The 144,179-nt window shown below is 47.2% G+C and overlaps 2 protein-coding genes across 3 annotated transcripts; both read right to left on the bottom strand.

Moving 5' to 3' along the window:
* Positions 1 to 40,876: 40,876 nt before the first annotated feature.
* TYSND1 (trypsin like peroxisomal matrix peptidase 1) lies at positions 40,877 to 67,908 on the bottom strand. The gene is made up of 4 exons (XM_075347237.1): positions 66,444 to 67,908; positions 59,090 to 59,220; positions 55,464 to 55,649; positions 40,877 to 43,053 (listed from the first exon to the last, which is right to left on the bottom strand). The coding sequence occupies exons 1-4, from the start codon at positions 67,679 to 67,681 to the stop codon at positions 42,836 to 42,838; spliced, it is 1,773 nt and encodes a 590-aa protein (XP_075203352.1). The 5' UTR covers positions 67,682 to 67,908; the 3' UTR covers positions 40,877 to 42,835.
* Positions 67,909 to 90,065: 22,157 nt separating this feature from the next.
* SAR1A (secretion associated Ras related GTPase 1A) lies at positions 90,066 to 142,681 on the bottom strand. Of its 2 annotated transcripts, none has more exons than XM_075347235.1 (7): positions 142,532 to 142,681; positions 119,941 to 120,013; positions 119,546 to 119,665; positions 106,439 to 106,504; positions 103,904 to 104,007; positions 100,816 to 100,947; positions 90,066 to 91,144 (listed from the first exon to the last, which is right to left on the bottom strand). In XM_075347235.1, the coding sequence occupies exons 2-7, from the start codon at positions 119,996 to 119,998 to the stop codon at positions 91,028 to 91,030; spliced, it is 597 nt and encodes a 198-aa protein (XP_075203350.1). In that variant the 5' UTR covers positions 119,999 to 120,013; positions 142,532 to 142,681; the 3' UTR covers positions 90,066 to 91,027. The 2 variants fall into 2 exon arrangements, with proteins under 2 accessions (XP_075203350.1, XP_075203351.1); XM_075347236.1 differs by having other exon boundaries at positions 142,566 to 142,677.
* Positions 142,682 to 144,179: the final 1,498 nt, after the last annotated feature.

The following is a 144,179-nucleotide window of genomic DNA, read 5'->3' as shown; positions in this document are numbered from 1 at the left end:
CAGATCAGCAGCATTACAGTACAATCCTGTCTTGATGGTATGCTCCCGTGCTCCAGGCGTCATGGAGCTGCATGTTCCCCGCTGCTTTAAATAGCCCCCACTAAGGCTAATCAGCTGTGGGGAAACCTAAGTCCTCCCACAATCAGCGTCACCGCAGTTTCAACTGCGCATGCGCAGCCGGCGCCACCAGTGCGCATGCCCCAGATACACAATGCGAAGGGAAAGCCATTCACGTTAGTAAGTATCGCCTACCACATCGTGAGCTAATGTCGCGGGCGGAGGAGGGGATGCCGCGCTCTCCCACTGCTCGGGTCCGGCTGCCGCGGATGGGCCGGATCCCGGGGACTCGAGCGGCGCTCCTCGCCCGTGAGTGAAAGGGGATTGGGTTTTGGGATAGTTTATTGTCCGTGACGCCACCCACGGTTGTGGTGATTAAGTGGACACCACCGCTGCTCTTTCTGGGGAGCCCGGGAGTGATGGTACGGAGCAGCCAGTTGTTGATTTGCCCCTCCGTGCGTAGGGGTCTTGGTGCTCCCGGGGCCCAGTGATGGGGTTGGTATGGTGGACAGGCGGATATGGGGCCTGTGGAGGTGCAGGGGCGCAGGGGCAGCGCTGTGCCGCACGGCACGGAGGTACTCACTCAGCCAGTAAACACGACACAGTTCTCGGTAAACAAACGGCTGGTTGGACGGGTCCCTCGGACGGCTTGCGGTGCTGCGGTTCCCTGCAGTTAGCGGTGACGGTCTCTTCCCTGCACCTATGTAAAGTCTTTTGGTAGCGATGGGTCCCCACCGGTTACCCACTCCTCGGCTTCAATGTGGGCCGAAGGAGCCCTACTTTGCCCGCAGGCGCTGGCCCTGGTAAACTGGTGCCCTGGCGGTGGCGGTGTCTCCCCTTCACGGTCGGGCTGTTGCCTTCAATCGGGACTTGGTTGTTAGGAGACAGAGGTCCCCTTCACTGACAGATTTAGCAAATTATGGCGACTCCTAGCCTTGCCGGGATCCGAAAGGCCCCTGCCCTGGTGCTGACTGTTCTTCGTATACTGCTCCAGTACCGCCGGGTCACCACCCGTCCGCGGTCCTTCCAGCAACCTCCAAACAGTCCCCCTGCAGACTATCACCGCCGTCTGCTGACCTTGCTGTCACAGTCCGGGGCACACACCCGGACCAACTTCAGGCTTTCTTAACGGTTTCTTTACTGTCGCCACTCTTACTGTCCTCCTTTACCACTTCACTGTTTACTCCTCACACTTCAAACTCTCTCTCTGATCTGCCTGGTTCTCCCGCCTCCAGGGCTGTGAACTCCTCGGTGGACGGAGCCAACCGCCTGGCCCACCCCCTGGTGTGGACATCAGCCCCTGGAGGAAGGCAACAAGGATTTTGGGTTAGCTTGGTGTACCTGCAGGGAATGTGGGGTGCATGTGATGTTGTGACCTGTGACCCCTGGCTTGCCCAGGGCGTCACACTAATACAGTCACATGATCAAGAGTGGGCGTGCTGAAACAGACTGAGACGCAGCCTCACTGAGATAAACAGGGAACTTAGAAATTCCACAGCTAGGAGATGACGTAAAGATATTTTAGAGGGCAGCATACTGATAGCCATATATATAAAATAGTTAATGCTAGGGGTCCCGCACCCATAGGAATGCCCATACCCGACTATAGCAGCGATCATAAAAATATTCATACATATATTATCCATATACAGTAGGCGGTCATAGATTCATGCTCATTATATATGTGTTATTCATATGCATTTAGCAGGCCAGATAAGGGCAAAATTAATATAATCCAAATCCATTTCAGACATCATGATAATTTAATAGTTTCAAAGTCCCCCTACCAATTCATTATCTCAGAAAATATATATTCCATTATAATTTCTCCAACAAGTGAATATAAAGATAATGCTCAAAATATCTCCCAGCAATATGGGTGATCCCCAAAAAAGGGGATTACTTCTCCCTAAACATGACATACTTTCTTCTAAAGCGTATGGGCCTATCAGCAATTAGGTGGGGAGGTACGTGGTTAGATGGACAATTGAGAGAGAGGGGAGCTAGCACGATCTGAAAATGGCATGCATCATATAAAAAGTGCAAATTCACAGATTTATTCCAACTGTACTGTAGTATAAATGAGATTTTTAGCAAATAATTGATCAATTCTTTGAGCCACCCCTGCCAACATCACGGCAAATCTCAATAGGGGGGTCCTACTCTATATTCTGTATTTCATGTGCCATGCGGCCTCCTAGATAAAGTTAAAAGCAGAACCATAATGGAGCACACATACCTGTAACCTGTATATATAACCGCTTCTATGTTGCAAAAGAGGCAATTGTGGATAGAGGCCAGCCCAGGTCCCAGCATGTGGAGCAAGCTCTACACATACCAGGACTATATCAGAACTGACCCTCCCAGTGCCAGACAGCAACCATTGATAAAGGCGGACCAGATCCAAGTATGGTGCTTAATTAGCAATGCCTGTGGAAAGGGTGAGGCAACTGAATGTGTACAGCTACCAACAGGAGGAATATATTGCAAACCAAGATCAGGCGTGCATAGCATGGTGGTGACCAGCCACCAGACATTTGTAGCATAACTACAACCAAACAGAGAGAGAGGGGAGCTAGCACGATCTGAAAATGGCATGCATCATATAAAAAGTGCAAATTCACAGATTTATTCCAACTGTACTGTAGTATAAATGAGATTTTTGGCAAATAATTGATCAATTCTTTGACCCACCCCTGCCAACGTCACGGCAAATCTCAATAGGGGGGTCCTACTCTATATTCTGTATTTCTGCTTTTAACTTTATCTAGGAGGCCGCATGGCACATGAAATACAGAATATAGAGTAGGACCCCCCTATTGAGATTTGCCGTGACGTTGGCAGGGGTGGCTCAAAAAATTGATCAATTATTTGCTAAAAATCTCATTTTTTTTTATTATAGTATAGTTGGAATAAATCTGTGAATTTTCACTTTTATATTATGCATGCCAATTTCAGATCGTGCTGGCTCCTTTTTCTCTGTTATGACTGTAGTTATGCTACAATTTCTGGTGACTGACCATCACCATACCATGCACGCCTGATTTTTGTTTTGCAATGTATTCCTCCTGTTGGTAGCTGTTCAGACTCAGTTACCTCACCCCTTTCCACAGGCAATGCTAATTAAGCACCATTCTTGGATCTGGTCCGCCTTTATCAATGGTTGCAGTCTGGCACTGGGAGGGTCAGTTCTGATATAGTCCTGGTATGTGTAGAGCTTGCTCCACATGCTGGGACCTGGGCTGGTCTCTATCCACAATTGCCTTTTTTGCAACATGGAAGCGGCTATATACAGGTTACAGGTATGTGTGCTCCATTATGGTTCTGCTTTTAACTTTATCTAGGAGGCCGCATGGCACATGAAATACAGAATATAGAGTAGGACCCCCCTATTGAGATTTGCGGTGATGTTGGCAGGGGTGGCTCAAAAAATTGATCAATTATTTGCTAAAAATCTCATTTTTTTTTTTTATTATAGTACAGTTGGAATAAATCTGTGAATTTTCACTTTTATATGATGCATGCCAATTTCAGATCGTGCTGGCTCCTTTTTCTTAGATAGACAATTGGTAGGTATGTACCGATGTGGTAATTGTAGCTTCTGTGACTCGATGGAACAATGCAAGATGGTCAGAAGTTCAGCAAATGGGAAAGGGTTCTACTTGCGGGATTTTTGTAATTGTAAGACAATGGGGGTTGTATAGAGGGCCACCTGCACATGTCCTCTTGACTACGTTGGTAAAACCCTACGGGAGCTTCGGAGACGTGTGGGTGAGCACCTGTCAGATATTCGAAACGAACGTGATACCCCTATCGCTCGACACATGAATAGTGTACACCAAGGTGACACTAAATTCATTCGTTTTTCAGTATTGGAGCTTGTCAGACGTAGTCCGAGGGGAGGTGATTTTGACAGGGTGTTGTTACAAAAGGAATCGGCTTGGATATTTAGAATGGGATCACTGACTCCGAGGGGGCTCAATGAGCAGCTCTCCTTTAACTGTTTCCTCCCCACCTAATTGCTGATAGGCCCATATGCTTTAGAAGAAAGTATGTCATGTTTAGGGAGAAGTAATCCCCTTTTTTGGGGATCACCCATATTGCTGGGAGATATTTTGAGCATTATCTTTATATTCACTTGTTGGAGAAATTATAATGGCATATATATTTTCTGAGATAATGAATTGGTAGGGGGACTTTGAAACTATTAAATTATCATGATGTCTGAAATGGATTTGGATTATATTAATTTTGCCCTTATCTGGCCTGCTAAATGCATATGAATGACACATAAATGACACATATATAATGAGCATGAATCTATGACCGCCTACTGTATATGGATAATATATATATGAATATTTTTATGATCACTGCCATAGTCGGGTATGGGCATTCCTATGGCTGCGGGACCCCTAGCATTAACTATTTTATATATATGGCTATCAGTATGCTGCCCTCTAAAATATCTTTACGTCATCTCCTAGCTGTGGAATTTCTAAGTTCCCTGTTTATCTCAGTGAGGCTGCGTCTCAGTCCGTTTCAGCACGCCCACTCTTGATCATGTGACTGTATTAGCTCACGATGTGGGAGGCGATACTTACTAACGTGAATGGCTTTCCCTTCGCATTGTGTATCTGGGCCATGCGCACTGGTGGCGCCGGCTGCGCATGCGCAGTTGAAACTGCGGTGACGCTGATTGTGGGAGGACTTAGGTTTCCCCACAGCTGATTAGCCTTAATGGGGGCTATTTAAAGCAGCGGGGAACATGCAGTTCCATGACGCCTGGAGGACGGGAGCATACCATCAAGACAGGATTGTACTGTAATGCTGCTGATCTGTTTGTGTGGCGCCATGGACCTGCATGCCCCATATCTTTTGATCTGACAAGTGAGTTATCTAATCTTTTCTGTCTATCGATTTGGTGGAATTTTGTGCACATGTTGTATCTCTATGCTTGTTTGTCTATCTATGTCCGATTGAATGCTGATAGACTATACTTACTTTCCCAGCCTCCTGATGAACCGCATGCTTATGTGGGGAAACGCGTCGAGGTGGAGACGTCTTTAACTAATATGAAATGGTCGGCGGTTGGTTCACTACATTGATTAAAGGACTAACTATCCAACGCCTTGTGACCTTAATGTGGATGCTCCTGGATGACTATATCTGACTGTGAATCTATAATCAGCACTAACGTGCCAGCAGAGTCACATTGGGAGTTTATAAGTTAAGTCTGGCTGATGTATTTTGTGTCCTCTATGTGAACCAGCACTGGTTTTTATTGTAAATTGTATCAATTTGTCATCTATCTATTGTAAACCCTGTTCTTGATATTCAAGATCAGGGGTAGCCATTAATTTGGCCCAAGACAATTGATCATTGTATTGTTATTATGCACAAAATGGTGTGGTGTAAAGTTTTTATACTTGAATAAAAAATAAAATTAATTATATAAATTGGGGATTATATTATATGTTCAAAAGGAAAAGTGTAAGGACTCAATATGTTGGGGGTCTCAGTATGGAGAGGGGTAGATGTAGAAACTTGACACTCAAGATCAATGTGAACAGTGGTTTTTATTGTGAAGAACATGTAGGACCAGCACAAGCACAGATGTTTCAGTCAAACGACCTTCATCAGTGTGCGTGCAGAGAGTCCACAGATCCACAGAAAGTATAGTAGTTCACAGAGGGTGAACTGTTTTCTACAGCCTCCCAAAAGTGCACAAGGGACTTAACCCATTAAAGGGTCACCCTATTGTCTCAGGAATAAATTCACTGACACAAAATTGTAGTGTGTACCTAGATAAAGTTTTGAGAAGTTATGTCTTGGCTTTGCCTTTATACCTGAGGGACACTATGGACCACTTGTGTAAATTGGATGGGATTACCCTTGAGGATGGAGTGCATTTGTCTTTAATAGATGTCAAGGCCCTTTACAGCAGTATCCCACATACATCAGGTCTTGAGGCTGTTAGTTATTATCTGGGTGGTAGAGATATTCATTGTCATAGACACAATAAATTCATAATTGAATTATTAGAGTTCATATTGACACACAACTATTTCTCTTTTGATGGTAAATTCTATCACCAGCTCAGGGGCACAGCAATGGGGAGTGCGGTGTCCCCAACTTATGCTAATTTGCTCCTGGGTTGGTGGGCGGGTACAGTGATCTTCAGAAATGAAGAGGATGCGGCATGGTGAAGTGCCCATATATTGTTTTGTGGACGTTATATAGATGATGTTCTCCTCCTTTGGTTGGGGGATGAGCCGCTATTCAACAGCTTTATGAATGATATCCACATCAATAGCTTAGGACTAAGATTCACCTCTGAGTTCCAAGATGTGGAGATCAATTTTCTGGATGTTACCATCAAAAGAGGAAATGAAGGTCAATTAGTCCCCACCACCTTTTGAAAACCTACTGCGACAAACAGCCTTTTACAATGGAGAAGCCATCACCCCCGAAGCTCAAAAAACGGTATCCCAAAAGGGCAATACTTGAGGGTTTGACAGAACTGTTCATCAGAATCGTTTTTTTTTTCATCAGGCAGGGAACCTCAGAAATTGATTTATGGATAGAGGTTATCCCCTAAAGGTTTTAAGTGACGCCTTCAACAGTGCCGCTTTGACCCCTTTGAAGGAGTAGGTTTTAGACTCCCAAAAATAAGGAAGGGAAGATACTCCTGAACTTTGCATCATTGGACAGTTTGATAGTCATGCAGATGTAGTCCGTAACAGTCTCAAAAAACATTGGAGAATACTCAGGGCAGACCCTGATCTCAAGGATCTTTTACCCACAGTACCGAAAATCACATATCGAATAGGTTGTAGTATTAGGGACCAACTGGTACACAGTGAATACTAGACTCTCAAATCAATGAGCACTTGGTTGGAAAGCAGAGAATATGCAACTTTTCACTGTGGTAAATGTAATTTTTGCAAATTTATTTGCACATCGAAAACCTTTTACAGTGAGGTCACAAAAAAAACTTTCACCATGTGCCACTTTGCAACTGCAGAACCAGCGGTGTAGTTTATTTGTTTAAGTGCACTTGTAGGTTAGAATATATCGGAAAAACTAAGAGGGAGCTCCGAAGACGTATTGGAGACCATGTAAGCAGGGGCGTCAGTACCGCGGTCACAGCGGTCGCCTTTGCGACGGGCCCAGGAGGTTAGGGGCCCGCGGCCGCCCGGCAGATCAGCAGCCAGCTCCTTTCTGTGAGAGAGGAGATGCGCTGTTCTGCCGTAGACCCCGCTATATGACCCGATCGCCGCCCCTGACACCGGGCCCCCCTGCCTGGTGTCAGCGGTGGCGTCACCGCGCTCCCGTCACCACACCGTCCTTTGATATTGCATAGAGCGGCCGGCGCCGCTCTATGCATCATCAGTCTTCCCCCGTGCCTGCGCGGTGACATCACTCCTGTGCGACTGCTGTGTGTGGTAAGAGCACAGAGCACAGGAGGACGCCGACTGGAGCCACGGGTTAACGAGGACAGAAGTGAGGACGAGCAGCGGTGAAACAAGTAGAGGTGAGGACAGAGCTGCGGTGGAAGGAGAAGAGCGGTGAGTACTTGTTTTTTTTATTAATCAGTGAGTACAAGGGAGGCTGGCTGCAGGACACATTGAGTCTTTGGGGGGCCTTGGCTGCATGACACATGGAGGCTCTGGGGGGCTGGCTGCATGACACATGGAGGCCCTGGGGGGCTGGCTGCATGACTCATGGAGGCCCGGGGGGGCTTGCTGCATGATACATGGAGGCCTTGAGAGGGAGCTGGTTGCATGACACATGGAGGCCCTGTGATAGCTGGCTGCATGATACATGGAGGCCCTGGGGGGGTTGGCTGCATGACACATGGAGGCCCTAGGGGGGGGGGCTGGCTGCATGACACATGGAGGCCCTGGAGGAGGGGGCTGACTGCAGGACACATGGAGTCCTTGGGGAAGCTGGCTGCAGCACACATGGAGTCCTGGCTGCATGACACATGGAGGCCTGGAGGGGCTGATTGCATGATACATGGAGGCCTTGGGGGGCTGGCTGCATGATACATGGAGGCCTTGGGGGGCTGGCTGCATGATACATGGAGGCCTTGGGGGGCTGGCTGTATGACACATGGAAGCCCTCGGGGGGGTGGGGGGGCTGGCTGCATGACACATGGAGGTCCTGGGGGGGATGGCTGCATGACACATGGAGGTAGACATAAATAAATCCAGATTTTCATTTTTATATGGTCTTATGCTAACTCCATCACATAACAAATTCTTAGCCCCTTAAGAAAAAAAATCCCAGCATCCTGGATGGATAACCCCAATTAACCAACATCGCATTATTATTTGTGCTATTACTGGGGAGATAATACCTGTCACTTTAAGGCTATGTTCACATTGTGTTTTCGCCAAACATCAATTGCTTCGTCAGGGCCTTCTGTGTGAAACCCTAAAAAAATAGGATGTGAAGTGGCTATTGACTGTAATAAGGCAGACCCAGGACCCAGGAGAGCTGAACTGGTTGGGGAGCCAGGACGAAGCAGAGCTGAACTGGTTGGACAGCCAGTGTGGAGCAGAGTGGAAGTGGTTGGGCAGCTAGTATGGAGCAGAACGGAACTGGCTAGTCAGCCAGGATCTAGCAGAGCGGAACTGGTTGGCCAGCCAGGATCCAGCAGAGCATAACTGGTTGGCCAGCCAGGATCCAGCAGAGCTAAACGGTTGGGCAGCCAGGACGCAGCAGAGCCAAAGCGGTTGGGCAGCCATGATCCAGCAGAGAAGAACCGATTGGGCAGCCATGATCCAGCAGAGAAGAACCGATTGGGCAGCCATGATCCAGCAGAGTCGAACCAGTTGGGCAGCCCGTCCAACAGAGAGTAAAGGGAACCTGTCACCCATCCGACCAGTCTGCACCGCACTGCCCCTTAGGTATTATAAAGTCATTTTTACTTACTACACAGCGGCCTGGGCTCATATATACAGTATGTGTATATAAGAGTTCACTGGTGGTGGCCGCAGCTTATAGGCCCCAAATCTGGTGACAGGTTCCTTTTAACGTGAACCTGTCAGGTGCAATATGCACTCAGAGCCAGGAGCAGTTCTGGGTGCATATTTCTAATCCCTGCCTAACCGTCCCTGTGTACACTAGCATAGATAAAGAGATCTTTAGAAAAAATATTTTTAAAGGTCTTATATCTTATGCTAATGAGCTCGGGGACTAGTCCCAAGGGCGTTACTTCACTTGGCTAGTCGGCTCACATAGCATGTTAGCATGTTACTACGCCCCTGTGTGAGTACTAACATGCTATGTGAGCCGACTAGCCAAGTGAAGTAACGCCCTTGGGACTAGTCCCCGCGCTAATTAGCATAAGATATAAGATCTTTAAAAATACTTTTTCTATAGACCCCTTTATCTATGCTAGTGTATACAGGCACGGTTAGGGAGGAATTAGCAGTATGTACCCAGGACTGCTCCTGGCTCTGAGTGCATATTGCACCTGACAGGTTCCCGAAGTCTCGCGCATGCCCAGTGCCACTCTTGCGGGACTGAGCACTGTGCAAAGTGTGAACACTTTTGAGGTGATTGCGCAGGCGCGAGATTATGGGCGGCGCTGTGATTGTCAAAAGCAGCGTCATCCAAGTACCCGCCCATAATCTCGTGCCCGCGCTTCTCACTCTGCCTCCACTGTTATGCGCAAGCGCTGGCCATATCATCCATGTTACCTATTACTGCAGGCGCAAGATTATGGGCGACGCTGTGATTGTCATCAGCAGCGTCATCCAAGTACCCGCCCATAATCTCGTGCCTGCGGTAATAGGTAACGTGGATGATATGGCCAGCGCTTGCGCATAACAGTGGAGGCAGAGTGAGAAGCGCGGGCACAAGATTATGGGCGGGTACTTGGATGACGTGCTGATGACAATAACAGCGCCGCCCATAATCTCGCGCCCGCGCAATCACCTCAAAAGCGTTCACACTTTGCACAGTGCTCAGTCCCGCAAGAGTGGCACTGGGCATGCGCAAAACTTCGGGAGGACAGTTACATGAGGAAGGCATCCTCATGTATGTAAATGAGCAATGGGGGACTGCATAAAGCGGTAGGAGGGGGAATAACGGACACAAGACAGCCCACGCCAGTGACCCTAAAAAAACATTTGCATACAAAAAGGTAAGAATTTATAAAGTATTTTTTTAGGTTTCAAAGGGGGCACAATAGCAACAGGAACCTTTCCAGAATGCAGCCCAGGAGCTGCAGAGGGGGAAACTTTTAGTTTTATTGCGAAATTTCTGCTGACAGGTCCCCTTTAACTGGTAGGGGAGCCAGGATAAAGCAGAGCTGAACCTGTTGGACAGCTAGGACCCAGCAGCTCCACAGGCAGGAGACCATGTGATCGGTAAGCTAATAGAAGACTGGCAGATGTAACTCTGCATAGGTTATTACTGGCCAGTACTATCTGCAGGAGAGATAAGTACTGATTGCACTTTCTCCTCAGCTTCCTGATTCCTCCAGTGTCTGCAGCATTGAGAAGCAAACACAGGGGAGTCAGAGAGACAGAGAAAACAGCTGCAGAGAAGCACATGCTCCGGAGCTGGGGATGTGCTGGGGATGTCGGCTCTGCTGCGGGGGCGGGAGGGGGGTGGGTCGGGTCTGCTGCAGGGGGGAGGTCGGGTCTGTTGCAGGGGGGGTCGGGTCTGCTGCAGGGGGTGATTCATACCTCAGCAGCAGTCACAGGAGTTTCAAGGTGCGCGCTCTACTCTGTAATGAATAGAAGGGAGAAACAGCGAGGCGGGGCTACAGTGGGTGGGCGGAGCCACGAGATACATAGGCTCACGGGTGGGACTCGGGATCAAAGGCTCAAAAGCGTGAGAGTCCCGCTGTATCCGGGATGGTTGGGAGGTATGCCCTGGGGGCTGGCTGCATGACACATGGAGGCCCTGTTGGGGCCTGGCTGCATGACATATGGAGGCTCTGGGGGGGCTGCATGACACATGGAGACCCTGGGGGGCTGCATGACACATGGAGGCCTTGGGGGGGCTGTCTGCATGACTCATGGAGGCCTTGGTGGGGGGAGGCTGGCTGCATGACTCGTGGAGGCCCTGGGGGGGCTGTCTGCAGGACATATGGAGGCCTGGAGGAGCTGACTGCATGACACATAGAGGCCTTGGGGGGGCTGGCTGCATGACGCATGGGGGCCCTGGGGGGGCTGGCTGCAGGACACATGGAGGCCTGGAGGAGCTGACTGCATGACACATAGAGGCCTTGGGGGGCTGGCTGCATGACACATGGAGGCCTTGGGGGGGCTGGCTGCATGACATATGGAGGCCCTGGGGGGGGCTTGCTGCATGACACATGGAGGCCCTGGGGGGGCTGGCTGCATGACACATGGAGCTGACTGCATGACACATGGAGGCCCTGGGGGGCTGGCTGCAGGACACATGGAGGCCCTGGGGGGACCTGGCTGCATGACACATTGAGGCCCTGGGGGGGGCTAGCTGCATGACACATGGAGGCCCTGGGGGGGGGGCTGGCTGCATGACACATGGAGGCCCTGGGAGAGCTGGCTGCATGACACATGGAGGCCCTGGGGGTGCTGGCTGAATGACACATGGAGACCCTGGGGGGGCTGCATAACACATGGAGGCCTTGGGGGGGCTGGCTGCATGACTCATGGAGGCCTGGGAAGGGGCTGGCTGCATGACACATGGGGGCCCTGGGGGGGATGGCTGCATGATACATGGAGGTCTATAATACGTCTTAATATGCAGAATGGGGGGTGTACAAATATCTAGAGGAATCCCCTTGTCGGTTTACGATAGTAACACCCTCTAATAGATTAAAGGGAGGAGCTAGAGTGGATCTGTTGGAACACGCCCATCATATTCTTTAATTCAGAGTAAGGGTTGGGTGACACTATACTGGAATTTGTGGTGATATAATATGCACATTTTTAGATATATCTTGCTTCTAATAATAAATATACCCATTATATCCCATGATTTGAGGGCGGGTTGAAATTACACGGAAATGTATGGTTATACAACACCTGTAGACTAATAGGCTTATCTAGGTTGTGAAAGTTTGAACGATATCCCACAATAGTAGTAAACGTGGATTATTATGATCACATGTTTTAACAAGAATAGTGTCGTGGGCGGGGAGGGCGCTGCGCTCACCCACTGCTCGGGTCCGGCTGCTGCTGCTCGGTGGCTCGAGCGCTGGGAGACTGGATTTAGGAGACTGTCAGTGTGTGTTCTGCAGCAGTGATGGGCAGTCCAGCTCTTTTTGGTGATCCGGTTCCCATGGCTCCGCTCACCAAAAAGAGCCGGATCTTTCAGCTCATTCTCGGCTCCTTAATAAATATGTGTTCACCCCAGGTGAACACATATTTAAGATTATAGTAACGCCGCCAAAGCCCGGCTCACCTGCGGCTAAACCCCGCCCACTTACAAGTGGCCGATTAGATTGCTGAGTAGGCGGAGTTTAGGCGCGGGTGGGTGGGGTTTTGACGGCGAAAAGAGCCGTTTAGAAATTTTAGTGGCTCATACTGGTGATCCGGCTCCTCTCGTTCACAACAGGGAGCCGGATCTTTGTGTCGGATCGTTCACGACCGACACATCACTATTCTGCAGAGTGGGAGAGCAGAGCAGGGAGCTCTGGGTGTATCAGCCTGTGTGGAGGGCTCTGGAATGGAGTCTGAGGTGAGTGCAGCCAGGCTAGGGCTGTAGGGCCGAACTTCTCCTGGAGGAGAGACAGACAGGGGTCTGCAGAGGGCTCTGGGTGCTGGGAAGGAACCTGGGCTACAGGTGTATGCTGGCAGGTGCCAGAGAGTGGGGAAAGTTGTTAAACTTCCAATATGGACTTGTAATGGACTGGAAGCCCACGCTGCGTGGATTGTTTATGCTTAAGAGCAGTTTATGCTGAGAGTGTTTTAAATAAACTGACGGAATTTTTATAAAGAGACTGTGTACATGTGTTGCTGAAGTTACCTCACACCGCTGCAAGCGAGTGGAACCCCCAGGTTGTGGGGTTCAACCTCACAGTATGCATCTTTAACACATGACAGGTCGATACCTGGAGGCCACTCCCTGACCCGCAGAGTCATGATCTGTAATGCGTTCCACAGTGGGACGCTCAGCGTGCTTAGGCATTCTGATGTTAACCCCTTAACGACCCATGACGTACTAGATACGTCATGGATCGTGTTCCGGTAAGCCCCGCCCCCTGCCACCGGCGGGCGGCGGCGATCGGCGCACATATCAGCTGTTATCAACAGCTGATATGTGTGCCTGCTAGCCGCGGGTGGAATCGCTTCCACCCGCGGCCATTAACCCCTTACATTTCGCTGCCAAAGTCTTGGCAGCGATATGTACATGGGCGCCGCCATGACAGTGACTTACCCCGCCCCCGCCGGAAGTCACGTGACATGATCACGTGACTTTCGGCGGTTGCCATGGTAGCACAGGGTCATGTGATGACGCCTGTGGCTAACATGAGTCACTTCCTCTCAATGCCGGAATACAGCCGGCATTGAAAGTGAAGCAGCAAATCTGCAGTTCTCAGCTCTGTAGCTGAGATCTGCAGATTGTGCAAAGCGATCGGATTGCTGATCGCAATAGCCCCCTAGGGGGACTAGTAAAATAAAAAAAAAAGTAAAAAAAAAAGTTTTAAAAAATTAAAAAAAAATAAAAAAACCTAAAAGTTCAAATCACCCCCCTTTCACCCCATTGAAAATTAAAGGGTTAAAAAAATAAAAAATACACACATATTTGGTATCGCCGCGTTCAGAAATGCCCGATCTATCAAAATATAAAATCAATGAATCTGATCAGTAAACGGCGTAGCGGCAAAAAAATTCCAAACGCCAAAATTACGTTTTTTGGTCGCCGCAAATTTTGCGCAAAATGCAATAACAGGCGATCAAAACGTAGCATCTGCGCAAAAATGGTACCGTTAAGAACGTCAGGTCAAGACGCAAAAAATAAGCCATCACTGAGCCTCAGATCCTGAAAAATGAGAACGCTACGGGTTTTGGAAAATGGCGCAAAACGTGCGCCACGTTTTTCGGACAAGCTTGTGAATTTTTTTTAACCCCTTAGATACAAGTAAACCTATACATGTTTGGTGTCTATAAACTCGCACCAACCTGAGGCATCATACCCACACATCAGTTTTACCATATAGTGAACACGGTGAATAAAATATCCCAAAAACTATTGTACAATCCCACTTTTTTTGCAATTTTTCCGCACTTGGAATTTTTTTGCCGTTTTCCAGTACACTATATGGTAAAACTTATGGTTTCATTTAAAATTACAACTCATCCCGCAAAAAACAAGCCCTCATATGGCAAGATTGATGGAAAAATAAAAAAGTTACGCCTCTCGGAAGAAGAGGAGCAAAAAACAAAAACGCAAAAACGGAAAGTGCCCGGGGGCTGAAGGGGTTAAACAGTCACCTCCCAGTCTGTACCTCATTTCCTTTTCCATGGGTTCCACAGTGGAACGCACGTGAACTTCAGTATGTATCACATGCTGACGTCTGATAACCGCCTCCTATCCTAGATATCACTTCCTCTTCTATGCATTTCACAGTGGAACATATGCGAACTTCAGTATGTATCACATGCTGACGTTTGATAACCGCCTCCTATCCTAGACATCCCTTCCTCTTCCGTGCGTTCCACAGTGGAACACACGCAGAGTTTTAATACTTCATGTACCCTACATCTATCGGGATTGTTATCTCTGCTGGCGTTTTAGCCCAGGCAAATATGAGGATTGATAATATACTTATGAGACACCGAGGAATATTTCCTTTTTACATGTCTCTGTTAATACGGATGGGAGGAGTTTGCTACTAGGATAGCGTATATAAGGGAAAATGCTTCATAATGGGGACGCACCGGTCATGTGAGGGGACATTGGCAAGATCTTCTGGTATGTAAATTATTTACCTTTCTTTGAGCCTTGTTGCCATCTGGAGTAAGTGAGGGACTTTATATATTCACAAATTTTTTCAGCTAGAAATATTATAGGGACTGGATTGATTAATGGACCTGTGTAAGCCAGCCCTTGACTTTCCTGGATCTCAGATATAGTAAGCCTTCTATATAAGTACTATTTTCGCTTTTTATGGGGAATGTTGGATGACAGGCAGAAGTTTCTTTTACCGACCCCACTGGAGGACTAGGTAATTGGGTTTCTTTCCCATCCTTTACATCTTATGAAACCTATATATATGTGTGTGTGTGTGTGTGTGTGTGTGTGTGTGTGTGTGTACAGTATAGACCAAAAGTTTGGACACACCTTTTCATCTCTAGAACAACTGTTAAGAGGAGACTTTGTGCAGCAGGCCTTCATGGTAAAATAGCTGCTAGGAGACGACTGCTAAGAACAGGCAACAAGCAGAAGAGACTTGTTATGGCTAAAGAACACAAGGAATGGACATTAGACCAGTGGAAATCTGTGCTTTGGTCTGATGAGTCCAAATTTGATATCTTTGGATCCAACCACTGAGTCTTTGTAGAAAAGGTGAACGGATGGACTCTACACGGCTGGTTCCTACCGTGAAGCATGGAGGAGGAGGTGTGATGGTGTGGGGGTGCTTTGTTGGTGACACTGTTGGGGATTTATTCAACAATGAAGGCATACAGAATCAGCATGCCTACCACAGCATCTTGCAGCGGTGTGTTATTCTATCCGGTTTGCGTTTAGTTGGACCCCATCATTTATTTTTCCACAGGACAATGACCCCAAACACACCTAGAGGCTGTGTAAGGGCTATTTGACCAAGAAGGAGAGTGATGGGGTGCTACGCCAGATGACCTGGTCACCACAGTCACTTGTCCTGAACCCAATTGAGATGGTTTGGGGTGAGCTGGACCGCAGAGTGAAGGCAAAAGGGCCAGCAAGTGCTAAGCATCTCTGGGAACTCCTTCAAGACTGTTGGAAAACCATTTCCATTTACTACCTCTTGAAGCTCATCAATAGAATGCCAAGAGTGTGCAAAGCAGTAATGAAAGCAAAAGGTGGCTACTTTGAAGAACCTAGAATAAAAGACATATTTTCAGTTGTTTCACACTTTAAGTATTTCATTCCACATGTTTTAATTCATAGTTTTGATGCCTTCAATGTGAATCTACAGTTTTCAGAATCCTGAAAATAAAGAAAACTCTTTGAATGAGAAGGTGTGTCCAAATATTTGGTCTGTACTGTGTATCTGGTTGTTTTGAACAACATTGGTCCATTATTATAGGTTTCAAAATATATCTTGATGTGGAATTCATGCATTGATATTGCCATTCCTGCATATATCAGTGAGTAGATGTATATGTAACTCTCTGAGGCATTTGATACTGACATATGGATTGTGAATTGACCAATAGGTGGTATACGTATCTATATTATATATATATTTTAGGTCATAATCTTTATTGTGAATTGAAGCATCTCCAATGAATATCAAGTTTTATAAGGAGTTGGATTGGAGTTTGGAATAGGCTCAATGAAGGTTCCTCAGAGTTGAAGTCTCTTCTGTAAATCATTAGGACAGCTAATCTGGGACCACTGTATATATGTGGTCAACTGTCCCTCTCTCCTCACAGAACGACTATGGATCTGAAATCAGCTCTATTAGTAACCAGTGTTATCATAACATACAATATTACTAACACCCCTGATGAAGCTCCAATGTAGGAGGAGAAACGCTTGGGTGATATTGGGTGATATTAAACAGGTGTTTATATGCCGCTACATTCATTTGTATGTCTTATCATTATAAAAATACAATGACTTCAGAATTGAATTTTTTGGCCTGGATTTAGAAGTACATATTCTATGTGCTCTCACATTAATCTCTAGGCTGGACTGTCATGACAGAATCTGATAGAGAGCTATAGAATATGAGTTTTACCTTGGCTAAATCTACTCCAATCAGACATTTATTCATATTTAGCTATTACTAAGTTGATTGGCGGAGTGATATACAAACCCTTTTTTTAGGGCATATCACTGGCGTTTCCACTATATAACCAGCTGGAGTCTATAACTAAATTGTTCTGGTTGTGTAGATACCCTTAAGGTGTTGATGTATATGTATTTTAACTATTTGTACTAATAAAAATTTGATATTTTAGGAGTAATATTTTTCTGTGACACTAAAATTCCCTCAGAAAGTACAATAGTGTGGCGAGCGGCGTAGCTGGGTATGACGTGGTGTGCACCGCTGTCTATGTGGTAATGATGTGCTTGTGTTGGTCCTACAAGTTCTTTTCAATAAAAAAAACACTATTCACATTGATCTTGAGTGCAAAGTTTCTACATCTACTTGAGACAGTTTTGGACCCTATTTGTGCACAACCCCAGAAGTGTAGTGTGTATCAACTCACTAAGTATGTAGAGGGGGAAGTATTGAGAGCTCATTATGGAAAAGGGATAACATGGGGATTCAGTATGAACAGGGGCAGTGTGAGGGTTCAGTATGGAAAGGGGGCAGCATGCTTGTGCTCAGTATGGAGTGGAGCAATGTAGGGGACTCAGTATGAAACGTGAGCTAGTGTGGGGGGGCTCAGCATTAGAGGTGAGGTAGCATGGTGGCCTCTGTACGATGAGTTGGGCAACATGGTGGTCTTATTATGGAAAAGGGGCAGGCAGTATTTGGAGCGCATTAAGAAGAGGCAGCATGGGAGGCTCAGTATGGGGAAGGGCAGTGTGAGAGCCCCATATGGAGAGGGGCAGCATGCATGGGACATTGTGAAGAGAGGGCAGCATGATGTGAGGACAATGTGGAGATCATATTTCATAATCGAATAAGGTGTGGTGGATATAGTTTATAAGGGGGGACAGTGTGGCATTTTAGTTTATTAGGGGCAGTGCCACGGTCATAGTATTTAAGTGGGGACGGTGTTGTGGGAATATTTAATAGGAGAAGATAGTGTGGAGGATGTACGTTAAGAGGGATTGTGTGGAGTAATATTCTTTTGCGTGGAGCACAGTGAGGAGCAGTTATTTTTTTCAGTCCACAGCATAGGGCTTATTTATGGCACAGCATTTGTGGTTATTGTTATTCAGGAAAATTTTAATGACATTGTTATTTTTCAGGGCACCATGGTGAGATGTGCTGCAGAAGGGTGAGATGTGCTGCAGAAGACCAGAGAAGAGGGAAGTCTGCAGAGAGGATCTGTGGATGTGAAGTCATCATGGAGTCGTGTACATGACAATCGGAGTGAATTATCACAGACCTTACACTACACTAACATGTATACAGGTTTAGGGGAAAAAATGACCGGAGTGCTTCTGTAAAGGGAACCTGTCACCAGATTTGGTGACTATAAGCTGCAGCCACCACCAGTGGGCTCTTATATACAACATTCTAACATACTGTATATAAGAGCCCAGGCTGCTGTGTAGAACATAAAAATCACTTTATAATACTCACCTAAAGGGAGGTGCGGTGCAGACTGGTCGAATGGGAGTTTCCGTTCTCCGGTATCGGTGCCTCCTCTTTCGGCAATCTTTGTCCTCCTTCTTCTGTAGCCTGGGTGCATAACGCGTCCTACGTCATCCACACTAGCCGGCATTGAGGCCCTGCGCAGGCGCACTACAATACTTTGATCTGTGTGCTAAGTGTGTGCTACGAGGATTCTCTGGTGTCTGCACCAGAAACGGTGGTCAAGTATGCGATATGCAGAGTCAAAGCTAGAACCTGTATAGGAGGTGCCACCTCGCTCAATACAAGTGCATTAAGCGAGACCGTACCCGCTAGACGAGTTCTAACTGGGAGTCTGCATATCTCATTCTTGACCACCATGAGTGCTTGGAAGGATTCACAGGTCTGCAGTCATAGAGTGACACATAGAGTGACTGCAGACTTGTCATTATAGACTGGACAACTCCTTTTAAGCTAAACTGTTTGTGATTTTTGTAGAGGAATCATTCCTTATATAAATGTTTATTTATGTAAATGGAAAAATCATTGCACCCGACAAACGAACATTTTGCTCGTGCGTCAGGTGATCTGACAGCCGATTTAGATAGATCATTAATCTGTTTCTGATTACTGGCAGTATTCTACATGCACCTCAAAGAGTAACTAAACTTTTGGGAGAATTTTTTGTTTTACGCCCAATAATTCTGAGCAGTTTGGTGGGGAATCTGTTCCTGAAACCCCCAACTAGAACTGAAAAGCTCTTTTAGAAGAGGGTGAACAGCACAGAGCGGATGCTGTCGAAAGTCATAGTCCTGTCTCCTGAGCTGTGCACTTCTAATGGGTCTTTTGAGCAATTTACGGGGGTCTCAGAACCCAGAACCACATCAATGTGCTTGGAATTAATGGGCCTAAAACATAGAAGATATCTCCCAAAAATTAATGTATTTTTTAAATGTTTAATAGTGCTACAGCGTGCACCATCAGTACTGTGGTTCCTGTATGTTTTGCAGTCTGATGATGGCTGGTAACAACTTCTGGTATTTCCTTATCATTGTTAAAGGCATACTAGGAGCTGCAGTTTCATGCCAGGAAATGTTATGTTGGGCTGGCTTTAGTACTGGTGATGTACTAGTGATTTGAGCTTGGTTCTGGTGATGCAGTCATGTACCAATGGTGGTTCTGGTGATGTAGCAGTGTGCAGATGGTGGTTATGGTGGTGTAGCAGTGTGCAGATGGTGGTTCTGGTGATATAGCAGTGATTTGAGGTTGGTTCTGGAGATGTCGTGTAAAGATGATGGTTCTGGTAATGTTATCATGATTTGAGGTTGGTTCTGGTGATGTATTCATGTAGATGTAGCAATATTTAATTTATTAGATTTGATAGTAGATCATTATAGGGTCAGTGTATCAGACTAAATAAAGATCTGTTTTAGTGAGACCATACAACTGCCAAACAAGTATTTGACTAAAGCCCCCATACGCTATAGACAGCTTTCCCATCATTCGGCTGCCAGATATCTCCCTGACTCTCCCATACACTATAGACAGGCATCCCATCATTCGGCTGGCAGCTGTCTCCCTGACTCCCCCATACACTATAGACAGGTGTCCCATCATTCAGCTAGCAGCCCTCTCCCTGACTCTCCCATACACTATAGACAGGTGTCCCATCATTCGACTGGCAGCTATCTCCCTGACTCCCCCATACACTATAGACAGGTGTCCCATCATTCAGCTGGCAGCTATCTCCCTAACTTCCCCATACACTATAAAAAGGTGTCCGGCACAAAACGTCCATGCAGACAAAAATTGTTGAAGATTAAAAAAACATCTTTAATTCCTATTAGTTAAAATACATGGTGATTAATCATAGGAAATTTTATCCTCACCATGTATTTTATCAAATAGGAATTAAAGGTGTTTTTTTAATCTTCAACAATTTTTGTCTGCATGGACATTTTGTGCCGGAGTACCTCCTCACTTTGATTGTCTACAGTCTCCCTTGTTCTACTGAGCACCATCCAGGAGCTTTCATCCAGCTGAATTTACAACAAACTGGTGAGCTGAAAACCCCTTTTTTTCCTACTATAGACAGGTGTCCCATCATTCAGCTGGCAGCTATCTCCCTGACTCTCCCATACACTATAGACCAGTGTTCCATGACTCGGCTGGCAGCTATCTCCGGGACTCTCCCATACACTATAGACAGGTGTCCCATCACTCGGCTGGCAGCTATTTCCCTGACTCTCCTATACACAATAGACAGGTGTCCCATCATTCAGCTGGCAGCTATCTTCCCTGACTCTCCTATACACTATAGACAGGTGTCCCATCACTCGGCTGTCAGCTATCTCCCTGACATTACTATAGGATGGGGACAAGGATGAGGCACATTACTACAAGATGGGGACAAAGATGGGGAACATTACTATAGGATGGGAATAAGGATGGGCACATTACTACAAGATGGGGACAAGGATGGGCACATTACTGTAGGATGGGGCGTAGGATAGGGCACAATACTACAATGGGACAAGAATGGGCACATTACAACAAGATGGGGAACATTACTAAAAGATGTTGACCAAAATTACTATATGGTGCTAATTGTAACACTATTAGTTACAAGAAAGGGATAAAATGTTAAAAAAAATTCTAAATAACTCATGACATTTTTTTTACCATCAAAAATGTTTGTTTTTATTTTTATATTTAAACAAAGAATGTGCACGTTTGTTATAATAAACAAGTGAAAAATGTTCAAAACCAGTGATCCAAAGGTGTGTAAAAAAAAATGGTACCAATTAAAATGTCACTTGGTCCTGCAAAGAATGTGGCGCCCCCAAATTATTTCTTTCTGTGCAGCCCATACACCCAGCTGAGTTTGAGACCCCTGCCCTAGGGGGACTAGTAAAATAAATGGGAAAAAAAGTAAAAAAAAAGTTTTAAAAAAATTAAAGAAAAAAAACCTAAAAGTTCAAATCACCCCCCTTCGCCCCATTGAAAATTAAAGGGTTAAAAAAAATAAAAAAATATACACACATTTGGTATCGCCACGTTCAGAAATGCCCTGTCAATATATAAACTCAACTAATCTGATCGGTAAACGAGTAGATAGAATGAATCCCTTTTGACGCTTCCGGAGGATCTCAGAGCAAGTTTGTTTTTACTCCAAAGGAAAAATTTATTGTTACATTCAATTAGAGAAAACAGGCAAAAACGGACAACGCGTTTCGGCTAACAAAAGCCTTCATCAGGTATAGTCTGCATTGCTGATGTTTAGAAAATTTTATTTAGAAACTGAGCCATCTGTGTGTATCATGTAGGCGTGTATCAGATGCGTGGGCGTGTGCTTCTAATAAGATTATTACTCCACCTCAAGAAGTGAATGGTGGGTCTTGTAATGAAATCCTTAGATGGATCATATATGCAAGCAACAAGACAACAAGATAGTATTACTGCTATACATGAATGATAAGAATAAAAATGTAAATATTAACATAACATTTTTTATGGTGTTTAAAAAATGTGGTGCTAAAAGACATATATATATATTGAAATAGTCAAAACAATGATGCAAAAAGGATTTTTAGATAATGGTTAGAAATTCATGCACTTATATGAAAGAGTCACTTCCAGTCATATTGCACTTTAATTTTTGGAAAAACAAAAACATTTTTTAATTAAAATCAAACAAACATAATTCACCCATATGCATTTAAACATTCTCTATCACCTCATTCAAACCATCTGGGTATAATGTTTTTAGTTTAAAAATCCAATAGGAGTCTATCCTATTTAATTTTTTAAACCTGTCACTATCATAATACATCAAGTTCAAGTCTTTCTACAGGGGTCACTTTTATGTCGAATTTTTTTGATGTTTAAATAACAGGTGTTTGGAGAGACTATGTTTAAGGAAACCTTTTCTCGCATTGTGCCTGTGGCCATTCATGCGTGACCGCACTGTCTGTGTGGTGCGGCCAACGTATTGAAGACCACAGTCACAAGTGACCACGTAAACTACATGGTCACTGCCACATGTTAGATCATGATTAATATTAATCGTCTCTCCTGTGCTATTTGATGTGATACTATTCTGTTTGTGACTAATAATACCACAACAATAGCACTTCTTTGAGCCACATTTAAAAACACCAGGGGGTTTCTGTATGGAAAATTTTGGTGAGCTAAAATCTGATGTAGGTTTTTTTAAAACAGTGGGTGCAATGATATTCTTCACCATTATCCCCCTTAAACTTAATACCTGGAACTCGGGTAGCCATTGTTGATCGGTAAACAGCGTAGTGGCAAAAAAATTAAGTTTTTTGGTCGCCACAAATTTTGCACAAAATGTAATAACAGGCGATCAAAACGTAGCATCTGTGCAAAATGGTACTGTTAAAAGCTTCAGCTTGAGACAAAAAATAAGCCATCACTGAGCCATAGATCCCAAAAAATGAGAACGCTATGGGTCACGGAATATGGCGCAAAACGTACACCACTTTTTTTGGGCAAACTTCTGATTTTTTTTATCCCCTTAGATAAAAGTAAACCTATTCATGTTCAGTGTCTACGAACTTGCACCGACCTCAGGCATCAAACTGACACATCAGTTTTACCATATAGTAAACACAGTGAATAAAATATCTCAAACAATTGTGCAATCGCATTTTTTTCGCTATTTTTCTGCATTTGGAATTTTGTTGTCATTTTCCAGTACACTATATGGGAAAACTCATGATTTCATTTAAAAGTACAACTTGTTTCGCAAAAAAATGAGCTCTCACGTGCCTAAATTGACGGAAAAATAAAAACATTACATCTCTGGAAGAAGGGTGGCGAAAAAAACCCGGAAAGCGCAAAATCAGTCTGTCATGAAGGGGTTAATGAATATCTACCTACAAAGGAAAACTGATAGAGATACAATGGCAAACAGAGTTTTATAAAGAAAAAATATATACTCACTCTGCCATAGCTGCCCCTACCCAAGAGGTTGTGGATGTTGTAGCGGCTGATGTTAACCCTGGGGTAGGGGCTGGATGTTCCGGGGTCTCCGCTGCATCCAGGTGTTGGCTCTTTATCATCCGCCAATCCATTGTCTTTGTCTTCCCTCCTTTTCTTCATGATCTTGTTGAATCCAGTCACGCTGTCCTCTCCTCTCTTCCTCTTCTCTTGTCTCTTCTTCTCCTCGCTGTCTTCTCCATGTCCAGTGGACGCCATGCTCAGTAAAATCTTCCAAACTGCAGACTTCAGTCCGATCACCTCAGTCGTCTTTTGAAAGTAAACAGCAGTTGGTCGTGTGCAGGTGATGTCAGCAGTGACGGAACCTCAGGTGGCTCCTGCCAGGCAGCGGAGCATGGACCTGCTCTGCCCTATACACTGTGATGGGCATCATGGATGTCAGTTTACCATCCAGTGAAGGAAGGGAACTTCATGGCGGCTTCTAGTGCTGTTTTTTTTATTTCATTTCATAATACATTCTTTTTATACAGACATATAAAAATATGCAAAATAATCTCATAAAAACCCTAACATACTATAACATCACAGCTCTTCCCATCACTAATGTAATTCTTCATGGGTTTCCATTTTTTTTTTTTTTTAAATCATCTCTCATTTTATAAATTATAATGGTGGGGATGTGTGCCTGTCCAATGGGGCTATGTGAAGGTTCATACTGTGTATAGGTGAGCTATGTGGAGGCTCATACTCTATATTGGAGGCTATGTGGGGGCTCATACTTTAAATTTTAGACTATGTCAGGGCTCATATTGTATATCGGTGGCTGTATGTGGACTCATACTGTCTATAGGGAAGCTATTTTTGGGCTTATACTGTATATGGGGAGGCTATGTGAGGGCTTAAAATGTATTTAGGGGGCCATATGAGGGCTCATCTTGTATTTAGGAGGCTATGTGGGGACTCATACTGTATATAGAGAGTATATGTGAGGGCTCATACTGTATATAGGGGCTATCTGGGGCTCATACTGTATATAGGGGGTTGTGTGAGGGCTCATACAATATAGCGGGAATGTCAGCTTACTTAATTCTGCTCAATATTAAGTGATAAAATTAATATTAATATAAAATAATATAAATAATATCATAATATCAATAATGATAATTAATTTCAGCCTATTGGTTCGGCCTCCACAACAGTCACAGTCTGTGATGTGGCCCCTCGGGAAAATTAATTTCCCACCCCTGATTTATTATATATTGCTCTATGTTATGTATAGTGCTGGATAACGGTCTTTCATCATGATTTTGTTCAGACCCTGATAATCTCTGCACGTTTTCATAGACCCATCTTTTTGATGCATAACAAGCCTGCCCTGGCGGGAGGGGGGAAGATTTTCAGATCAATCACTTTACAGGTTCTCTTTAATGTGGGTGAAGCCTCCTTTTCCCATGTATTCCTCCTTCTCTAGGCCACTGTGTATTGGGCTATAGATGCCATATGACTCATATATTACATTTTTTAATGCTTGAATAATTCTCTTTTGATGCCATATTTTCTCTGTTGCATTGATGTAAGAATCTTTTGTATTTATTGAGTATTTTTATTACTATTCTTGTATTTTTCATGGAAATCCAGTGTCTTATTTTGTGTATGAGGTGGGTTGTCATTTCTGTCCATGACTTGGGACATGGATGGGTCATTTTGCACAAGTTGATGTTAAAATGCTTTTAATCTATAGATTTGTTCTGCTTTTCTTTTGATAGCGTTTATAATAACGATATCCTCTTATTTATTTGGATGTGTGGTCCTTTATTTCCTTCTTTTTCAATATTGTAACTTTGCGTTTTTAACTGACATTCCAAGCTTTATTTAGGTTGCATCCACCCAACTTTACTTTCTAAATAATAACCTTTCAAGCCTTTCATGTGGCACTAAAGGGTGTTTTAGCCTTGTTAACTTAAAAGTATCCTGAGATACCCCTTATTTTTTATAATCAGCGAAGGTAAAGCAGACTGCTGCAGTATAGTATTATCAGGCTGGGAAGGTCAATGGTTATTTGGCCCTTCCCAGCCTAAAAATAGCAGCTCACAAGCGGCCCAAAATTAGCTTTTGCATTTGTTGCACCAATTCTGGTGTGTCACCATGGCTATCCTCCATTGCCCTGGTGTGTTAGCAATCGGGGTATTATTTTTTGGAGTTGATATCAGATGTGAATTGTCAGCTGGCATCACTCCAAGGGGTTAGTAATGGAGAGGCGTCAATTAGACACCTCCATTACTAACACAGTAAGTGTAAAAACTATGAAACTATAAAACTATGTAAGGTAGTTAACACAAAGGAGGACAGTTTGCAACTACAGATGGATTTGAGTAAATTGGAGAATTGGGCTGAAAAATGGCAAATGAGGTTTAATACAGATAAGTGTAAGGTTATGCACATGGGAAGGAGAAACAGATGCTACGATTACTTACTAAATGGAAAACTGCTGGGGAAATCAGACATGGAAAAAGACTTAGGCATATTAGTCAATAAGAAGCTAAATTGGAGTGCCCAGTGTCAGGCAGCAGCCACCAAAGCAAATAGGGTGATGGGATGCATTAGAAGAGGTCTGGGGGCACGAGATGAAAACATCATTCTCGCTCTGTACAAATCACTCGTCAGACCACACTTGGAGTATTGTGTGCAATTTTGGGCGCCGGTGCTCAAGAAAGACATTACTGAACTTGAAAGGGTTCAGAGGCGGGCTACTAAAATAATAAATGGAGTGGATGCATTACAATACAGGGAAAGGTTATCAAAATTAGGTCTATTTACTCTAGAAAAGAGAAGACTTAGGGGAGACCTAATAAATATGTACAAATAAATCAGAGGGCAATATAGAGATCTCTCCCATGATCTGTTTGTACTAAGGACCATGACAAGAACAAGGGGGCATTCTCTTCGATTGGAGGAAAGAAAATTCCTACATCAGCATAGAAGAGGGTTCTTCACGGTAAGAGCAGTGAGGCTCTGGAACTCTCTTCCTGAGGAAGTGGTGATGGCCAACTCACTGAATGAATTTAAGAGAGGAATGAATGCTTTTCTTGATAGCAAAAGTATAGGTTATAAATAGCATAATCTTACAGGTAGATAGAAGAGTGACCAAGATTATTAGAGGAATGGGTGGGCTGCAATACCAAGACAGGTTATTAAACTTGGGGATTATTTAGTTTGAAAAAACAAAGGCTTAGGGGGGGATCTAATCACAATGTATAAACATATGAGGGGACAGTACAGAGACCTTTCCAAAGATCTCTTTACACCTAGGCCTGCGACTGGAACACGGGAGCATCCGCTACGTCTTGAGGAAAGAAGGTTTAATCATAATCACAGATGAGGATTCTTTACTGTACGAGCAGCGAGACTATGGAACTCTCTGCCGCATGATGTTGTAATGAGTGATTCCCTACTAACATTTAAGCAGAGCCTGGACGCCTTTCTTGAAAAATTTAATATTACCAGTTATGTATATTAGATTTTATGACAGGGTGTTGATCCAGGGAACAAGTCTGATTGCTGTATGTGGAGTCAGGAAGGAATTTTTTTCCCCATTGGAGCTTGTTTGACTCATTGGCGTTTTTTTGCCTTCCTCTGGATCAACATGTTAGGCTACAGGTTGAACTAGATGGACTTAGGCGGGCTTTGCACACTACGACATCGCAGGTGCGATGTCGGTGGGGTCAAATTGAAAATGACGTACTTCCGGCATCACATGCGACATCGTAGTGTGTAAAGGCTCGATGATACGATTAACGAGCGCAAAAGCGTCGTAATCGTATCATCGGTGCAGCGTCAGCGTAATCCATAATTACGCTGACGCGACAGTCCGATGTTGTTCCTCGCTCCTGCGGCAGCACACATCGCTGTGTGTGAAGCCGCAGGAGCGAGGAACATCTCCTACCGGCATCACTGCGGCTTCCGTAGGATATGCGGAAGGAAGGAGGTGGGCGGGATGTTTACATCCTGCTCATCTACGCCCCTCCTCTCCTATTGGCCGCCTGCCGTGTGACGTTGCAGTGACGCCGCACGACCCGCCCCCTTAAGAAGGAGGCGGGTCGCCGGCCAGAGCGACGGTCGCAGGACAGGTGAGTCCATGTGAAGCTGCCGTAGCGATAATGTTCGCTACGGCAGCTAACACAAGGATATCGCTGCTGCGACAAGGGCGGGGACTATCGCGCTCGGCATCGCAGCATCGGCCTGCGATGTCGCAGCGTGCAAAGTACCCCTTAGAGTCTCCCTTCAACCTTAAAAACCATGAAATAAAGTGAAAAAAACACAGTAAAAATAGTTTATTTGAATAAAGACTCCCCACACTATCCCTCGTTCATCAATTTTTTATTTTAAAAAATTCAGAAAGCTCCAAGATAATCCACGGTGTACTGGTACCACAACGTCCCCTGACTTGGTACTTGAACTTATTGCGCCTCGTTTACTGCTCGTGAGACATTCCGGGTCTGGTGCTCACCAGGAATGATCAATCGATCTTTGTTCTCTGAACGAGGCTCGATAGGTTGGAGTATCGATTCGTGGGACGTTATGGGAAGTGAGATTACGTTGAATCTTTGTGGGGGTTTTTAAATAATAAATTGGTAAATGAAGGATAGTGTGGGGGACTCTTTATTCAAATAAACTATTTTTTCTCTGTGTGCTTTTTGTTTCACTTTACACTTACTGGGTTAGTAGTGGGGGTGTCTGATAGATGCCGCTTTATTACTAACCCCTGGGCTTGATGCTAGCTGACAATTCACAGCTGACATCAACTCCCAAAAAATATTATCCCGATTGCTATTGCACCATGGAAATAGAGAAGAGCAAAGGCGAAGCGCATCAAATGGATGTGCCTATTCTGGGGCAGCTGTGTGCTCCTATTTAAGGCTGGGAAGAGCCAAATAACCATGGACCTTCCCAGCCTGATAAAACCAGCTGCCAGCTGTCTGATTTACCTTCACTGGTTATCAAAAATAGGCTGGACCCCACGCCGTTTTTATAATTATTTATTAAGTTAACAAAGTTAAAAGCATCTTTTAGTGCCACATGAAAGTGACAGAGAGCACAAACAGCCAGGCACAATACATATACAGTAACTCACCAAACATTCTTACATATAGAATAAATATTCTATTGGGCCTGTGCAACCATGAGTTTACCATGCTAAACACTCTGGGGGAGCCCTTCAGATTAGTGTCTTACCAGTTATTGCTCATGATATCTGAATGATATGTTCATTCCATTTAATGACTAGTATGAGGGTGAAGGACCACCTATTACCAGGTCCTGTGCCCAATGTCTACTATCTCATCTGAAAAAACCCACAATTGGAGGAATGGGCACAGAAGCTTTGGAAACCTACTGAGTAATCTCACGCAATCAAAGTCATAGAGTTCTGAGACCAAAGCCGAAAGACACATCTATTGCTACAAATAAAAAAGAACAATGTTGCTCCTCTAAGTTAGTATGTCTCACAATAATATGGTGTCACCAAAACATAGATAAGTGCTGACCTATAGGATGTGTGCTTGGACCTTATCTATGTCTAACCAACTGAGTATATTAGATGACATGTTACGGGCCCTGGGATCAGGTACATGCACCGCGCTTTCTTCTTTGGTATATACAGTGCTATACAACCCATTCAGTAATTCTGTCTTGTCTTTATCCTTAGTGTCCAACTGCCCGTTACCATTAATTCTGCGACCCAACTGTGCAAATGTATTTTTTTGCTACAATATATGAGAATAAGTAATAAATATGTTTGGCAAAGCATCACAGTCCATCATCAGAAATGTTTTTTTGCACCATGTGTACTTTTATATACTTTTATGCTTTCAGTTCACATTATGGTTACTTCATTTTGGATTTGATGATTTTATGACCATTTTAAAATACATTTTAGGAAATGTTCACATGGAAAGTTTTTTGCTGCATTTTTTTTTCAAATTAAAAGCTGATTTATATAGTACCAGCAAAAAATGTCACCCCTTCACACCCCAAGCCTGTTTTTACCTTTCTCACAGGCCAATTTTTTCAATTCTGACCTTTCTCACTTTAGATGTAATAACTCTGGAATGTTTCAACGAATCCCAGTGATTCTAAGATTGTTTTTTCGTGACATATTGTATTTCATGATAGAGGTCAATTCAGGATGATATTTTTTGTTTATTTATGAAAATATCGGAAATTTGGCAAAACTTTTGAACATTTTGCAATTTTTCAACTTTTAATTTTTACGCACTTAAACCAGAGACTTATTTCTTAACTATTTTGTGTGACATAACATTTCCCACATGTCTACTTTACATTAGCGCAATTTTTTAAACATATTTTTTTCTTTTAGGAAGTTAGAGGGGTTAAAAGTTCATCAGCAATTTCTCATTTTTCCAACAAAATTTACAAAACCCTTTTTTTGGGACCACATTACATTTGAAGTGACTTTGAGAGGCCTAGGTGACTGAAAATACCCAACAGTGACACCATTCAAGAACTGCACCCCTCAAAGTACTCAAAAATCCATTCAAGAAGAGGGTTGGTTTTTTTTTTTAACCCTTTAGGTGCTGCTAGGGAACTAAAGCAATGTGGATAGGAAAAAAATGAAAATTTTGCATGTTCAAAAGGCTAAGGGCGGCTTTGCACGTTGCAACATCGCACGTGCGATGTCGGTGGGGTCAAATCGAAAGTGACGCACATCCGGCGTCACTTTCGACATCGTTGTGTGTAAATTCTAGATGATACGATAAACGAGCGCAAAAGCGTCGTTATCGTATCATCGTTGCAAGCTCCGACTTTTCCATAATTTTGCTGCAGTGATGGTACGATGCTGTTCCTCGTTCCTGCGGCAGCACACATCGCTGTGTATGAAGCTGCAGGAGCGAGGAACTTCACCTTACCTGCCGCCGGCGGCTATACGGAAGGAAGGAGGTGGGCGGGATGTTTACATCCTGCTCATCTCCGCCGCTATTGGCCGCCTGCCGTCGCTATGATGCCACACGACCCGCCCCCTTAGGAAGGAGGCGGGTCGCCGGCCAGAGCGACGGTCGCAGGGCAGGTGAGTGCATGTGAAGCTGGCGTAGCGATAATTTTCGCTACGCCAGCTATCACAAGATATCGTACCTGTGACGGAGGCGGGGACTATCGCGTGCGACATCGCAGCATCGGCTTGCGATGTCGCAACGTGCAAAGCCCGCCTAAGGCTATATGCGCACACTGCATCTTTTACTGCATTCTTGGTGCATTTTTTGTGAAGTTTGTGGTCACAAAAGATGCACCCAAATGCATGCATTTCCTTCCCCCAGCAAAGTCTGTGAGATTTCTATTTTTCTGTCTGCACGGTGCATCTTTTTTTTTGCTACGTTTATGAAGATGCAGCATGTCAATTCTTTTTGCATTTTTTCCTGCGTTTTGGATGACTGACAGATCAATCCCTCACTGACTCTGGGCTAGTGGGGGATTGGTCCCTGGAATCTGGCCGAAAGCCCCCATAAAATGTTTATGGGGACCAGAATCCGGCGCAAAGGGGTAGGAGCAAGCGCTTCATACTTACCGATTCACTGGGGCGGCTGTCACACTGCTCCTGAAGCTGCTTATTCACTTCCCTGGCCGCTTATTACATTCACTGACAATGCACTGCTTCCCCCGCCCACCAGTGTCTGTGATTAGTTGCAGTCTGATGCTTCCAAACACAGACGCCAGTTGGAAGGTCTATATGGTACATTAAAAGAAATAAAATTGATGTAGGAACCCCCATATTATGATACCCAGCACAGATAAAGCCTGACAGCTCTGGGCTGGTATTCTCAGGCTGGGGAGACCAATGGTTATTGGGTGCCCCCCAGCCTAAAAATATCACCCTGCAGCCACCTGGAATTACCGCATCCATTAGATGTAACAGTCCCGGCACTTTACCCAGCTCTTCCCTATTGCCCTGGTGTGATGGTAATCGGGGTAATAAGAAGTTAATTGCAGCCCACAGCTACCACTAAGGCCTAGATTAATAATGGGAGGCATCTATGAGACCCTCCCATCACTAATCTGTAAGTGAAAGTAAATAAACACAAACACACCCAAAATATTCAGCTATGTAATGTCAGCTGGGGTTAGTAATGAGGAGGCGTCTATCATACACCCACATTGCTAACTCGGAAAATCAAATGAATGAAAGACACACATAAAAATAGTTTATTTGAAAAAACACTCCCCAACTCTTTCCTTGATTCATCAATTTATTATAAAAAGTGTTCCCATGAAGTTCCATCATAGTCCATGAATCAAAATATGTAGCACCGGTGACTGTGAATAGCAGTAAAGTACAGCTTTATCGCAAGATCATGTTATCTCGATAACGATCCCGATCTTTACAAAATGATCGGGGGCAAGTCTCCCCAATCCCCCGATCCCGACCATCGGGGTGGATCGCTAATCCAGCTTGTGATTTAATGTCTGACTTCCAAGCCAGTCAGAAGTTACAGTCACAAGGTAGCTCCGAGGGACCAGAGCAGCGCGAAAAGGATGAAAACGCTGGAGGGTAAGTATAACGCTAGGGGTAGGGGACTTACATTTAAAGTGCTACTCCAGCGCTGATTAAAAAAAACAAAAAAAAAAACAAAACAAAAAAACAACTGCTAGAGGGGTACTTTACAATAAAGAAATGTATTCTTGCCTCTGCTACCGGCGTAGTTCCAGCAGTGTCACAATGTCGATAATTGCTCTCCCAAGGCTTGTTACATCAAACAAATCCAGTCACCGCCGGCTTCACTGTCCCTCTCTTCAGAGAATAAGTAATAAACAGGGAGTGAGTGGCCAGGAACAACTTTCACTTCCTCTTGATTACTTGTATGTCCGAAGAAATGTAGTCAGCAGAGGAGGTAAGTATAAGCATTTTTATTTTAACAGGGGCAAAAATGGGTAATGAGATGTGGTTGTCCTAGTAATGGACAACCCCATTAATATGTATACAAAGTTTTAATAGTAAACTCCTCATTCTACTGCCTCCTTTAATTGTGCCATCCTGCTTTTATCGTTAATACTGTGCCTACATTTCCCCAACTAAAGTACTTACAAAATAATTAAGCTTAAAATATTGCCACTAAAAACAATATAGATGAAGTACTGTAGGTCTTCTGGTATATTATAGGTTAACAGTGGTTTGTAGCCTACCAGGCTGCACAACACAGTATAGACCCAGCTAGTGGTGTAACTAGAGTCTGATGGGTCCCGATGCAAAATTTGGCCTTTGTGCCTGGGTTGGACATACGAGTTGCCCCCCCCTTCCCCCTTAGCTGTGTAGTAATGACCCACCCCCCATCCTGTACTAATGTTCCCCATCCTGGGCCACTTCCTGATAAATATGTCCCCCATTCTGGTGTATGACCTCATCATGGCTATATTCTGGTATATATGGCCCCATCCTGGTATAAATGTCCCCATCATGGCCACATCCTGGTGTATGACGCAATCATGGCTATATTCTAGTGTATATTGCCACATCCTGGTACATATGGCCCCATCACGTTCCCATCCTGGGTAAGTGGCCCCATCTGGGTGTATGACTCCATCATGGCTATATCCTGGTATTTATGGCCCCATTCTGGCTCATATATGTCCACAAATAATATACAAAATCAGATGCGGTTCTGCACCACCACGTTATACCTTGAAATGGTGTAGGGAAGGAGTAGATAATGCTTGGGTCTTTATCCAATAGCACACTGGTCATGGGTGCACATTGAAGAGGGAAAATAATTCCAATATGAGTCCCAGGAGATCAGAAGACAACGGCACAATCCATTCGATATCCAAACCGTGCTTTATTTAATCCAAGAAGTGCATTAAAAACCGGGGAGAGAGCAGAGTGGAGGCCCCCAGGGGACAACCGCCGTTTCGCACCTCGTAGTGCATCAACAGGTCCCCTGGGTGCCTGCACCCGGCTCTTTCCCTGCTTTTTAATGCACTTCTTGGATTAAATAAAGCACGGTGTGATATTTAATGGATTGTGCCGTTGTCTTCTGATCTCCTGGGACTCATACTTGTATATATGTCCCCATCGTGGCCCCATCCTGGTATATATGGCCATCATAGACCCACCCTGGTATATGTTTCCCCATCATGATCCCCATCCTGGTATATATGATCCCCCATCATGCCACACACAGTGTAAAAAGAATAACAAACAAAAAAAAAAGATTATACTCACCTTTCCTCCTCTCCCCCGGTGTCCTCCTCCAATGCTCTCAAGTCGGCAACTGACCTCAGCGTGAAAGCAGCGCAGCACATGTCATCACTATCAATGCACGCCCACTTACACTGCCATCAGCTGCCAGCATATTTGTTGCTCCACACGTCTGGAATTATGGGTGTGTGGAGCAGTGAAAATGCATGTTCTTTAATAGCGGCCCCCATGACTGCTCAGCCGCTGTAGGACGTCAGGTGCTGGGTGGTCACCTGTGCTGCTATTAAAGAAAATGAATATTCACTGCTCTGCACGCCCATAATACTACCCACCTCTAAGCACCAGCTTCAGTACAAAGAGGTGGACAGGATTATGGGCTTTGGAAGCAGTGAATATTCATATCCCTAATCAATGGCCAGTACATTGCAGTGCAGGGCCCCGATGGGTTTCTGTACTGTAATGCATTTCAGTTGTATACGCGCCCTTAGATGCACATCTAACTGAACAGGTACTGAGGTCAGCGGGCCCCCCCTACCCCTCATCGCTGAGATCGTTACGCACCTGGACCCCACATTCCCATGCTCTACCATAGTACTCAGCTGTATCTGTATCATGTGGAAGGGGAGAAAATGCATTGCTAGCTGTGAGGTAACTGCTTCCAGATTCTGAAAAAACTGTATATGTATATACATATATGAGAAACGGGTTTCAGCCGCGCTAAAAACCACTGTTACCAGGGTGTTGATTAAAGATCTCTTTTATTACAGTATTCCAACGCGTTTCAGAGACATGAGCCGTCTCCTTCTTCAGGGAAAAAGAGAAAATGTACACACAGTATGCAGACCGGTTGGTTATATAGGAGTCCATTTCGCCACGTTGACATCTGTGACGTCAATGCTCTCATGGTAACGGAATGACTCATGAGCACGTGAAGACTGCAGAGGAGATGTATTAACAACTAGCAAAAAACTACAGAGCATCTAAACTTTTTAAATAAACATGAAATGACTGTGAAAATAAAATTGAAATAAAAGTAAAAATATATATATAAACTGTTTGGTTTTTTCAAAGCGCGTCAATATGATGATGGACATAAATAAGTGTTTAACGCGATACTGGAACCCAAAAAGGAGGGGTACCTCACTGGGTTCAGACACAAGGTGGTTTGTAATCATCCATTACTCCATAGCTGACTACTTGTTGGAGAAGGGAGAATTAAGCGGCTACTAATAGTGCCACAGTAAGGGGTTCGAAAGTATAAAAATAGTGATGTGCAGGTGACAAATGCACTGGTATAATAAAGAGATGTGCATGTAGATGCCGTCAAACTAAAGGGAAGAAAATTAAAAGGGAAGAAAATTAAAAGTATTTGTTAGAAATAATACGCCTTTTGTTTCCCCTTCTCCAGCAGTCTCCAGATTCTGAAGGCAGAACCCAAGCATTTTAAATATGGATGAGTGGACTCGTGGAAGTTCGGGTTCGCCAGGTTCGGCTAGACTTAAGTTAAAAATTTGATTTGAGACCTGGATTTGAACCCGGACCCCGAACTCCATATAAGGCAATGGAGACCCAAACTTCTGCGCTGTAAAACGGTCATAGTAAGGGCTACGGGGCTGAAAAAGTAAGCCAAACAGGGGCAATTGCCCTGCAAACAAGTGTAGATATAAAGAAAAAAAATGACATAGGCTCCTGCCTATTTTTGATAACCAGGTATCAGCCCGAAGTTGCCTGCTTTACCTGCGCTGGTTATCAAAAATAGACTATATTACTTACCGGTAATGGGATTTTCCAGAGTCCTCGACAGCACCCACGAGCGAGGGATCCGCCCCCTTCAGGACAGGAAACCTACAGATAAAAAGGGGCGGTCCCCCTCCCTCATCAGTTTGTTTCAGAGAAATGGAGAGGAACCGCCACGAATTAGTAATAAGGTAAGAAAAAGAGAACAAACAAACCCAAAGGGTGAAAAAGCAAAAGGGTAGGGGTGTAAAGGGTGCTGTCGTGGACTCTGGAAAATCCCATTACCGGTAAGTAATATAGTCTTTTCCTTTCGCCACGACAGCACCCACGAGAGATTTGGAGAGAGAACACACTTAGGGAGGGACAACCATCTGAAGGACCGATCTCCCAAAAGCAAGGTCTGAGGAGGAAGAAAGGTCCAGCCGGTAGTGTTTGTAAAAAGTAGAAGGAGAGGACCAGGTGGCAGCCTTACAAATACTGTCAATGGAGACATCCGCCATGGCAGCCCAAGAGGAAGCCATTGCCCTAGTAGAGTGAGCCTGTACAGGGGATGGAAGAGACTCATGCTTCAACTCATATGCAACAGAAATGGCATCCCGCATCCATCGGGCCAAGGACTGCTTCGTCACCTGACGACCACGTCTGGAACCCTGAAAGGCAATAAACAAAGCCCTATCCTGTCGCCAAGGGGCTGTCCGAGATATATATGCTAGAATAGTTTCCCTGACGTCTAGTGTGTGAAACCGGCATTCTTCTGGTGTGGTAGGGACAGGAAAGAAGGAAGGAAGGACGATTTCTGCACTCTGGTGGAACTGTGAAGCTACTTTAGGCAAATAAGCCGGGTCCGTTTTGAGAACAATATGATCTGGAAAAATCCTAAGGAAGGGAGGATCCACGGAAAGAGCCTGAAGATCGCTAACACGACGGGCAGAAGTGAGTGCGACTAAGAGGCAGGTTTTAAAGGACAGCAATTTGTCAGATGCCGAGGCGAGCGGTTCAAAGGGTGGACGGGTTAGGGCATCCAGAATGAGAGTGAGATCCCAGGGGGGCGGGCAGGTGAGACGGATCGGCTGACCTCGGTCACACGCCTTGATGAAACGTATAACCCACCTATTACCAGCTATATTTGAATTGTAGAGGGCGCCCAGAGCAGACACATGCACTTTAAGGGTACTGACTGACAGACCCAGATCCCGCCCAGACTGGAGAAACTCCAGAATAGAAGGGATCGGGACCACAGAAGGTGAGGCATCAGGGAAGGAGGCAAGGAACCGTTTCCATACTCGACCATACTGACGGGTGGTCACCGGCTTCCTACTCTGCAGCAGTGTATCTACAAGGCGACTGGAAAACCCCCGTGAGTCTAGTAACGCCCTTTCAAATTCCATGCTGTCAAGTGGAGTCCCTTGACGCGTGGATGCAGGAAAGGACCTTGTGACAGGAGATCCGGCCGGGATGGGAGAACCCAGGGGTCCGTCACTGACATATGTCTCAGGAGGGAGAACCAGGGACGCCTGGGCCAGAAGGGAGCTATAAGGAGAATGCGAGATTGATCTTCCCTGATCTTCCGAAGGACTGTTGGCAGAAGAATCATGGGAGGAAAGGCATAAGCAAGGCTGTACTGCCAGGGAACCTGAAGGGCATCCAGGACTGTCGGCTGATCTGCCCTGTTCAGGGATCCAAACTGTTTCAACTGCCTGTTGTCTTTGGTAGCAAACAAATCTATAACCGGGAGGCCCCAGTACTGCACGATTTGAGCAAAAACTTCCCGATGTAAGACCCATTCTCCCTGACAGAGAGGGCGACGGCTGAGGAAATCCGCTTTGACATTGTCCACCCCTCGGATGTGTACCGCCGAGAGGGACAATAGATGAGTCTCGGCGAGTTCCAATAGGTGAACCGCCGTGGACATGAGGGAAGACGACCTCGTCCCCCCTTGGCGGTTGATGTATGCGACTACCGTTTGATTGTCCGTACAAAGCCGTACATGGGTGCCCCTGAGGAGGTGAAGAAAGGACATCAGGGCTTGACTGACCACCATGAGTTCTTTCCGGTTGGATGACGCAGTCGACTCTTGCATGGACCAAAGACCTTGGGTCATAGAGTCCCCCAGGTGAGCCCCCCACCCCCAGGGACTGGCGTCCGTTGTGAGGACACTGGTGGGGTGAACATGCCATTCCTTCCCCTTGGTTAAGTTCTCTTCCAGTAGCCACCAAGTCAGGGACGCACGTGCAGTGTCTGTCAAGATCAGAGGACGATCGAGGGACCCTGGATGGGATCTCGCAGCTGTCAGAACCTCCCACTGTAGCTGCCTGGAGTGAAGTTGGGCCCACTGGACAGCGGGGATACAGGAAGTCAGGGACCCCAACAGAGACATGGCAGACCGGAGAGAGAGTGATCTGTGATTCTGTGCGCGTCGTACAATCCTCTGGATTTTGGCCACTTTGTCCGATGGGAGAAAACAACGCTGTTGATGGGAATCCAGGAGCATGCCTAGGAAAGACTGAAAAGTGGAGGGCGTGAATCTAGATTTTTGTATATTCAAAAGCCACCCGAGACGGCCCAGAGTCGACATAGCATGATGGAGACGGAGAGAACATTGTGCCGCCGTGTTACCCACAACCAGTAGGTCATCCAGATAAGGGATTATGAAAGTCTGTTGCTCGCGAACGTGAGCAGTGACCTCCGCCATGACCTTGTGGAAATCCGTGGGGCGAGCGAAACGCCGAAGGGCATGGCCGTGAATTGGAAATGGTGAACAGAGCCATGAATGGAGAGTGCTACCCGGAAGTACTGCTGATAATGTGGGTGAACCGAGACGTGGTAATACGCATCTTTGAGGTCAAGGACCGCCATGTAACAATTGGGGTAGAGCAATTTTATAGTGGTCAGGAGGGATTCCATTTTAAAAGGCCGGTATTTTAGAAAGAGATTAAGCTTTTTTAGATTAATTATGGTCCTAAATGAGCCATCGGGCTTTGGTACTAAGAAAAGGGGGGAGTAAAACCCTCGGCCCCTCTCATGTAATGGGACTGGCGTAAGAACCTGCTTTTCTACGAGAGTGAGGACTGCCGACACCAGTGCGCTATGTTGACCCTCTGACCTCCTAGTGGGTGTAAGACAAAACAATTGAGGAGGGAGGGAGGTGAATTCCAGCCGGAGACCATGAGAAAGCAAATCCAGTATAAAGGAGCTGGAAGTGATGGTTTTCCAAATGGCCGTAAAAAAACGGAGTCTGCCTCCCACCGGAAAACCCCCATCATTGTTTAGGGAACTTCCTACGGAAGGAAGGGTTTCCGAACAGGGCCCCCTTGGACCCAGAGGCGGGGTTGTCCGATCTATCCCTGCGTTCAGGCCGGGTGGGCTGGAAACGACGTTTGCGATACGGGAGCCTAGAAGGAGGAGCAAATGCATTAGGGAACCCTTTTTTACTATCACCAGCCTTGGTGAGTATGTCATCCAACTGAGGACCAAAGAGGAACTCACCCTCACAGGGAAGTGCACACAGTCTCGATTTTGAGGATGTGTCCCCTTTCCACGATTTTAGCCAGAGGGCTCTCTGGGCTGCATTAGAAGACCCTGCCGCTCGAGCTGCCAGGCGGACAGAGTCAGCAGAAGCATCTGCCAGATAATTAGCTGCGTCTTTGAGTAAGGGTAGCGAGGAAACAATCTTATCCCTGGAGGTGCCTGACTTAAGCTGCTTGTCTAAGTGATCTAGCCAGACTAAAAGTGACCTGGCTGTACATGTGGCAGAAATGGCGGGTTTCAGCGCCCCTGCAGAGGCTTCCCAGGTTTTTCGCAGGAAGGCATCTGCTTTACGGTCTAGAGGGTCTCGCAGAAATCCCATATCCTCGAAAGGCAGTGCTGATTTTTTGGAGGATTTTGCCACGGCCACATCCACCTTTGGCACCTTGCACCATTGAGACAAATCCACATCATCAAAGGGGTATCTTCGTTTTGAAGAAGACGGGAGAAAACCGCGATGATCCTGTTTCTGCCATTCCTTGCGAACAAGGGTTTTAAGGGCCTCATTCACAGGAAAAGACTTCCGTTTCTTCTGAGTGAGACCAGCAAATAAGGTATGATCAGCTGATTTGGGTTTTTTTTCTTCTGCAACACCCATGGTTGATCGAACGGCCTTCACCAACACGTCCATCCCATCTAAGGAAAAACATGCTTTTCCAGCCTCATCAGAAGAGGATGAGGAAGAGGCTGAAGAAGAATCACTCTGGCTTTCAGCTGAGTCAGAAGACGGGGGGGAATCATGCTGGCGGTGAGTTTTCTTGGATTTCTTAGACCCTTGAAGTGACTGAAGAGAAGTCTGAATCTCTGTACGGATTAGTTCCCTGAGGTCCGGAGGGGGGGTAGTAGAGGCCGAAGCCTCCCCCCGTATAGCTTGGATACAGGGCCTACAAAGTCTTTGTATATAGTCTTTAGGGAGGGGGCAGGCACACAGGGGGCATTCCTTATTATTAGCTTTAGCGGTGCTTTTCTTAGGGGCCTGGAACAGAACCGGAAGGGAACATCAGTATAGGGCAACATTCACGAAGTTCACTCACCCATATCAGGAAAAGAACGGATACCGGCTTTGGAGGTGGAGACGAATGCTTTGTCAGGCGGTCCTTAGAGGATGCAGAGTCTACACGGTCCTCCTTCCTCTTACGACCCGTGAAACTCCTGGTGTCACTGGAGTCTTTATGTCCAGCATCCCTGGACGGAGAAGGGTCCCGGGATGGGGAGGCGCGGGGACTTCCCATCACTCGATTGTGTAGAAGCTGAGCAATTTCTATTAGAAAAGAAGCCCCCCCCTTTTAAACTGCGCCCTCCTCCAACCGCTCCTGCAGTTCCGGTCACCGCCGTACCAACAAGCGCTGATGCAGCAAGTCCCGGACACGCCCCCCCCCCGCGCGCGTACACGTTACTGCAAGCACGTAATGCAGGGGGAGCAACGGACTCATCGCACACAGCAACTCACCGGTCAGCAGCTCATGCACGTTAGGAGGAATCCACGAGTCTCCAAGCCATCCGTTCCTCCGGAAGTGTCCGTCCACTTCCGGGTCCCTGCAGTAGTTCGCGCGCGTGCTGACGCGGCAGTTCCCGGACACGCCCCCCCTCGTGCACACGCGGTCCGCAACCCGGAAGAAGCAGGAACCGTGTCAGCACAGGGAGAGCCACCGGCCCCACCGCGAACAGCATACTCACCAGCGCGGTCCTGCAGGCGTCATTTCCCAGGAGGACAAGGCCAGACCAAGGGAAAGAGGACGAGATGCACCGGAGGATGGAGTCCACGAGGGGAGCTCCACCGACCGTGCTTCTGGAATCCTGAGCTCCTCCGTTCCCCTAGAGACCGCACGGACTCTACTAGACCCAGGTATGGTAGGTTCCGATCCATTCAGGACAGGAAACCAACTGATGAGGGAGGGGGACCGCCCCTTTTTATCTGTAGGTTTCCTGTCCTGAAGGGGGCGGATCCCTCTCTCGTGGGTGCTGTCGTGGCGAAAGGAAAAAGCAGGACTACACATCATTTTTTTCATTATTGTTCAAAGCAGCGTACAGACATCTTACTCATGCTAAAAAGCTTGTTGATTGGCTGCACTGTCTATAGGGCCAACATCTAGAAGATTTTGGCCCTAATGGTTAGCATAATATAAAAATAATGCACTGTCACTTTCTTCTGGCCTTATTAATTTGGTGCATAGATATGAGTAACCCCTTTTGGCACAATTATTATTTTTATATTATGCTAACCATTAGGGCCAACATCTTATCGATTCTTTTTGTGTGCTTGTATAGATTAGACTACTTTGTTGCCATACCTGATATATTCATCTGTTGTGCTGCTCCTTTCGTTTTTTCTTTTCACTGTTTATTACACCTTGCAGTATATATTTTTTCATTGTATTATTCAATAAAATATATTTGATAATTTTTCTAGGCTATTTTTTGTGTATTGGCTTTAGAATTATTTTATAAAAGCCTATCCATGCATGTTCTATGGATTTAGTGATATATATCTTCCACTTGGCGCCTATACCCTACTGCTTTGGCATAATTTTGGTTATTGTTATCGGATGTACTACATTTTCCCTAATTGGCCTTCACAGATGAATTTTACTGTTCACATAACACATGGATGGCTTAAGTCGGCCATTAATAATATCAAACTAAAGGTGGCTTTACACGCTACGAGATCGCTAAAGCGATCTCGTTGGGATCACGGTGTTTGTGACGCACATCCAGCCACTTTAGCGATGTCGTTGCATGTGACACCTATGAGTGATTTTGAATCGTCGCAAAAAAGTTCAAAATAGCTCATCGGTGACATGCCCCCCTATTCCCAATTATCGTTGCTGCTGCAGTAACAATGTTGTTTGTCGTTCCTGCGGCAGCACACATCGCTATGTGTGACACCACTGGAACGACAAACATCTCCTTACCTGCGTCCACCGGAAAAGGAGGAAAGAAGGAGGTGGGCGGCATGTTCCGGCCGCTCAGCTCCTCCCCTCCTTTTCTATTGGGCGGCGGTTCAGTGATGCTGATGTGACGTCGCTGTGACGCTGAAAGAACCGCCCCCTCAGAAAGGAGGCGGTTCGCCGGTTACAGCAACGTCGCTGCACAGGTATGTGCGTGTGACGCTGCCGTAGTGATAATGTTCGCTACGACAGCGATCACCACATATCGTGCCACCAACGGGGGCGGGTGCTATCGCACGCGACATCGCTAGCCGATGCTAGCGATGTCGCAGCGTGTAAAGCGGCCTTTATTCTTAAAAAGCGTTTTAAATCTTTCGGACAGAAATATTAATTGAATATTTCTTTTATTTATCCAGGATACATGACGTTAATTCATATTTACATAAGACTTTAATAGGGTAAAATCTGTTTTCCTAACCCCATTAGGTCGTAGAGATGAAAACATATTTCTTGAGGTGAAGGGTTTGTCCCTTTCTTGTTAGAGGAACATGTCACCTGATTCATGCTGCCCATATTACATGGAGCATAAAATAGAGCATGACTGGAGATAGGTTTATTTTTCTCTGAAATGCTGGAGTATATACTGTAAAGATCTGACCGTTTTTTCCCAGCGCTGCTAAAGGTGACAGAGATATGGGAGAGACCTGTCAATCACATGGAGCGGTGGTTGAGCTGGACTAGTATGGTCTCTTCCTATAGTCCCTGGCCAGATCTTTAAAGGATATCTTCTCTGATACACTGGAGGGGTTCAGAGAACACTATACCTGGCTGCAATCGCACAGAAAGGCTTTGAATGATGCTGCCCCACATTGGGCATCATGAATCAGGTGACAGGATCCCTTTAAACCTGAAAAAGTAAATGGAAAAGCTGATGGCACCATCTTGAATAGTTGTACAATCTTAGAAAAGTGAAAAACAAGGTTTCGAGTATGGTATATGCAGTTTCTACATATTCAATGTAGTATGAACAATGTGGGATGCTTAGAGCTTGCTCTGAACGACTTTCCCCGGTGATCTTTGCAGACGCCAGACATCTTGAATTGCATGTCCTGCCTTGTTAAGTTCTCCAAAACTTCGTAAATCGCCATATTGCCTATACCTCTGAATGGCAGACTGGACAACAGTAATAGGGACGCTGAAATTTAAATGGGGATATGTGGCGCCTGTACAGTTATCCCTTGTATTACTTGCAACAATACCTGCAATAAAAAGGGATATAATAAAAACATTTATTCATACGGAATACAGCACCAATATGTTATAAATATTTCTAACAGCAGGAACAGAACGATGACGGGACACAAGATTGCTGACCTAAGTATATTAGCCACTACACGTATACAGTATAAGTATAGAGAGAGCCTGTGGTGACCAATTTGGGAAGTGGGTATGGAAAGTATTTGGACCCCTTTAAGTTTTTCACTCTTTGTTTCATTGCAGCAATTTGATAAATTCAAAAAAGTTCATTTTTTTTCTCATTAATGTACACTCTGCACCCCATATTGACAGAAAAAAAACCAAAAATGTAGAAATGTTTGCATTTTTTTAATCAAGAAAAACTGAAATATCACATGGTCATAAGTATTCAGATCCTTTGCTCATGCACTCACATTTAAGTCACATGCTGTCCATTTCCTTGTGATCCTCCTTGAGATGGTTTTACTCCATCACTGGAGTCCAGATGTGTTTCATTAAACGGATAGGACTTGATTTGGAAAGGCACACACCTGTCTATATAACACCTCATAGCTGACAGTGCATGTCAGACCAAATGAAAATCATGAAGTCAAAGGAACTGCCCAAGGAGCTCAGAGACAGAATTGTAGCAAGGCACAGATCTGGCCAAGGTTACAAAATAATTTCTGCAGTACTAAGAAGTTTGGGACCACCAGAACTCTTTCTAAACCTGACCGTCCAACCAAACTCAGCAAATGAGGGAGAAGAGCCTTGGTGAGAGAGGTAAAGAAGAACCCCAAGATCACTGTGGCTGAACTCCAGAGATGCAGTCAGGAGATGGGAGAAAGTTCCACAAAGTCAACTATCCCTGCATCCCTCCACCAGTGAGGCCTCTACTGCAGAGTGGCCCGACAGAAGCCTCTCCTCAGTGCAAGACATATGAAAGCCTACATAGAGTTTGCAAAAAAACACATGAAGGACTCCCAGACTATGAGAAATAAGATTCTCTGGTCTGATGATACGAAGATAGAACTTTTTGGTGATAATTCTAAGCAGTATTTGTGGAGAAAACCAGGCACTGCTCATCATCTGCCCAATACAATCCCAACAGTAAAGCAAGGTGGTGGCAGCATCATGCTATGGGGGTGTTTTTCAGCTGCAGGAACAGGATGACTGGTTACAATTGCAGGAAAGAGGAATGCGGCCAAGTACAGAGATATCCTAGAAGAAAATCTCTTCCAGGGTGCTTTGGACCTCAGACGGAGGGAGCTTTTCCATCTGCGATTTTCTTGTGCAAGTGCGATCCGATAAAAAATCGGATTGCACTCGTACCAGTGTTAATCTATGAGACAGTTTCATTTGTCCCGTTTTTTTCTCCACACGAATCGGGCTCTCGGTACAATCGCAGCATGCTGCATTTTGCACCGAGTCTCGGCTCACATGTGTGTAAATTCACACTGCACTCGCATGTTATGCGACTGCAATGCGGTGCACGCAGAGACAGACAGAAGAGGAGATGGGAGAAAGTGCTCCCTCAATCTTCTCCGCTCCTGTGATGCGATCTCAAGATCATATCACAGCTGCATGACCCTCGGCTGACACCCGCAGCACAGGGTCATTAGCATATCGCTTCCGATGCTCCTGCATCGGAAGTGGTACGCAAGTGGAAAAGTGCCCTTAGCTGAATGTTCACTTTCCAACAAGACAATGACCCTAAGCACACAGCTAAAATAACAAAGGAGTGGCTTTAGAACAACTCTGTGACCATTCTTGACTGGCCAGCCAGAGCCCTGACCTAAACCAAATTGGGCATCTCTGTAGAGACCTGAAAATGGCTGTCCACCAACATTCACCATCCAACCTGACAGAATTGGAGAGGATCTGCAAGGAAGAATGACAGAGGATCCCCAAATCCAGGTGTAAAAAAAACTTGTTGCATCATTCTCAAGAAGACTCATTGCGGTACTAGTTCAAAGGGTGCTTCTACTCAATACTGAGAAAAGGGTCTGAATTCTTATGACCATTTGATATTTCATTTTTTCTTGTTTAAAAATTTGCAAAAAATCTACATTTCTGTTTTTTTTTCTGTCAAGATGGGGTGCAGAGTGTACATTAATGAGAAAAAAATGAACTTTTTTAAATTTATCAACTGGCTGCAATGAAACAAAGAATGAAAAATTTAAAGGGGTCTGAATACTTTCCATACCCATTGTAGGTAGTACAAGGAAAAGTACAGGCTTTTGCCACTACTGGAAGGGGGAACTACTGCGACTACCAGGAATAGTGAAGACTGATGAAACTAATGAGAGAGTTAGGGTTGCACTCATGGTTTATGTATAATAGGACTCTGCTGTGATTACTGGTGGAAGGGGGTGTACTACATAGAAGTTTGGAAAAAGTAGGTCTACTTGTTGGAAGGGAGGGTTCTCTAGTAAGACTATTTGAAGAAAGGAGACTCTGTAAAACTGTGGACTTTGATGCGACAAATGAAAGGAACAGGCACTGCTGTGATACTGGGGCCACTAGAAAGGAGCATGTTTATTTAATGTTGGGAGGACACAACACTGACTACTATTGGGGGACACAGCTGTGACTACTAGATGTGCAAAAGCCAAAATGCAGTGAACAATCACTGTTGCCATCTAACAGACCTGTTTGGAATGGAATTAGATAATATCTTGCCTTCAAGAAGTTGTCTTCTTTTTCCTGTTTTTCCTGTTTACCTTTCCAGCAGTCATAAGCAGCATATAATGAGGGAAATCTGGGCTAATGCCTGGAGCCCTCGTTATCGGTGGCGCAGATCCCTAATCGGGGAGCTTTCCTGGGGCTGTGCTGCCGGCAATTCAAAATGGCTCGACTGGAGCTCCAACTGGCTCTTTTATTAAGTGTTGTTACAATACCGTCATCATGCCAGTATGTACACACTGGCCACAAGAAGAAGTGGAGCTATTGGGACCAGAGCAGAAAGCCAGAAACGGGAGCATGGCGAGTAAATGTATTTTTTTATATATGTGTATAGGATATATGCCTGTGTCGCGGGCGGGGAGGAGGGTGTCAGCACACCGCGCTCACCCCTTCTGCTCGGGTCCGGCAGTTGCTCCTGGTGGCTCGAGCCGTGGGCCGGATCCCGGGGTGTCTCGAGCGACACTCCTCGCCCGTGAGTGAAAGGGGGGTGTTTGTTGGGTGTGGGGATTGTTATAGTTCGTGACTCCACCCACGGTTGTGGTGATTGCACCACCGCTGCTCAGTGTGGGGGTCCCGGGGATGGTGATGCGGAGCAGCCAGGTGTTGTGTTGCCCCTCCGTGGGTAGGGGTTGGTGATCCCGGGGCCCGGTGATGAGATGTGAAGTGTAGGGCCTGGAGGGCGCAGGGGCGCGGGGGCAGCGCTGTGCCTTGCGGCACTATGGTACTCACTCAGCCTGACACACGGACACAGTTTGTACGGTAAACCAACGGCTGGTAGGACGGTCCCACAGACGGCTGCACCTGCACTCCCGGTAGGTAACAGTGACGTTTCTCTTCCTTGCACCTATGTTGTCTGATGGTAGCGGTGGATTCCCTCCGGTTACCCGCTCCCCGACTGCAATCTGGGCCGGAGGAGCTCTACACTTTGCCCGCAGGCGCTGGCCCTGGGGAAACTTGTGCCTTGGCGGTGGCGGTGTCTCCCCGGTAATGGTCGGGCTGTTGCCGTCAATCGGGACTTGGTTGCTGGGGGATCTGCGTCCCCGTCACTGACGGATTTGGCAAATCTGGCGACTCCTAGCCTTGCCGGGGTCCGAGAGGCCCCTGCCCTGGTGCTGACTGTCCTTCGGAACACTGCTCCAGACCACCGGGCACACAGCCAACGGGGTCCTTCCAGGAACTTCCAAACTGTCCCCCTCCAAACAGTCACCGCCGTCGCTGACCTTGCTGTTCTGGCCCTACACAAAGCGGGGCTCTCAGGCTTTCTTTCCTTCTGTCACTTTGCTTACTCTTCTCCTTTACTACTTTCCTTACTTTCACCACTGTCACTTCTCTGTTTACTCTAGCCCCTGCCTGGGCTACTCCTCACTCCTTCCACTTCCTCCTCCCTCACTCGACTCTCCCTGGACTCTAACTGCCTGGTTACTTCCTGCCTCCAGAGTTGTGAGCTCCTTGGTGGGCGGAGCCAACCGCCTGGCCCACCCCCTGGTGTGCATCAACCGACTCCTGGAGCAAGGCAACAAGGATTTCTGGTTAGCAGATGTGCCTACCTGGAGTGTGGGGTGTGGTGGTGTTGTGACCTGTGTCCCCTGGCTTGCCCAGGGCGACACATTCCCCCTTAGCAAAATGCAGACCGTCCGCGGGCTGCCGTCCTACACCGGTTTTATTTTTCTGTAAAAGGGGATAACAAGGGTTAATCAAACATAAATAACATTTTTTATCATAAACTCTTCCCAAACGGGAGGCACATTTACTTAAACGTTGCAACGGTATACGGTCACGGTTTCCGCTCTCTCCCACCCAAGCAACCTGGCCCTGATGCTGCCCCTAAAGCCCAGGCAGCACCCCTTGACCCACAGTCCAGCACAAGTTACCCGAGCGGGATCTGTCCTTCCCCTCCAGAGGGTGGCCACCGGTTCCTTTGGTGGCTGGGCCCTAGCCTGCTCTGCTCAGGGCCCTCCCTCCAACCTGCCTCTCCGGAGGCGGTATTGCGGAAACGGTAACGGTACCCAACATATTTACAAGCCACTTAACGTTTGTGGTGCCCTGCAAGTTCACGGGCTTGTCCATGGATAGTTCCCATGCCAAACAAACTTAAACGGTCCCCACGGGGACAACGGTGCCGGCTCCAGCCGGTTACAAATCACACGGTGAATCAGGTGAAAACTCGGTTCAATCAGTGTTTTTCCATTTTTCAAAACTTTCAACTTTTTCAAACAAACAGCAACACTCTTACGTTTGCGGACCCCTTTCATTCATAGAACGGTCTCCCTGTACCTAAGTGGGGGTCTACCTAGGTTGGAACGGGTGGACCTTCGGGGCCCGGTGTCAGTGGTACTAGACAGTGGGGTAGAGGGAACAATCGGTTCCTCCTCCCTGCTACAGTGTGGGGCAGGCGGAGGTGCAGGGGAGCTGGGTACAGGTTCACCCCTGGGCACTGGCACTAGTTCTGGCTCACGGTTGACCGCTTCCACTACTTCTTCATCCACGGGTTGTGGGAACAGTATCACTGGAAGAATCACCGCGCCGTCCTGTGTAGGCCAGTCTGCTGGGAAGTCACCCATTACAGTGTGGATTACCTCTGCTGCCTTCTCCACTGGTGGAGGAACCGGTACTTCGGCCTCTGCCTTCAGCGCTGGGGGGCATTTCTTTAGATGGTCCCGGGAAACTGTGGCTAGGGTGTCCCCTTGGTCGCGACTGATCTGGTAAGTCTTCCCGTCTCCCCATTCTGTGGGTTGTATGACATAAGGGACTTGCTCCCACTGATCATCCAGCTTGTGGGCTTTCCTCTTCCGTTTCAGCACCACATCCCCTGGCTGGAAAGGACCTGCGGGCGCCTTCTGGTTGAACCGGTGCTCCTGCTGCTCTCGGCTTCGACTGAGGTTCTTCTCCACATACTCCTGGATTTGCCGGTACTGTGCCCTCCTCCGACTTTCCCACTCTGCCGTTGAAGGGAGTGCTTCTGGGGCTTCCAACCCCATCTCCAGATCCACCGGCAGGCGGCCAGGCCGAGCCCTCATCAGATACGCTGGGGTGCACTTCGTCGAGCTGGACGGGATATTATTATACATGTCGACCAAGTCAGGTAGCTTTTCCGGCCACATGTTCCGTTCTTCCAGCGGTAGCGTCTGGAGGAGCCCCAGGACCAAGTGATTCATTTTCTCGCACATGCCGTTGGTTTGGGCGTGGTACGGAGTGGTCCGGATCTTCTTGCAGCCGTACAACTGGCAGAATTCGTGAAACACCTCTGCTTCAAAAGCCGGGCCTTGGTCAGTCAGCACCTTCTCGGGGTACCCATGGGGTCGGCAGAAATAAGCCTGGAACGCTCGAGCAGCGGTTCGACCAGTTAGGTCCTTAACGGGGACTACCACCATAAATCTTGAGTAGTGGTCTACCATGGTCAATGCGTAGGTGTACCCACTTCGGCTAGGGGTGAGCTTGACATGGTCCAGGGCGACCAGCTCCAGCGGCTGATGGGTGACTATGGGATGTAACGGTGCCCTCTGGCTAGTCTCGTCCTTTCTCCTCAGTGTACAAGGACCACATTCTCGACACCAGGCTTCCACCGATTCACGCATCCCACTCCAATAGAACCGCTCCCTCAACAGCATCTCCAGCTTCTTCCACCCGAAGTGGCCAGCACCATCATGGTATGCCCGCAGGACAGTAGCGACCTCAGCTTGAGGAACGATCAACTGGCATATCTTCTCATGGGTCTTCGGGTTGATAAGCTCACGGTACAGCCTCCCTTGGTTTAGGTAAAGCCGTTTTCGTTCTTTCCACAAGCGTTGAGCTTCGGCTGGAGCGGCAGGGTCTATTCCCATAGCACCTTGTTCCACCAGAGTCTTGACAAGGCGGACAGCCGGCGCTTGGTCCTGGGCGTCCTGCCACTCTTGACTGGGCCGCGGGTCCAGATCCACCCTTTGCTGACAGACTTGTACCCTCTCAGTAGGCAGCTGGTGAAACGCAGGCAACTCGATCTCCTCGAGGTCGTCATCCTCGCACCCCTCTTCTGACAGATGGGGCATCCGGGAGAGTGCATCAGCATTTATGTTGACACGACCAGCTCGGTACTTTATGGTGAAATCATAGTTGGCTAGCCGGGCTACCCACCGCTGCTCCAGCGCGCCCAACTTGGCCGTGTTCAGGTGAGTCAGCGGGTTGTTGTCCGTAAACGCTGTGAATTTGGCTGCCGCCAAGTAGTGGCGGAACCGCTTCGTGATAGCCCACACCAACGCCAATAGCTCAAGCTTAAAGGAGCTATAGTTCTCAGGGTTCCTTTCGGTCGGCCGGAGTTTTCGGCTAGCGTAGGCAATCACCTTCTCCTTTCCATCCTGGACCTGGGATAAGACCGCTCCTAGCCCCACATTACTGGCGTCCGTGTGGAGGATGAACGGGCTCCCATAGTCAGGGTACGCCAGGACCTCTTCTCCGGTCAAGGCCGCCTTCAACTGGCAAAAGGACTCCTCATGCTTGTCCTCCCACGACAGTGGGGCTCCAATGGGTCTACCACCTTTGGTCTGTCCCACGAGGAGATCTTGCATGGGGGCAGCCATCTTCGTGTATCCCTTTATAAAGCGCCGATAGTACCCCACCAGACCCAGGAACTGCCTTACTTCCCTCACTGTAGTTGGTCTCGGCCAGCTCTGGATGGCAGTAATCTTCTCAGGGTCGGGGGCGACACCATCCGCACTCACCACATGCCCTAGATACTGCACTCTGGGTTTCAGCAGGTGGCATTTTGAGGGCTTCAACTTCATCCCGTACTGGGCAAGGGACGCGAACACCTCGGCCAGGTGCTCCAGATGGGCTTCATACGTCTGGGAATAAACAATCACATCATCCAAATACAGCAGGACGGTCTCGAAGTTTAAATGTCCCAGACAGCACTCCATCAACCGTTGGAAGGTCCCAGGGGCATTGCACAGCCCAAACGGCATGCTATTGAATTCGCAGAGTCCCATCGGGGTGGTGAAGGCGGTCTTCTCCCGGTCCTCTGGGGCCACGGCCACTTGCCAGTATCCGCTGGTGAGGTCAAGGGTCGAGAAGTAGTTTGCGGTTCTCAGTGCAGCCAAAGACTCTTCAATTCGAGGTAAGGGATAGGCATCTTTATGGGTTATCTGGTTGATCTTCCGGTAGTCCACACACATCCGCATGGTACCATCCTTCTTCTTGACCAGTACCAACGGAGCGGCCCAGGGACTACAGCTGTCCCGAATAACCCCTGCCTCCTTCATATTCCTCAACATATCTTTGGCACACTGGTAATGAGCAGGGGGAATAGGTCTATACCTCTCTTTGATAGGGGGATGTTCACCTGTGGGAATGTGGTGTTGAACCCCCTTGATCCGCCCAAAGTCTAGGGGGTGCTTACTGAAAACCTGTTCGTACTCCTGCACCACCCTGTGTACCCCGGCCCTGTGATGTGTAGGGGTATCATCAGTGCCTACATGTAGCTGTTGGTGCCACTCCTTTGTGTCCCCCTGGGGTGGGGAAGTGCTGGGGGTAGGTGGGAGTGTGGATGGACTGGCTTCCTGGATAGTGTGAGGGTCCAGGGTGAGCAGCTTGGCAATGGTGGCATACCGGGGGAGCCTGACTTCTTCCTCCCCACAGTTCAACACTCTCACGGGCACTCTCCCTTTCTTCACATCTACCACCCCTCGGGCGGCCACTACAGTGGGCCAGTGCTCGGAGGGCATGGGCTCCATCATCGCAGGGTAGTCACGCCCCTGAGGCCCTACTGCTGCCCTACACCAGATCATCATCTCACTCCTAGGGGGCACAGTCAATGGAGCAACGTCCATCACTCTCACTCCACCAATCTCCCCTCCTGTTGAGCTTACATGCTGGCGGTACATCAGGGCGCGGATCTCACGCTGCACAGCCCTCTGCCGGCTCCCCGCCGCTGTGGCGGCTAGCTGTTGCAATAGGTTCAACACATCAGCCATGCAGTGTTCCATCACATTGGTTCCCAGCACTATTTTCGGGTTATGATCACTGGGTTCATTCATGATCACAATCATACCCTGGTGTTGCAGTTCAGCTTGCCCCACTGTCATAGCCACTTGTTTATACCCCACCTGGGTCAATGGAAGTCCATTAGCGGCAATCAAATTTATACTATCGTCTGGAGGCGCCAGCTCGTCTGTGGCCCAATACTGCCGATACAACGTGTACGGTATGGTAGTTACCTGTGATCCAGTGTCCAAGAGAGCCATCACTGGTATGCCGTCCACAGCCACGGGGATGATAGGGCGGGCCCCGACATATCGGTCTCGCCAGTCCGGGGGGCCACGGTGTTCTACTCCTGAGGATTGGCCCGGGGCCCCAGGGGTTGCTCGTTTAACGGGCACTGTCGGTAGTAATGGCCCGGCTTACGGCACTTGTAGCAGATTGGGGGTCTGCTCCGCGGGTTGTTAGCGCTTCTCCGCTGCATCCATGGAACATCTTCGGGACTGTCAGCAAGCTGTATCTGCGCTGGAGGCTGAGATCTGGTCAGAGGTTGTAGCGCAGCAAGGATCTTGGCAAGGTCTCCGTCCAGGCGACGTACCTGGGCTGCCAGTTCTTCCACTGTACTGCTCGGGGCTGTAGGTATTGGTGAGGTTGGTATGGCAGAGGCCGCCACAACGGGAGCCGTTTCGACGGGCCACGGGGCGGTTTCCAGAACTTCTGCAGCTGGGGGCTGTAGTGCTTTAATGGCCCGCTCCTTTAACACAGCAAAGTCCACATCAGGGTGTTCCAGGGCCCACAGCCGGAGTTGTTTACGATCCTCAGGGGACCTCATCCCCTGCGCAAATTGCTCCACTAACATCTTGTTGCTATCCGCCTCATTAATAGAGCTCACCCGCTTCAGCGTGCGGAGGGCGGTCTGCAGACGTAGAGCATAGTCCCGAATGCTATCCCCAGCTCGTTGCCGGCACTGGTAAAACTGCATCCTCAGCTCCGCTTCAGTCCGGGTCTCGAAGGCAGTCTGTAGCTTCTCGAAGATGGTGGCTACAGAGAGCCGGTCCCCCTCGGCCCAGGTCTCCGCTTCCTGCTCCGCCGCACCGGTTAACTGGCCTAGCACTATCGCTGCACGTTGCTTATCAGTCAGGGGGTACAGCTCTAGCAACGGGTTAAGCTTTTTCCGGAAGGCCTGTAGGGCATCCGGTTTCCCGTCATACCGCGGTAGCCAGGCAGCTCCGGGCGCATAGGGCAAGGAAAACGGCATGACCTGAGCAAGCGCGGGGGCCGCGGCACCTCCCGCCGGTACGACCGGGACCTGGGCAGGCCCATTCCCATCCGCGGGTGCCGCTGCAGCTGCGACCACCGCTCCTCCAGCGGCTCCGTCGGGCGCAGACATCTTGTTTCCATCCCCCTTAGCTCTTTCCGGCCCCTCCTCTCTCGGGGCGGGGTTTTGGCCTTCGCGCTTCTACTGCTCGAGAAGACGCTCGAGCGGGAACTTTTCGCGCCAAAGATGGCGGCTTCTGAAATTTTTCTGCCGGATGCCTCCGGCGGTAACAAGGCGCACCTCTACCTGACGGCAGAGCGGTAAGATCCTGTTCGTGACGCCAAGTTGTCGCGGGCGGGGAGGAGGGTGTCAGCACACCGCGCTCACCCCTTCTGCTCGGGTCCGGCAGTTGCTCCTGGTGGCTCGAGCCGTGGGCCGGATCCCGGGGTGTCTCGAGCGACACTCCTCGCCCGTGAGTGAAAGGGGGGTGTTTGTTGGGTGTGGGGATTGTTATAGTTCGTGACACCACCCACGGTTGTGGTGATTGCACCACCGCTGCTCAGTGTGGGGGTCCCGGGGATGGTGATGCGGAGCAGCCAGGTGTTGTGTTGCCCCTCCGTGGGTAGGGGTTGGTGATCCCGGGGCCCGGTGATGAGATGTGAAGTGTAGGGCCTGGAGGGCGCAGGGGCGCGGGGGCAGCGCTGTGCCTTGCGGCACTATGGTACTCACTCAGCCTGACACACGGACACAGTTTGTATGGTAAACCAACGGCTGGTAGGACGGTCCCACAGACGGCTGCACCTGCACTCCCGGTAGGTAACGGTGACGTTTCTCTTCCTTGCACCTATGTTGTCTGATGGTAGCGGTGGATTCCCTCCGGTTACCCGCTCCCCGACTGCAATCTGGGCCAGAGGAGCTCTACACTTTGCCCGCAGGCGCTGGCCCTGGGGAAACTTGTGCCTTGGCGGTGGCGGTGTCTCCCCGGTAATGGTCGGGCTGTTGCCGTCAATCGGGACTTGGTTGCTGGGGGATCTGCGTCCCCGTCACTGACGGATTTGGCAAATCTGGCGACTCCTAGCCTTGCCGGGGTCCGAGAGGCCCCTGCCCTGGTGCTGACTGTCCTTCGGAACACTGCTCCAGACCACCGGGCACACAGCCAACGGGGTCCTTCCAGGAACTTCCAAACTGTCCCCCTCCAAACAGTCACCGCCGTCGCTGACCTTGCTGTTCTGGCCCTACACAAAGCGGGGCTCTCAGGCTTTCTTTCCTTCTGTCACTTTGCTTACTCTTCTCCTTTACTACTTTCCTTACTTTCACCACTGTCACTTCTCTGTTTACTCTAGCCCCTGCCTGGGCTACTCCTCACTCCTTCCACTTCCTCCTCCCTCACTCGACTCTCCCTGGACTCTAACTGCCTGGTTACTTCCTGCCTCCAGAGTTGTGAGCTCCTTGGTGGGCGGAGCACACCGCCTGGCCCACCCCCTGGTGTGCATCAACCGACTCCTGGAGCAAGGCAACAAGGATTTCTGGTTAGCAGATGTGCCTACCTGGAGTGTGGGGTGTGGTGGTGTTGTGACCTGTGTCCCCTGGCTTGCCCAGGGCGACACACCTGTACATAGGGAGCTATGTGAGGGGTCATAATGAACTGTATGTAGGTAGATATGTAGGGGATCTTACTGTGCATAGGGGCTGTATGGACATATACTGTATGTAGGGCGCTATGTGAGGGCTCATACTGTATATAGAGGGCTATGTGAGGGAATATCCTGTATATAAAGAAGCCATGTGAGAGCTCATACTGCATCTAGGGAATTATACAAGGGCTTATGCTGTAAATAGGAGGGGGTTATGTGAGGGCTCATACTTTATATATGGGGGCTATGTGAGGGCTCATGCTATATATAGGGGGCTATGTGTGGGCTCAACTGTATATAGGGGTCTATATGGGGCTCATACTGTATATAGGGGACTATGTGAGGGTTCCTACTGAATATATGGGGTTATATGAGGGCATATCCTGTATATGAAGAGGCCATGAAAGAGCTCATACTGCATTTAGGCACATATGTGGGGCTCATGCTGTAAATAGAAGGAGGTTATGTGAGGGCTATATATATATATATATATATATATATATATATATATATATATATATATATATATATATATATACACTATATATAGGGAGGCTGTGTGGGGTCTCATACAGTATATAGGAGACTGTGTGAAAGCTCATACTGTATATAGGAAGGCTGTGTGGGGGCTTATACTGGATATAGATGGGCTGTGTGGGAGCACATACTGGATATGAAAGGGCTGTGGGGGCTCATACTGGATATAGGAGGGTTGTGTGTGGGCTCAGGGTGAAGCACAGATTCAGGTCATCGGGTATAGGAACCAGGAGGTGGGGGGTGATTGGTCTGCTAGGTGAAGTAATAATTTTGAGCAGCAAAATTGGGGAACAGACACAACAACTTTAATAATGACTTGACAATCTATGGAATGTCTTATTAACAATAAGAAAGGTGCAGTATTCAGTACCTAGAAGCTTTCCAGACTCTGCAGCAAACAAAGGTCCTCCGCTAGAACCTCCATGTACAGCACAGGACGTCTGTAACATAACTGGAACATTACCCACAGAAATTACAGCTGATAACACGCCAGATGTCACAGATGGACCGCAACTTTCACCAAGAGCTCCAAATCCGACAACATAGACATCTTCACCTAGTAAATTTGTACATAAAAGGGATTTAGATTTTCAAGTGATTTCAATCTCCAGACAAGTTTCCTTAAAGAAAACTTGTCTGGAGATTCATGCCATCCAAACCACAAGCAACATGAAAAATAAGAACAGGGTACTGGTAGAAGTGTCTAATGGTGGCTTCTCTCTGCCAAGTTCTACTTCATTGACTGTTTTCCATCAATAGGCAAATTGAGATATTGCTCCATCATCTGTCAATCATGTCAAGCAGAACTTAGAGAACCAGAGGGAGATAAACTCAAACCTATTTTCTCTGAAATATTTCAATCTTCTTATAGTAGCTCTTTAGAAATGGGGAGCCTATCCGTCTTTAATTTTACCAATTATTATGGCTGCATGAACCTCCTAACAAGTTCTCTTTAACTGTATATACACAAGGAACATATGTATTGGAATTACATCGGATAAAAATGGTATCACAGTACCCTTAGCTAAATTTGAAAAAATGATCTTGCTTTGTGCCCCACAAGTAAAATAATAGATACTTTCACCATGCCAGTGGTGGCTTTGTCTCTACCGGGGAATCACGTGACACAAGTCCTGCAGACAATCAGAGGTCGCTTTACTCTCCCTTCGAACAAATCATACATTCGGAGAAAGTAAGAGCTGTGGCTGCTCTCACTGCCTCCAGATGTCAGTTACGTCTGAATGAGGGGAGAGTGGTGAAAGAAGATTAAATATACCGTATCAATATAAAAGACTGTCACTGCAGAATTCAATTTGGTTAAAAAATACTGGAACTAAATTTAACTTCATTAACATTGTAACCTACCCCGATAATAAGCCTAGCAGGAATTTTCTCCCTTGTTGGCGTATGCTTAATATAAAAGCCCTACTCCAAATATAAACTCTCCAGTTCTGGTTCAATAATAAAGTGTCCATGCAATTACAAAAGTTAAAGAATATAGCAGGATACTTCATTAAAGTAGGCAGAGACCCCCTAAAAGACAGAAGAGAGATACCAAAGAAAGCAGAAAGCTCTCCACAAAAATTGCCCTCACCAGATCTCAAACAACTACAGCTGGCCAGTGCCGACGGTGGATAGGCTCTACCACAGTCCCACAGTGATGTGCATCGCTGTCAGGTCCCTTGCCATTCTGCCCAAAAACACAAATTGAGTCCAGGATCCTTCTGCTCTCTCACATACATACATACACATATATATATATATATATATATATATATATATATATATATATATATATATATATATATATATATATATATATATATATATATATACAGTTAGGTCCAGAAATATTTGGACAGTGACACAATTTTTGCGAGTTGGGCTCTGCATGCCACCACATTGGATTTGAAATGAAACCTCTACAACAGAATTCAAGTGCAGATTGTAACGTTTAATTTGAAGGTTTGAACAAAAACATCTGATAGAAATTGTAGGAATTGTACACATTTCTTTACAATCACTCCACATTTTAGGAGGTCAAAAGTAATTGGACAAATAAACCAAACCCAAACAAAATATTTTTATTTTCAATATTTTGTTGCAAATCCTTTGGAGGCAATCACTGCCTTAAGTCTGGAACCCATGGACATCACCAAACACTGGGTTTCCTCCTTCTTAATGCTTTGCCAGGCCTTTACAGCCGCAGCCTTCAGGTCTTGCTTGTTTGTGGGTCTTTCCGTCTTAAGTCTGGATTTGAGCAAGTGAAATGCATGCTCAATTGGGTTAAGATCTGGTGATTGACTTGGCCATTGCAGAATGTTCCACTTTTTTGCACTCATGAACTCCTGGGTAGCTTTGGCTGTATGCTTGGGGTCATTGTCCATCTGTACTATGAAGCGCCGTCCGATCAACTTTGCGGCATTTGGCTGAATCTGGGCTGAAAGTATATCCCTGTACACTTCAGAATTCATCCGGCTACTCTTGTCTGCTGTTATGTCATCAATAAACACAAGTGACCCAGTGCCATTGAAAGCCATGCATGCCCATGCCATCACGTTGCCTCCACCACGTTTTACAGAGGATGTGGTGTGCCTTGGATCATGTGCCGTTCCCTTTCTTCTCCAAACTTTTTTCTTCCCATCATTCTGGTACAGGTTGATCTTTGTCTCATCTGTCCATAGAATACTTTTCCAGAACTGAGCTGGCTTCATGAGGTGTTTTTCAGCAAATTTAACTCTGGCCTGTCTATTTTTGGAATTGATGAATGGTTTGCATCTAGATGTGAACCCTTTGTATTTACTTTCATGGAGTCTTCTCTTTACTGTTGACTTAGAGACAGATACACCTACTTCACTGAGAGTGTTCTGGACTTCAGTTGATGTTGTGAACGGGTTCTTCTTCACCAAAGAAAGTATGCGGCGATCATCCACCACTGTTGTCATCCGTGGACGCCCAGGCCTTTTTGAGTTCCCAAGCTCACCAGTCAATTCCTTTTTTCTCAGAATGTACCCGACTGTTGATTTTGCTACTCCAAGCATGTCTGCTATCTCTCTGATGGATTTTTTCTTTTTTTTCAGCCTCAGGATGTTCTGCTTCACCTCAATTGAGAGTTCCTTAGACCGCATGTTGTCTGGTCACAGCAACAGCTTCCAAATGCAAAACCACACACCTGTAATTAACCCCAGACCTTTTAACTACTTCATTGATTACAGGTTAACGAGGGAGACGCCTTCAGAGTTAATTGCAGCCCTTAGAGTCCCTTGTCCAATTACTTTTGGTCCCTTGAAAAAGAGGAGGCTATGCATTACAGAGCTATGATTCCTAAACCCTTTCTCCGATTTGGATGTGAAAACTCTCATATTGCAGCTGGGAGTGTGCACTTTCAGCCCATATTATATATATAATTGTATTTCTGAACATGTTTTTGTAAACAGCTAAAATAACAAAACTTGTGTCACTGTCCAAATATTTCTGGCCCTAACTGTATATATGTATATATACACACACACACACACACACACACACACCCCAGATCCAGTATCCCTAACACACACAGTTGCAGTAACATTCTACGCTCTCTCTCAGACAGAGACACACACATACGTACATACATAAATACATACTCTACATCCGATGACATTCCTTCTGGCCACCAGGGAGACCTGGGAGTGACCACTGTGGAACGAAGGGGGACCGACAGTGACTCATATATGTGTAGTCTGGTAAGTGTGATTCCCCTGTGGGGTGTTTGCCTTTTTTGGGGGGTAAATTTACCCCCAAATAGTTTCCCCAAAAATAAGACCTACCCCGAAAATAAGCCTTAGTGCATTTTTCGGGGGAAAAAATAATATTAGCCAGTGTCTTATTTTTGGGGAAACACTGTACTAGTGTGCTCCAAGAGTTGATGATTGAGGACCTCACCTGGGCATATGTCATCAATATATGAGGCCAGAACAAACCCTTTAATGCACTTTAAAGCGATCACAATCACACCTGTAGAGTATCCAGATGCCAAGACTGGTTCAGTAATACCAGGAATGGTTTCTTCTAATTCCACCACAGCAATGTCATAAGGAGAAAATACTTGAGTAGCGAACAACACTCGCCCTTTGATAGCCTGGTACCTGGTAGGATGAAATAACAAGGGGTCACAGTAAAAAAATAGTTGATTAACAAATATATATAACGACAAACAGTGGGGAAAAAATATCAAGGTGCAATGTGTGCAAAAGTAATATGTCCTTATCATTAAAAATTTGGTTAAAAATCTTCTGGCACCATACAGTATATAAAATAAGCCACAGCCAACCACAAAATTGGACTAATTAAATTATGAAAGTAGTTTATTTAAAGGGATTCTGTCACCCCCAAACTGCATAATCAACTAATTAAACATTTATATAGGGAACCTAGCTGCTATAAAAATCATATCACTGACATAAATTTTAGTGATGTAGCTGCACAAAATGATCTTTTAATCCATATGTAAATGATAACCCTGTGATGCACCCTTGGCCTAGCCAATGTCTTGGTGTACCGTTGTGCTCTCTGATTTCCATGTCTGGCAGAGATCCAGAGCTTGATGGACAGCACTCACGTTCTCACGAGGGCTCCATAAACTCAAACGCCTCTTCCTGCACTTGTGCGGCACCCCTGTGGTCCGGTTACTACAGTAGCGTTGCCCTCCTCATACGGGGTGATGTTATGCCTGGAAGTAAGAAGGGGGTCCCCCTGGCTAGGTAGCACCAGCTGTCAACGTTTACTGACTCCAGACCAGAAGTGGGGACTCTAACACCCGGTTTAAGGGGAGCTTTCCTATACATTGTGGCCTGGAGGAGGGGTTAGAGAGTGAAAGGAAAGATGAGAGAGAGGAAGTCGAGAAGAGCCTGGGGAGTGGAGCAGTGACAGAGCTCACACCAGAGCAGAGCGCTAGAGACAGGACACCGGAATTCTTGGTTGTTCGGGTTCTGAAGTCTCGGCAGCTGAATCTAGAGGGCAGGAGACTGCATGTCTTCTGGCCACACCAAATTCCCGGCCACACCACAGCATACAAGAGGAGCGGCACCTGTAAAAGGCTTGCGTTGCTTGCCATACGGGTGAGAAACTGTACCAACACTAGGAAGAGGGCCGCAGCATAGCTTTAAGCAGCAGGGTCCTATGTAGGACAGCGCAGTAGGAATGCCTCCGAACCTACCTGACTAGCTGGATTCCCCAATTTCTTCCAGGCTGCCTAGTCCATTACCATCTGAACTAGTTCCCCTGGCCTGCACCATCTACTACCAAGTAAAAAGGTAAAGGAAACTACACTCCCTGTGTCATCCAGTTATTGGTTGCGTCTTTGGCCCTATACCCCAACGTTAATTCCTCCATCATAGACTATACCAGTTGCCCTGGGGCCGTGCTCCACCTATGGGAAGCTGTATCATCATTGCTGCATCACCATCTACCCCAGCGGTGCTATCCAGCAGCACCGGCTATACATTGCCGAATACCACAGGTGGCGTCACGACTCATCTCCTGTAAATATCCCTCAATTAAATAACACTGCCAGGGTCATTGAGTCGGGCCCTGCCGCCGTGACTTCCCAACAGATCCGGCCCAGTCCTGAGTGTCCCACGGCCCTGGTGGGCATGTCACTTGCACACTGACACTGTAGGAGCAGGCGGTGCATTTACAGTGTCAGTGCATGTGCAGGCACACTCTGATCTTCGGCTCCTCTCTGGAGGTGCTCACTCGCTACACTTTCCGGAGTAGTGAGCGGCGTTCACAGACTGGCAGGAGCAGGAGATAAGAGGTGCACCTGACACTATGGTGCATCCTCGGCGTGGCAATGTCTCAGTGCAAGGAGATCAAAGTGCCCTCATTTGTGCAACTACACTATTAAAATGTATGTTACTGGTATAATTTTATACAGTCTAAAGGCTATGTGCGCACGTTGTGTACTAGCCCTGCAGAAATTTCTGCAGCGATCTGAAGAGCACACGTGCGCTTCAAAACGCTGCAGAAAATGTCCGTAGAGAAAAAAAAAAAAAAGCTGATTCCTTGCGCTCTGCCTGCAGCTCCTCCCATAGACAGAGCAGGAGCTGCCGGCAAAGCGCACGGAAGAAGTGACATGTCACTTCTTAGAACGCGGGCTTCGGGCAGCAGCCGAAGCGCTGCGCTCTAAGACGCCACGTGCGCACGGCTCCTGCATAATCTCCATAGATTATGCAGGGGACGCAGGACGCATGCAGTTACGCTGCGCTACAAAGCGCAGCATAACTGCATGTAATTACGCTATGTGCGCACATAGCCTAAAGGCTGCTTTACACACTGCGATATCGTTACCAATATCGCCATCGTACGTACCCGCCCCCATCTGTTGTGCGACATGGGCAAATCGCTGCCCAGGTCGTACAACATCGCCTGGACCCGTCACATTACTTACCTTCTCTGCGACGTCGCTGTGACCGGCGAACCGCCTCCTTTCTAAGGGGGCGGTTCATTAAGCGTCATAGCAACGTCACTGCAGCGTCACTGAACCGCCGCCCAATAGAAGCGGAGGGGCGGAGATGAGCGGGACGAACATCCCGCCCACCTCTTTCCTTCCGCATTGTGGCTGGGAGGCAGGTAAGGAGAGCTTCCTCGTTCCTGCGGTGTCACACGGAGCGATGTGTGCTGCCGCAGGAACGAGGAACAACTTCGTTACTGCTGCAGTAACGATATTTGAGAATGGACCTCCATGTCGCCGATGAGCGGTTTTGCACGTTTTTGCGACGATGCAAAATCGCTCATAGGTGTCACACGCAACGGCATCGCTAAGGCGGCCGGATGTGCGTCACAAAATCCGTGACCCCAATGAGATCGCAGTAGCGACCTTGTAGCGTTTAAAGCCCGCTTAAGTCCCCTATATATATATGCCTTGAAAAAGTATTCACTCTCCGTGAACTTTTTCACATTATTTCTTACAAACTTAAGTGTATTTTTTGGGATTTTGTTTAATATACCAACAAACCTCTGGGGCCTTCATAGAACCGCTGTTATTATAATGAGAATACATTACACACCGGTGGACTCAATTTACTAATTATATGAGTTCTGGAAGCAATTGGTCAGTTAGGATTTTATTTAAGGGTATCTGACTATAGGGGGCTGAATACAAATTCTCATCACAATTTTCAGATTTACATTTTCAAAATATTTAGAAAATCGTGCATCATTTACATTACATTCCACAAATACTTGCTGCTTAAGGTTGGTATATCACATAAAATCCCGCCAAAATACATTTACATCTAACTTGAAAAAATGTGGAAAAGTTCAGTGGGTATGAATACTTTTCAAGGAACTGTGGATGTTTAATTAACTGAATTTTCAACTGAGGAGTGTGATGTCTATGATTATTTGAGTAATTAAAGGACAGTGGCTAAAATGTGGTGCATCACATAATGGTAGACCTACAAGGAGGTAGGTGAAAGGAGTCTGCCTGCTGGTACAGAATCTTAATGGATTTTCCCAATCTTTGAAAAGTATGGTGTGTCCAAAGGAATACCAGGTATGCCTGTCAGATGCAGGTTCAACTTTTGAGACCCACATATATGTTAAAGGGAATATGTCATCAGGTTTTTGCTATGTAATCTGAAGACAGCATGCTGCAAGGGTTAAAACAGGGGTCGGGAACCGCAGGCCATATACAGCCCGCCATGCCCTTTTCTGCTGCCCCCAGGCAGATTCCCGGGAGTGGCAGTGCTTGAGCAGCCACCGCCGTCTTGCGGGCAGCCGGCCCTTTAAATCCGCACATATGCTGCTGTGCATACCAATGCGTTCTCCCGCTGGCCAGTGCCAGCAAGCTCAGGACTTACTTTGTGGGCGGGTTTAGCGCTCTGCGCTACCGTCCCACAGCAGCTTCACAGCCTAGCAATGTATGCACGCCCTCTGCCCTCAAAGCTGCGTACACGCCCTCTGCCCTCCAGAGCTGCGTGTCCAGCACCTGCTCTCCGGTGCTGTGAGTCTGGCGCTGCTATGTGTCCAGCGCCCGCCCTCTGCTGCGGTGTGTCCCATCCAGTGCTTTGTGGCCCCCAGAGTTGTGTGCAACCCTCAGTGCTGTGTGCCCCCCAATGCTGTGTATCACCCCAGGTTTGTGTGTCCCATCTCCCCCCCAGGGTGATATCAGGGCTCCGTAAGTGATATCTGTGCCCCCCCAGTGGTGCCTGTGCCCCAGCTCCTCTTGTGGTGCCTGTGCCCCAGCTCCTCTTGTGGTGCCTGCGCCCCAGCCCCTCTTGTGGCGCCTGCCCCCCAGCATCTCCTGTGATGTGCATGCCCCCCAGTGTCTCCTGTGATGTGCATGCCCCCCAGCGTCTCCTGTGATGTGTATGCCCCCCAGCATCTCCTGTGACTTATACATCACAGGAGGGTCTGGAGGCATATACATCACAGGAAGGCTGGGGGCATATTCATCACAGGAGGGGCTGGGGGCATATTCATCACAGGAGGGGCTGGGGGCATATTCATCACAGGAGGGGCTGGGGGCATATACATCACAGGAGGGGCTGGGGGCATATACATCACAGGAGGGGCTAGGGACATATACATCACAGGAGGGGGTGGGGGCATATACATCACAGGAGGGGGTGGGGGCATATACATCACAGGAGGGGGTGGGGGCATATACATCACAGGAGGGGCTGGGGAATATACATCACAGAAGGGGCTGGGGGCATATACATCACAGGAGGGGCTGGGGGCATATACATCACAGGAGGGGCTAGGGACATATACATCACAGGAGGGGGTGGGGGCATATACATCACAGGAGGGGGTGGGGGCATATACATCACAGGAGGGGGTGGGGGCATATACATCACAGGAGGGGGTGGGGGCATATACATCACAGGAGGGGGTGGGGGCATATACATCACAGGAGGGGCTGGGGAATATACATCACAGAAGGGGCTGGGGGCATATACATCACAAGAGGGGCTGGGGGCATATACATGTCCCCAGCCCCTTGTGTGATGTATGTGCCCCCAGTGTCTCCTGTGATGTATATACAGCAGTCCCAGCATCTCCTATGTGATGTATATGCAGCAGTACCAGTGTCTCCTAAGTGATTTATATGCCCCCAGCCCCTCCAGTGATATATGTGCCCCCTGTGAAGTACATACAGTAGTCCCAGTGTCTCCTATGTGATATATGTACCTCCAGTGTTTCTTGTGATGTCTATACAGCATCTGTTATGTGATGTATATGATTTACCAATCTTATCACAAAGAGTTGACTGCGCTCCAGACCCAGACAAAAATGAAAAAGCAGCTATGAGAAGAAACATGATTAATATCACCAGACATCACAGCCGCACCAAAGTAAGGGTGAGTTAATTATTTTTTGACCAAATATAGCAGGGTCATTTTCACATTGATAAATTTGAGCGGCCCCCGAAGGTTGGTAGAAATGTCCAAATGGCCCTTGGCAGAGAAATGGTTCCCCACCCCTGGGTTAAAACATAGAATTCAGGGATGCCTGTCTTGTCAAGGTCCGATCTGTTGTTTTTTGTTATGTTTGTTCTCATTGCTCAGTCTACAATGTCATGCTCATGGCAGTCCGGCACGCCCCCTCCTCTAGTTGACACCTCACTGTCAATGCTCTCTATAGAGAGGCTGGTGTGGACAGGGTCAGCTCTATGAGCTCTGCTACATGGCTAAATCTAAAAATTCTGATTGTGTCAGAACCGATGCACCCGGTAATCTAAGTGATACATCGTTGGATTCAGGATCTCTTTGCCTACATTATGCTGCTCTCAAATGTGGTAGCAAAAACCTTCTGGCAGATTCCCTTTATGATTGGAGATCAGAGTAGTGAGAAAGTACATCCTCCATCCCCCAGAGACCAGTAGGAACAAAGGAGAAGTACACGAGCCTTTTCCGGATGTATAATGCTTAGCAAGCCATATACATCAGATAAAAGCTTTCCAAAACTACTCAATTGAAATATTTGAATATATTTTGTTGATAAAGATAGTCACCTAAAACATAAAAACACATCAAAATTAAAAATAAAATGCATAGTATAAAAATGTTAAGAAAATGATATATTAAAGTAGCATACTGGTGATTTTTTGCTAGTAATCCTGTGTATGTGTAATGAGTACAAGCATATACTCACTACTGATTGGCGTCTTCTGTCTTTTTCAGCGGTGTTCCAGTCTGCTCCGTCACCATGTGACTGCTTTTTGACCGGATGGATCACATCATGTATTCTGTATGGAGCAGAGGTCACTTTTTAACATTTTTCAATGTTATTCTATGAGTGAATGAGAAGAGAGTTAAAGGGAATCTGTCAGGTCCTCTATGCGCTCTAACCTACAAGTAGGGTGATGTGTGGCCTAGTAACCCCTTCCTACCCATCCCTGTGTTGTAATATTGTGTAATATGAATGTATAAAGAAACGTTTTATTACTTACATTTTCCCTATGTAAATGATCAGAGGCTCTAGTCCCCTGGGCGTTTGCATGCTCTCCGTGGTATAACGCCCCTGTGGGCGTGATAGCATGGATTTACATGAGTGATGTACCATCGCTCCTTGAGCTTCCGGACATGCGCACTTGCCATTCTGGCAGCATTCTTATCTGGTTGCTTACTTGCCGGCTTCAGATGCGCTCTGCGCATGGTCAGAACCGCAGGAGTCTTCTGAGCATGCGCAGTGCGCGTCTGAAACCGACAAGCAAGCAGCCGGATAACAAGGCTGCGAGAATGGCAAGCGTGCACGCGTGGGCTCTCAAAAGCTGACTGTGACATCACTCATGTAAATCCATGGTATCACGCACACAGGGGCGTGATACCACGGAAAACATGCAAACGCCCATAAGGCGATGCGACTCCCAGGGGCTAGACCCTCTGATCATTTACATAGGGAACATGTAAGTAATAAAACTTTTTTTATACATTCATTTTACACAATATTACAACACAGGGATGGCAGGGATGGGTAGGAAGGGGTTTCTAGGCCACACATCATCTGCTAGTAGGTCAGAATGCATATGGGACCTGACTGGTTCCCATTAACATCGAGAAAGTAACCACCGCTCCATAAAGCAGACATTGTGCTACCTGGCAGGTAACTAATACGGTCACAGTGATGTCGCAGCGGACCAGAGTGCGCCTGAAAACGACAGAAGACAGTGACCGGTGAGTATATTGATACCAATTACACAGGGTTTTTAATAAAGGGGTACAATGAAAAAACAAAACATTGGAGTGCTTCTTTAAAATTATAGCCTGAAAAAATAAAAATCCATAACCACTCTTGTGCAGAAACCAATAGTGGCTCCTCTTCTTTAGTCTATCCTACAAGACTGTATGTAATTACTTACCCTTCATAGGTTTGATGCCCAGCTGAAATTCTCGGATGGTGGATCTTTACAGATACTTTAAGTGAATTTCTAATCACGTGTCTGCATGTCAATACTAGGTTTGGGCTCAATAAGACACCAGAACCCCAAGCTTGGCCACAATCGACTAAAACTACCGATGCCATTAGATGCTCTAACAACCCTGGACCCATATTCTTACACATTTGGTGGTCTACTAGCTGCAACGTTCTCAGTTCATTCCTTAAAGCAAGTCCTGTCTTTCCAAGAACTTTACTGATGTTGTCAAGGATATGGCTAAGAGAGCACGCTACTGTCAATCCCACCCACTCGTTCGTCTTCCAACAGAGAGGTGCCACTATGATGCCAATCAAATGCAAAACACCTTCTTTGCTCAAAAACATGCCGCCACCTTCTGAGCCTGGTAAACAGCGGGCATCAGTCAGCAGGACCACGTTTCTGTCACCGGCTGTATTGCTTAGAACACCTTTACTTATGGTATTCAGAAATATGTCAGTGTAAAACGATCCAAATGGAGAGCCACAAGTATACACGGTACTGCCTTTTACTAGCTTGGAGGAATCCATGATGCCTATTTTATGAGCATTTGGCAGCGGATTTTGAAGCTTCAAAATAGCAAACCAGTGAAGGTAAGCCAGATCCTTCTGAAACTCGCCATATTCACTTTTCTCTTCCTCGCTGGAAAACACCCAGCCCTCGTCTTTCTTAAATAGTTTCGAAAATGCTTTTTGGAAATCTGGACACGGCAGAAGAATGAGAAGTTGCGCTTGCTGTTGTAGCCGTCCACTTTTTGACTTTGACATGGGGACAAGTCCAAGCGCGGATCTGCGTTGCAGAACATCATCATGGCTGAGACCACCATACTTTGTTTCTATATCCGCATGAATGGAGCTCTCCACCAGAATCAATAAATCTGATGGCAACTCATTAGCGAAGAGCACAGTACAATCTGCATTGGCAAAATCATTTTCAGCATTTTTTAAGAAGGGAAAAAATACAGCTCCTTGGCAAATAACAATTCCCAATTTTCTATCTAATATTACCCCGCTGCAGCTCCACTGCCCGTCAGACTCAGCCTTTGACGCAGGGCGATACAAGGGTTTCTTGTCGCTTTCTGGACTAGTATGGTTCTTATTTTGACCTCCAAGAACTGGTTGTGTCTGGGAGACGGTTATAACACAACCAGAAGCCTGTGCCTGGACCAAATGGGGCTTCATCATGAAAAGCTTGATTAGGAGAACTCACTACCTAGAACTCCAGGAATAGGACAGCAGTGACGTGAAGCCTCCGCATATCCACATCTGGGTTAGGATCTGTCTAAATGTCTGCTAGACGCTTAAAGATCGGGAAACGTCGGAAAATAGAAAGTATACAGACAGCACAGACGTATAGTGTGTGCAGATCCAAAGTTCACAGCCACAGCCTAACCAGGAAGCACTGTGCAGGGCCAGGCTGTGAATGGCCGCTCATCCAGCTGCCTGCAGCCTGCTTCTGTGCCAGCCATTGGCTCCAATGTGTGACACCACTGCTAGTCATCCATCAGGTCCGCCCTCCTTTGTAGATTTAACCCTCTCTGTGCATCCACTCTAACGTGGAGCTTTCAAGCTTTATTAGCAGATTACTAAAAGGGGTATTCCCATCTCCAAGATCCTATCCCAATATGTAGTAGGTGTAATAATAATAATAGCAAATACCTCCAATTAGAAATGTAGTATAGCTCTTATGAAAATCTCTCACTTACCTTATGTGCAGGGCATTACAGTAGCTTATGTATCCAAGGTTATGGCCACACATTTAATTGCCTGTGGTCATAACCATGGATACCTAAGCTGTAAGGCTACATGCGCACGCTGTGTTTTTTTTTGCTGCGTTTTTGGCTGCAGTTTTGTCAGCAGAACTTTCTGACATTTGACTTCCCAGCAAAGTCTATGAGAAGTCAGATTTGCTATGCGCACATTGGAGTGTCAGCGTTTTATTTATCAAAAGTTTGTGACAAAAAAATGCAGCATGTTCATTCTTCCTGCGTTTTTGTCAACATTTGTCACAAAAACGCAGCAAAAACGCACCCAAAATGCAGCAAAAACGCACCAAAAATTGGGGGGGACCGCACGCCAGTTTTTTTTAATTATTTATTTATTTCTAATTATTTTTTTTTTCAATTCAACAAGCTTTATGGGCTTGTTTGAACTGAAAAATACATGAAACAATTGTTGACAAAACTGCAGCCAAAAACGCACCAAAAAAGCAGCAAAAACGCACCAAAAAAGTACCTACATTTTTTGTGACATTTCCAGGCTCTCTCTGACAAGGTGCAGTTTTGGCTGCATTCTGGCTGCAGTTTGTGAACACAAAAAGATGCAGCGTGTGCATGTAGCCTAATTCTTTGCCATCAGGCACAATCCGGCAAAAACATGAAAAACCGGATCAGGCGTCTTGCCGCCGGATCCGTTTTTCCCCCCATAGACTTTAATTAGCGCCGGATTGCCTTGCGTTTCATCCGTTTTACTTGTCCGGCGGCCGGATGAAACGTTGAAGTGAATGTTTTTTGTGTCTGGCAAAAAAAACGGATCGTGCCGGATCCGACAGCATATGGCGTGTTTTATAATGGAAGCCTAAGGACGCCGGATCCGGCGTAATGTGGCAAAAAAACAAAAACCGGATCCGGCCACCGGATCAGTTTTTTTTTTTTTTTTTAACTGAGCATGCTCAGTATCACACCGGATCTGTCAAAAAACTGAAGGAACTGATGGAAAAAACGGATTCGTTTTTTCGCCTGATTCGTCGTATCAGTTTTTTCGCCGGATCGTGCCTGATGCCAAAAAACTGATGTGTAAAAGCAGCCTAATGCCCTGTACATGAGGTAAGAGACATGGCTATATCAGGAAAACTAGACTACATTTCTAATTGGAGGTATTTACTAATATTCTTATTATTACACCTACTACATATTGCGATAGGTTCTTGGAGATGGGAATAACCCTTTAACTTCTGCATCTAAGCGATGCCCCAATCTTAATGTTATCTTGATCAAGCCATGCGCAGTTTTTAACCCTATGATTCCTAAATAATAATAATTAAAAAAAGCTGCAGCTAGAATCCTTAGTTATGAAAGCAGTGAAAGTCTATGCCAGCACTCCATCATGAATATTTATATATGCATATACAGGTATACTGGAGAATATATCTTCATGAGAGCGAGCGACGTGTAACTGAGCAGAACGTTGCCTTAAATACACAGGCAGGTGGTGTCCCCTGGGTGTACGAGCTACGCCTGCATATTCCAGACATGTCATTACTGGCAAGGATTGCATAAAAGGAAACAAATATATACTGTATATTTACTGGATTTAAATACTTATAATGGTTATAAAAAATAATACAATGTCACTTTCCACAGCTTTTTTATTTTATGAGGTTTGACATCGATTTTGCAAGTCAGGTAGGCCTAATTTAGATGTTTTTATTTACATACGAGGAAAATTCAGAGTGCTAGATCCAATTTTCATTCATTTTTGTTCAGTGTTGCCTTAGATTATATGTAAACTTAGTTATAGTCACACAAAATTGCAAAAACCGCAGTGTCTTTGCATCTCCTCATTGCTTTCTATGCTGAAAAAAAATAGATGTGCTCCATTTTTCAAAAACGCAGCAGTTTTCCAGTCCAGTTAGAAAAAACAAAGCAATGGTGTGCATGATGAGAGTTCTGAAATCTCATAGCTTTTGCTGAAACTGTAAAAGGCAGCTTGTAATTTGCATAGAAAAGCTCCAACAAATGCAATGTGTGAACATTGTCTAAAACAGACAGAATTTTTTTTTTTTTCCCTAAAGCTACTTTCACACATCCGGTTTTTGCTCTGCGGCACAATACAGCGCTCTGCAGAAAAGCCGCAACCGTTTTTTTTTGCCACCGGTTGCGTTTTTTATTGCATAGACTTACATTAGTGCCGTATTGTGATGCATGGGCTTGCGTTCGGTCCGGTTTTTGCCGCATGCGGCAGATTTAGCCGATGCCGCGGCCGGATGGAATGTTGCCTGCAACGTTTTTTGCTCCGGCAAAAAAACCGCATCGCGCCACATCCGGCCGATGCGGCGCATCTAAGGACGCCGGATGCGGCGCGATGCGGAAAAAACGCATCCAGCCGCCGCATGCGGTTTCTTCCACTGCGCATGCTCCGTAGCATGCCGCAACCGGAAAAAACGGACTGGCCGCATGTAAAAACTTATGCAAAGGATGGGGTGTTTTCACCGCATCCGTTGCATAGGTTTCACAGCCGGATTGAGCCGCAGTGCTCAAACCGGATGTGTGAAAGTAGCCTAAGACACAAACCTGTGAAAAGCCCCAGACACTAATGGGTATGTGTTCTGTCACATCATTTACTAATATAGGATCTGTGAACAAGTAGGGCTTAAATGAAGACTTAAGGGTGCTTTACAGCGCTGCGACATCGTGAGCGATAGCACCCGCCCCCGTCGTTCGTGCGACATTTGGTAATCGCTGCCATAGGGAACATTATCGCTACAGCAGCGTCACACGCACATACCTTTGCAGCAACGTCGCTGTGACCGCCGAACAGTCCCTCCTTCAAGGGGGAGGTGAGTTCGGCGTCATACAGACATCACTGAGGTGTCACTAAGCGGCCGCCCAATAGCAGAGGAGGGGCAGAGATGAGCGGCCGGAACATGCCGCTCACCTCCTTCCTTCCACATTGCCGGTGGACGCAGGTAAGGAGATGTTCGTCGGTCCTGCGGTGACACACATAGCGATGTGTGCTGCCGTAGGAACGACAAACAACCTCACTACTGACCAGATAACGATTTTTAGTAAATGAACGACGTATCACAGACCAACGATTTTTAACTCTTTTGCGATCATTTAAGGTCGCTCCTTGGTGTCACACTGCGATGTCGCTAACGACGCCGCATGTGCGTCACAAACACCGTGACCCTGACGATATATCGTTAGCGATGTCGCAGCGTGTAAAGCAGCCTTATGGCTATGTGCGTATGTTGCATAGTGTACATGCTGAAAATTCTGCAGTGATTTGGCAGTGCATGTGCGCTTCAAATCACTGTAGAAACACTGTGTAATGGATGCAGTGTGTCTGCAGAATAGATGCTGATTTCATGCGCTCGGGATGCTGCCTCTCCCATAGACAGAGTGGCAGGAGCATCCAAAGCGCACGGAATAAGTGACATGTTGCTTTTTTTGAGCGCAGCGATTTTGTCAAAATTTCAGCATGTAAATCACTGCGCTTTCAAACGCAACGTGCGGATGGATTATGCACAATCTTAAGGGATTGCTGGGGACGCAGGACACATGCGTTTACACTGCAGTGCAATAAGCACTGTAGCCTTAAGCTACATGCGCACGCTGCAGTTTTTGTTGCTTTTTTTGGTGCAGTTTTGTTGTCAGAAAGTTCTCACTTTTGACTCCCCAGCAAAGTCTATGAGAATTCAGATTTTCTGTGCACACGTTGCAGTTTTTTGTCTGCAGTTTATCGGTCACAAACGTATGACAAAAAATGCAGCATGTTCATTCTGGCTTTTTTCACTGACAAACACATGAAGTCAGAATTGACAAAAATGCGTTAAAAACGCACCAAAAAAAGCAACTAAAATGCACCATTATTACAAGCGTTTTTTTATGACATTTCCAAGCTCTCTGTCACAAGGTGCAGTTTTGGTTGCAGTTTGGGTGCAGAAAAAACTGCAGTGTGCACACATAGCCTTATGCTATGTTCACACAGGGCTTTTTTGTTAAGTTTTTTTTCCTGACCAAAACCTGATCTTGTGGCAGGAAATCTGCTTTGCGTCATGTGTGTTTTTAGTGTAGTTTTTGGTACGGTTTTTCTACAAAATGGGTTGTATCAATGTAAAAATGTTCCAAAAACGCTGGAAAGAATTGACGTGCTCATTCTTTGAAATCTGCAGCAAAAACACAGGTATTTGATAAAACAGTGAGGAAAAATCTGCAGGTGTTTGTGTGTGTGTGTGCATGAGATTTCAGAAATCTCAGACTTTGCTGGTACTGTAAAAAGCAGCTTTTTATTAGCATGGATTTGCATAAAACGCAGCAAAAACTTACCAAAAAAAGCTTTGTGTGAACATTAGTTTTTTTGTCTCATACTTGGAAAAAAAAATACAGTGCTGGATCAGAATTTCATTAGTATCGTTTTCTCATTTACCATGTTTGCCCCTGTTAAAGTAAAAAAAAGCTTATACTCGCCTCCTGTACCAGCAGTGTTGGCACTCACGCTTCCATGGCCTTAACCCCTTAACGACCGCGGGCCGTAAAATTACGTCCTAAATGACATAATGTTACTGCTCGCGGTCCTCCGGCGGCAGCATGCCGCGATCGGCACACATCTCAGCTGATTTTCACAGCTGAGATGTGTGCCTGCTAGGCACGAGCAGAATCGTTATCTGCTCGTGCCGATTAACCCCTTATATGGCGCTGTCAATACATGACAGCGCCATTATAAGCGCGATTGCTGTAATATTTTCCTTACCGCCCGATACCGGAAGTCACGTGACGCAATCACGTGACTCTCGATAGTTGTCATGGTAGCACAGGGTCATGTGATGACTCCTGTACTACACCTGACTTGGTTTCACTTTCGCTGTGCCCGGGGCACAGCAAAAGAGAAAGAGAGCGTATCTGCTGTTTACAGCCTTCCAGCTGTGATCAGCAGATACTGCAGAGCGATCGGAATGCTGATCGCAATAGCCCCCTAGGGGGACTAGTAAAATAAAAAAAAGTTAAAAAATAAGTTAAAAATTAAAAAAACACAAAAAACCTAAAAGTTCAAATCACCCCCCATTCGCCCCATTGAAAATTAAAGGGTTAAAAAAATAAAAAATATACACATTTGGTATCGCCGCGTTCAGAAACGCCCGATCTATCAAAATATAAAATCAATTAATCTGATCAGTAAACGGCGTAGCGGCAAAAAATTCCAAACGCCAAAACGACGTTTTTTTGTCTCCACAACTTTTGCGCAAAATGCAATAAGAGGCGATCAAAACGTAGCATCTGCGCAAAAATGGTACCGTTAAAAACGTCAGCTCGAGACGCAAAAAAATAAGCCGTCATTGAGCCTAAGATCCCGAAAAATGAGAACGCTACGGGTCACGGAATATGGCGTAAAACGTGCGCCACTTTTTTCGGACAAACTTCCGATTTTTTTTTAACCCCTTATATAAAAGTAAACCTATACATGTTTGGTGTCTACGAACTCGCACTGACCTGAGGCATCACACCCACACATCAGTTTTACCATATAGTGAGCACAGTGAATAAAATATCTCAAAAACCATAGTGCTATCGCACTTTTTTTGCAATTTTTCAGCATTTGGAATTTTTTTGCCATTTTCTAGTACACAATATGGTAAAACTGATGGTTTCATTTAAAAGTACAGCTCGTTCCGCAAAAAATGAGCCCTCACATGACCATATTGACTGAAAAATAAAAAAGTTACGTCTCTCAGAAAAAGAATGGCGAAAAAAAAAAACGGAAAGCGAAAAATCGGCCGGTCGTGAAGGGGTTAAAAGTGAGAATGTCACACGATCTCCATGCCCAATCAGCGCCAGCTTCACTCTGTTTTCGGCCACATTAAACATCAAGAGGAAGTCAGAGCTGTGGCTAGGCAATCTCTTCCTCTTGATTACGTCTATGTCCAAAGGCAGAGTGAACCCAGTACTGATTGGGCACGGAGCTCTTGTGATGTAACTGTAGCATTCACGGGGCAGGGGTTAAATTACTCATCGCCGGGCCGGTGTTGTTGGGTCTGGGATGTCACGGGTGGCCCTGCCTGGCTTCGTGACCCCAAGGTGTACACCAAAAGGAGATTGAAGGATGGGATGAGGATGTTGGGAGTAGTGGTTGTCTCGTGACGCCACCTGCGGTATGCGGCCAGGGATTTGCTACCGCTGCGGTTGCTGTCCTCTGGGGCAGATGGTGTTGCAGCTACAATAGTTCAGCTTCCCGCAGGTGAAGTTAGGCCCCAGGGAAGATGATGGAGGTAGTAGTGGCCGTTGGTGCCGAAGCGTGGGGTGACGGCAATGAAGGGCTAAGACAGTAGTTGCTGTTCCAGGTCGTAACTCACTGCCCGTGGGCTGACCGGAGGTGCCGGTCTTCACCGTAATGGGCCTCAGGCAATCCCGGGTAAGTTAGAGGCAGGCACCGGTGTTTGAAAGTGTCCTTTCCCAAGGGATGCCCCTTCAGAAGTGAGGAACCCAGACTAAGCTTCCTGCTCCAAGCCTCAGGCTCCGTGAAGATAGAAGAAGGAAAGTAGTGTTGTGTAGCCAGAACTGTAGTCCCAGTTTGACTGAAGTTTGTGTCAGAGTTGCTCCTACTTCTACCCCAAGTGGTGCCCGCCCCCCGGGTGATTGTCCTAGAGACCGGAAAAGGCCCATGGCTCGTGATGGCCACCCCCCCCCAGCCTACTCTAGTCCAGCCCCTGGTGAGAAGGTACCTAAGCTGTATGTAAGGTGAAGTGTGGAAACACCAGTGATTGACCCTTTCCCTACCCGAGATGAATACTGCACCTTAAGTGAGGTGCAGTACCTTGTGGTGACTGAAGCCTCAGGGGTGCCACATAACCTCAACTGAGCCCTGGGGAGGGAGTACCATCACCACTAAAACGGTGTCGGCACGGGAGGTGAGTATTAGGCCCGTGTGACACAGTCGTATATCATGCTAATGACACGACTCAAACGCTGATCAGAATTTGAGCTTCATGTCAGTGTATTGTCTTTTTGTGATTTGATTTTCTCACATTTGAGAATCAGAGCACAAGTGAGGAGAAGATGGAAAACTTAATTTCTCCATCTTCTCCGCTGCATGTTTCTGCATTTATCAGACTGCACTCGGCTGAAATCCAAGTCTAGTCTGATGTTTGGCACACAGCCATAGCCTTGGATGGGCGTGTGTCATCAGATTATTGGATGGATTCGCAGCATGCTGCAATTTGTCTCTCATGCTGGGTCGTCATGAGAAGGGAAAAAACCCCCCCAAAAAAACAAAACAATTTGCCACTAGTATAACATTGGGCCAGGTGCTATCCAACAAAACATCGGTTAGCACTTGGCCTTGTTATATGCTCATGAGAGCGAACCTTAAGCTTTAAGAAGAATGAGAAGAGGATGAACAAGTAGTGGAAAACTCCTTTAAAACAGAGAGAGACTGGGGAGCCCACTCACCACTGCAGGAGCAAGTCATCATCTTTCCTATGAGCCGCAGCTCCCAGTCAGATTTCCAGACACTGCAGACTGGCAACCGCACTTTGCTGGCTGCCGGCCCTTCAAACCCACAATGCATGAGCCCAGAGCGCTCACTGCTGAATGCTGCGTGCACATGCGCTGCAGGCCAGGGTTCATTTGTGGGACAAGTTAGCATGCAATGCTCTCCTGTCCCACATAGGAAGAGGAGTGGCTGCTGGCCCCCAGTGACCTCCAGTGCTGCCTGTTCTTCCAGTGTCCTGGACCCTTAGTATGTGTCATACATCCCCCCCCTCCTGCATATACCCCCAATATGTGTATGCCCTCCACTGGCCCCAGTAACATGTGTGCCCCCCCAGGGCTGGATGTCCTCCCAGCATCCCCACTATGTGTAAGCCCCCAGTATCTGTATGCACTCCACTGGCCTCAGTTATGAGTATACCCCCCCTCCCAGTGTCCCCAGTACTCTGTATGCCCCCAAGCTGCCCTGTGATGTATATACTGTAGCCCGTGTGTCCTGTGATGCATATACAGCAGTCGCAGTGTGCAGTGTCTGCTAGCAGTGACTAGGTCGGAACACAAACCCAGCCCGGCAGTCATTGCTAGCATAGTGCACAGCCATGTCTGCTAAGGTGACAATCATCTCGCAGAATGCCCTGCACAGCCACATGCCCAGGAGGCTGCTGTGCCGCCTTCCCCATAGTCAGTCAGTCTGCATGCATATAATAAAATATATACATATATATATACATATATATATATATATATATATATATATATATATATATATACACACATACATATATATATACACACACAAATATTTTATTATATATATATATATATATATATATATATTATATATACACATACACATACACCTACATATGTATGTGTATGTGTAATATATATATTAATTACACATATACACATATATACAATATACACATATATACAATATACACAATATATACATATACGATATATACATATATTAATTACACATATATAATATCTACATATATTAATTACACATATATAATATATACATATATAATATCTACATATATAATATCTACATATATATATCTACATATAGAATTGCCTTAGTCTGTCTGTCTGTCTGTCATGCTCCGAAATTGTGTCCTTACGGTGACACAAAGCTGATTGGCCGCTGGGCTCGCCATGGCCCCGCCCCCCCACACGGATTGGCCTCTCGCCCCGGCTCTCTGCAGGCCCCGCCCCCCTCACGCAATGCACGCTCGCTCTGGCCCAACTGACACGGAGCTCCGATTCCCAGGTGAGTACACACACACACACACATCAGATCACACTCACTCTCACACACACCTTACACATCACAACATCCTGGGATATCGCTTGCTTCTACACCGGCTCCGTCAGGATCCCAGCAGCGCCAGACATAACCTTGCGATGCTGGGATCTTGACGGAGGCCGTGAAAGCTGGTAACCATTATACACATCGGGTAACTAAGGTCCCTTAGTTACCCGATGTGTATCATAGTTACGAGCGTACACCGGCTCACACTCACTCTCTCACACACATCACACACACATCACATCGCATCCACACATCAAGGTCCTGCAGCGGCGGAACATACACACACGCACACACACACATAACAGCACACACACACATATACACACATCAGATCACACTCACCCTCACACACACATCACATCGCATCCACATACTCACAACATCCTGGGATATCGCTTGCTTCTCGGCGGCGATACTGTGCAGTGAGCTTCCAGGACCTGACGGAGGATCACATGGCCAGAAGCATGTGATATCTCCGGATGTTGTGAGTATCAGCGCGTATGTGCGATTTCGTCAGTGTCTGTGTGTGTGAGTGTATGCGATCGGGTGTGTGTGAGTGTATGCGATCGGGTGTGTGTGAGTGTATGCGATCGGGTGTGGGTGAGTGTATGCGATCGGGTGTGGGTGAGTGTATGCGATCGGTTGTGTGGGTGAGTGTATGCGATCGGTTGTGTGGGTGAGTGTATGCGATCGGTTGTGTGGGTGAGTGTATGCGATCGGTTGTGTGGGTGAGTGTATGCGATCGGTTGTGTGGGTGAGTGTATGCGATCGGTTGTGTGGGTGAGTGTATGCGATCGGTTGTGTGGGTGAGTGTATGCGATCGGTTGTGTGGGTGAGTGTATGCGATCGGTTGTGTGGGTGAGTGTATGCGATCGGTTGTGTGGGTGAGTGTATGCGATTGGTTGTGTGGGTGAGTGTATGCGATTGGTTGTGTGTGTGAGTGTATGCGATCGGGTGTGTGAGTGTTGGCAGAGGAGCACGGCGTGCTGGAGGAGGCTGGGAGCAGAGAGGCTGATCTTGGGGAAGGCTGGGAGGGGGAGGCTGATGCTAGGGGAGACTGGGAGGGGAAGGCTGATGCTGAAGGAGGCTGGGAGGAGAGAGGCTGATCCTGGGGAAGGCTGGGAAGGGGAGGCTGATGCTGAGGGAGGCTGGAAGGAGAGAGGCTGAGGCTGGGAGGAGAGAGGCTGATGCTGGGGAAGGCTGGAAGGAGAGAGGCTGAGGCTGGGAGGAGAGAGGCTGATGCTAGGGAAGGCTGATGCTGAGGGAGGCTGGGAGGGGAAAGCTGATGCTGGGGAAGGCTGGGAGGACGGAGGCTGGGAGGAGAGAGGCTGATCCTGGGGAAGGCTGGGAGAGGGAGGCTGATGCTGGGGGAGGCTGGAAGGAGAGAGGGTGATGCTGAGGGAGGCTGGAAGGAGAGAGGCTGATGCTGGGGGAGGCTGATGCTGGGGGAGGCTGGGAAGACGGAGGCTGGGAGGAGAGAGGCTGAGCCTGGGGAAGGCTGGGAGAGGGAGGCTGATGCTGGAGGAAGCTGGAAGGAGAGAGGCTGATGCTGGGGGAGGCTAGAAGGAGAGAGGCTGATGCTGCGGAAGGCTGGGAGGCGAGAGGCTGATGCTGCGGAAGGCTGGGAGGAGAGAGGCTGATGCTGGGGGAGGCTGGGAGGAGAGAGGCTGATGCTGCGGAAGGCTGGGAGGAGAGAGGCTGATGCTGGGGAAGGCTGGGAGGAGAGAGGCTGATGCTGGGGACAGAGAGGAGAGGCTGATGCTGGGATGAGAGAGGCTGATCCTGGGGAAGGCTGGGAGGGGAAGGCTGAGAGAAGAGAGGCTGATCCTGGGGAAGGCTGGGAGGAGAGAGGCTGATGCTGGGGGAGGCTGGGAGGAGAGAGGCTGATGCTGCGGAAGGCTGGGAGGAGAGAGGCTGATGCTGGGGGAGGCTGGGAGGAGAGAGGCTGATGCTGCGGAAGGCTGGGAGGAGAGAGGCTGATGCTGGGGGAGGCTGGGAGGAGAGAGGCTGATGCTGCGGAAGGCTGGGAGGAGAGAGGCTGATGCTGGGGAAGGCTGGGAGGAGAGAGGCTGATGCTGGGGACAGAGAGGAGAGGCTGATGCTGGGATGAGAGAGGCTGATCCTGGGGAAGGCTGGGAGGGGAAGGCTGAGAGAAGAGAGGCTGATCCTGGGGAAGGCTGGGAGGGGAAGGCTGAGAGAAGAGAGGCTGATCCTGGGGAAGGCTGGGAGGGGAAGGCTGAGAGAAGAGAGGCTGATGCTGAAGGAGGCTGAGGCTGGGGTAGGCTGGGAGGAGAGAGGCTGATGCTAGGGACAGAAAAGGCTGATGCTGTGAGGAGAGAGGCTGATGCTGTGAGGAGAGAGGCTGATGCTGGGAGGAGAGAGGCTGATGCTGTGTGCAGAGAGGCTGATGCTGTGTGCAGAGAGGCTGATGCTGTGTGCAGAGAGGCTGATGCTGCGGGCAGAGAGGCTGATGCTGCGGGCAGAGAGGCTGATGCTGCGGGCAGAGAGGCTGATGCTGCGGGCAGAGAGGCTGATGCTGCGGGCAGAGAGGCTGATGCTGCGGGCAGAGAGGCTGATGCTGCGGGCAGAGAGGCTGATGCTGCGGGCAGAGAGGCTGATGCTGCGGGCAGAGAGGCTGATGCTGCGGGCAGAGAGGCTGATGCTGCGGGCAGAGAGGCTGATGCTGCGGGCAGAGAGGCTGATGCTGCGGGCAGAGAGGCTGATGCTGGTGCAGCATGGGGAATGGAGCACGATGGGGGGTGCTCAGCATGGGGGATGGAGCACGATTGGGAGTGCGCAGCATGGGGGATGGAGCACGATTGGGAGTGCGCAGCATGGCAGATGGACCACGTTTGGGAGTGCGCAGCATGGAGGATGGAGCACGTTTGGCAGTGCGCAGCATGGCGGATGGACAACATTTGGGAGTGAGCAGCATGGCGGATGGAGCACGTTTGGGAGTGCGCAGCATGGCGGATGGAGCACGTTTGGGAGTGCGCAGCATGGCGGATGGACCACGTTTGGGAGTGCGCAGCATGGCGGATGGACCACGTTTGGGAGTGCGCAGCATAGCGGATGGACCACGTTTGGGAGTGCGCAGCATGATGGATGGAGCACGTTTGGGAGTGCGCAGCATGACGGATGGAGCACGTTTGGGAGTGCGCAGCATGCCGGATGGTGCACGATGGGGAGTGCGCAGCATGGCGGATGGACCACGTTTGGGAGTGCGCAGCATGGCGGATGGACCACGTTTGGGAGTGCGCAGCATGACGGATGGAGCACGTTTGGGAGTGCGCAGCATGACGGATGGAGCACGTTTGGGAGTGCGCAGCATGACGGATGGAGCACGTTTGGGAGTGCGCAGCATGCCGGATGGTGCACGATGGGGAGTGCGCAGTATGGCGGATGGAGCACGTTTAGGAGTGCGCAGTATGGCGGATGGAGCACGTTTAGGAGTGCGCAGTATGGCGGATGGAGCACGTTTGGGAGTGCGCAGCATGGCGGATGGAGCACGTTTGGGAGTGCGCAGCATGGCGGATGGAGCACGTTTGGGAGTGCGCAGCATGGCGGGTGGAGCACGTTTGGGAGTGCGCAGCATGGCGGATGGAGCACGATGGGGGGTGCGCAGCATGGCGGATGGAGCACGTTTGGGAGTGCGCAGCATGGCGGATGGAGCACGTTTGGGAGTGTGCAGCATGGCGGATAGAGCACGATGGGGAGTGCGCAGCATGGCGGATGGAGCACGTTTGGGAGTGCGCAGAATGGGGGATGCAGCACGATGGGGAGTGCGCAGTATGGCTGATGGAGCACGTTTGGGAGTGCGCAGCATGGCGGATGGAGCACGTTTGGGAATGCGCAGCATAGGAACCACAAACAACGCCCTACACAGACACCCACACACACACACACAACGCTGCACACACACAACACCCAACACACAAACACCGCAGCACACACAAATATACGCACATACCGCTCACACACATTGCTCAAAACATACCTCCCCCCAAAACACACCACACACACACAACGCTACAGACACACAGCGCTCCACAAACAACGCAACACACATACAACACCGCTCTCACCCCCCGCCACACCCAGAACATGTACAGCGCCCTACACAAACACTTGGTAACTACACACAACAACATCTATATATATATATATATATATATATATATATATAACAAAAATCATACATGAACTACACAATACGTAAATTCTAGAATACCCGATGCGTAGAATCGGGCCACCTTCTAGTATATATATAATTGCCTTATTCTGTCTGTCTGTCTTGCTCCAAAATTGTGTCCTGGGACATGTCCTTACGGTGACAAACAGCGGATTGGCTGCTGGCCTCGCCATGGCCCCGCCCCCCTGCACGGATTGGCCGCACGCCTTGCCTCGGGTCCGCCCCCCTCGCACGGATTGGCCATGTCCTTACGGTGACAAACAGCGGATTGGCCCCTGGGCTCGCCATGGCCCCGCCCCCCCCCGCACGGATTGGCCGCTCGGCTTCACGGATTCGCCATTCCCCCCCCCCCCCCGCACGGATTGGCCGCTCGCCCAGGCTCCGCCCCCCTCGCTTGGATTTGCCGATCGCCCAGGCTCCACCCCCCACACGAGGTGAGCGCATCAAGGTCCTGCAGCGGCGGAACGAACGAACACACACACACACAATCGCATCCACATACTCACAACATCCCGTGATATCGCTTGCTTCTCGGCGGCGATACTGTGCAGTGATCTTCCAGGACCTGCCGGAGGATCACATGGCCGGAAGCATGTGGTAGCTCCGGATGTTGTGATTGTGTCAGCGCGTGTAAGCGATCAGATGTGTGTGTGTGTGTGTGTGTGTGTGCGCGATCGGGTGTGTGTGAGTGTGTGTGTGTGAGTGTATGCGATCGGATCGGTCAGTGTCGGCAGAGGAGCACGGCGTGCAGCATAGCTGCTGGGACCGGCCACCGGTGGGCACAGGGAGAAGTGGGGTGTGTGTGTGTGAGTGTATGCGATCAGATGTGTGCGTGTTTAATGTCTGATGTGTGACTGTGGAGCACGATGGGGAGTGCGCAGCATGGGGGATGGAGCACCATGGGGAGTGCGCAGCATGGGGGATGGAGCACGATGGGGAGTGGGGATGGAGCACGATGGGGAGTGGGGATGGAGCATGATGGGGGTGCGCAGCATGGGAGATGGAGCACGTTTGGGAGTGCGCAGCTATGAGGGATGAAGCACGATGGGGAGTGCGCAGCATGGGGGATGGAGCACGATGGGGGGTGCGCAGCATGGGGGATGGAGCACGATGGGGGGTGCGCAGCATGGGGGATGGAGCACGATGGGGAGTGCGCAGCATAGGGGATGGAGCACGATGGGGAGTGCGCAGCATGGGGGATGGAGCACGATGGGGAGTGCGCAGCATGGGGGATGGAGCACGATGGGGAGTGCGCAGCATGGGGGATGGAGCACGATGGGGGGTGCGCAGCATGGGGGATGGAGCACGATGGGGGGTGCGCAGCATGGGGGATGGAGCACGATGGGGAGTGCGCAGCATGGGGGATGGAGCACGATGGGGAGTGCGCAGCATGGGGGATGGAGCACGATGGGGAGTGCGCAGCATGGGGGATGGAGCACGATGGGGAGTGGGGATGGAGCACGATGGGTGGTGCGCAGCATGGGGGATGGAGCACGATGGGGGGGTGCACATCTCTCCCCAAAACACACACACACACACACACACACACACGCACTGCACAACACACCACACACACACACTGGGAACCACAAACACTGCCCTACACAGACACACACAACACACAAATATACGCACATACCGCGCAACACACACATTGCACAAAACATACCTCCCCCAAAACACACACAAACCGCGCAACACACATACACAATGATACAGACACACAGCGCTCTACAAACAACGCAACACACAAACAACACCGCTCTCACCCCCCCGCCACACCCAGACAGCACCCAGACCATGTACAGCTGCTACACAAACACTTGCTAACTACAGACATATATATATATATATATATATATATATATATATATATATATATATATATATATATATATATATATATATATATATATATATATATATATATATATATATATATATATATATATATATATATATATATATATATATATATATATATATATATATATATATATATATATATATATATACACACACACTGTTTATATATTTTGTGCGTGGCCTGCTGAGACTTTCACCCGGGGCCCACAAAAACCTGGAGCCGGCTCTGCCTTTAACCATATATTTTTGAGTGACCTTTTTGACTGCATGCAAAAGCTGCACATTTGTAGTCCAATCCCTCTACTTCCTGCTAATTATTTTTTAGGATGAATCCTCTTTCAGACTGCAGAATTTGGAAAAATGATTGACTAGAGGATACAAGGTGACTACTACCATGAGTTCTGGGTCATGCCACCAGTAAGGTAGGTTCCCAAAATAAACTGTTGGTGAGTTGCTGACAGTGTATTTTAGCTGCGTCAAAAACACTGCATCTTATGTTATGTGCCCACGATCTTGACATATTGCGTCCTGAATGTAGTGCCCTCTTCTACAAGGAACACGAGTGCTGTCCGCAGGAGTCAGCAGCTGCCTGTGCCAACGCTCAGGTTTTGGGGCGCTACGGACTCTCTGTTTTGCCTGCGGAGAACACTTGCGGCTGCGCAGCAATAAATTGACATGCTGCGGTTCGGGAAGCCACGTCGCAGTGTACACTGCGGGAAAAACAAGCAGTGGGCATGGGATTTCTTACTGTAGAACGCAGCGTTTTGGACGCCGTGAAAACGCTGCATGCAAAATGTTGTGAACCCTGATCGTAGGCGCACAGCCTTATAGTTCCAGCAAAATGGATGTAATTTATAGAAATGAATGACCCTTGTGCTTTTTTTTTAGCATGCATAAACTAACGTGCATTACAGCTTACAAATCCACATGTCAATTTCTCTTGTGGGGACACAGTTTTCCGTGCAGATTTTCCTCAGACTTGCACTAGATGCAGAAAATCTGCACATTAAAAAAAAAAAAAAAAAAAAAAGCACGTGTTTAGGCCTTGTGCGCACTTGCCGGTTTTTGCCGTGGATTTGCTGCATGTTTCGCTGCAGAAAATGTTCATAACATCTCTGCAGTGAATCACCAGCAAAACCTATTGGAAAAAAAGTGCTGTGCGCACTATGCGGATTTTGACAGCTGCATGAATCCCGCAGCAAAAACAATTGCATGTCACTTCTTTTCCGCGGATAGATGCGGGATTTCACTACATTGACTGCCATGTAATCGTGAAATCCCGCAGGGAATAACGCAGGCAGCAAATTCTGTGCAGTTCATTGCGTTTTCCTGCGTTATTCCCTCCGGTATTTCGCGGTTTACCTCCGGTAATGTACATCGCTGCCTGCGGTTTGCAGGGAAGTGATGTCATTATGACAGGAAGAGGAAGCGGAGCAGAGCGTAAAAACACACATCACAGACAAAGAACACACACATATCGCACTCACACACAGACCTATAGAATACACATAGAAAGCAAACTGACATAGAAAAAAAAAAACACACGTGGGCTCCGCTGTATTTTTACCTTCCAGCCGAGGTAAACACACAGCGGCAGCCCGGTATTCACAGGCTGGGGAGGGCGAGGGGCAGGGTTAATTCCCCCCCCCCCCTCCTCCCGCAGCCGAGAATATCAGCCTGCAGCTGCCCCGGGACTGTCACATCCATTATGCGGCAGTACCGGAGTGTCCCCAGGTCTTCCTGTGGCAGAGATGCGGTGGCAGACAGGGTAATAAGGAGTAAATGGCGGCGGATCGCCGCCACTAAGTCCAGGCTTGATCATGGCAGCGTCTGAGACAGCTGACATGATCAACCCGTATGTAAAGTGAAAAAAACACACCCCGAAAAATCCTTTATTTTAAATAAAACACAAATAAGCCTCCTCGTTCACCCTTTTATTAAGCCCCCCAAAACACACAGCTCTGGCGTAATCCACGTCCCGCAATGCTTGCATCCAGCCGCAAATGACACAGCGCTGAATGCAGCCTCCCAGCGAGACAGCAGAGGTAACCACAGGGCATTTCCCACGGCCGGTAATGTGAACTCACTACCGCTCGGGAGAAATGCAGCGATCTGTCCTCTGTCTATCCCTCTATCTATTCTTCTATCTATTTGTCTATTTACTATCTATCTACTATCTATCTCAGAAGGAAATGATTTTTTTTTTTATTTTTTTTTTCAATGTGCTTTATTGCATTGAATGCAATAAAACACATGTACCAACCCGCACGTGGCAAAACCGTGGCAATACCGCGAACAATACCGCGGTAAACCGCATGCGGTTTTCGGGTGCAGTTTGCTGCGTTTTTTTTACCGCGAGTGCGGTAATCTTTCAGACCCTGCGGAATTTTCTTAAGAAAGCGCGCACAGGGCCTTAGTGCGTTTCTGCAGCGGAAAAACATCAACAACGTATGTAGTTAGCATCTAAGTATATCAAAGTTTTGCTAAAGCCAAATACCAGGAAGTATAAAAAAATAATGCAGGTTTCAAAGCATAACCGGCCAAAGAGACAAAAAAAACAACCCAGCATCAAAACTGCACGTTAAAATAACGCACACACAAATGCAATGAAAAAAATGCAAGTAACCTAAATGGAATAATCAGCGCAGAAATACTGCAAAATCAAAAGCTCATCGTGGGAACATAGTATAAAGCATCCTGGGACCATTTATGGTTGGGGTTGTTCATCCCCGGCAGGCTCACTTACAATGTTACCTAAAAACACTGCCATGAATAAAGAATAGAATCTAAACAGCCTCAAAGATCAACTGTTTCCAAAGATCCAGGAGGTGTTAGGACAGCCCTGCAGGGTATAGTGCAGCTGAAAACGTCAGTGGCAATTATCCGCTATTTGGCGATTTGCTTGTAAAAACAAAATCACTTTATTTTCCGGGGGTGGGGGGGGAGAAGCGGTTTCCTCTGCAAAACTGGTTGGTCGATTGTAGCTTCTGCAGGTAAAAAAAGCTGTTAAAATGCTACCTGGCTACTCCATGTGTCCTTACTCTTAGGCCGGTTTCAGGCATCCGTGTTTTAGGTACATGTGACATCCATTTTTAACATGGATACCATACGTACCTATGTTATTCTCTGGAGTTAAACACATGTCCGTGTTTTCACACGGACCAAATGGCCCCACACGTACACATGCAGACATGTCCGTCTTTTCCTCCGGCATCACGGGTGTCACAAGGATCGCACACTGAGGTGAGTCGTGTGACATCAATGTGACATCAGTGTGACACGTACTGGAGAAAAATATCTATATTCACCTGTATCCAGCACTGTGGTTTTCGATTATGCTGTCTCCTGCTTCTGACCCCCGCTTATTATGCTCACTGAATATTCACTGCACCTTGGACCTGGAAGAGGGAGCATCGGCGGTTACAGGTGAGTATCCAGCAAGCAGTGTGTATGCAGTGACGTCCAATGAACTCTGATGAACCTGTGAAGTCACTGTGGTGACACCCACTGTACCGCAGGTGTCACGGGGGTGTCATCAGGAGGTCATCAGAGTTCATTGGAAACTTTGATGACCTCCTGGACATCACTGCATGCACATTGCTTGCTGGATACTCACCGGTCTCCGGCGATGCTGTCCCTGGCGATGCTCCTGCTTCCAGGTCCTCAGTGCAGTGAATAATCAATGAGTATAATTAGTGGGGGTCAGAAGCAGGAGACAGCAGAGCCGAAGAAAGCAGCGCTGTATACAGGTGAATATAGAAAATCTTTTTATTTCAAAGACTCGTGTTTTCTCCGGTACATGTCACACAGATGTCACACGTATCCAAACACAGATGTTATGTGTGACACATATGACCATACCCATGCGTGTTGCTTGTACCAGATTAAACACGGACATCTGAAACAGGCCTTAGGGTATGTGCACAAGTATTGCTGCAGACATTTCTGCATGAAAAAAAGACAAACAAAAAAACACGTGTCTTGTCAGGAAAACCACGACACAAAAAGGTGTGTTTTTTTGCTGTCTTGTCACTGCATTTTTGTGGGTGGGTGAGGGGGGTCCCAATTAGAATAAGTGAAAAAAAACCACTGCAAAAACACCAAAAGAATTGACAATTATTTATCACTGCTTCAAATATGCAAGGAAAAAATAATCAATGTGTAGATGAGATTTCAAACATCTCATTTGATTTGTTGGGGCAGTGAAATTCTTCATTTTCATAGCAAAAACACAATATGTGAACATACCAATAAAATAAGATCCACACTGTGCAACTTTTGATGCATGCTGCCAAAGTCAACCCCAACTGCAGTGGTCAATGTCTGCACAATCACACAGCATGGGTAACCATATCCGCTTATATTCAGCACTACACTGCACAGTGGCTAGTGAAGCTTAGAGCGGCCACATGGGCCAGAGGAGAAACTGCAGAGCGGTCACATGGGCCAGAGGAGAAACTGAAGAGCGGCCACATGGGCCAGAGGAGAAACTGAAGAGCGGCCACATGGGCCAGAGGAGAAACTGAAGAGCGGTCACATGGGCCAGAGGAGAAACTGAAGAGCGGTCACATGGGCCAGAGGAGAAACTGCAGAGCGGTCACATGGGCCAGAGGAGAAACTGCAGAGCGGTCACATGGGCCAGAGGAGAAACTGCAGAGCAGTCACATGGGCCAGAGGAGAAACTGCAGAGCAGTCACATGGGCCAGAGGAGAAACTGCAGAGCAGTCACATGGGCCAGAGGAGAAACTGCAGAGCAGTCACATGGGCCAGAGGAGAAACTGCAGAGCAGTCACATGGGCCAGAGGAGAAACTGCAGAGCAGTCACATGGGCCAGAGGAGAAACTGCAGAGCAGTCACATGGGCCAGAGGAGAAACTGCAGAGCAGTCACATGGGCCAGAGGAGAAACTGCAGAGCAGTCACATGGGCCAGAGGAGAAACTGCAGAGCAGTCACATGGACCAGAGGAGAAACTGCAGAGCAGTCACATGGACCAGAGGAGAAACTGCAGAGCAGTCACATGGACCAGAGGAGAAACTGCAGAGCAGTCACATGGGCCAGAGGAGAAACTGCAGAGCGGCCACATGGGCCAGAGGAGAAACTGAAGAGCGGCCACATGGGCCAGAGGAGAAACTGAAGAGCGGTCACATGGGCCAGAGGAGAAACTGAAGAGCGGTCACATGGGCCAGAGGAGAAACTGAGCAGTACTGGAAACCAGAGAAAAGCAGTAAGTATTTTAATGCACTTGCGCTACACACTTCTTTACAAAAGGATTAGGGTAAAATTGTTATGGAAGGTGTCAGATCTGGGGAATTTTGAAACTAAATAAGCCCCTTCATTTCTGTACCAGATTGAGCATGTGTAGAAAGTGCTGAGAAAACAAGTCTGACCATGGAGGCCTTCCCTCTGACCACAGATTGACCTGTCTAGTCATCCTACCTCACCTGTTTGCTGCAGTCCCCTTCTCTGCGTTTCACTGCACAGCATGGCAAGTGCCGCGGTACGTCCGAACCACGATTCCCCCGCCTTTCTTTCGGTGGTAGGGTTACTTCTGCTCCGTATAGCACTGTGGCAGCCATATTAAATGCAGTAGGTCCAGAAAGCCCATATGAGGAAGGAGGTATCGGGAGGCAAATTGATGGCACCAAATAGAGTGATTGTACATGACAAATGTATAGTCAATTTCAATGCCAGGGTGGGTCAATTTATTTCCTACTAATGTCGAAGGCCAAGTGCACACACTGAGTATTTGATGGATTTTTTTGCTTCAGTATTTTAAGCTAAAACCAGGAGTGGAACAATCAGAGGAAATGTATAATAGAAACAGGTCACCACTTCTGTATTTATCAGCCACTCCTGGTTTTGGCTACAAATACTGGGAGGTAAAAAGGTGTCCTGTTAACATTTAGAGATAAGGGCTTGTGCACATGCGGACTACCAAATACTCAACATGTGTACATGGCCTTATCGCTAGATGCCAACAGGCCACCTACCAAAGTCCATGTGTGGGCAAACGGGGGACTTCAAGACTATTAAAGAGAATGACTCACATGAAGATGTTGGAGTTCTGCCACAAGTTATACTACAAAAAGCAGGAATAAACGCAGCATAAACGGACAGGATTAATCCCCTGGACAGTTTTCACAGTATATATACTCCACAGTGTGTGAATTAAATTTTTCCAAAGTCTCATACACCATGTTGGTACAAAAAACATTTTTCTTCTACCAGAATCTCTCTTCCTTGAGAACTTCTATCCATAGGTGCCAAAAATACTTGTTGATCAGAGTAAACAAGCTATGGAAAGATCAGTTCACCAAAGATATTGGTTTTAGGGTTCACTCACATCTGCGTATAAAATCTAATGAATGCACCAATTGTGGTTCAGTTGTGGGCTGCTATTTTTAGGCTAGGGAGGGCCCAATAACCATGGAACCTTTCCAGCCTGAGAATACCAGTCCCTAGCTGTCTGTTTCATCTGTGCTGGTTATTAAAAACAAGCAGGAGCCCCCATTATTTTAATTATTTAAGTAATTCTGAAAAATAGAGGCTCCCCATGCTGTGTGTCTTTAACTAGCCAAGATAAAGCACACAGCTCGGGCTGCAGTCTGCAGCTATCTACTTTACCTGTGCTGTTTATCACAAATTGGCAGAAGATCGCATGTCTATTTTTTTCACTGTGCATGCCAGGAGCAAAGATGGCTATAGCATTACTGTGATTGGCAGGCAACCCCGCATGTTTAGGTACCGAAAAATCAGATGCCAAACATGTGGGGAGGGAACTGAAAACTCTCGAGGCGAATATGAAAATACTCGACGAGTAACGGATATCGCGAATACCATAATATTTGTGCGAGTAACGAATACTGTCGAGTTTATTCGCTCATCCCTAATCATGACTGCTTGGAAGCTGCTATTCATAATCCAAGTCTAACAGATCTCATACTTAACATAAACCGGGTGGCAAAAACCAATTCACAAGAAATATCTGAGTGTTTTTACTTTATTGCAAATTCTATATAGGTTGCAAAGTGGGAACTGGACAAACCGGTGGTTTTTAAAATGCAACTAAAACCATAATTTGAGAAAATATGATGTAAACTGTATAGACATTTCTTTACATATATCCTTTCTGTTGTTAGTACACTCAAGTCTGGGAAGAAAAAAAATAAAAAAAGCCGCACCAAAACCTGTTGATTTCCATTAGATCCTTTGAACACTTTATAGTGAGAGTTAATTTTAAGCTAATAAAAAGGACACCAGACACATTTCTCAGGCCGAGGAGAGCAGAATTGCCACAAACAACTATCTAAAAGGGCAGTGAAGAAATGAAGACTTAGAACAGCATGTATGGAAAATACAAATACTTTTGCTTCAAAAGGGCACTTTTCACTTCACACAAGTGAAAAAAAAAAAAAAAAAAAATAAAGCAAAAGCACAAAATGCTCATCCCTCACGGAGCCTCAACCATGCTCCAATCCATGTTACCCAAGTGTCTATAGCAAAATCATTATTAGAGAGCAGGCCAGCCCAAAAACTATGTTTATTGTGGACGTCTAAAGTTATGATACGTGGATCAGTATTTAGTGATAAATGTAAATACCATTAAATAGATTTAAGAAAAAAAGAAAAAAAAAACGTAACTCCGGACCAAATAAGCTAAAGAAAAGGAAAAAAAAAAAAAAAGAAAACTGGGAGGGAGACTGTATGAGTTGACAAGTTTCTTAAAAATAGAATGGTCTTTTGAGTTGACTCTTGATCAGAGGAGGGACGCCCCACAAGACTCCTGGTTGTTGTATGTGTTAATCACTGCCTTCGTGAGTCTGCCCCACACTGAGAGAAGTCCGTCTGGATCAGGTCCGGAGGAGTTGAACTCTGTATAGTATAATCTGTTTTTATTTGTTTTCTTGTTGTTTCAAAGGGAAGAGTTGGAGAGGGGGGAAAAAGTTTCAGTCAATGTACTGCGAGAGCCAGCGGAAGCCCTCACCGTAGCCTTGCCTCTTCAGCACGCTGCACATAAACACTTCCATGGGCCGAGCGTTTAGATCCTTCAGTGGCACGTTACCCTGCAGATGGAAGAATAAGCAAGTTAGAAGCATGAAACGCAATATGTCATAGTACAGGGGACGTCTGCAGGGGTGATTAGGTGGCTGACTTACTCGGGAAATCCTGTATCCTTTAAACCCTTCACAACATCTACTGTCCATGTATGGCACAAGTTGGAAGTAGGTGTATGATGTGGGCTCATGTGAGGAGTCTGCCCCATACTTTGCAGGTAATCGCTGTGTATTACAACAAGGACCTGCCTCTAACTATCGCGGGTGGAGTGGAGCTATGCCAGCAATTGCTAACCTGTTGAATCACACCATTTAAAAGGGAACCTGTCAGGTAATGTCTGTGCTCTAACCTAGTAGCAGGGTGATGTGTGGCCTAGTAACCCCTTCCTACCCATCCCTGTGTTGTAATAATGTGTAATGTGAACGTATAAAAATGTGTTTTATTACTTATGTGTACCCTATGTAAATGATCAGAGGGGCTAGTCCCATGGGCGTCACAACACCATGTGGGCGTTTGCACGTTTTCCATGGTATAACACCCCTGTGGGCATGATACCATGGATTTACATCAGCGACGTGAGAGTCGCTACTTCAGATCCCGCGCGTGAGCTCTTACCATTCCCGCAGCCTTGTTATCCGGGTACTTGCTTCTCGTCTTCAGACGCGCTCTGCGCATGACTGGAACCGCAGGAGTCTTCTGAGCATGCGCAAAGCGCATCGGAAGACGAGATGCTAGCAAAGCTGTGGGAATGGTAAGCGCGCGCGCGGGATCTGCAGTAGCGACGATCGCGTCGCTGATGTAAATCCATGGTATCACGCCCACAGAGGCGATGCAATGCCCATGGGGCTAGAGCCCCTGCACATTTACATAGCGTACATGTAAGTAATAAAACACATCTTTATACATTCCCATTACACAATATTACAACACAGGGATGGGTAGGAAGGGGTTACTAGCACACACATCACACTGCTACTAGGTTAGAACACAAATTACCTGACAGGTTCTCTTTAAACCACTTGCATGATCGTGAGCCACCAAAGATGGATGCTGAAGACCTCCGTGCTTGTCATAGAAGCGCTCCTTTGAAACAATGCATATGGCCTCAAAAGGAGACTGTGATTTTTACTATATGCCGCAATGCTACAGCACTGCAGTATATAGCACAAGTGATCAGATGATTGCAGCTTTAGGTTCTCTGGAGGGACTATTAAAAACAGTAGAAAGTAAAAAAAATATATAGTTTGAAAAAACATGAACCCCCCCACCCCAATAAAAGTTAAAGTCAACCCACTGTTGAACCATTAAAATAAAGATAATAAAAAAAAAAATACGCATATGGTATCGCTGTGGTCAGAAAATGCCAATCTATTAACTTATGAACATAATTAACCTGATTGGTAAACACTGTATGCAAAAAAAATGTTCAAGATCACCAAAATTGTTTTTTCTGGGTCGTTGCAGTACCACAAAATGCTGTAACAAGCTATCAAAATATCATATCTATCTTAAAATGGTATCAATTGTCTCGTCCCGCACATAATAAGTCATTAGACCACACCATTGACCGAAAAATTAAAACGTTTCAGGTCTTGGAAAATAGAGACAAACTCCAACATTTTTTTGTAGCAAAATTCTGATTTCTTTTGACCACTAATGTAACTAAAAAAAACTGGACGTTTGGTATCGCCGTAATAGTACCGTCGAGGATAATCTTACTGGGAACTCATCTTTCATGTAAATTGTAAAAACAATTCCCAAAAAAACATGTCAGAATTGTGTTGGTTTTTTTTTTTTTTTTACAATTTTTCCCCATTGGGAATTTTCCCCAAATTTTCCAGTATACTATATGGCAAAGTTAATGGCATTATTCAAAAGCACCATTTGTCCAGCAAATAAAAAAAAACAACCCAAAATCGTATGTCTATGTGGACAGAAATATATATATATATATATATATACACATATACATATATATACATATATATATATACACATATACACATATATACATATATATATATATACACATATACACATATACATATATATATATATATATACACATATATATATATACACACATATATACATATAATATATATATATATATGTATATATATATATATATATATATATATATATATATAATGTGTATATATATATATATATATGTATATATATGTATATGTGTGTATATGTGTGTATATGTGTGTATATGTGTGTATATATATATATATATATATATATATATATATATATATATATATATATATATATATATATATATATATATATATATATATATATATATATATATATATATATACATACACATATATACATATATATACACACATATATATATATATACATATACATATATAAATAATTAAAAAAAGGTTATGGCTCTGGGGAGAACACAACAAAAAAAAAAAACAAAACAAAAAAAGAACGGAAATTGTGCCCATTGTAAAGCGGTTAAGAAGAGAAGATTCATACCCTGTGGAATGGCATCCAGGGAATATAATGGACAGTTTAATAAAAACCCATTGATTCATGCTGCCCAAACCACGAGCGGTATGAATCATAGATTGGCTCATGTTTTTTGTTTCTAAAACAGAGTAGCATTTCTGGGAAAACATCCACATCACGAGAGAGCTGTCCATTAACTAGGGTGAAAGGAAAAGGAGGCTGACCGGAGTGGCACCAAAAGAAGGGAATTTTGTTTACTTACCGTAAATTCCTTTTCTTCTAGCTCCAATTGGGAGACCCAGACAGTGGGTGTATAGCTACTGCCTCTGGAGGCCGCACAAAGAACTACACTTAAAAGTGTAAGGCCCCTCCCCTTCTGGCTATACACCCTCCCGTAGGAGTACAGATTCCTCAGTTTTAGTACCAAAGCAAGAAGGAGGAAAGCCAATAACAGTTTCAAAAACAAATTCAATCCGATAACTAGATCGGAGAACTTAAGAAACAACGTGAACAACATGTGCACCCGAAAAAAACGAAACCCTAAAAACAGATAGGGCGGGTGCTGAGTCTCCCAATTGGAGCTAGAAGAAAAGGAATTTACGGTAAGTAAACAAAATTCCCTTCTTCTTTTTCGCTCCTAATTGGGAGACCCAGACAGTGGGACGTCCAAAAGCAGTCCCTGGGTGGGTAAAAAGATACCACATGAACGGGCTGTCATACAGCCTCTTCCTACAGGTGGGCCACCGCCGCCTGAAGGACCTGTCTACCTAGGCTGGCGTCTGCCGAAGCGTAGGTATGCACTTGATAGTGTTTGGTAAACGTGTGCAGACTCGACCAGGTAGCCGCCTGGCACACTTGCTGAGCCGTAGCCTGATGCCTCAACGCCCAGGACGCACCAACGGCTCTGGTAGAATGGGCCTTCAGTCCAGATGGAATCTGAAGCCCAGCAGAACGGTATGTGTGAAGAATTGGTTCCTTGATCCACCGCGCCAGGGTGGATTTGGAAGCTTGCGATCCCTTATGCTGACCAGCGACTAGGACAAAGAGCGCATCCGAACGGCGTAGAGGCGCCGTGCGAGAAATGTAAATCCTGAGTGCTCTCACCAGGTCCAACAGATGTAAACCCTTTTCAAATTGGTGAACTGGATGCGGACACAAAGATGGCAAAGTGATATCCTGATTGAGATGAAAGGAAGAAACCACCTTGGGAGAAAACTCTGGAATTGGACGCAGTACTACCTTGTCTTGGTGAAACACCAGGAAGGGAGATTTGCAAGATAACGCCGCCAGCTCGGACACTCTTCGAAGAGACGTGACCGCTACAAGAAAAACTACCTTTTGTGAAAGCCGAGAAAGGGGAACCTCTTTCAAAGGCTCGAAAGGCGGCTTTTGAAGAGCAAGGAGAACCTTGTTCAGATCCCAGGGTTCCAATGGCCGTCTGTAAGGAGGAACGATATGACAAACTCCTTGGAGAAACGTGCGTACTTTAGAAAGCTGTGCCAAGCGCTTCTGAAAGAATACGGATAACGCGGAGACTTGACCCTTAAGCGAGCTAAGGGACAAACCTTTTTCCAACCCAGACTGCAGGAAGGAAAGAAAAATTGGCAATGCAAATGGCCAGGGAGAAAACCCTTGAGCCAAGCACCACGCTAAGAATATCTTCCACGTCCTGTGATAGATCTTAGCTGAGGATGGTTTTCTAGCCTGTCTCATTGTGGCAACAACTCCCTGAGATAAACCTGAGGCCGCTAGGATCCAGGACTCAATGGCCACACAGTCAGGTTCAGGGCCGCAGAATTCAGATGGAAAAACGGCCCTTGAGACAGCAGATCTGGACGGTCTGGTAGTGCCCACGGTTGGCCTACCGTGAGATGCCACAGATCCGGGTACCACGACCTTCTTGGCCAATTTGGAGCGACGAGTATGGCTCGCTGGCAGTCGGACTTGATTTTCCGGAGAACTCTGGGTAACAATGCTAGAGGTGGGAACACATAGGGGAGTCGGAATTGCGACCAATCCTGAACCAACGCGTCTGCCGCCAGCGCTCGGTGATCGTGAGACCGTGCCATGAAAACTGGGACCTTGTTGTTGTGCCGTGACGCCATCAGATCGACGTCCGGCGACCCCCAGCGGCAACAGATCTGTTGAAACACGTCCGGGTGAAGGGACCATTCTCCTGCGTCCATGCCCTGGCGACTGAGAAAGTCTGCTTCCCAGTTTTCCACGCCTGGGATGTGAACTGCAGATATGGTGGACGCTCTGCTTTCCACCCACGTCAAAATCCGCTGGACTTCTTGAAAAGCTTGGCGACTGCGTGTTCCCCCTTGGTGGTTGATGTACGCCACCGCCGTGGAATTGTCCGACTGAATCCGAATCTGCTTGCCTTCCAGCCATTGTTGGAAGGCACGCAGGGCAAGATAGATTGCTCTGATTTCCAGAACATTGATCTGCAAGGTGGACTCTTCCTGAGTCCACGTCCCCTGAGCCCTGTGGTGGAGAAAACCCGCTCCCCACCCTGATAGGCTCGCATCTGTCGTGACCACTGCCCAGGACGGGGGAAGGAACGACTTTCCCTGTGACAATGAGTTGGGGAGAAGCCACCAACGTAGAGAGTCCTTGGCAGTCTGAGAGAGGGAGACAGTCCTGTCGAGGGACGTCGATTTCCCATCCCATTGGCGCAGAATGTCCCATTGGAGAGGGCGCAGATGAAACTGCGCGAACGGGACTGCCTCCATTGCTGCTACCATCTTTCCTAGGAAATGCATGAGGCGCCTCAGTGAATGCGACTGGCTCTGAAGGAGAGATTGCACTCCAGTCCGTAGCGAGCACTGCTTGTCCAGTGGAAGCCTCACTATCGCTGATAGAGTATGAAACTCCATGCCAAGATAAGTCAGAGATTGGGTCGGGGTTAGATGAGACTTTGGAAAGTTGATAATCCACCCGAAAGTCTGGAGAGTGTCTAGCGCCACCTTCAGACTGTGTTGGCATGCTTCTTGAGAGGATGCCTTTATAAGCAGGTCGTCTAGGTACGGGATGACCGAGTGACCCTGCGAGTGCAGAACAGCTACTACTGCTGCCATGACTTTGGTGAAGACCCGGGGGGCTGTTGCCAGACCGAAGGGTAACGCTACGAACTGTAGGTGCTCGTCGTGTATGACGAAGCGTAGGAAACGCTGATGCTCTGGTGCAATCGGCACGTGGAGATACGCATCTTTGATGTCTATTGATGCTAGAAAATCTCCCTGAGACATTGAGGCTATGACGGAGCGTAGGGATTCCATCCGGAACCTCCTGACTTTTACGTGTCTGTTGAGCAACTTCAGATCCAGGACGGGACGATACGATCCGTCCTTTTTTGGGACCACAAACAGATTGGAGTAAAAACCGTGACCCTGTTCCTGAAGAGGGACGGAGGTCACCACTCCTTCCGCCTTTAGAGCGGCCACCGCCTGCAACAGAGCATCGGCTCGGTCTGGTGGTGGAGAAGTTCTGAAGAAACGAGTTGGCGGACGAGAACCGAACTCTATCCTGTACCCGTGAGATAGAATATCTCTCACCCAACGGTCTTTGACATTTGCTAGCCAAATGTCGCCAAAGTGGGACAGCCTCCCACCGACCGCGGGTGTGGGCATCGGAGACCGCAAGTCAGGAGGACGTCGTTTTGGCAACGGTTCCTCCGGCTGGTCTTTTTGGGCGTGACTGAGACCTCCAAGAATTTGAACGTCTCTGGTCCTTTTGAGTCTTTTTTGACGAGGCGAATTGGGACCTGCCCTGTCCTCGAAAGGACCGATAACCAGACTGACCCCTCCTCTGTTGGGGCTTGTTTTGTCTGTGTTGCGGTAAGGAAGAGTCCTTACCCTTGGAGTGTTTGATGATTTCATCCAAACGCTCTCCAAACAATCGGTCACGAGAAAAAGGCAAATTGGTTAAGCACTTCTTGGAATGAGAATCTGCTTTCCAATGTCTCAACCACAGAGCCCTACGCAAAACAACTGAGTTGGCTGACGCCACTGCCGTGCGGCTTGTAGCGTCAAGAACAGCATTAATCGCGTACGACGCGAATGCCGCCATTTGCGAGGTCAATGGTGCTACCTGCGGGGCAAATGCACGTGTGACTGAGTCGACTCGCGCAAGCCCGGCCGTGATAGCTTGGAGTGCCCATACGGCCGCAAAAGAAGGCGCTAATGACGCTCCAATCGCTTCATAGATGGATTTCAGCCAGAGCTCCATCTGCCTGTCAGTGGCATCTTTAAGTGCCGCTCCATCTTCAACAGCAACCAAGGATCTGGCTGCAAGCCTGGAAATTGGAGGATCCACTTTTGGACACTGGGTCCAACCCTTGACCACTTCAGAGGGAAAAGGGTAGCGTGTATCTTTAAGTCGTTTAGGAAAACGCCTTTCAGGATAAGCGTGGGGTTTCTGGATTGCGTCTCTGAAGTCAGCGTGGTCCAGAAAAGTGCTTAATGTACGCTTAGGGTATCTGAAATGGATTCTCTCGTGCTGCGAAGCTGACTCCTCTACAGGAGGAGCTGGTGGGGAAATATTCAACATCTTATTGATGTTAAATATAAGATCATTAACTATGGCGTCACCATCTGGTGTATCTAGATTGAGAGCGGTCCCAGGATCAGAATCCTGATCAGTTAAGTCCGCCTCATCACCCATAGATTCATCCCGCTGGGATCCAGACCATTGAGATGAATGTGAAGGCCCGTCATAACGAGCCCGCTTAGGCTGCCCGGGGCCATCGTCCGAGTCAGAGTCTTCACCCTGAGGTGTAGATGCCCGTCCCGGAGCTAGGAGCTGAGGGGGACCAGGGGGCAATACATGCACAGTGTCCGTGGTCTGAAGTACAGGCCTAGCTCGCAATGTGTCAAGAATTTGTGACATAGTGAGAGACATTCTGTCAGCAAAAGCTGCAAACTCAGTCCCTGTCACCTGGACAGCATTCACAGGTGGTACACCCTGGGACACGTCCAGCAGAGGTCCCGACTGTGCAAGCGCCGCAGGGGCCGAGCACTGCACACAATGGGGGTCCGTGGAGCCTGCCGGTAGAAAAGTCCCACATGCGGTGCAGGAAGCATACAATGTCTGTGCCTTGGCACCCTTGCGTTTTACGGGCGACATGCTGCTGGCTCTCTGCATGTGAGAGAGTCTATAGCCAAAGGGCGACCAGCGCTATGCAATACCAAGTATTTGTAGCCACAAAATACTAAGGATACTACGAGCACAAGAGGGGGTGAGCCCACTGGGCTGCTTACCGCCCGCTGAACAGCGGGTAAGAGGCTGCAGAATGCCTTGTCTGGGTCTCCCCGGCTCCCCTCTGCAGCTCAGCGTGTCAGCAAGAATGGCTGCAGGCTTCTGTGGAGAGGGGCGGTCCGTGGGAGTTCCCAAACAAAAGTGCGGGAACAGTGTCCCCTCTGTGCTGACTGTGAGGGCTGGAGTATGTAAAAACGACTCCAGCCCTCAGCGCCGATGCACTGGCCAGCGTCCCGCCCCTCTCCTGACTGGCAGGTCTGTGGGCGGGAACGAACGAACGTAGGCCGCAAAAGCCGGGGACTCGAGTTATCAGCGCGGCCGCCGTAAAAGCGCGGGCCGCGCTGAAGTCCCCGGCGCACCGCAAGTGCCAGCCGCGCCGCTGTTCAAGCGGCCGGCGCGACCGAGTTCTAGCGTGGGCAGCGTCCCGCCCCTCTCCTGACTGGCAGGTCTGGGGGCGGGAACGAAAGGAAGCAGGCCGCAAGAGCCGGGGACTGTAGTTATCAGCGCGGCCGCCGTAAAAGCGCAGGCCGCGCTGAAGTCCCCGGCGCACTACAAGTGCCAGCCGCGCCGCAGTCCCAGCGGCCGGCGCGGACTATTCCCATAAATGTGCCTGCTTCAGCAAAGCTGAATGAGGCCATGGCACAGGCGCCGCAGCGCTGATGTCCCCCGGCGCACTACAACACCCAGCATGCTGCGGTGTGAGCGCCAGATACACGGGGACACAGAGTACCTTGAGGAAGCAGGGCCATGTCCCTGATGTACTCCGCTCCATCCAGCATCTTCTCCAGGGGCTGTAGATGGAGCACGGTCTCTGTGCCTGGAGACCGGTAAATCCCACTTCACCCAGAGCCCTGTAAAAAGGGATGGGGAAGGAATCAGCATGTGGGCTCCTGCCGCCGTACCCGCAATGGGTACCTCAACCTTACAAACACCTCCGACATAAGTGGGGTGAGAAGGGAGCATGCTGGGAGTCTGTATAGACCCTCTTTTCTTCCATCCGACATAGTCAGCAGCTGCTGCTGACTAAAAACAATGGAGCTATGCGTGCGTGTCTGACCTCCTTGCGCACAAAGCTAAAACTGAGGAATCTGTACTCCTACGGGAGGGTGTATAGCCAGAAGGGGAGGGGCCTTACACTTTTAAGTGTAGTTCTTTGTGCGGCCTCCAGAGGCAGTAGCTATACACCCACTGTCTGGGTCTCCCAATTAGGAGCGAAAAAGAAATAGTCTCATCTCCCCCTATGATCCCCAACCAGATGTTTAATGGGAACCTGAAAGCTGGCAGAGGCTGCCCGAACCACAGGAAACATGCGTCAACTACTGGCTGCATAAACTCAGCCTGGTATGTTTGACTGCTGCAGAACTTCAGAACCCCCCCCCCCCCCCCAACACACTTAAAAGCTGCCAGGGACCATGTTGTACAGGAGACTAGTCAGCAAGCGAAGTCCCCAGCAGCTTCTCCCCACCCGCTGCCCTTGAGCAATGTGTTGCTCCATGTGTCAGAATATAGGGAGAGACCTGTCATTGGCAGCGAGCAGGGAAAAGCCACAAGTGACCAGGCTTTTCAACTGGTCTTCCCCATGCGGTTTCATTCCTGACGACTATTAAAGTATATATTTTTTTTTTATGAAACTCTGCACCATTTCAAACATACCTGGCTAGAATTACGCTGTGGATCAGACAGAATGTAACCGCTGTTAGGTTACCTTTAAAAGAGTTTTTCTCTGAAATAGTGAAGCGTTTCACAGGAAAACATATCGGCAATCACGCAGTTAGCCTGATTTATGCTGCCTGTGGTTTGGGCAGCACGAATCCGACTGACAAGGTCCCTTTAATGCGATACATTGATGCCACAGCTTGCTAGCAATGTGATCCCCTGAAATCAACAGCTAATGCGGGGATCCGAAAAGCGGCCAACCCACTTATCACAGTAAATAGGTCATTACTTTTCCTGTGGTCTGTCCATAAAGTCCGAATAATTCTCTCAGTTTCTCTTCGCTGATTGCCTCAGGTCTGTCAATTTTATTACCGAGGATAAGGATTGGCACGTTTGATATTGTTTCATCTGTCATGAGAGCCTGCAATGACAAAAACACAAAATCTTACAATGTTTCTATCATACTCCTCAAAGATTTATCTCATTTTATCCTTGCTAAACTTAGAAGAGTTTCCAATTTTCAGATTTATTGAGTAGGACCCTTAACCAGTAACCAATTAAACGTAGGCAATTTTACCTAAAATTAAAAGTGTCATTATTTTTTGCTTTTACAGAATTTCTTACTACAGACTGATCATCAAAACTGCCATTTGAGTATGTGACTGGGATACATTATAAGTGGAGATCTACATCTGCACACTCAACATGGGCTGGATGCTGGAGGAGCAATCAAGGTTGAGTATTCCAGAGAAAAAAAAAACAAAAAAAAACAAAAAACAGGTTATCGCTAGTCATGAGCGAGCACTACCCTGCCCGGGTGCTCTGTACTTGTAACGAGCAGTTGGACACTCGGGTAGACTCGACTGGTGTACCGAGAATACAGGAAATCAATGGGGAACTCAGGCATTTTTCCAGATGATCTTTCCCCATTGACTACTATTACTCTGTACACAAGTCGAGCCTGTCTGAGCGTCCAACTGCTCATTAGGAGGACAGAGCACCAAAGCATGGTAGCGCTCGCTCATCACTAATCATAGTATATAAGATACCAGTCACATATCAATCACCACATATTCTGTATACTGCTGCACAGCTGTGTAGGCTGAGTACAGACACCAGATGGCCTTTACATGATAGTGTGGACATCAGTGTGCCAATCCCATATCATCCTGTATATAATATCTGATGTATGTGCACAATATATTGTATATAGAATTATGGGATGATGTGATATAATCACCAGTCACAAATTTCCTTGTATGTAATGAGATGTAACCAGGCTCAGGTTACAATCAATCCTATGCAGGTTTCTGTATGGTCAGGTCTGCGGTTGCTCTGTCAAGGCTCCTATTGGGTTATTGCAGCAAATTTAACTTTCATACAGATCAGGTGATGCTGAACTCTTGACAACGGGTCCTGATCTGCATGAAAGTTCAACCTGCTGCAATAACTCACACAGGAGCCTAGGCAGAGCGACCACAGACCTGACCATACAGAATCCAGCATAGGATTGGTCGGGGAGTGGACAGCGTCCTGCCACCTTTCTCTCTGAACATTTCCTTTTGTTAGCACCATCCCTCACTCTCTCCAGCATAGATCTCCTCCTATGTTCACTGTTTGTACCCAGTAACAGGCTAAAGGCGGCGTTACACGCTACGATTTATCTGACGATATGTCGTCCGGGTCACGGTTTTCATGACGCACTTCCGTCATTGTTAGCGACGTCGTTGTGTCTGACACCTACGTGCGACTCCGAACGATCGCAAATAGGGTGAAAATCGTTGATCGTTGACACATCGTTCAGTTTCAAAATATTGTTCGTCGTTTGGAACGCAGCAGACATATTGCTACGTTTGAGACACCCTGCCAACGACGAACAACATCCACACGACCGACTTGGTCAAACAATATATCGCTGAACGATATAGCGTCGTTTGTGAGATGTGTACGTGTGACCGCTACAAAACGACCTATGAACGATCTCACCAAATCGTAACAACGATCTGGACGTGTCACATCGCTAACAAGATCCCTAGCGATATCGTTGTGTGTAAAGCACCCTTTAGGCCGAGGCCACATGAGGATTACTGCATGTCCTCGCATGACACTCTGCACACGCTCGCAGCACAGCGGGAGCCGAGTGTCATGCAACTGTGGTCCAATCGTGCGATCAGACCACAGCTGTAGACGGTGGGGGGGGATTTATCTCCCTCTCTCCTCCGTTGCCGGCTATCGCTATTCTTGCCCTGCACTCGCAGAACACCAGTGTAACGCGAGTGCAGTGTGATATTTTTCTCACCCATAGACTTGAATGGGTGCAAGTGAAACAGGATCACATTAAACTCGCAGCATGCTGCAACGGTTTTCTTGGCCCAATTAGGGATGAGAAAATAATTGCTCATGGGAGAGACCCCATAGAGTAATATTGGTCCGAGTGGAATGCGATTTTTTTTATCGCATTCCACTTGCTCCGATTTTCTCACCACGTGTCCTAGGCCTAATACACAGTCTGTTTTCTACCAGCTGCTCCCATTCCCTCTCCTCTTTTCACTATCTACCATTTACAAGTGAAGCATGTATTTTCCTCTATTTCACAATCATATTAGCCCTGTGCACACAGGAGTTGGGCTAAAAATCGAATAAATGATTTTGACCAAAGTCAGAATTTTGCAGAAGTGAAATGCTGAATCCATCGAATAAAAGGGTGGGTTTTTTTTTTACATTTTGTTCAGGAGTAACTCTTGCCGTTGCCTAAAGCAGTGGGTTCCTGAAGACTGACAGTTCAGCCTAGTTGAATGTTCATGTTGGAGGAGAAGCGAGGGTGGACGGATGGCAGTCTATTCCAATGAGCTAACCAGCTTCAGAGCGTCACGAGTAAGCACTACAGCACAGAGGCGGTAAAGGCGTGCACTCCTTTCTTAGGGAACCAGCTACTCCGACTGCAGTATGACATATGGCTTTGGCAATCTGCTGTACAACATCAAATTGAATTTCTTATGAAGTTCAGTCAGTGGCTGAGCTTCACAGGAGTACAAAGATAGAAGCGATGGAGGCAATCAGCAGGACCTGACTCCTAGTAATCCATCGGCACCCCACAATCTCAAATCGCTCCATTTAAAAACACTGCTGTCAGAGATTGACAGCGCTATCTAAATGGCTAACAGCAGCAGTCAGCGCTCAGCTCCGGCCATGGCTGTCAGGGGCAGATGCTGGTTAGCTTGCATAGACCGCATGTGGAGGGAGCGCAGCCCGCACTTTCTTCACACACGCTGCCCTCTCCAGCAACTGATGTACAGGTACCTCATTTTATGGCAAGGGACTAATATCTCAGACAGTTTTGTTTTTTTTTAATTTTTAATGTGTAAATGATAGCTTACGTTGAGCTCCACTTTGGACTCCATAAGGCGTGAATGGTCTACACAGTCCACAAGAAACACAATTCCATTGATTGCAGGTAAGTAGTTCTTCCAAACACGGCGAGCTGAGAAAAAAAAAAAATTACATAACTATTTCTAACTGCACAAACTTGTTCTCATAGGCCCAATGCAACTAATCAGCTGAGGAAAATATTTACATAAAAAAAGTAAAAAAAGGCAAGTAATTCAAAAGATTAGTTCCATATACCTTGAAGGTAAATTAGTAATTGTTCTTCCCTTAAAGGGAATGTGTCAGCAGGTTTTTGCTCTGGGATTTGAGAGCAGCATGGTGTAGAGCCTGATTCCAGCGATTTATCGCTTACTGGACTACTTAGTGCAGTTTGAGTGGAATCCCTGCTGGAGAGGTGGCAGTGCTCAGAATGCTGAGCTCTATTACCTGCCTACACCCCTGAATGGCAACTTCCTGTGCACACTGTACATTGTCAGCAAGCTGCCAATCAGCAGTGTCCGCACGGTTACCCAAATTAGATGGTCTGACTTGCACTCCGCACCTAGAAATGATAATCTCATGCTGATAAAACACTAATTTTATTGACACTATAGAACACAGCCTAATAAGTGATACATCACTGGAATCTGTTCCTACCTCACACTGCTCAGAATAAACAACAAAAATCTGCTAATACATTTTAAAAGGAATCTTGTCATGTAAAAAAAATGCTATTAACATGCAACAGTGGGGTTAACCTATAGGTTAAAAGGGAATATGTCGGGTGCAATATACACACAGAACCACGAGCAGTTCTGGGTGCATACATCTAATCCCTGCCTAACCGTCCCTGTATATACTAACAAAGAGATCTTTAAGAAAAGTATTTCTAAAGATCTTTTATCATATGGTAATAAGGCCAGTGACTAGTCACGAGGGAGTTACTTCCCCCGTCTAGCTGCCCTCTTATATTAGTATGCCCACAGGAGTGTGCCAACATGCTATTCGGTGCAACATCACCAGCGGTGACACGCATACCTGTGTCCGCGCTTCTGAATGCCTCACTCTTCCGGTCACGTGCAGTATGAAGCTGGGTGTACGTGTCCCAACATCAGGTCCAGTGTGCATGACCAGACATGTGGGGCATTCAGCTTAGTGTTCACCGCGGATACAGGTACACGCATCACCGCTGGTGATATTGCATTGAATAGGATGTTAGTACACGCACAGGAGGGGGGGGGGGGGTGCTAACATAAACGGGCTGCTAGTCGGGGGAAGTAACACCCTCATGACTAGTCGCTGGCCTCATTGGCATATAGTAAACAATATTTACAAATACTTTTTCTAAAGATCTCTTTATCTATGCTAGTGTATACAGGGACAGTTAGGAAGGGATTAGCAATATGTACCCAGAACTGCTGATGGTTCTGGGTGCATATTATACCTGACAGGTTTCCTTTAATAGCGTTATAAAACTGCGTGGCTTGCACACAGTAAGCCCGGCTACTGGGAGGAAATTAACTTTATTCTCCCTGGCAGCCTCTGACTTTCAGTCATAGAGATGACTAATTACATCCCGGCACTGACTGACAGCCAACACAACTGCATCAGTATAGAGCTGGCTGTCAGAGCCGCTGCTCACTGTATACTGAGCAGTGACAAACTGCTCCGGCCGCGACTCTAGGACTGAAAGACGGAGGAAGAAAGTGAAGTCCTCCCGGTAGCAAGGCTTTCAGTGCAGTGACTGGACAGCTTTAGGATGCCATTAACCTCCTATCTGCAGGTTAAGTGCTTTTTTTTTTTTTTTATTACAGGTTGCTTTTAACCTGGATATCAAATCAATGACATTTAAAAAGGCACAACTGCTGTGTTTTAATTTTGCCGCTGGAGTGGCACTCCTAAGATGAAAATAAAACAACCCGCTGGAGTGCGGCTTTAAATTGCAGGGCTGAAAGCTAAAAATTATCAAAAGAGACTTAAGGTCCAGTCACACACAACGACTTACCAGCGATCCCGAAAACGATGCGACCTGATAGGGATCACTGGTAAGTCGCTGGGAGATCGCAGGTGAGATGTCACACAGTCAGACCTTACCAGTGATGCAGGAACGATACAGGTCGCAGTAGCGACCTGTATAACGATCTCAGCAGTCACTGTGACCCTGTCACACAGTGTCAAACACAGCGATGTGTCCTGCCCAGCAGGACGTCGCCTTTGAAGAAAATGACCTGGACCATTCAGCAACGACTAGCGATCTCACAGCAGGGGCCTGATCGCTGGTGTCACACATAACAAGATCGCTAACGGGATCGCTACTGCGTCACCAAAACGGTGACTCAGCTGCGATCTCGCTAGCGATCTCGTTATGTGTGACAGTACCTTTACAGCCGCGGCAGGAGACTGTTTCCATAAAAAAACAAACAAAAAAAACCCCAAACATTCTAGCGGACTATACAATATTATGATAGCGGTTTAGGGGATATAGTAAAAGACTCCTGAACTCAGGGCGATTCATAACCTTACTCTTTCATGACCAGAATACCCACCTTGCTCGTGCCCCCCAAGGTCAAAAGTTGTGAAGGTCATTCCAGCAATCGTCAATTCTTCGGATGCTGTGAGTGAAGGTTTAAAAAAAATATATTGTAAGACATGTAAAAATACAACAAAATGAAGCAAGAAACATTATTCCACTTCAAAGAGTATTTTAATAACTTCCTAAACTAACAAAAAAATAAATAAAATCATTTATAAAGTCCCGGGTTTTGTCCTGATTTTATGGTATTCATATGTGCCCTAATCGCTTCCTTCTAAATGTGTAATGGTCGTTCCTGCTCTCAATGCCCTGCGTCTGATAGACTTTTCTATCTGAACAGCTCATAAATAATTTGTAAAAAATATATTTTATGTAGATTTTTTTTATCTAGCACCTGAGCAGACGTCAGTCTCAATTCTGGCTCTTAAAAAGGGGTCTCAAGCAGGCACCTTTCTGTGACCCCTTTAATAAAGCAACCCATTTATTAAAAAATAAAAATTAAAAAAAAAAGAAGGGAATTTTGTTTACTTACCGTAAATTCCTTTTCTTCTAGCTCCAATTGGGAGACCCAGACAATTGGGTGTATAGCTACTGCCTCCGGAGGCCGCACAAAGTACTACACTTAAAAGTGTAAGGCCCCTCCCCTTCTGGCTATACACCCCCCGTGGGAGCACGGGTCCTTCAGTTTTAGTGCAAAAGCAAGAAGGAGGAAAGCCAATAACTGTTTCAAAAACAAATTCAATCCGATAAACAATATCGGAGAACGTAAGTTATTAACATGAACAACATGTGCACCCGAAAAACAAATACCCTCAGAAAAACAGGGCGGGTGCTGGGTCTCCCAATTGGAGCTAGAAGAAAAGGAATTTACGGTAAGTAAACAAAATTCCCTTCTTTTTCGCTCCTAATTGGGAGACCCAGACAATTGGGACGTCCAAAAGCAGTCCCTGGGTGGGTAAAATAATACCTCGCGATCGGGCTGTCAGGCAGCCCTTTCTTACAGGTGGGCCACCGCCGCCTGCAGGACTTGTCTACCTAGGCTGGCATCCGCCGAAGCGTAGGTATGCACCTGATAATGCTTGGTGAAAGTGTGCAGACTCGACCAGGTAGCCGCCTGGCACACCTGCTGAGCCGTAGCCTGATGCCGTAATGCCCAGGACGCACCCACGGCTCTGGTAGAATGGGCCTTCAGTCCAGAAGGAGTCGGAAGCCCAGCAGAACGGTAGGCGTGAAGAATTGGTTCCTTGATCCACCGCGCAAGGGTGGATTTGGAAGCTTGCGACCCTTTATGCTGACCAGCGACCAGGATAAAGAGTGCATCCGAACGGCGCAGAGACGCCGTGCGGGAAATGTAGATCCTGAGTGCTCTCACCAGGTCCAACAGATGTAAACCCTTTTCAAATTGGTGAACTGGATGCGGACACAAAGATGGTAAAGTGATATCCTGATTGAGATGAAAGGAAGATACCACCTTGGGAAGAAACTCTGGAATTGGACGCAGTACTACCTTGTCTTGGTGAAACACCAGGAAGGGAGATTTGCAAGATAACGCCGCCAGCTCTGACACTCTCCGAAGAGACGTGACCGCCACCAGAAAAGCCACTTTCTGTGAAAGCCGAGAAAAGGAAATCTCCTTCATAGGCTCGAAAGGTGGCTTCTGGAGAGCAATCAGAACCTTGTTCAGATCCCAGGGTTCCAATGGCCGCTTGTAAGGGGGAATGATATGACAAACCCCTTGCAGGAACGTGCGTACCTTAGGAAGTCGCGCCAGGCGCTTCTGAAAGAATACGGATAGCGCAGAGACTTGTCCTTTAAGGGAGCTAAGCGACAAACCTTTTTCCAACCCAGACTGCAGGAAGGAAAGAAAAATAGGCAATGCAAATGGCCAGGGAGAAACTCCCTGAGCAGAGCACCAAGATAAGAATATCTTCCACGTTCTGTGGTAGATCTTGGCGGAGGATGGTTTCCTAGCCTGTCTCATGGTGGCAACAACATCATGAGATAAACCTGAGGTCCCTAGGATCCAGGACTCAATGGCCACACAGTCAGGTTCAGGGCCGCAGAATTCAGATGGAAAAACGGCCCTTGAGACAGCAAGTCTGGACGGCCTGGTAGCGCCCACGGTTGTCCTACCGTGAGATGCCACAGATCCGGGTACCACGACCTCCTTGGCCAGTCTGGAGCGACGAGAATGGCGCAACGGCAGTCGGACCTGATTTTGCGGATCACTCTGGGCAACAATGCCAGAGGTGGGAACACATAAGGTAGTCGGAACTGCGACCAATCCTGAACTAAGGCGTCTGCCGCCAGAGCTCGGTGATCGTGAGACCGTGCCATGAAAACCGGGACCTTGTTGTTGTGCCGTGACGCCATCAGGTCGACGTCCGGCATCCCCCAGCGGCGACAGATCTCCTGAAACACGTCCGGGTGAAGGGACCATTCCCCTGCGTCCATGCCCTGGCGACTGAGAAAGTCTGCTTCCCAGTTTTCCACGCCTGGGATGTGAACTGCGGATATGGTGGATGCTGTGTTTTCCACCCACGTCAGAATCCGCCGGACTTCTTGAAAGGCTTGTCGACTGCGTGTTCCCCCTTGGTGGTTGATGTACGCCACCGCTGTGGAATTGTCCGACTGAATCCGGATCTGCTTGCCCTCCAGCCACTGTTGGAAGGCTCGCAGAGCAAGATAGACTGCTCTGATTTCCAGAACATTGATCTGAAGGGTGGACTCTCTCTGAGTCCACGTACCCTGAGCCCTGTGGTGAAGAAACACTGCTCCCCACCCTGATAGGCTCGCATCTGTCGTGACCACCGCCCAGGATGGGGGTAGGAACGACTTTCCTTTTGACAATGAGGTGGGAAGAAGCCACCATCGGAGAGAGTCCTTGGTTGCCTGAGAGAGGGAGACATCCCTGTCGAGGGACGTCGACTTCCCGTCCCATTGGCGGAGAATGTCCCATTGTAGAGGGCGCAGATGAAACTGCGCGAAAGGGACTGCTTCCATTGCTGCCACCATCTTCCCTAGGAAATGCATGAGGCGCCTCAAGGAGTGGGACTGGTTCTGCAGGAGAGATTGCACCCCTGTCTGCAGAGAGCACTGCTTGTCCAGTGGAAGCTTCACTATCGCTGAGAGAGTATGAAACTCCATGCCAAGATATGTTAGTGATTGGGTCGGGGTTAGATTTGACTTTGAAAAGTTGATAATCCACCCGAAACTCTGGAGAGTCTTCAGTGCCACGTTCAGACTGTGTTGGCATGCCTCTTGAGAGGGTGCCTTTATAAGTAGATCGTCCAAATACGGGATCACGGAGTGACCCTGCGAGTGCAGGACAGCTACTACTGCTGCCATGACCTTGGTGAAGACCCGAGGGGCTGTTGCCAGCCCGAAAGGTAACGCTACGAACTGCAGGTGTTCGCTTTCTATAACGAAGCGTAGAAAACGCTGATGCTCTGGCGCAATCGGCACGTGAAGATAAGCATCCTTGATGTCTATTGATGCTAAGAAATCTCCTTGAGACATTGAGGCTATGACGGAGCGGAGAGATTCCATCCGGAACCTCCTGGTTTTTACGTGTTTGTTGAGCAACTTTAGATCCAGGACGGGCCGAAAGGACCCGTCCTTCTTTGGCACCACAAACAGATTGGAGTAAAAACCGTGACCTTGTTCCTGAAGAGGAACGGAAGTCACCACTCCTTCCACCTTTAGAGCGGCCACCGCCTGCAGCAGAGCATCGGCTCGGTCGGGCGGTGGGGAAGTTCTGAAGAAACGAGTTGGAGGACGAGAGCTGAACTCTATCCTGTACCCGTGAGACAGAATGTCCCTCACCCAACGGTCTTTGACCTGTGACAGCCAAATGCCGCCAAAGCGGGAGAGCCTGCCACCGACCGAGGATGCGGAGAGAGGAGGCTGAAAGTCATGAGGAAGCCGTCTTGGTAACGGTTCTTCCTGCTGTCTTTTTTGGGCGTGACTGCGTCCGCCAAGAATCTGAGCCTCTCTGATCCTTTTGAGTCCTCTTGGACGAGGAGAATTGGGACCTGCCTGAGCCTCGAAAGGACCGAAAACCAGACTGACCCCTCCTTTGTTGGGGCTTGTTTTGTCTGTGTTGAGGTAAGGAAGAGTCCTTACCCTTGGAGTGTTTAATGATTTCATCCAAACGCTCCCCAAACAATCGGTCACGAGAAAAGGGCAAACTGGTTAAGCACTTCTTGGAAGCAGAATCTGCTTTCCATTCTCTCAACCACAGGGCTCTGCGCAAAACCACGGAGTTGGCTGACGCCACCGCCGTACGGCTCGTAGAGTCCAGGACAGCATTAATCGCGTAAGACGCGAATGCAGACATTTGAGAGGTCAATGGTGCCACCTGCGGGGCAGATGTACGTGTGACCGAGTCGACTTGTATAAGCCCAGCTGAAATAGCTTGGAGTGCCCATACGGCTGCGAAAGCTGGCGCCAACGACGCTCCAATAGCTTCATAGATGGATTTCAGCCAGAGCTCCATCTGCCTGTCAGTGGCATCTTTAAGTGCCGCTCCATCTTCTACTGCAACTAAGGATCTAGCTGCAAGCCTGGAGATTGGAGGGTCCACCTTGGGACACTGGGTCCAACCCTTGACCACGTCAGGGGGAAAAGGATAGCGTGTATCTTTAAGCCGTTTAGAAAACCGCTTCTCAGGATAAGCGTGGTGTTTCTGGATTGCATCTCTAAAGTCAGCGTGGTCCAGAAAAGTGCTTAATTTACGCTTGGGATATCTGAAATGGAATTTCTCCTGCTGTGAAGCTGCCTCCTCCTCAGTAGGAGCTGGCGGAGAAATATCTAACATCCTATTGATGGACGCTATAAGATCATTCACTATGGCGTCACCATCCGGTGTATCCAGATTGAGAGCGGACCCAGGATCAGAATCTTGATCAGTTACATCCGCCTCATCACCCATAGATTCGTCCCGCTGGGATCCTGACCAGTGAGACGAAGTTGAGGGCCCCTCATAACGAGCCCGCTTAGGTTGTCTGGGACTGTCGTCCGAGTCAGAATCGTCACCCTGGGGTGCATGTGACACCCCCGGAGCTTGGAAGTGTTCCAGCTGAGGGGGACCAGGGAGCAATGATGCCACAGTGTCCATGGTCTGAGTTACTGGTCTAGACTGCAATGTTTCAAGAATCTTTGACATGGTCATAGACAATCTGTCAGCAAAAGCTGCAAACTCCGTTCCTGTCACCTGGACAGCATTCACAGGTGGTACACCCTGGGTCACGTCCAGCAGAGGCCCCGGCTGTGCAAGTTGCACAGGGGCCGAGCACTGCACACAATGGGGGTCAGTGGAACCTGCCGGTAGAGCAGCCCCACATGCGGTACAGGCAGCATATAATGTCTGTGCCTTGGCACCCTTGCGTTTTGCGGACGACATGCCGTTGCCTCCTTGTAATCTAGGAGGGTATATAGCCGAGAATCACCAGCGACCGTACAGTACAAAGTATTTGCAAACACAAAATACTCAGTATACAAACGGCACAAGTGGGGGTGAGCCCTTGAGGGCTGCTTACCGCCCGCTGAACAGCGGGTATGAGGCCGTAGAATCCCGTGTCTGGGTCTCCCCGTCTCCCCTCTGCAGCTCAGCGTGCAGGCAGGAATGGCTGCCGGCGTTCTGTGAAGAGGGGCGGACCGTGGGCGTGCCACAAACAAAGAGCGGGAAACTGCGTCCTACTGTGCCTGGTGTGAGGGCTGGAGTATGTAAAAACGACTCCAGCCCTCAGCGCTGATGCTCTGTACAGCGTCCCGCCCTCCTCCTGACTGGCAGGTGCGGAGGCGGGAACGAACGAACTAGGCCGCAAAAGCCGGGGACTGTAGTAATAAGCGCGGCCGTGATATATGCACGGCCAGCGCGGAAGTCCCCGGCGCACCACAAGTCCCAGCCGCGTCGCAGTCCCAGCGGCCGGCGCGACCGTTCTCCTTGAGTCTACCCACTCAGCTAAGCTGAAGTGAGGAAATGGCACAAGCGCAGCAGCGCTGTTGTCCCCGGCGCACTAACACACCCAGCAATGCTGCGGTGTGCGCGCGTATGCACGGGGACACAGAGTACCTTGACGGAGCAGGGCCATGTCCCTGACGATACTCAGCTCCAAATCCAGCGGCTTCTCCAGGGGCTGCGGATGGAGCACGGTCTCTGTGCCTGGAGACCGGTAAAATCCCACTTCGCCCAGAGCCCTAATGGGGATGGGGAAGGAATCAGCATGTGGGCTCCAGCCTCCGTACCCGCAATGGGTACCTCAACCTTAACAAGCACCACCGACAGAAAGTGGGGTGAGAAGGGAGCATGCTGGGGACCCTTGTATGGGTCCTCTTTTCTTCCATCCGACATAGTCAGCAGCTGCTGCTGACTAAACAGTGGAGCTATGCGTGCGTGTCTGACCTCCTTCGCACAAAGCAAAAAACTGAAGGACCCGTGCTCCCACGGGGGGGTGTATAGCCAGAAGGGGAGGGGCCTTACACTTTTAAGTGTAGTACTTTGTGCGGCCTCCGGAGGCAGTAGCTATACACCCAATTGTCTGGGTCTCCCAATTAGGAGCGAAAAAGAAAAGTAAAATTGCATTTGATTGCAGCTGTCTTTAAAATGTACACAAGTATTAATATAGCATATTACTTATCTGTCTTATCAAATTTACAGACAAGGAATGGGTTAAAAATAACAAAAATGATGAACACTGACAACTCACCTACTCTAACCTTCATAGTGTTTTCTGGTGGGCTACCTGCACTTGATCACTGAATGCCATGATTAGCGGCAGCGGTCAGGTCACTGGAGCGGCGCAGAGACCACCAGACTGACCAGTGCTGGAGCCACAGGGGTTAGAGAGAGTAAGTATACATCATTCTTTTGTTTATTTTTACCCTGCTTCAGATTGTTTTCTTTACGTCGCACAATCCTGTCAAGGTTTATAGGTTTTCTTTTTCTTTATTGGATTTTGAGATTTTGTGTGTCAGGTAATTTCCACTAGGGAAACATTACTGCTTGGACTATGAAGCCTCTATAAGCTTTAGGAGCCTATAGCAGAGGTGATGGTACATGTGTACAGTTCTGCATGTATAAGCTGGAACCTTCTGGCAGGAAATATTCCTGTTATATCATTCCGGACGAAATGCTCAAATGTTAGGTGAATAGAGGAAGGGCTTCCATTAAAGTGGGTCTCCACACACCCACCGATCACTCAGGCCACAGGCAGAGATGGTAAGTTTATGTATTGGAGTATGCAGAGCGTTTTAGAGCCACAGACATTCCATCAAGTCTGTACAGAGATCTGTGGGAGCTCATACATCAGCCAAGCACTTCTATCTTGTGGTCCCAACCCATTGCTGCAGTGTGTTATTTTGTTTTCTTTTTGTTTTTTTGTTTTTTTAAGTGCCTTACCCACTCTCCCTAGGTCCAGGGTCCATTGTGGAGTCTGCTCAAGCTATCTGTAGAGTTAAAAATCACATTTGTAGCCAATAACAGATCTCAGCAGCTCTGCCAATGTAGATGGCACAAGCCGCTCAGAGCCACTGAGCCCAGTGATTATCTACAGGGCTGTCGACTTCAGTCAATAATAGACTTGGAGACTTCACTGGACCAGAGGAGGGTGAGCAAAGCACATCTTCATTTTTTTTTCAGGGGTTTTCTGGATCTGTAAAACCCCTTTAAGTTTCATTAGCAGCAGTTTAATGACTCATTTGATAGAGAATAAATGGGTCAATGTCAAATATAAGGCAAGAGGCTGAGAATATAAATCTGTAGGTGAAATAGGCAACATTCAAATACCACTAGAAAGAAAGCTACAGGATAAACACACAGGCATGTCCTATCAGCAGATCTGGGAGAAGCGGCCGGCTCCTCTAATCCCTCCATATCCGGTGTCCAGCACATCATCAGTGTGATCTCCCAAAACACCCAAGTATAGAACGGAGCTAAATGTGTCCGTGTGGAACATGAGCAGCTGCTGGAGCCGCACCAACAGCGCTGAATGGAACTGCACAAGAACTGACACCGTGTCTTCCCACTCATCAAGACGCCGGTGACTGGAATTTATGTATGTACAAAGGGAAAAGCAAAACTGATCCCTGCGAGTCCGGTATAGGAGAGCAGCAGACATGGCACCAGCACCCCGGCGCCCACAGCAATGCCAGAGGGTTTATTAACTAGTATAAATGTTCTACCATGAAACCAGTGACTGCACAGGAAAAAGGGTCATCAGCACAAGACACCATCAATCTGACAAAAAAACAAAAAAAAAAACAACCAACAACCCAAAAAAACTAACTACCTCACCTATTCAATTAATCTATGAGTAAGTACGCTCTTCATGTAAAAAGGAAAAGAAAAAAAAAAAAAAAAAAAAAGAAAAACCACGTTGCATGTTAAAAACCCACTGTTAAAGGGGATTGTCCCCCCCTCTTAATAGCTACAACCTAATGCAGAAAATTGGGAGAGGGAAAAAAAAAACAAAAAAAAAAAACACCCCCCCAACTCCCAGACTCCTGCGATCTGAAAGCTATTTCTCTTATCGGTCACATGATATTGCTATGCCACATGAATGCTGCAGCCAATCAGCAGTCACTGATTAGCTGCAACCTGTCTGAAATTCAAGCTAGAATATAGAAGGCAGCAGCAGTCACATGACGGCTGGGAGAGACTGCATTGAGATGGCAGGAGCTGCGCCCGTCTGGGTTGTAAAATTACATTTTTTACATGTATTTTCTTTACCAAACTAGAACTATTAACCCCTTCAACCCTCGGGTACTTTCCGTTTTTGCGTTTTTGTTCTTTTGCTCCCCTTCTGCTGAGAGCCGTAACTTTTTTATTTTTCCATCAATCTTGCCATATCCTCATCTTGTTTTTTGCGGGACGAGTTGTACTTTTAAATGAAACCATAAGTTTTACCATATAGTTTACTGGAAAACGGCAAAAAAATTACAAGTGCGGAAACATTGCAAAAAAAGTGTGATCGTACAATATTTTTTGGGATATTTTATTCACTGTACTCACTATATGGTAACACTGATGTATCTATGTGATGCCTCAGGTCAGTGCGAGTTTGTAGACACCAAACATGAATAGGTTTACTTGTATTTAAGAGGTTAAAAAAAATTCACAAGCCGTTTACTGATCAGATTAATTGATTTTATATTTTGATAGATCGGGCGTTTCTGAACGCGGCGATACCAAATGTGTATATTTTTTATTTTTTTAACCCTTTAATTTTCAATGGGGCGAAAGGGGGATGATTTTAACTTTTAGGGTTTTTTTTATTTTTTGAAAACTTTTTTTTAACTTTTTTTTATTTTATTAGTCCCCCTAGGGGGCTATAGCGATCAGCAGTCCAATCGCTCTGCCTTATCTGCTGATCACAGCTACAGAGCTGAAACTGCAGATTTGTGCTTTACTTTCAATGCCGGCTGTATTCCGGCATTGAGAGGAAGTGACTCATGTTAGCTACAGGCGTCATCACATGACCCTGTGCTACCATGGCAACCACCGAAAGTCACGTAATCATGTCACGTGACATCCGATGGGGGCAGGGTAAGTGACTGTCATGGCGGCGCGCATACACATCTCTCTGCCAGAATTTGGTTAATGGCCGCGGGTGGAAGCGATTCCACCTGCGACTAGCAGGCACACGTCAGCTGTTGAAAAGAGCCGATATGTGCACGGATCACCGCCTGCCCACAGCAGGGGGCGGGGATTAACTGCACACGATTCATGACGTACCCAGTACGTCATGGGTCGTTAAGGGGTTAAAGAAGTTCTCCAGTTATGGACAACCCTCCTGGTACCAATAACAAACACGCTCTGATGTCACTCTTAACCTGAGTTCATCTGAAATACGTAAAAAAAATAAATAAATAATCACATTTCAGAAGCAGAGAAAAGCACTCTACACATAGCTAACTATAAAGGTTCCTTAAAGGGGTTGCCCATTACTTCCATACTGATGGGCTACCCGTAGGATAGGTCATCAACATCAGATCCGGCACCACCACCGATCAGTCAATTGCTATAATGGCGCCGGACAGCTGAACGAGAGCCATCTTCATGGACCATCTACCTGACGCCATTGAGGTTACTCAGCTGGGTGTGTATTCTAGCAAACTGCCTCAACTGCTGCAATACTTTTAATCTTTTAAATAAAAGGGCGGATCTTCATGTTTAAATGAGAATCCATCAGCAGCATATTACTAAGTGCAGCCGGGCCATATTAGCGCTGTCATACTGATTAGAATGATACTAGAGTTGAAGAAATACGTTTTGTGGATTATCTTTAATCAGCGTTTGACATTTCTTCTACTCATATCTTTGTGCAATCACTGCATTGAGTCTGTGGAGAGGACTGGTGGAAGGGTCTTCAGGTCTGTTCCGGCCCCTCCACAACCTCGGTGTCTTTTCTTCATTATTTAATTTCCCTAGCTATGCAGATTGATCTCCTGGTGGGCTTCAGTAAAATGGCGCTGATGGCTCTAAGCAATCTGCACATGTGCAGCCGCCATTTTCCTAATTGCTGATAAGACAATCTGAGCAATGGCCTCCAGCAGCTAGGACAGCGCCAACGTGACATTTAAATAAGAAGAAAAGACACCAAGAGGAAGCAGAGGGGCCGGAACAGAGCTGAAGACCCTTCCACCACTTCTGCCTTAATACACGAAAATATGAATAGAAGAAAACTTCAAGTGCAGATTAAAGAAAACACATAAAACAGATTTCTTCACCTCAGGTATCATCATAATCAGTGTGTCAGCCCCAATATGGCCCTGTCTGTACTTTACTTAGTAAAATGTTGCTGACAGGCTCTCTTTAAGCAGACACACTAACTACTGCAGTGTCATATGCGGACTCACATGAGGACATTGTACATAATAATATATGTATAATATGTCCTGGTGCAAACATCTCAAAAGTGCCTAGAAAAGGAGGCAAAAATTGTGAAAGTCCAAAAAGAGGACGCAGAGACCAGAAAGCTTCTAATTCTAGTAGGATGCGCTAATCACACAGATACTGTGATAAATATGGCGCATCTGCAGACTGCCCGGACTAGGATTATATGGTGTAACAATTAGGCTGTGTGCCCACGATCAGTGTTTGTAGTGTTTTGGATGTAGCGTGTTCTCACTGCGTCCAAAACGCTGCATTCTACAGTACAATAATAGTGGATGGGTTTCTAGAAATCCCGTGCCCATTGTGCTTGTTTTGCCACATCAAACACTGACCTGCGGTGCGTCTTTCCAGACTGCAGCATGTCAATTATTTTCTGCAGATTCGCATGCGCCCTCTGTAGGGAGAACACAACGAGGAGACCGCAACGCACTGAACCCTGATCGTGGGCACAGTCAGCTGCGATCTGCGTTCTCCTGCGGAAGAGACGCACGGCCCTGCAGGTCAGGACCCGCTGAGTCCAGGACGCAGCGAGTCCTGATCGTGAGCACATACCCTTAGGGTACGTTCCCTCGATCAGTGTTACCTGTGTTATTGACACTTCGTATTTTCGCAGTGTCAAAAATGCAGCATTTCATTCCAGTGCGGTGGATCTGATTAATAGAAATCTGCTGTCCGTTGGGCTTTGTTATGCTGCATAATCTGACCTGCGGTGCGTGTTTCTGGTCCGCAGCATGTCAATTTCTCTTATGGAATGCTGTGTGGCATTTCCCCATAGACTTGCATTAGATGGAGGAAGAAAGCACACATGCTTGTGTTGGGTTTACGTGGCAGAGACGCACCAAAACGCATATAATCCGCTCCTAATGATGTCAATACCAGGAAATTTCAAAAACAAAACAGCTTTAATTTACAAGGGATCAGACACCAAAGAGACAAAAAAAACGCAGTGTCAAAACGCAATAAAAAAAAGCAAGTAAACAAAAAGGTGCAGAGATGGCGCAGAAATTCTGTAGCACCAAAATGCAACTGATCCTGATAGTGGGAACGCAGCTACGGTCAGCTAAATAGAAACGACAATGTACAGTACAGACCAAAGGTTTGGACACACCTTCTCATCTCTAGAACTACTGTTAAGAGGAGACTTCGTGCAGCAGGCCTTCATGGTAAAATAGCTGCTAGGAAACCACTGCTAAGGAAAGGCAACAAGCAGAAGAGACTTGTTTGGGCTAAAGAACACAAGGAATGGACATTAGACCAGTGGAAATCTGTGCTTTGGTCTGATGAGTCCAAATTTGATCCAACCACCGTGTCTTTGTAGAAAAGGTGAATGGATGGACTCTACATGGCTGGTTCCCACCGTGAAGCATGGAGGAGGAGGTGTGATGGTGTGGGGGTGCTTTGCTGGTGACACTGTTGGGTATTTATTCGAAATTGAAGGCATACTGAACCAGCATGGCTACCACAGCATCTTGCAGCGGCATGCTATTCCATCCAGTTTGCGTTTAGTTGGACCATAATTTATTTTTCAATAGGATAATGACCCCAAACACACCTCCAGGCTGTGTAAGGGCTATTTGACTAAGAAGGAGAGTAATGGGGTGCTACGCCAGATGACCTGGCCTCCACAGTCACCAGACCTGAACCCAATCGAGATGGTTTGAGGTGAGCTGGACCGCAGAGTGAAGGCAAAAGGGCCAAAAAGTGCTAAGCATCTCTGGGAACTCCTTCAAGACTGTCGGAAAACCATTTCCGGTGACTACCTCTTGAAGCTCATCAAGAGAATGCCAAGAGTGTGCAAAGCAGTAATCAAAGCAAAAGGCGGCTACTTTGAAGAACCTAGAATATAAGACAGATTTTCAGTTGTTTCACACTAAGTATTTAATTCCACATGTTTTAATTCATAGTTTTGATGCCTTCAATGTGAATCTACAATTTTTAGAGTCCTGAAAATAAAAAAAACCTCTTTGAATGAGATGGTGTGTCCAAACTTTTGGTTTGTACTGTATATACTGTGAGAAATCTAATATTCAGGAATTCTATAGCATTATACAATGAAACCACAATACTCTGCTCCTGGCCGGAGGGTGATGATTGCACAATCAGACTATCTCCATCAGGGTCACAGCCTTTATTGTAGTCATCTATGTATATGTCCTATATGGCCGTACTTTCTTCCGAAATGCAATACACTGCATGAAGAACATGGCGGCAGCTGGTACGTACTTGGATGTAGTGTGGGGACGTGCTGGCCAAGCCGGTCATCCTTCAGCATGTGTAGCAGCGTAGTTTTACCAGCATTGTCCAAGCCTAAAAATACTAGTTTCCCAGACTTCTTGTATAATCCTGGAAGAAAGCAAAGCGTTTTCAGGAGCGTGTAAGAAAATATTAAGACTGTTAAGAGGTTTTTTTTCAGGATTAGAAAAACATGGCTGCGTTATTCCAAGAACAGCACCTCAGCCATCTACAGGCTCTTTGTGGTATTACAGCTCACCCCTATTCATGTCATTGGAGCGGAGCTGTAATACCAGTCATAACACACACGGAGAAGGTGACATTTATTGCTGAAGAAAGCAGAGAAAAAGAAAAGAAATAGATAAGACACTTCCAAAAGTCATTACCTAAAAACTGCAGAACGCTGCTGAAGCCGTTATATATCCACTCAAATATGAAAGACATTTCCGAATCTGTGTCCTGGAGCATGGAAGAAAAAACAGGGATTAGTATAAAAATTCTACAATACAGTACAGGGTATAATGTGGTTTTCCATTCAGTCTTATGCACTGCGGACCCCCAATGTCCAAACCTGGAAATCCACCTCCAGAGGGGTTCCCAGAGGATCGCATACTTGTAAAATTACAAAGTCGGATAGTTATCCCCGCAGGTGGCCGTCCACTGCGGCTCACAGCTCTGTGCTATAGGTGGAGTGACAACAGCAAACACACCACTGCAGCCGATCACAGAGCTCAGCGGCTCATGCCACCTACATCAGTACATCAGCAGAGCCCCAGAGCTCAGTGATTGGCTGCAGCGGTGATGTGAATTCTCAATGTGACATCTCGGCAGCAGCCAGTATAGAGACCTGAGCAGCGGATAAGAGCTAGTCCTGGACCAGGGGGTGGGGGAAGACTTATCTGAATTTGATTTTTTCTGGCAACAAGGGGGCTCTTTTTTTTTTTTTTTTTTTTTAAAAAGTAAAATTCCTCTATGGTGATTTCTGCCCACACACACACCTCTGGATATACCATAAACTCTAAGCATGGGAATCCCCACCATACATGATCAGTCCATCCGGACAGTGGAAATCAGTGTCTGCAGGCAGAAGATCTGCTAAATAATTAACATACATCAATCCGCTATTTCCCCCCCTGGAATACAACACAAAACCCCCATCCGTCCTTCCAGGTTTTGCCCATATGTAATACTATTGGGGGTGGAGATGCCAGAAGTACAGTACATCACAAACTAATGCCAGCAAGGGATTGTTGAGGTAATGTTGAATATAGTGCAGTTATTTTATCACATTGGCTACTTTAAAAAATGTTGGACTACTCCTTTAAGTCTGGCTGGTAATTCACTAGCCACAAACCTCAGATACAGCAGTGACTGATTACAGAGGAGAAATCACTTGTTTCCCTTCTCCCTATATAAGGCCTCATTCACACATCCGTGTCTCCAGTATGTGACGTTCGTTTCCACAAGTACCAGAAACACGGACTCACGGAGACCCATTAGTGTTTGTGCGCACGTTGCGTTCTGTGCCTGGAGAAATTTCTGCAGCGATTTGAACAGCACACGTGCACTGCAAATCGCTGCAGAAACAGTGCGTACTGAAAAGCCGATTTCATGCGCTCTGGATGCGTCCCCTCCCATAGACAGAGCGGGGGATGCATCCAAAGCGCATGAAAAAAGTGACATGTCACTTCTTACAACGCTGCGCTTTGGCAGTAGCCGAAACGCTGCGTTCTAATACGCCACGTGGGCATGGATAATGCACAATCTTCATAGATTGTGCTGGGGACGCAGGACGCATGCAGTTACGCTGCGGTGCAGAACGCAGCGTAACTGCAGGAAAATACGCTACGTGGGCACATAGCCTTAAAATAAATGGGCTTGGTCACACATTCGCGTTTACACATGGATTGTATGCCAATGTGGAGGCTCAGGCATGTTTGTTCCACACAGCGACATGTCAGTTTTCTGCCGACAGCACGGGTCTCAGACTAAGGTGATCCATGTGACATCAGTGGGACACGTACCAAAGAACACACAGGTCACATTAAAATTAAGAATTTTTATACTTACCTGTCTCCAGCGCTGCTGTTGTTTCCGGGTCCAGCTCATTAAGCTCATGCATATTCCCTGCACTGACTGAGGACCCGGAAGAAACAGCAGAGCAGGAGGCAGATAAGTATACAGGTTTGTGCTGTCCGTGCACAATTCGGATGTCACATGGACAGCCCAGGAATAGCACACGTAAAGGACACACACACACATACGCACCTTCACCACGGACCGTGCAAAAGGTTTGTGTTTTGCATGGGCTTGTGCAAGAGGCCTAATGAAACGTTCTGCAAATGTCTAATGAATGTTTTCGACGTCTCCCACTTCAAAATCACTGCAAGTGTTGGAAACATTCAGCTGCCGTATATCTGACCTTATCACACCTATAAGCAGGCTGCTAGAACTTATCATGTATGACCGGAGATATGGCTGTGTTCACACCTACATACCTATCATATGTGGAAAATAACGCGTACAGAAAATGACTTATTCGATGTATGACAGATCCTGGAGATCATTGGGGCTTTATCAGAAATGGAAAGCAAGAAACGAAGTAAGAAAAGGCAGCGATCTGCTGTGTTTAGCTCACAGAGGATTGCCTGCACTGTAACAAAACTGCAGCTGTGGACAGCTCTACGTCAGTCTGCTTTTCGGCCTTTAATTATATAATATATTAATGAAAAAAATATATTAGAAAATGTTCTTATATGCTAAATAAACTTCATTTGCAAAGTACTGGGGAAACCCTTTAATGCCCTGTGCGAACTAGAAAATGGACTTTCCGCACCATCTGAAAGAATTCTCCACCTACAGTAAAAACTGCAGCAAACCGCACCCGAAATCCGCATGCGGTTTTTCCGTGAATTTTCCACGGGTTGGTCCCTGTGATTTTTTTTTACCATTATCTATGGCAAAAACCGCAGGTACATGTGGAAAAGAAGTGACATACTCATTCTTTTTGCTGCAGAAAGTCTGCAGCAAAACCTGTAGGAGAAAATAAACCGCAGTGTGCGCACACCTTTTTTTTCTACCATAGGTTTTGCTGGGGAAGGACTGCAGAAAGGTTATAAACATTTTCTGCAGCAATTCATGCAGCAAAACCGCGACAAAAGCGCAGAGTGCGCACAGGGCCTTAAAATAAAATTCTGTAACATTAAATGACTGCAAAATCCCCCACTCAACCCTAATGATGTTATGTATTACAAATAGCCTCATTACATGGAATTACCGGGCCTGAATTTAGGGTGATGTTACTGGAAGATCAGCACCATCACATGCAGATAGATAGAGAAGGTGGATTGGTAATGAAATCAGTGTAAAGTGCCCTCCGGAGGGACTGAACTGTGATTAAGGCTCCCTCCTGGGAACATATGGGATCAGCTGCAGTGAGTGTTTTGCCCACGGTCGGCCATTTGCCAGGATTTGGTTTCTAGTCATCTGCTCCATCAGACGTGTACCAAACAAGACACAAACAAGGCGTAAAATTAGCGGGTGTAGAGTCCCACTGACTGATACGTGACACCGCGTCCTGTACTGGGTAAATGAGTCACCCTGAATGTCTGAGCACAGCAGAGGTCACAGATCGCCCGCGCCTCACTCACATTAACATTCTCCTACCTTGCCCTACCGGCTACGTCTCCCCACACCCTGCAATGAAGAAGTGGCTACACTGCCTAAAGTATCAGCACAGCCGGTACCAGATCCCCGTGCACTGCACTAATTCAAGAGGTGAGGCGAAGTAGGTACATCTGCAATGCCACGTGCGGAGGAGAAGTAGACCATGTTCACATGGGGAAGGGGTTTTTTTATTTTTTTTTTTACAGTAACAGCAAAAGCTATGAGATTCCAGAAATGTCAAAGAGACACACAGACACACACAGACAGACACACACAGACAGACACACACAGACAGACACACACAGACAGACACACACACACACACACACAGACACACACACACACACACACACACACACAGACACACACACACACAGACACACACACAGACAGACACACACACAGACAGACACACACACAGACAGACACACACACAGACAGACACACACACAGACAGACACACACACAGACAGACACACACACAGACAGACACACACACAGACAGACACACACAGACAGACACACACAGACACACACAGACAGACACACACAGACACACACACACACACACACACACACACACACACAGACAGACACACACAGACAGACACACACAGACAGACACACACAGACAGACACACACAGACAGACACACACAGACAGACACACACAGACAGACACACACAGACAGACACACACAGACAGACACACACAGACAGACACACACAGACAGACACACACAGACAGACACACACAGACAGACACACACAGACAGACACACACAGACAGACACACACAGACAGACACACACAGACAGACACACACAGACAGACACACACAGACAGACACACACAGACAGACACACACAGACAGACAGACACACACAGACAGACACACACAGACAGACACACACAGACAGACACACACAGACAGACACACACAGACAGACACACACAGACACATCTGCGTTTATAAAAGTAGCACATCAATTCTTTCAGCATTTTTGCTGCTTTTGTGGTGAATGAAACTAACTTTATTTAAATATGTACTGCAGACAAATGACAGAAAAACGCAGGTAACAAAGGAGCAAAACATGCTTATTGGAAGCAGCTATTTTACTGCCAAGAGACCAGGTTTTGATGCAGCAAAAAAGCAGCGTGTGAACATATACTTAAGGCCCTGTCACACATAACGAGATCGCTAGCGAGATCGCTGCTGAGTCACGGTTTCTGTGACGCTGTAACGATCTTGCCAGTGATCTCGTTATGTGTGACATCTACCAGCGATCAGGCCCCTGCTGGGAGATCTCTAGTCGTTGACGAATGGTCCGGACCATTTTCTTCAAAGGTGATGTCCTGCTGGGCAGCACACATCGCTGTGTCTGACACCTACCAAGGATCTCCTATACAGGTCACTCATCGTTACTGCGTCGTTGGGAAGGTCTGACTGGGTGACATCTATCGACTTACCAGCGATCCTTAGGTCGCCTCGTTTTTGCGATTGCTGGTAAGTCGTTAAATGTGACGGGGGCTCTAGGCTTTGTGCGCACAATGACTATTCGGTTGGAGACATTTCTGCACCAAATCTGTATCTCTCTCTTGGCAGGAAAAATGCTGGGGTTTTTGCATGTAATGTTTTCCAATGCATTTTTCATGCATTTGGTGTGGAAAAATGCTGAAATAATTGACGTGCTGCAGTTTATTTTCTGCACCAAATCTACAAGGGAATAAAAAGCAACATGTGCATAAGGCTATGTGCATTCTTTAGCCCTTCCAGCCACTGACTTCAGATTTCATGTAAAAATAAAATACATAAAAAAAAAAACCGCACTTTGTGACGTAGCTTTAGTAGTAGATATGTCATCCTGGGACAAGCACCGCACCACATTCCAGGGTAGGAATAAAGCCACATTCACTTCCACTTTTATGGAAACGGGCTTTTTTTTTTTTTTAAGTCTGTTATTCCCCCCCCCCCCCCCCCCATTTTCAAAAAATATTACTAAATACGGACAGATCGGATGATTCAATTAAAGAGAATTGGTCAGCAGACCCAGATTCCAGGGATAGATCGCTTAGTTTTCTGGGTTCAGCAGTTATGATCATAATAGATGTAGCAGAATTTAGCTGTTGAGCTTGTGTAAACCACAGCTTTCTGTGTACATTGTATGGTGACAGAGAGCTGCTTATCAGTGCTGGGGGAGGGGTTGGATTACTCTGCACATGCCAAGTTTGTTTTGTAGTGATAATCTCCTGCTGCTAAAACGATGATTTTATTGAAACAGCAAAACACAGCCCAGTAAATAACAGTGACTCTGCTCCTACCTCATGCTGCTCTCAAACTACATTCCAGAAACCTGCTGACTTTCTCTTTAGACTCTATGACTCAATGTGCTGTCCAAATTAATAACAGACCGCACTCGCATGAGAAAAATGGATGTATGAGCCTAAAGCCACATTTACGCACTTTTGTTTATCTCTTTACTAAAAGTGGCACTAGACATATATAAGAGCAGTGAAGGAAAATCATAGCTAGAATTTACAACGGGCGCTAGGGACAATAATTCATTGCTATTTGTGTTATTTAATAATGGCTTCTTTACAAAAACAGTTGTTTTTTCAGGCTGAAAGCATTATGGCCAAAAAAGCAAGATAGTGAAGTCTCCATACAGGTCGCATTGTTTTTTGGTGCATGAGGTCGGCTGAAGGCGAGCACACGACATCGCAGCTCCGTGTGCTCCTCCGGATATCAGACGAGTGCAGAAAATCGGACAAAATTAACACATTTTACAAACGGACAGTCAGGGCAAAAGAAAAATCATTCATTTGATCAGCCCTGAACAACATGGCCCAGTGTGCCGTCCAATCAGAAATCAGATCACACAAGTTGGATTTCTACGCTCCTCTGCATGAGGCCTTAGTGACATTTTTCACATAGTGTCAATCTATGGGTATTCTGTTTTCTCAAAGGGGATCGCCCACCTCGGACATACGTGCTGCACATTTTCCATGGAGAACCTGCAGAGAAATCCGGATCAAAATGTGCAGATATTATGGCTGAAATGTTGTGGATTTACAGCAGATTCCACATCATAAATTAACTTCTAGGTCCGCTCACCATTTCTTCGCAGCATGTGGACGAAATTAAGGAAAATCCTATCCACAATTCTAGTATTGAAACACACAAAAGGAGAATATGGCTGGAAAATCAGCTTCACATCCAACATGTGAACTTAGCCATAGGATTTTCTGTGGGACTTCAAGCATACAAAAGAAAAGAAAAAAAGCCAAAAATTATGAACAGTCATTACAAGGAACCTCATAAGCAGTGATTCTAGAACAAGGCCCCCTGGGAAATATGCAAAACAAGACTGCCGCACTGATGATGGGCAAATACCCTGAAACAGCTGTCTGTGGATGGATACCATGATTGGCATAGGCGGTTTCCTTGACTGGAGACTGCCCTTCCCGTGGCTGTTCCTTCCCGGTGAAAGGCCTGGTTAGTTTCCTGCCAGCGTTGAGACATGTGATGGTGTTTCCGCGGCAGTCTTGTTTTGCATATTTCCCAGGGGGCCTTGTTCTAGAATCACTGCGTTGAGAAACACGTGATGGTGTCTCCGTGGTGCTGGATGTTGATCTTCCTAAGGTCAACCATCCTTGCTTATGTAGTCTTTTACTAGGCAATGCTCCCACTAGCCAGTTTCCTACTCCACACTGATGAGGGGCAAATACCCCGAAACAGCTGTCTGTGGATGGATACCATGTTTTGGCATAGGCGGTTTCCTTGACTGGAGACTGCCCGTCCCGTGGTTGTTCCTTCCCGGTGAAAGACCTGGCTAGTTTCCTGCCAGCATTGAGAAACATGTGATGGTGTCTCCGCGGCAGTCTTGTTTTGCATTACAGGGAACCTGTCAGGTGTAATATGCACCCAGAATCATGAGCAGTTCTGGCATGAACAATCCCTGCCTAACCGTCCCATATACACTAGCATAGTACTTCTAAAGATCTTTTTTGATATGCTAATATGGTCAGGGACTAGTTACAAGGGCTTTATTTCCTGCGCTCAATCCACCCTGTTAGCACGCCCACATGCCCAGTGTCATCATCATCGGCAGTGATGCGTGTAGCTGTCGGTTTTGCCACCTCAGAACGCTGGGTATAATGTCAGTATGCATGATCAGAAGTCCACGGCATTTCCAATCATGCGTACATCATCAGCTTGAAGCCGAGACGTGACCCAGCTACATAGTGCGAATGACCAGAAGTGCTGGGATCATGTGTACGGAGCCGAAATCCAGCGTCAGGCACAGAGGTGAGCGTGACCATGCCTCTGACACTGTGCATTCCTTAGAATGTTAGTACACCCACAGGGGTGTGCTTACATGCTAAGGGGACCGACTAGCCAAGGAAACGAATGCCCAGAGGACTAGTCCCCTCGCTTATTAGTATATTATACAGGATCTTTAGAAATACTTTTTCTAAAGATCTTTGTCTATGCTAGTGTATACAGGGACAGTTAGGCAGGGATTAGCAACATACACCCAGAACTGCTCATGGGTCTGGATGCATATTGGACCTGACAGGTTCCCTTTAAAACTGCTTTCACACTGTTTTTTTTAACATGCGTGCTGAACGTTTAACGCAAAAACGGATCCAGTGCAAATGCGTTTTCATTTCAATGCAGTTGCAATGCACTCGCGTAAACATGCGTTAACCTGCGTTTGCGTGCGTTATAGTGAGGATCCAGCGAGTTGCAGTTTTTTAACTTTTTTCAAAAACGCTACTTGTAGCGTTTTTGAGCTGTGTCCAAATACTGCAAATCGCTGGATCCTGACTATACTGCACGCAAACGCATGTGAACACTGGCATGCTGATTGACAGGATCCTGCTTGCTCTACTGAGCATGCCCAGAAACCAGCCTGGTGTGATCAGTCTCCCTCTCTCCCCCCCTCCCTCCTGAGGGCTGCGGAGGCTCGTAACCAAGGTAAACATCGGGAAACTTGCTTGGATACCCGATGTTTACCTTGGTTACGTGTGCAGGGAGCCCGGCTCCTAGCAGCTGCAGACGCTGGTAACCAAGGTAAATATTGGATATCCAAGCAAGTTACCCGATGTTTACCTTGGTTACGAGCCTCCGCAGCTGTCAGATGCCGGCTCCCAGTCTCACTTTTAGTTCCCTTCACTCCCGATCACATGACTTCAATGCCCGCCCATAAACTTCAAGTGACAGGATCCTGCAAAATAACACATGCGTTTTTCTGTGCAAAAACAGGATCCGTTTTTGCAGCAAAAAAACATTCAGGACGCATGCTAAAAAAAAAAACAAAAAAAAAAAAAAAAACGTAGTGTGAAAGCAGCCTTAGTCTCACACACACGTTCAGTATTTTGTCCTTGGCAGATCTGGCTCAGACCCAAATCGGCAGGATGTCAATTCTTGCAGCGTTTTTGCAACAGAGTTCACCCATACTAATTAATGTGAAAAATCAGCACCAAAAACAAGCGGCAAAAAAGCATCAAAAACGCACAGGAAATGCGCCTTTTTGCAGCTGCGTTTTTCCTGCCAAGAGCTGCAGAAATGGTGCTGAAATTTCTGCACTAAATCCTAAATGTGTGTACAGACCCCAAGAAGGAAACCATCATCAAAGATGCCAATGAGAAAATTAGACATCCGACAGAAAGGTGGCACATTTCATCTTTGCACTAGAAAGCAGTTCCAGTGGTCGGACCCTATTGTTCACCCCCCCCTTTAGGACTAAATATTGGAGGAAAAAAAATAAAAAAAAAAATAAAAAAAAAAAAAGATTCTATATTGATGGAAAATAAATTCTAAGGTTATGTGGGCACGCTGCTTTTTTTGCCATGTTTTCTAGGTGCAGTTTGGGTCTCAAAACTGCTTGAATTTCCTTCCCCAGCAAAGTGTATGAGATTTCATTTTTGCTGTCCGCACAGTTCAGATGCAGCATGTCAATTCTTTTTGCGTTTTTTTACTCATTGAATTCATTGGACAAAAAAGCAGCAAAAAAAATGCATCAAAAAACTGCATGTGTTTCTTTTATGCGTTTTTCCTGTGGGTGCGTTTTTGTGCTTTTTAGGGGTCAAAAACGCTGCATCTTTGTGGTCAGAAAAAAACGCAGCGTGCGCACATAGCCTTACTGGTAAAAGGGCAGCTGGGATTTGGGTTAAAGAAAACTATAAGATGAGCCTCCTGAAGCTCTGATCATACAGAGGATAAGCTGAGCCTTCGCTGTACATTTGGCATTTGCCACAGTTTAAATCCACACAGGACGCCCTTTATTACACAATGACTCAACACATGCAGAAAATATTACTGACACGGTTGAACTCATATGAACACAGAGCACCGGCTCTAGACAAACATGATACCGCGGCAATTAAAGGACAGTCATCATCAATTCACATCGACAATCAGCGAATAAATAAATCAGGCCAATATCTAATCTTAATCTACAGAAATGTTGCGTAACTTCCCAAACACATTGAGTAGTTTTTGCCCTCACAGACATAGCCACTTACAAAAGTCTCCATATTACCCATAGAAACAGCGGTTTATCCATACTGCGCTGTCAGAGGTCATCTAGTACTAGATCACTGTCAGTTCTCCCTGCTCTCTGGCAATACTACGTCAATTCTTAAGTCTCCTTACGCCGACTTGGCACTCTTCACAAAGAGAACCTTTAACCATTAGATCCCCAGTCATAGGTCACTCACCCAGCCAAACTAGTACTTCAAATGGAGCTTTTGGTTTAGCTTCTTATCCCAAGTCATCATGCAAAACCCTTTAAATGGTTAATAATGACTTTGAGGAGCTATGTCCATTAGTTGTCAGCAGAGTTCAAGTCCTCTTCCTCTCTAAAGAGACTATCTGCATAGCCAAGCTTGGACATAAACAGGGACGATGACAGTGTTTTAAAATCCACAACTAAGACATCCCGTTCTGTTTCCCCAAGGTAATATAATAAAGCCTATACTCCCCTCACGTACTAGCTGTGCCATGGCTCGCAGTGCAGGGGCTCATGTGGGGTTGTGACGTCACACGAGCACAGTGTCCGATCAGCAACGGCTTCCTTCTCCCTGTATGCGGACAAAAAGTGCAATCAACAGGAAGTGACCACAGCTGCAGTGCTCACTTCCTGTTTGTTCATTTTGTCTGAAAGTAGGGAGATGGAAACCGGCACTGACGGGACACGGTGCTCGCGTGACGTCACAACGCTGGAATGGCGCCGGTAGGGGAAGACAGTATATAGTCTTTATGGGGAATCAGAAGGGGTTATCGTAGTAGTGGTCAACCCCTCTAAAAGGGAACCTGTCACCAGATTTTTACCTATTAAACCAAAAAATCCCTTTCTGCAGCTCCTGGGCTGCATTCTATGAAGGTGCATCTTGGCCCTGACTCCCCTTCCAGATCCCAAAAATAACTTTATAAAACTTGACCGTTGGGTATGCAAATTACATGTGTTGGCCAGATGGGCGGGCTCAATTTCTGCTCCTTTATCCCCCCTCCTGCCGCTGATCGCCGTCCTCCTTCTTTGATGGACGGGATGACGCCTCAGTCATCCTTCTCGTCGCATTTTCAAATCTCGCGCCTGTGCAGTTAGGTTGGCTCGAGCAGGTGCAGTTTGCTCTGCCATATCGTGGGCAGAGCAGAAAACAGCTGCCCTCGCTTGCGCCGGTGAGCTATATGCGCAGGCGTGAGATTATGGGCGGGTACAAGCATGGTGCTGGTGAGGTCATGCACAGTGCCGACCTCACCAGTGTCATCCTAGTACCCGCCCATAATCTTGCGCCTGCGCATTTAGCTCACCGGCGCGAGCGAGGGCAGCTGTTTTCTGCTCTGCATGCAATATGGCAGAGCAAACTGCGCCTGCGCAAGCAGACCTAACTGCACAGGCACGACATTTGAAAATGCGACGAGGAGGATGACGGAGGGCGTCATCCCGTAAATCAAGGAAGGAGGACAGCGATCAGCGGCAGGAGGGCTATAAAGGAGCAGAAAATGAGCCCGCCCATCTGGCCAATCAAGGTAATTTGCATACCTAAAAGCCAGGTTTTAAAAAGTTATTTTTGGGGTCTGGAAGGGGAGTCAGCCCAGGAGCTGCAGAAGGGGATTCTTTTAGTTTAATAGGGAAAAATCTGGTGACCGGTTCCCTTTAATTGTTGCATGTGGATTGGAGATTTCCAGTAAAGAGGATCATTCGACTCCACGAATGTTTTCTTGTCACTTTCCACACAGATCGTGCTACAAATCCACATGTGTTACACATTAAAGTGGTGACATCCACAGTTAAAATCTAATCAAGAACGCAGCAGCCAGATTTAATGTTCTCTGGGACTTATTTCATATTGGTCTAATAAGTTACTGGCAGATGGTGGCTTACGACCTGCCTGGCGCCGATCTCTGCCGCCTCATGAACCGCTCCTGTTGGGAGATTTTCCCGCTCACGGGGACGTCATTTTATCATAGCGGCCTCTTCTCTTCCACTCTGCGCGAGATTCTGCTGAATGGCATCGGCCCTCACTGCCTAAAGACCAATCAGATTCTCTGCACACTCTTGGATGGATGCAAATAATTCTGTATTTTATTTTGATACACTGTTTCCTCAATAGATAAACCAGGTGTATGTCTGTCTGCAGGGGAACATTATATAATATTGCTAGGACTCGACTGAGTTTTTTCACCTAGTTGCTATGAAAAAATATAGCAAATAAGTGTGGGGAAAAAAAAAAAAAAAAGACAATATTTTTATATCTACAATTGTACAAAGCAAGAATAACATTGTTATCTATCTGTCGCCCGCATAAAGAAATACGTCTGTAAATCTATTGTGGAAACAGTATAAATATATAAATATATATATATATATATATATATATATATATATATATATATATATATATATATATATATAACAACATGAAGAAGGATCCAGCAAGGCAGAATGACTCCAAAAGGGCAACAAAAGTTTGTTTTTCTTTTTCTCTGACTTTATTATCTAAGAATAAAAAAATTCCAGAGCTCTTGACTAGTTGTTAAGTGCAAGGTATATGCAGTATGGACTACGCGTTTCGGCGGACGCAGCCGCCTTCTTCACGGTCCCAAGACAAACAACCTTTATTTAAAAAAAAAAAAATGATATATGATTATTATTTTTTTTTTCCTAACTGCGGGAAGTCTGCTATCAATCAGCAGGAATGATGAGTGAACATGCTTGCCACCGCCGGATACTCAATCGAGCATCAAGGTGCTAGGGTACACACGGTGCTCAGCCGAGTATCGGGGGTGCCCGGATGTGTCACTCATGGATGGGACTAGGCACTCTAGTGAGGGCTGCTTAGTCTCTGAATGGCTCTCACTGGGGGTAAAAATACGTAATTACTTACCGGCAATGTGTTTTTTCTGAACCCATGACAGCACCACGAGAGAGGGGATCCGCCCTTCAAGGACAGGAAACCTCCAGGATTAAAAGGGGCGGCACCTCTCCCCACATCAGTTGGTTACAGAGCATGAAAGGACCTCCGGAAAAGGAACATTGTTATAACACAAAACTACCACCAACATACAGCCATGCGGAGAGAAGTGAAAAACCCAAGAACTACTAACACATCCACGCGCAGGGAGGGAATGTAAGGGTGCTGTCATGGGTTCAGAGAAAACACATTACCGGTAAGTAATTACGTATTTTTCCAGCACCCATGACAGCACCACGAGAGAATTACATAGACAGGAAACCTAGGGAGGGACCAAAGCGTGCAGAACCCTTCTCCCAAAGGTGAGGCCAGTAAATTATAAATCCATCTATAGTGCTTATAGAAGTGGAAAGTGAAGGCCACGTGGACACCACAGAACTGCACGATGTTAACTTCTGATCTTTCCGCCTAGGAAGATGCCCTCCTGGAGGCTCCCTGTTCAAAGACAGGAAACCAACTGATGTGGGGAGAGGTGCCGCCCCTTTTAATCCTGGAGGTTTCCTGTCCTTGAAGGGCGGATCCCCTCTCTCGTGGTGCTGTCATGGGTGCTGGAAAAACAATATGTTCTGATGCTGTGTATACACAGTGTGTCCACCGCCATTAACTTGAGAACGGCGGCAGCTATAGGCATAGAAGTGGTGTCTAGGTATAGTAATGTAGCCATGCATTACGCAATGAAACCACCTATAGCGCCACCTGGTGGAAAACAACGGAGTTAGCATTTTTATCTCGAAAACGGAACGAGATAGAGAAACAAAGTGGATTAAAAAAAATTGTAGGGCATCATCAATTCAATACGAATCGACACCTGCATACAGAAATATGGGTGGACACACTGTATAGTCTGTCCACCTTCCTCCAGAAATGCTGTTTATGGCTGTCTGTATGTGCATGGAGAGCCAAACAGCCCAATCATTGACCTCCATTACACTTGCTACTCGAGCAGAGTCCGTTAGAACATCCAACCCGCTCATCTCTGGTAAAGAGCACAAGTATTGTAGTGTTCACTCATTACTAGTCAGCAGTCTACAGAGCAGACCGGAAGAGAAAGAGCTGCTCTGTTGATGTGAGGTCAAAAATGACAGGAGATATTAGCCAGGTAGAACAGGCAGGTAGTTAGCAGCAAAGTCTTAGCCCTGTGCCAAAAAGTAACCAAAGCCCCAGATAAGATCAAGCTACATTCTCGTTTCCTCTGTGCAGAAAACGTCCGCAGCATGTGATATGATATTTGTAAGATTAGCCGCATGTGAATTCACCATTAGGACAGGTTTGCACATTTTCTGCAGAATTTCAATGCAGAAAATCTGTAGTGAATGTAGGAATTTCAGTATTGGAGCTCGCTCTGCTTAGCCACACTGCGGTGTTGGTGTGCGGCACGGATGGCACACGGATCCTTTATAGCCAGCGTGTCAATGCACATGGATAATATTCCATTCAGGCCTATTGTCCGCATAGATAGAAAACACACAGCTTGCTTTATCAGGATACATTTTACGGACCAGAATAGTGCATGTGATAGAAGGCAGCTCTGGGACTTGTCCTTAGAGAGAACGATCGCCTGCAGCTGCACAAGGGTCGGTCAAGTCTTCAGTCTCCGGAAAGGAGTGGCCTACATTTCAATATGGATATCTAAACCTAAGGGTACACTCACACATGACAAAAAAATAAGTATTTTTCAAGTTTTGTCACAGATGCACACCAAAATCAGCATGAACGGCGAGGATAGTGTCGGATCTTACCCTTTGAGTTGCAAACAGTGAAATCCAGTTGGGAATCTGCATAACACAGTCATATTATGCCATGAACATCTGCAGCGTTTGGATGAGATCTGTTACATCCCCTTGTGGCCACCTGCTGCGCACTTTTTACTCCCCATAATATTGAGCCTTTCTGGCATGGGTACCCCAAAGAGACCGCTCCATTGTCACGCAAAGTGTCAGTCCTATCCTGAAGATGAGGACAGACCTGAGCCATACTGATCATTGCAGAGATGTGCCATAGGGGTTATGTGGGTACATTGGCACCCGAGTCAGGACAGTATTGGCACATATACGTGACCTGTGACTGTCCGTGTCGGATTTCATTTCCACATCACCCCGGCTTATTTATTTACAGCCACAGTTACACAATGTTTCACTTTTGCAATGGAGTATCTTTAGCCTCTATTCACACTGAGGTCCTGGCTTCAGTTTTTATACATCCGAGACCATTACATCTCCCTCACACCATGTTTATGTGCTGTGGACAGAAAACATTTCACTTAAAACAGATATGTTTGTATCCACATAGAATACAATGGGAAAATCGCAGGTCAGAGGGGGATCTGACATACATTTTTATTTTTCACCATTTTTTACAGTTTGCTGACATTTTCATTTGGTATTTTAAACATTGCCGTGTATGGAAGTATAAAATGAAGCAGGCAAAAGTGACAAGAGAAAGGTGTGAAACAGGCCCCAAGGTGTATAAGCCCGCTTTCACACTGCGTTACTACCTACGTTCCCAGGTCACATCGGAGCTTCCATCCGAAACCCCCCCCCCCGCAGAACAAGTTTCAGACGCATGCGCCAACAGGGCTATTTACTATAATGGTGCAGACAGGGTCAGCGTGTGCTCTGTCTTGCAACATTTTCTGGCGTATACGCTTTCTGCAGGCGGAGGTCCAGACATCATAGCCTGCCCCAACCCCACGCGCACCCTCCCCCCCAACCCCACGCGCCTCCCTACCCGCACGCTCCCCCTAACCCCACGCTCCCCCTAACCCCACGCTCCCCCTAACCCCACGCGCACGCTCCCCCTAACCCCACGCGCACGCTCCCCCTAACCCCACGCGCACGCTCCCCCTAACCCCACGCGCACGCTCCCCCTAACCCCACGCGCACGCTCCCCCTAACCCCACGCGCACGCTCCCCCTAACCCCACGCGCACGCTCCCCCTAACCCCACGCGCACGCTCCCCCTAACCCCACGCGCACGCTCCCCCTACCCCCACGCGCACGCTCCCCCTACCCCCACGCGCACGCTCCCCCCTACCCCCAAGCGAACTTTCCCCCTACCCCCAAGCGAACGCTCCCCCTACCCCCAAGCGAACGCTCCCCTAGACCTGTACTTCTACATTTATTGCAGCTGATGAAAGGACATGGTAAACTACGGTATATAACTCATAACCCAGAGCTGAAATCTGATGTGGCGCAAGCACCAGGATTTAGTATCCTGTTCCATTACTTGTATGTTTACAGCGAGATACACACAAAGTTTAATGTTTCCTTCGTCCATTCCACTCAGATATCTGAGAGGCGTTCCCACTCCAGCCACAATGGCATCCATTTATAATGATAATCCTTTCCCCAAGATCTCAGGTAGCTGCAGCTGTAGGTGGTATTGTTTTCTAATATATGGCTGCACACCAAATGCTACATAGAACTTAGAGAATTCTCAATTAAAGGGAATCTGTCAGCAGAAATTCACATCCTCATCTGAGATCAGCATAGTGTAGGGGCAGAGACCCTGATTCCAGCAATTTGTCACTTACTAGGCTGCTTGATCTTATTTTGATACAAAATCCCAGTTTTCTGACTGGTGAGCTTTGCATAACATCTGTCAGCTTTTTGCCTATGCACATTGGCAGCTTACTGTGTACAATCAGTGGAAGGTGCGGGTGAAACAGAGCTCATGAATATGCTTGATTAATGAATTCTCTAGCAATAATTTTCTGCTGATAAAACAGATTTTAATCAATACTACACTAAGCAGCCCAGTAGCTGACACATCGCTGGAATCAGGATCTCTGTCGCTACATTATGCTGCTCTTAGATTAGGTGGCAAAAACCTGCTGACAGATTCCCTTTAACCGCATGAAAACAATGGTGTGACATAAAGCTGAAGCTCACCTGTAGGATATGTAAGACATCTGCAGGTCCCATCACAGGCCATAGACATGAAAGTGGCTCATCTTTGGTCTACCCATCATACAGAAAGAGGTCATATGTCAGTGGTGGCAGATAAGAAATGAAAACTAGGTATCTTTTGCCTAAGGGGGTTATCAGATTAGAAAATCCACAGTCATGTACCCAACAGTGAGCACTCAGCTAATACTGGGTTATACTCTGTTCAGGAGACTTTATCTCAAGGGGAACGTTCTTAGAAAGTGTCCCCCCGCTCTGGAGGACCTGTGATGTCCTGTGTTACACATGTGTAATGCTCAACTTCACCTGTGGTGGCGCTGCAGGAAATTTCAACACTTACTGACAGGTTTCCATACAGCTAATCAGTGGTCGTGACTATAAAAGGCCGTAAAATGATCAAATTATTTTCAAAGAACCTTTCACGTAAGTAAAGTTTGGCTAAAGGGGAAAACAACTGATTAAAAAATAAGGAGCGGTCACTATTAGCCACATTACACTGAAAAATGTTCAACCTTCTTTTCATTTTTGAAAACTCAATCTAACATGAAATTTAAAGGGGTTACAAACCCTACAATACTGATGACCTGTCCTTAAGGGTATGTGCCCAAGATCAGGACTCATCCACTGTGCTTGTACTGTATAATGAAGAGTTTTGGACACAGTGAAAACACACTACATCCAAAACACTGACCGTGGGCACAGTCTAAAGCCGGCATCACACGGTACGATCTATCGAGCGATCGTACCCGCCCCCGTTGTTTGTGCGTCACGGGCAATTAGTTACCCGTGGCACACAAAGTCGTTAACCCCCTGTCACACATACCTCCCGGACGACCTCGCTGTGGGCGGAGAATATTCTCTTCCTGAAGGGGGAGGGACGTTCGGCGTCACAGCGATGTCACACAGCGGCCACCCAATAGAAGCGGAGGTGCGGAAATGAGTGGGCCACCTCCTTCCTTCCGCATTACCGGCGGGATGCAGGTAAGTTGTGTTCGTCATTCACGGGGTGTCACACGGAGCGATGTGTGCTGCCCCGGGAACGATCAACAACCGGCGCACAGAAGGAGGAACGAGATTATGAAAATGAGCGACGTGTCAACGAGCAACGATAAGGTGAGTATTTTTGCTCGTTAGCAGTCGCTCGTAGCTGTCACACGCTACGATATGTCTATCGATGCCGGATGTGCGTCACGGAATCCGTGACCCCGACGACATATCGCACGATATATCGTAGCATGTGACGCTGGCGTAAGAGATCATCAGTAATAGATGGTCAGGGGTCGAGCACCCGCCACCTCACCAGTCATCTGTTACAAGATCTGACTGCAGGCAGATGTAAACAGTGCACAATGCAGAACAGCACAGCTCCGTACACCGGGTATTGCAGATATACTCCTGTTATTGGCATGAGCTCTGATCCGCAGCATTTGATGTTAAATAGTGTGATGGACCAGTGGTTCTGCTCCGTATAGTCTACATCTGGCCACAGGCGGGGATGGCAATAGTTGACCGATGGGGGCAGACGGCAGAGCGCCAAAGATCAGATAATGATAAAACACTAACCTCTGATTGTCACACCCGATCAGCGTAGGGGTAATTATACAAACACTATTTGCCCAAAGGGCAACAAGAGGTACCCTAACTAAAGACCTAATCAAATAAACTTTATTAAATTATATAAATGGACAAGGATTAAAATTGGCAGGGGGGAGGCCAAATCCGTATAAGATAAGTGCGGCCGCGGACCGACACTGCTCTGGATAATGCCTAACCGTCATATGGCTGACTATCACCTACACTGCCTGTTAAAACTACCTCCGGGGAGGCTATAAGCTGTTAACAGGCAGTGTAGGTGATAGCCAGCCATATGACGGTTAGGAATTATCCAGAGCAGTGTCGGTCCGTAGCCGCACTTATCTTATACGGAATTGGCCTCCCACCTGCCAATTTTAATCCTTGCCCATTTATGTAATTTAATAAAGTTTATTTGATTAGGTCTTTAGTTAGGGTACCTCTTGTTGCCCTTTGGGCAAATAGTGTTTAAAGATCAGATAATGATGACCTATTCTAAAGAAAGGTCATCCGTAATGTACTAGTGTAGTGGAAACTCTAGTGCAAAGTGATGAACACAACCTACAACCATCAATCCGTATATCTAAAGAACTGTCAAAACTACCACCATGCCATAGATCAGAGGAGTGAAACGTTTACATGCCACGTAGACCACTTCAGACGGAAAAGGGACTTATTGGTGGTCCAGCAACAATGTAAGCATATCGGCTACCGGGATCCTAGGATTTCACAGTACATTTGTAAGGTTTTCATACTACCTTATAATCAATTCTTCTAAGGGATGATACCTCCATAATACAGAATATCACAACTCCATAAGGAACCAGAGAGACAATAAAACTGAGCCTTCTGAAATCCAAGGTACAGAGATATATAGTAGAGGTCCAACATCGATTCTGGTTACATGGAGATAAGAAATAGGTGAGGACATTTCTTGTAAAAAGATCTGAAGCACAAATCAAATAAATAAAGACTGAAAACTGTCAGCCTTTATCTCTTACAGTGAACTCACCATCCAAATAGGACTACAAGGACCAGACTGACCACTTGTTGTCTGACCTGAACTTACTACTTCATAGGCATGTATGGGTTTGTAATTTGGGCATTGTGGTCCATACTAATGGTGACTATAGAAGAAAATCTAGTGCAAAGTAGACAAAATGGTGAAGTTCCACCGACCAAATATCAGTGAGCAATTCTAACTACCTATTTTTCAGATTATAAGACGCACTTTTCCTCAAAAAATTGGGAGGAAAATGGGGGGGGGGGCCTTATCTTAAAAGCCGAATACAGATTACCGGGGGGACTGTCTGTGTGGCGACCGGGTGCCTGTGGCTGCGTGTTGGCGGTCGGGTGCCTGTCGGTGCCAGCTCCCTCTCTGTGCGGGTGGGTGGCGGTGTGGACTGCGGTGTCTGTGCGGTGAGTGTCCCAGTTCAAATGATGGTGTCGGGAGTCAGCGTATGCACAGATGGAGTCCTTGGATGAGAGCTCCATCTGCGCATGCGCCACTCCAGGCGCCATCATTTGAACCGGGACCACGAACACTCACTGCACCAGCCTGCTCCACTACTGACTTGCCGCCTCTGCCACCACTACTGAGTTGCCGCCACTGCCACCACTGACCGCCGCTACTGCCACTGACCGCCCGTGCTGCTGCCAGCACAACCTCTGCCTCCTGTGACCCGCTTCACCACCACTGCTGCCCCCACTCCGGTAAGACAACACCGGGAGTATAAGACGAACCCCATTTTTATTTTTATTTTTTTTTACCTTTTTTTATCTTTAAATTTGGGGTGCATCTTATAATCCAGTGCATCTTATAAAACGAAAAATACGGTATATGCCACCAAAGTTGCCAGAAGACAACTGCTATATATTCTGTCTGTCTCTTTAGTCAGGCAAACCAAAGTACAACTGCTATCGGGGGCAACCGGAACGTTCCGCTGTCCATGTGTCATGTGACCGGGGCAGGCAGGGATGTTCCGCTGTCCATGTGTCATGTGACCGGGGCAGGCAGGGATGTTCCGCTGTCCATGTGTCATGTGACCGGGGCAGGCAGGGATGTTCCGCTGTCCATGTGTCATGTGACCGGGGCAGGCAGGGATGTTCCGCTGTCCATGTGTTAAGTAATGGGGGCAACCAGGGAAGTAATGCTGCCTATGTGACGGGGGCAACCAGTACGTACCGCTGTCTATGTGTTATGTGACAGGACAGCAAGGATGTGGACAAGGCAATGTCCCCAAATACATTGGTGACAAGTGAGAATAGACAATGAAACATGGTCACAGAAACCAGGTGAAGAATTTTCTCCTAGAAATTCATGAGATGATTTCTGGTGAATATTCTAATATCATCTGCAGGAGAACACAATTCCAGTCACTCGTATTATTACAGGACACCAAATCCAACATTTATTCACTAGAGGATCAGAAGCTCAAACCAGATGTGGCCACTCTGCAGACATATCAGGAGATCTAGACAAGGATCTGCTGCGTGTAGATAGTCCGCGATTCAACTATGCCCCCTTTTACTTTATTTACTTGCACCGTACATGGGAGGCGAGTGACTGAGGTGGAATCTGAGAATTGTAAAGGGGCATGAAAATCCACATGAAAATGGACTTCAGAGTATTTATCACCACGCGCGCACACAACATGCACAGTCCATGTTGGCCACACCAGCATCCTCTGGAGGGTTGCCAAGTAGCACCCGAACACCAACGCAAGAGCCTGGCAGCGCGGCCTGCGAGATTATACATATTGCGTGTATTTGTCACCAGGGATATACTTGAGATTTGGGCAGATACACGTCCGCTAACGGCTTCAGCAAAGTGTCAATCTGGGGTCTGAAGCCGAGAAATCTGATGATGTGGAACGAGGAAGCCATATAGATACCTGACCCAGTGGCCCACCCATCTGACAGGTGGAGGACCGCAGTCACGGTGGACCATGGAACTGATCAGAATGTGGGTACACATGGATGCTATGGTTATGGCACATAGCCAGGATGAAGATCTACAACGCCCATACAGGTCTGTACATCTGCAGTGTCACTTCATGAAAAGAAAAGAAAAAAAACAAAAAAAACACTCTGGATTCTGGTCGTTATACAAATAATCAGATATGATGGTTTTATCAGCATGTCCATAGTCACTAGGGCCCCAGTATCGGGCGGCCTCCCCATACTCCAGTGTCGGAGAGCAGCCCGGGTGCCCTATACCCAGTGTCGGGGAGCAGCCCGGGTGCCCTATACCCAGTGTCGGGGAGCAGCCCGGGTGCCCTATACCCAGTGTCGGGGAGCAGCCCGGGTGCCCTATACCCAGTGTCGGGGAGCAGCCCGGGTGCCCTATACCCAGTGTCGGGGAGCAGCCCGGGTGCCCTATACCCAGTGTCGGGGGGCAGCCCGGGTGCCCTATACCCAGTGTCGGGGGGCAGCCCGGGTGCCCTATACCCAGTGTCGGGGGGCAGCCCGGGTGCCCTATACCCAGTGTCGGGGGGCAGCCCGGGTGCCCTATACCCAGTGTCGGGGAGCAGCCCGGGTGCACCATACCCAGTGTCGGGGAGCAGCCCGGGTGCACCATACCCCGGGTGCACTATACCCAGTGTCAGGAGCAGCCCGGTTGCACCATACCCAGTGTCAGGAGCAGCCCGGGTGCCCTATACCCAGTGTCAGGAGCAGCCCGGGTGCACTATACCCAGTGTCAGGAGCAGCCCGGGTGCACTATACCCAGTGTCAGGAGCAGCACGGGTGCACTATACCCAGTGTCAGGAGCAGCCCGGGTGCACTATACCCAGTGTCAGGAGCAGCCCGGGTGCACTATACCCAGTGTCAGGAGCAGCCCGGGTGCACTATACCCAGTGTCAGGAGCAGCCCGGGTGCCCTATACCCAGTGTCAGGAGCAGCCCGGGTGCACTATACCCAGTGTCAGGAGCAGCCCGGGTGCACTATACCCAGTGTCAGGAGCAGCCCGGGTGCACTATACCCAGTGTCAGGAGCAGCCCGGGTGCACTATACCCAGTGTCAGGAGCAGCCCGGGTGCACTATACCCAGTGTCAGGAGCAGCCCGGGTGCACTATACCCAGTGTCAGGAGCAGCCCGGGTGCACTATACCCAGTGTCAGGAGCAGCCCGGGTGCCCTATACCCAGTGTCAGGAGCAGCCCGGGTGCACTATACCCAGTGTCAGGCTGCGGTTCCCTCTCCTCGGTTTGGGGGCAGCTGTCTGCACTGACTCCCTCCGGTCACGGTGTGTTCGTAGCCACGTCCGTCGGTTGTTACAGACCCAGCCCTCTCTATGCGGCCTCCCCAACACTGGTCTCCCCGATTACGATCCTCCCTCGCACAGACCACATTACCTCCTTCCGTCTCTCCGCTTCTCCCCTTTCGTACCCGGTGGCGGCAGCGACGACTCCTCCTCTTCTCCCGGCCCGGGGCCTTGGACACCAGCTAGTAAAAGAGAACAGACACCGCACACCGGAAATACGTAGCAAAAAGGGCAGCTCGGACTGACAGCAGGAGGGAGAGCGGCTTCATCCGGCTGCACTACGCATGCGTGAGGGGTTTTGCAACCTTTCGAGCGCGGACTGAGCATGCGCAGTAGCTATAGGTATGCGTGTCACCCATCGACGCAGGCAAGAAGTGCAAGCCTGAGGCAAGGCGAGAGGTTCGGCTGCGTGGCTCTTCTTGGGTCACGTGACCCAGTGATGACGTAGAGGCCAGAAAGTCACAGGGAGTTCCCGAGTTCTTGTTTTTCCTTAGTAAATGGTCTTGGAGGTGTGTGTCGGAGCGGCGGCTCTGTGTATTACAAGTGTTTATAGACGTAGTAGCTGCACTGGATAATCTGTTCTATGGTTAGCATGTTCTTTTACTTTAAGGGCTTGTCCATAGAGTGTGCTCCCAAAACTCACAGAAAACTCAACAATAACTGGTAACAATAGCTACAGTCACCCGTGTGGGCAAAGTATTATAAACCCCTAACCCAGTATTAAAACCCCATAGTGCCCCTCAGTCCTATTCTCTCCTGGGCATATACGGCACAATATAGTGACGCCACTCGCCCGGACGCGGATGGCTTATAGGCCACCGACTGAAGCCTCCAGGGCAGAGAGTGGTGGGCAGGAAGGTTATGGCTACACCGCAGGGTCTAACCTGTACAATGAGGGGCTCGACCGAGGATCCAGGGCACCCAATGAGAAGTCCCGGCATGTATACTCACCCAAATCTTTGGCACTAGTGATGCCACTGATTATTTTCTTCCGAAAGGTTGCACCCCAAAAAATTGCACCTAGGGTCACTGACTTTGTGTCCCCCCCAGGTTACGCCATCAGCTACAGTAATTGTTAAGACACTGGGGGTTCACTAATATGGGCTTCATACACACTGGCCAACTCAACTAAAGAGGAATGGACCACATAACAAATATCGAATGGGCATCCGCTCCCAGGATATGGTAACGCAAAAAACCAGTACATATCAAGGTAAAGTGCCAGTACAAAGAAGGGGCAGCAATTACATCAGTGTGTGAGAAAAATCTATTTACTTCTTACCCATGTTATGTGTATTTGGTGTAAACCTCAATCATCCTGATGCGTTTCGCAATTAGTGCTTTATCAAGGGGAGAATTCTCAAATATCCTCTCCTGCATTTCCTTTTATGCTTTAGGGAATTATTATGGTGCAAGGTTGATTGACGCATGAAGCACCAGCCCCATGTCATTGGTGCATCCAGTTTCAGCACTCATATAAAGTTTTTCTAGTGATGCCATGAGGACTTTAGAGGTGCATTAGGACGCCGGGACTATTGCATATGCGCACACTGGCAGTCATTTTTGTGAAATCCAGAGAAGGGTGCCATATTATATTAGTCTAAGCTAGTTATCGATGTGGATGATGGCGACATCTATTGGGAGAAAATGAAAGTTCAACGTGCTAATGTACGGTACATGCCAAATTGAAAGGAAATTAAATAATAGTACTAAAATATATAATACTATATCATTTATAT

This window comes from Anomaloglossus baeobatrachus, chromosome 5 (genome assembly GCF_048569485.1).
Source record: "Anomaloglossus baeobatrachus isolate aAnoBae1 chromosome 5, aAnoBae1.hap1, whole genome shotgun sequence".
Lineage (NCBI taxonomy): Eukaryota > Metazoa > Chordata > Amphibia > Anura > Aromobatidae > Anomaloglossus > Anomaloglossus baeobatrachus.
Note: the sequence above shows the minus strand (reverse complement) of the source record. Positions and strands in the feature narration are given on the sequence as shown.

What these genes read in the sequence shown, in the direction of transcription:
- TYSND1 (XM_075347237.1), bottom strand. Translation starts at nt 67,681, where the DNA reads ATGATGAAGCCCCATTTGGTCCAGGCACAGGCTTCTGGTTGTGTTATA. An exon ending in GGGCATCAAACCTATGAAGG is followed by an intron (nt 59,221 to 66,443) that starts GTAAGTAATTAC and finishes TCATCCTACCAG; the next exon opens with GTACCAGGCTATCAAAGGGC. An exon ending in GGCATCTGGATACTCTACAG is followed by an intron (nt 55,650 to 59,089) that starts GTGTGATTGTGA and finishes CAAATTTACTAG; the next exon opens with GTGAAGATGTCTATGTTGTC.
- SAR1A (XM_075347235.1), bottom strand. Translation starts at nt 119,998, where the DNA reads ATGTCTTTCATATTTGAGTGGATATATAACGGCTTCAGCAGCGTTCTG. An exon ending in CCTTGGGGGGCACGAGCAAG is followed by an intron (nt 104,008 to 106,438) that starts GTGGGTATTCTG and finishes TTTTTTTCTCAG; the next exon opens with CTCGCCGTGTTTGGAAGAAC. An exon ending in AGTCCAAAGTGGAGCTCAAC is followed by an intron (nt 100,948 to 103,903) that starts GTAAGCTATCAT and finishes TTGTCATTGCAG; the next exon opens with GCTCTCATGACAGATGAAAC.